General features: G+C 39.3%; 1 protein-coding gene and 1 gene segment (V, D, J or C); both read left to right on the top strand.

Moving 5' to 3' along the window:
• LOC125695788 (T cell receptor beta constant 2-like) overlaps positions 1 to 2,932 on the top strand; it is a 7,440-nt gene extending 4,508 nt beyond the window's left edge. The window contains 4 exon segments of the C gene segment in view: positions 127 to 462; positions 764 to 781; positions 1,454 to 1,560; positions 2,809 to 2,932. Coding sequence covers positions 127 to 462; positions 764 to 781; positions 1,454 to 1,560; positions 2,809 to 2,820 — 473 coding nt within the window.
• A 21,813-nt stretch (positions 2,933 to 24,745) lies between these two features.
• On the top strand, positions 24,746 to 97,150 carry LOC125701850 (ephrin type-B receptor 5). 8 transcript variants are annotated; one of them, XR_007380379.1, is made up of 19 exons: positions 25,100 to 25,147; positions 28,021 to 28,097; positions 40,540 to 40,790; positions 56,315 to 56,379; positions 57,023 to 57,719; positions 67,816 to 67,971; positions 72,396 to 72,734; positions 76,909 to 77,033; positions 77,998 to 78,160; positions 78,976 to 79,090; positions 81,464 to 81,519; positions 81,633 to 81,752; positions 82,097 to 82,344; positions 83,246 to 83,461; positions 86,566 to 86,715; positions 86,860 to 87,053; positions 88,255 to 88,410; positions 92,355 to 95,404; positions 95,827 to 97,148. XR_007380379.1 is itself a non-coding variant. In XM_048964396.1 (18 exons), exons 3-18 carry the CDS (start codon positions 40,697 to 40,699, stop codon positions 92,461 to 92,463), a joined length of 3,003 nt encoding a protein of 1,000 aa, XP_048820353.1. In that variant the 5' UTR covers positions 25,100 to 25,147; positions 28,021 to 28,097; positions 40,540 to 40,696; the 3' UTR covers positions 92,464 to 97,149. The 8 variants fall into 8 exon arrangements, 7 of the variants coding, with proteins under 7 accessions (XP_048820391.1, XP_048820362.1, XP_048820353.1 ...); XM_048964396.1 differs by having other exon boundaries at positions 92,355 to 97,149; XM_048964412.1 differs by lacking the exon at positions 25,100 to 25,147 and adding an exon at positions 25,172 to 25,354 and having other exon boundaries at positions 92,355 to 97,149.
• Positions 97,151 to 127,778: the final 30,628 nt, after the last annotated feature.

Here is a 127,778-nt window from a genome sequence, read left to right as displayed (position 1 = left end):
TTGACGTCTAGCTTCCAGTAAAAATACTTCTGCAAAAACAAATTAACAAACAAAACCCACCATGGTTAGTTTTTTGTTAGTTAAATCATTAATGGAGGCTCTGAGCTACAGTGCTTTCCATTTCAGGGAAGGATGATGAAAAAATCATACCACCGACTGTGGCCATCTTTTCACCGTCAAAGCAGGAGATTCAACAGAAGAATAAGGCCACTCTGGTATGCCTGGCCTCTGGTTTCTACCCTGATCACCTCAATTTAGTCTGGAAGGTGAATGGCAACAAGAGGACAGAAGGAGTGGGAACAGATGAAATTTCCACATCAAATGGGAGCACTTACGCATTGACCAGCAGACTGAGAATCTCAGCCCAAGAGTGGTTCAACCCTCTGAACCGTTTTGAGTGTATTGCTGAATTTTTTCACGATGGACAGCAATCAATACATAAATTCATCCATGGTGATACTGGTGAGTAAGACATATACAGAGCTCATTCTTTGTAGGCTCCTTCCTCCAGGGCAATTAGTCATTATTTCAAGTATGTTTCTTGGAAGTCTAGCACATTTAACTAGATCTGTCAGTAACTAAAAAATTGAGAGCAATCAACAGAATCTGATCATGTCTTTCTCCAAATTGGCTAAAAGCCCTATCACTCTCATTCCCTCACACACCCACTATTATAAAAGGAATTGAATAAGCACAATGAAAGATGTTCTGTTTAATATCTGAACTCAATTAATAATTCCTCTTTCTTTCTTTCTGCATTTAGGCTGTTATATCTCCAGTGGTAAGTTAAGTCATTCATTTTTTTTCCCTTCTCGACAATCAATCTGTTCATTTATGCAAAAAATGCTCACTGAAAGATGAGTCTTCAGTACAAGTGTCTAGACAACTACTGTGCTTTTTTTCCCTGTCATATACTTCCATTTATACTTGTGCACACAGATGCAGGTACAAGTATATACATATACATTTATGTTCTTATGTATGAATGTGTGAACATTCAACTTTTGTCTGCTCTCATGAAACCTTCCATAAGACTGAAAGCCCAAACTGAACATTTTAGTGTAAAATATCACTGAGAGCAACAAAGTTATATATAACATGAAGATGAGTGCTGATTTTCTAGTGAGAAGTTAGGTCACTGACTTAACTAAGTCATTCCGCAGCATGTTGTCTCCTTAGATACTCTGCAGAATTAGAATAAATGATATTCCTATGTGAAAGACTCCAATCCAATTTCATTTGATGTCCCGCCCAAATTCTCTTTATTTGGACAATTTCCCAATCAGTTCCACCACTATGAATGTAATAATAATAATAATAATAATAATAATAATAATAACAATAACAACAACAACAACAACAACAACAACAATATAGAATACAGTAATAACCTTGTCCAGGAAATTTCCCAAAGGAATGTTTACTCTTTATTTTTATTTTTCTCCCATTTCAGAAAACTATCAAAGAAGTGCTACAGCTGGGAAGTTTGTATACATAATGCTCATTTTCAAGAGCTTTTTGTATGGGATATTTGTAATGGGGATGATGCTTTGGTACAAGGTGAGGATAGAAGTTCTTCCACTCTGTACATATTTATCCTAAATCATTCTAACTGTACCTGAGAAAACCTTGGACAAAGAGAGGTCTTGCAACTGATATTTATATAAATCTATCTATCTCTCTTAAACACGATTGAATATCTCATTAATTTTAAGAGAAAAAGCTAGCAAGGATGAAGGGAAGGGCTTTAGGAAAAAATAAGGAAATACGACAGGGAGTTATTGCAAAAGACAATTAATTAAGTATTATCAAAATGTATGGTCTCTTAAAAGACAAGAAAAAATGAAAAATAGAAATGTGAAACAACACTTAAGAAAAATAAGAAAGAACTAGGAAAAGAACTAGGAAAAGAACTAGGAAAAGAAAAGAAAGGAAAAGAAAGGAAAAGAAAGGAAAAGAAAGGAAAAGAAAGGAAAAGAAAGGAAAAGAAAGGAAAAGAAAAGAAAAGAAAAGAAAAGAAAAGAAAAGAAAAGAAAAGAAAAGAAAAGAAAAGAAAAGAAAAGAAAAGAAAAGAAAAGAAAAGAAAAGAAAAGAAAAGAAAAAAGAAAAGAAAAGAAAAGAAAAGAAAAGAAAAGAAAAGAAAAGAAAAGAAAAGAAAAGAAAAGAAAAGAAAAGAAAAGAAAAGAAAAGAAAAGAAAAGAAAAGAAAAGAAAAGAAAAGAAAAGAAAAGAAAAGAAAAGAAAAGAAAAGAAAAGAAAAGAATTTATAAGGGAAGAAGAAGGGAAAATATAAGTGGTTCTCTAAAGCTATATTTATAAGCACCATTGATTTGTTGTTGGAATCAATTCTTTCCCTTCCCTTCCCTTCCCTTCCCTTCCCTTCCCTTCCCTTCCCTTCCCTTCCCTTCCCTTCCCTTCCCTTCCCTTCCCTTCCCTTCCCTTCCCTTCCCTTCCCTTCCCTTCCCTTCCCTTCCCTTCCCTTCCCTTCCCTTCCCTTCCCTTCCCTTCCCTTCCCTTCCCTTCCCTTCCCTTCCCTAAACCTGTTATATGAATACAGATGAAATAATCATCTTCCACCTAGATACGTTATGAATTCTAAATCCTTTTGGAAAAAAGATTTTTGTTGCAAATAAAATAGCCTAATTCTTCTATTTGTAACAAGAATTGAAACACTAGTAGACTGACCTGTGGAAAAGTCATTTCTTCCTTTCTCACTCAAAGATTCACTTATGTAACAATCATTGCTTGTATTTCAGCAATTCTCAACGGCTTATCCTTAATTTCTTGTTCTTTTCCTTCTTTTTTTCAGAAAACGTACTAGATACGCTTTGCCCTGAAGAGGAGGATAGATATCACGCAAGTAGAAAGCCTCAAGTCTTCGTATAAACGTTCTGCTTCAGGAACCAATAAAACTATATGGCAATCTCAACCTATTTTAGCTTCCTTTCAAAATTATCTTCTGATAAAAGTCTATCCTTAATAAGGCTTTCTGTATTTTCCTATAAAAGCTATGATAGCACAACAGAAATGTTTGATTTCTGCTGTTCTCTAAGAACAGCATGGGTACAATTGACTCTACAATTGGTGATGTATAAAAGAAGTACATCTGTGCTTTCAGAGATGAAAAATTGGTACTCCAACCCAGGTCCTCATGACATATTTTAAAATGAATATGGCATTATAGAAGGAAAAGGAAATCTTCGTATCCTCACTATGTGGAGGGAGAGAGAGAGGGTGCAGGGAGGAAGAAGTCAGATGGGGAGGGAGGAGGAGAGAAAACCAGGGAGGGAGAGGAAGAAGAAGGCAGAAGAGAGAGGTAAAGGGAGCAGGAAGAGGGAGAGATGAACGGGGATGGTGAGGGAGAGGGAGAGGGAGGGCGAGGAGGGTAGAGGAAGTGGGAGGGAGAAAGGGGGAGAAGGATGGTAGGGCAGGGGAGGGTTAAGAGAGAGATAGGTGGAAAGAAATGAAGAGGGAAGAGTGAGATGGATAGTAGAGAGTGAGGGGAGATGGGATGGAGAAGAAGGTTGAGAGTAAGAAAGTGAGTGCTGTCCCAAACAATAAATAATGAAAATAAGCAAGTATTATTTTCAAAGATAAACCACAATACCCTTCTCCCCTTCCTGGACAGTATATAGACTTGCAAACATTTAAAAAATACTGTATTTTCTAACGGCATTAAACATATCAAACTGAACCATTGTGCTGCACATTGTCACAGTGTGTACCCGTAGGAATGGAGAGAGCAGAACATAGTAGAAGTAGAACATAATTCTCAAGAATATGAGATTATTTTCCTTGAAAAAGTTAAATCATGTTTATTGTTTTTAAAATGAAAGACAGAAAGTAGGAGGAGAGGAGATTAAAATAACAACTGTGAAGACCTGTAGGTGTCAAGATTAAATTGGAAATACATGTCAAGATTATTGCAAAGAATAAACAGTAAATCCAAGAGATTATTAATCATTGAGAGTGCCTCTGGAGATCTTTCATCCACTTTGCATCTCATTAAAATATTAGCTCGTGGCACAACTTACACAATTAGTGATTCAGAAGAACCTCGCTTGGAAATAAATGGAAAACAATGATACATTTTATTCATAGATACGTCATAAATAGGTACAGGAGTAGTGCAGGCCAATAGATAGGAGTACTGGTAGAATTTTGGAAGCAGAACAATTGTGAAAGTAAAAGCGAGGCAAAATGTATAGGAGACAAAGAGATCCTGAGGGGATAGCCAGGGTCTTCAAGGAGAAAATATAGCCAGGTAAAGTATCTCTGAAGGCCTCTGCAGAAAATGTTGCTACAGGATCATCATAGAAGGGTTTGGATTGGAAAAGACCTTGAAGGTTGTATAGTTCTGATCCCTCCCTTTCATGCGTATGTAGGGGTACCCTCAAATCTCAAAGCTCTGTTCAACCCAGAGATGAACAATTCCAGGGATGGAGAATCCACAACTTCTTTGAACAACATGTTCAAGTGCCTTACCATCTTCATAGTAAAGAGTTTCTTGCTAACATCTAATCTAAATCTCCCCTCTTTTAGTTTAAAACCATTACCCTTTGTCCCATCACTATCAGACAGTAAAAAGTCAGTCTCCCTCCTATTTATAATCTCCCTTCAAGTATCAGAAGGTCACTATGAAGTCTCCCAGGAGCCCTCTCTTCTCCAGGCTAAAAAAACCCACCTCCCTCAGCCTGTCTTCACAGGTGAGGTGCTCCAGCCCTCTGACAATTTTTGTGACCTTCCCTTGGGGCCAACATCATGACGATCTTTTTATGTTGGGGTATGGAGTGGGGGGAAGAATCACCTCCTTCAACCTGTTAACTGCAGTTCTTCTGATACAACCCAAGATATGGCTGGTTTTCTGGGGTGTAAATACATGTTGCCAGTCCACATTGAGTTTTTCATCAACCCACACCCACAAATCCATCACCTCAGAGTAGATGGTGCGCCTAAGTGAGCTTGAAAACCTCTTTAAGTGAACAGCAGTTGAGTTTTGGCTAAAACAGGATGTGGTTTGACATTTACTCAAAAAGATACTTTGATAACTCATTGGCCTCTCTTACCACAGCAACACCCCAACCTCTCAGGATGAGGCATAAGGGAGCAGCTGTCAGTTCACCACATTACAGTTGAACAGAAATAGCGACGTATATGAGTCTTATGGAAGCCAATGGGGTTTTTTGTCTTGTTATCACACAATCTTGTTGTTGAAGTCTGCAGATGGCTTTTGCATGCGCAGCTGCTGTTCCTGTTGTGCAACAACCACAAAAAAACAAAGACTTGTGTTGCTGATCAGCTTTTTAAAAAAAAAAAAAAAAAAAAAAAGTGATTTCTAGGTGTTTCAGAACAACAAAACAAGATAACTTGATGAAAATTTTGATAGAAAAAGACTACAGGAGATGTTTCAATAAATACTACTGTTCAAAATTGATTAATTCAAAAGCTATATCATGTTCCTCAAGGCTTTGTCCAGGTGAATTCTGAATATCAAGGACAGAGATTTGGTGATGATCTCTCTGAGAAACTTCCTCCAGTGCTGAAGCACCATCGAGGGGAAATATTTTTTTCCTTACATCTAATGAATTTCTCTTACAGTATGTTGTTCCTACTGCCCTTTCACTGTGTCCCTCCAAAACTTCAACTCTGTATTAAGGTCACACAGTTAGCTACCCTAGCTGACAAAAATTAACTGCCTAAGCATACCTTCTCATTCCCTGAGCATATCTTCTGTTCTAGCTCCCGGATCATTTTAGTTCAGGTGACCTCTCTTCAATTTGTTGATATTTCTCTTGTACTGGGACTGTGGCAGGGTAAGTTGGTGTACATGGAAAGCAGGTATAGCTTTGAGATATATCTTGCAAATATCACATTGTGACAGTTGACAGATAATTGTTTGCCCTACAGCACTTACAGTATAATTTCACAAGATTCAGATTGATACAAGAACAACATCAGAATGTGGATGCTGTGTCTATATTTATTTAATGGCTGCATTCTACATAGGTCGTGCTGGAAATAATGCCATCTGTTTATTTCCAAGGAAATTACAACAAGTACAAAAAGCACAATAACAATAATTCAGCTACAAAGCACTATTTTTCAGCAAAGACACCACCATCAGCTATGCATTTTCACTGTGATAAAAAAGAGTTTGCATGCTTTACTTATATAAATCTGCACCAGCAGAGGTGACCCAATGTTTCACAGCTGTCACAAGGATATTGTTGCTAGCAAAAAGATCCCATTACAGTCCAACTTTCACTGTGTTAACATACACTGTTTGGTCTTCTTAATAGATTAATAGGTCCCTTCCAACCCAAACCAGTCTAGGACTCTATGAATGTTAACAGGTGCAATTTTTTTCTTAATGAAGGAATTCAGTTCCATACTGTTGCTTCATATGCAATTCCATGTCAGATATCATTTTGTCAGACTGCCCCTCTGCTGCCATCTGTGACAGGGAAAAAAATATAACAGAACATAGGCAGGAAGGTTTAACCTCCTAATTTTCACTCTGATGTAGTGGAACAACATACTAAAAAAGGGAAAATTATTTTCAGAGTAGTCCTTATACATCCTTTATTTAAGCCCTTCAAAAACTACAGACTGGAAAGAGAATATTCTTATTGTTTATTTCAGGACTATCAAATTTTGCAGTTGGATTTTACAGTATATCACAAGACCTTTGCTTGGTGTTTTCTTGCCTGTAAAAATTTAGGAATACGTCATTGAACGCTTACACCTCAACATCAATAAACAGCATGAAGGACACAGGGAGAGGGGTAGTGCTTTAGGATCCTTAACAAGAAGGACACTGATTGGTATTTGTGTGTGATTTTACATTGTGCATGTATGAAACATTCCATCAAGAAGAAATCACGCAGTAAATGAAATCACATCCTGCTTGCTCCTCCTTCTACTTTTTTTGTCTTCCAAATACAGATGTTTAAGACTTGCTCAAAATAAAAGAGAACTTTGAGAACTTGCAAGAGGAAACGTCATAAGGTTGCCAGAAATGTACTCACAACTCATCCATGGATGGAAGGGGTAAACTAAATGGAGAGATTGTCTTACAGCTTATCAGGCTTCAGCAAAGACATAGGTATGAGGCACAAACGGATAGATGTAGCATGTATAAAATTGATGCTTCATGCAGAAGAAATCTGGACCATGTAAGCAATTTCTGAATAAAAACATCAATTTCTGAATAAAAATATATATCAGTGCTTGATATCAGGACAACCTTTCCAGGCATAGTGAGTATCGTTGTATGTCTGGATTTGATTGACAAACTTTAAGGGCTGCCATGACTGATAGAGGGTGAACTGCTGATCAGAAAAGAGGAATTCAGCAATGAAACGGAACCTGCTTGACCTCTCTTGGACCAGCTCCTCAGCAGCCTATGTGTTGTGAGTAGCCACTTGACCTACATACCATGACCCTGTGCTGAAGCTACTCCCTTCTGAGGGAAGGTACTGGAGGGGAGTTTATGTACAGAAAGCAAGTGACTTTGAAGTGTTGTGTCCAAACTTGAGGCACAGAAATAGGTAGCTGAATGGTTCTTCTTCACAGACATGATATCTAAACGGAAATATTCTCGGCTTAACCGCTTAGCTTCGTATCCAGTGTGAATATCACCCTTATATTCCTGATTTGCTCCATAGGAATAATAGATTAACTGCAGCCCCTTCCCTGGCTGCTGCAGATACCAGTACATATTATTGTGATTGTCATTTTGACTGCATCCCAGAGTAGCACTCTCATCCTCTTTCACAACCAGACTTGAATTCTGTGTTATCTTAGCTCCTGAGAGACAAAGCAAAAGGAACACAAACAAAAGTTAGAAAGCAGACTACATTCTCCCCCCAGCAGAACAGGCATGATGTCTCAGCTGGTGCCTTACTTGCTCCAAAGAAGCACAAGACCAAGCACCAAACTGTCCACATTCTCATTTCTGACTCAGAAAGCAGAGAGCATGCCTTGGTAAGGAACTTATTTATATAGGTCTGTTTCCATTTCCCTTAAGCCAATAGCAACGACCTCTGCAGCAGCAAGATCTGTGCTGAAAACCAAACTTCTTCCTGTGTGAAATTTCATGCAAACACTTGTTTTGTTTTGTTTTGTTTTTAAATGCCTTTTGAAAATGTACAGAAACTTTCAAACTGACACAGATGGAAAATACTCAGACAGGATAGCATCAAACATGGAAACTACCTTTTCATTTAATCTTGTATATTTTATTTTTACTTTCTGGTATTTTCTTTCCAGAATTGAAATATTTTAGTGCAACCAGTTTAAGACTGTTGTTATTTTACTGCTTGTATGTTTTTTTTTTTAATATACTGAGCAGTGCCCCAGCCATTTCTGTTGCTCTACATTCCTATGGCTGTTTAATGCCATCTTCCTACAGATTCTGATGGACTTAAAGGAACAGCAAAATGTATTTTCAACATCCACTGAATATTTTGAGTACAGTATAGGAAAAAACAGCTATTTTATGTGCAGATTAAATACATATGCTACAATTACCAGAGATGGCAACCATGATCTTGTTTATGGATTGCTTTATAAGGACCCATTAGCAGCCTGGGCACACACTAAAAATGAAAGAAATTTAGGTTGTTCTTGAAGAAAACATCTGACAACTTCTTTTCCTTCAGTTGTCTTAGCATTATCAGTACTCACTATAAGCCTAACTCCTATGACTGCTGCACAGCGGCCTCTAACACAATCTTTTAACCTGGTTTAAGAAGACCAATCACAGTCTAATCTTGGCATTTTGGATGCATAGTGGAGTAATCACAGCAGTCCTATTTGCCATCTATGGCTGTAAAATGAGGCCCCAGAGACTAATGCCATAATTAAATATCCTAACATTGAACCTTTTTTTTTTTTTTTTTTTTTGTGAAAGGATACCATCTGGTGGAATTAATGGAAGTTCACAGTGATTCTTTTAAGCCATTTTTTCCTATTTTAGCATGGTCAGAACTACATGGAAAAGGAGCAGGGACTATTACACCAGACAGAAGCATCTTTAAACTTGCCACTATGAAATTTTGAAAGTCTGGACTCAAAAATACAAAAGTTCTCTTTCTCCATAGGATAAATCTCAGAGCTGATACTAAGAATCCGATTTCACAAAGTCACAGTAACACAGATGAGGGTGCTAGTGTGTGAAATAGCTGATGAGGTACCTGTCTTGTGGGGGGAGATATGCTGTAAAAGCATCCTAAGGTCAAGATATCTAGCCTGGAAAGAGAAATCTCTTTGTACTCAGAACGTTGGTCTGAGTTTATGTGGGTCGGGAGCTAGAGTGGTGATTTGCAGAAATGTAACAGGTGAAATCCAAGGAGAATATCTAAATTCAAATACCACATTGTCATTCTTTCAAGCCACATTCTGAATCCAGATAACTTAACTCTCTAGTATGCTTTGTGTTGTAAGATACCCCAAAGAGACTAATGGCAAATGTTTTCCTGCTCTATAAAAAAATAGAAAAACTTAGAGTCTTGCCTTTTTACGACTCTACATAGCAGTAATACTTAAGTATTTAATAGAGAGTAAAAGAATTTTGAGAAAAATCTGATTCACAGTATCCTGTCACATAACAGCAGGTGAATAAAGTGAACAAAGGGCAGAAACAAACCTCATTCACTAATTCTGCAGTGAGCATTTTTACTTCTAAGCCTTTAAGCATAAGTGTGGACTTTTGGAAGGAGAGACCTCATCAGCTAAGACCGGCAGAGTTTGTAGGAGGCTGAACCTCTTACGTACCCCCAAGAAACAAGACATCTACATGACAAATACAGCCAGTCTTAATACACAAAACTGCCTACCATTTTCAAGGCTTAGACTGTTCTGAGCATGGATATAGTCAAAAACATATTTGTCAGGATCTTTTTACCAGACTTAGGGAAATACGTCACGAAATAAGGATCAGGAAATCATCCATTTTAAGTAATCATTTTTTGTTTTTATTGCAAGCATGTTTTCAGTTCTATTTCAGGTAAAATCTACTCTTTTCAACTGAGGTAGCACCAAGAGTGTCTCACAATTGACGCTTGAACATTAACCTGCTCTACATGTGGAAAGAGAGGCATTAGAAAAGCATCTAGGTGGAGAGGTGAATAAAGACCTTCCTGTGCACTGATTTCATGAGTCTTCAAGTATGAAGTGCTTTCTTACAGTGATATAAGTGTATTACTATGAGCCATTCTGAAACACAGTTGAAGTGCTTCTGACACTAAAATCCCTAACGACCTTAGAAATAGCGCACTGTTCAGAAGAGTCATAGAAGTACAGCAATGGGCGGTTGTGAACTTTCACATAATCTTGCTATTAGTAGTAGAGGTTTTAGGTCTTCAGCATTTTTAGTCAGGCCCACTCACAAAGGTATTTCACTGAGGCTTCTTCCAAACTAAAACAGTTGAATGCAAATAGTAGCACAAGCACGACAGGAAAAGAGTAGTGTAGCTTCCTAAGCCTGAGGTAGTATTTATCTCAGGCATGTCGGATATAATAAGTAAGAGTATTCAGATTTTGCCAACTAAATGTAATTATATTTTAATAAATGACTGTGAATTTCAATAAATTTAATATTAAAATAATGTAGATTTCCTTTAATATATAACTACATATACCTGTCTACATACAAATACAAGCATAAATGTACGCTCAAATAAGAGATATATACATTATTTTATTAAAAGGGAATAGACAAATTAACATATACTATCACCATACATTTTTATACTGTTTTTTACCTTATGAAGCAAAATTACATTCTTAGCACAGTGCCAAATAACTGAAGTCCAAATCAGTGATACATACATATCACTGATGACATGATGGCATGACTCATTCACTTTAAGGATCCTTCACAGCTTAGATAGGTTTGATCTGTCCTTCACCCACTAGTGATGCAAGGTTTCAAAGTTCTTTCCATTCCTATGAAGTAGAGACAATTAATTTCCATTTATTCTAGGACATATTTGCACTGTTAATGTTCAGTGATGACATCTAAATTTTGTACCATCCTTGATGCATCCCATAATAAGTCTCACACCCATTCAGGCCATAACATTCAGTCTACAAAGTGATCCAAAGAACCTATTTATTCATCTGAATGCCTTTCATTTCTAGACAGTAGTTTAACCACTCCCTTTTAAGGAGCAGCCAAATGAGGTCGCTCTGATCTGCAGTAAGGTTTACTGTGTTTCCCCACGTTTCATTGTTCCTCTGCAATATGTGTTTGTGGAGGTGAGCCTTTAATCACTATCATAAGAGCATCTATATAAACAAATAAAATCAAAACTCATATTTATAGATTGGGATATTTTGTGTATTCTGTTATGCTGGTGTGGAAATGAAAATGCTATGCAAAGAATGAGTTTATATCTTTGTTATCTATTCACAGATTAACCTAAAGACACAGTTCAATGTTACAGTTACCTCTATCAAACCTTGCACCATCACTGAATATGATATTTGTGCCATTCCCCCAGTAGCATTCTCTTATATTGAAATAATCAGAATGCTACTTGGCTATACAAAGAGGCAGAACAATTTATTAACAATAGAAAACTGACACACACAAACACAGCAAAGTTATTTGTTACCCATACCAGTAGCACAGCAATTTGACAGATCAGTACAATGGGAAATGGTGTTTCACCAGCAGTGTGATGACAAAGGATTGGCACAATAGAAAGGTGCTATAAAGGAAGGGAAAAAAATGCTTACCCACATCAGAAGATACCAGGTTTGCAGGAAAAAAAACTCTACCATGAAAGGGTCTCTTTCTAAATGTGTTTCACATGTGTTCCCAGGGCTGATCTGGTCTTATCCCCAGGTTCTCAATTAGTGGTTCAGGCCATGACTCAACAGTTCCCATACAAGTAGGAAGAGGATCTGGGTCAGTCAGTAGCCCACTAATCATTAGGAATGAGACAAAGGAAGAGTGGGAATCTGTGATTGAAAGTGGTAGGAAAAAGGGCTCACTCCATTTGATGACACCTTCTCTGAAGTCTGTCCAGTTCTGCCATGAAACTATATTTTCAGTTCTCTGTGTGTTAGAATCACTATAGCTTGGAATGCAAGACGCACAGTGTACACAGAATTTCACATTCTCCAATTATAAAACTTCAGGTATTCTTCCCTGTTCTTAGCAAGGGTGATGTGGCTCCCATTCTCCTGGTCTTTCTCCTTCCCAACTGCATGAGACATCCAAACAGAAAGTGAAGGAAAAGTTACATTTAGTCTACTTGCAATACTACAGATTGATTCAGTAAAAATATCTGCATGTCTTTCACTTAAGCAATACCTAACATTCAGAAAATACTGATTTCAAGCATGTTTGCTATCACTGAAGTCAGTGATAACTTCCATTGCAGTGGAAGCAATGGAAGCTTAATTCTTGTGTAAGTAAAGAAGTATGACACTATTCCTTCATCCAAGTCACTAATGAATATATTGAAGTGTACTGCTCCCTGTACCAATCCTTGAAGGACTCCACTAGATACAGGCCTCCAACTAGACTCTCTCCCATTGATCACAACTCACTGGCTTCTTTCTTTCAACCAGTTCACAGTCCACCTCATTACCCCATTGTCTAGACCACAATTTCTCTGTTTAGCTGCAAGGATGCTGTGGGAGACAGTATCACTTGCTTTACTAAAATCAAGATAGACCACATGCCCTGCTTTAACATCATCTATCCACATGATTACATCTTCATAAAAGGCTATCAGGTTTTCAAGCATGACTTCCCTTTGGTGAAGTAATGTTGACTGCCCCTAATGACCCTCTTATCCTTGATATGCCTAGAAATAAGTTGTTTCATCACCTTTCCAGGGATGGAGGTGGGACTGACCAGACTGTATTACCTGGGTCCTCCTTGTTGCCCTTTTTGAACACTGGAGTGACGTTTGCTTTTCTCCAGTCCTCAGGCACCTCTTCTGTTCCCTACAACTCACAAAAGATAATGGACAATGGCCTAGAAATGACTTCCAACAGTTCCCTCAGCACCTGCAGGTGCATCCCATCAGGACTCATGGATTTATGGATGGCCAGATTGCTTAATTTGTTCCTAACCCAGTCCTCATCAACCGAGGCAAACTCCTCCTTGATCCTGACTTCCTCTGGAGCCTCAGGGGTATGGGGCTCTTCAGCACAGCCTCTGGCAGTATAGACAAAAAAGGCATTCAATAAATCTGCCTTCTGTGTATCTTCTGTCGCCAGGTCACCCACCTCATTCATCAGTAGGACTACATTGCCTCTAGCATTAGTTTTATCTGCAATATATTTGAAGAAGCCTTTTCAGTTGTCTTGGCCCCTCTTGCAAGGTTTAATTCTAAGGAGGACTTAGCTTTCCTACTGCCTCCCTACATCCTCTGACAACAGTCATATTCATCCCATGTGTCCAGCCCCTCCTTCCATGATCTGTAGACTCTCCTCCTCTACTTGAGTTTGCCCAGAAGTTCCCTGTTTAATCATGGAGGTCTCCCGCTTCCAGAGTCTTAGTGCTCTGTAGTCATCCAGAAACAACACAAGTTGGCATTAAGAATAGAATCTAAGTCAGCTGTAGAAGAGGGGTCTCTTGGCCCATCTGGAAATACTTTGAAACTAAAATCCAGAATAAAGTCTACCAAGGCCCAAAGAAAAGTCTTCCATGGAGGCAAGAGGTGCCAACAGAAGCCACTCTGATCAGGCTCCTTTTCAGAAGGTAACTACTCTGTTCCTGAACAAATAAATGACTGCTAACCAAGAACCCCACTAAAGTTCATAGTTCCTCCAAAACTGCCAGCTCATCCTTCAGTAGTTGTCTGCTAATGTGTACAAACAACAGACCTGGAGGGAAGAAATACAAGACAAACAGATAAAGCACCATATTCAAACATCCACTAAGACAAACAGGCTTATTAGACCATCAATTCTGTCTAGTATTCTTCTTTACAGCCTACCTGAGGAGGATTTTGGAGGAACTGGCTTTGGATATGTTCCAGGGCAGCTTAATAAACTTTCTGAACTTAGACATGCATCAGTCATGTAGAGCATTGCTGAGGGGCACAGTGTAGAGCAGCATGCTTCATTGCAGTCGCAGCTGTGCAAATTGTTCTTCCGACAAGTAAGGGGAGGGTGCTAGTCCATTAGGCTCTGCTCCTATCTGTGAGCAAAATAACTGTAAAAGAGCAGAAGACACTGATGAAAGGATTTGGTCACGACGAAGTTTATCCCAGGCATTCATGGTAGGGGTTCACATACCTTTCCAAAATGTGTACCAACATCAGATCTAATGATCACTTGTTTGGCTCAGAGAACAGCAGTAGGAAACATGATAATGCAGACGCAATGTGTCTAGATAGAATGAATCACTGCAAAAAAGAGAAGGCCATGACTATCTGCAAAATTTGCATTTTTATTGAGTTCTTACCAATGCAGATTGCTCAACACTACTGCCAGCTGGGCTAGAGACCATCTATTTATCCATAAGTTAGCAGTGATTGTGGAAAGACAATTTTGGGTTTCTCATTTCTCTCTTCAGCTCCTGAGCCTAAAAACTCCCCTACAAGATACCATTTTTTCTTTCCAGTACTCTATGCTCCATGAACTCATATGTCATTCTTGCAGAAAGGCTATCAACATTTTCTCTGAGCATACTAGTATCATCACAAATGTTGCCAAAGCAAGCTTCAAAATTAGTAATGAAGACAATGTCCTCTTTGGGCACCTCAATACAGAAAGGACATTGAAGTGCTGAAGCAGGTCCAAAGAAGGTCCACAAGGCTTGTGAAGGGCTTGGAGAATATGCCCTATGAGGAGCAATGAAGGAACTGGGGCTGTTTAGTTGGTGGAAGAGAAAGCTGAGGGAAGACCTTAATTGCTCTCTTCCAATATCTGAAAGGTGCTGACAGCGAGAGTGGGACTGGTCTCTTCTCACTGGTGACAGGACGAGGGGAAATGGCCTCAAGTTGCACCAGGGAAGGTTTAGGTTGGATATCAGGAAAAACTTCTATATAGAAAGGGTTGTTAAGCACTGGAATAGGCTCCCCAGGGAGGTGGTTGAGCCATCATCCCTGAATGTGTTTAAAAACTGCTTGGATGTGGTGCTCAGGGACATGATTTAGTGGAGAGTTGTTAGAGTTAGGGTAGTATGGTTAGGTTGTGGTTGGACTTGATGATCTTTAAGGTCTTTTCCAACCTGAGCAATTCTATGATTCTATGAGTCTACACAACTTCTTCCCTGATTATTTTTTTTTTCCTCCTTGTTTTTCTCATACAAAGCCTGGGAAAAAAAACAAAACACTCACTAGCTCAGTAGCCAGTTTAATACATGCTATAGAAGCACTTTTTCATTTCAAATACATTCTAGTGTTTCTGATACAGAGCTGTGTTATAGCTTTCTTGAAAAAGAATGCCTCACACTGAAAGAAGTACACTTCACCCCACATGTTTGTTTTAGAACTGAACATCACCTTGCTCTTAGCCAACTCACATATTTTTCGTTGTTGTTTAAAGCAGATATCTCTGCTATCTTACTGGATTTAGGAGTAGAATCCAGCTGCCCTTTGTTATGACAGAAGAGGAAAAATATGATGATTCCAGCATTAGCTGAGTGCTTTAGATTATATGGCAGAGACATATAACAGATCAGATTTCTAGTCCTAGATCTCTTGGTTATTGAAGTGCTTAGTCTAGAGTTCTTCACACCTTCCTTTAGCAATCTGTACACTACTTAGCTGAAAAGGCCAAATGCTAACATCATTATAATGTTTTAACATTTCACAGAATCAGAGAATATCCCGAGCTGGAAGAGGTCATTGAGTACAACTGCCAGTTCCACATAGGGCCACCCAAAAATCAACAGGAGGACACTGAATTATGAGAAATTTCTCATTTCTCAGTGGTCCTTGGCATGTTTAGATGCTAAGAAGCAATGTCACTTATTTCCACTGAGTGGCACTGTTAGGAAACAAAAACCAAAGCGAAGCCCTCTAGACGCAACGCGTGATTTTCGAAAGCACTCCTTAAGTTACGTGTGATTTTACATCCACAGTGAACTAAAAGCCTACTTGAAGGAACTGGAAAGATCTTTTGAAGGAACAAGAAAATTTTAGATCTTCCCAGTATTATCTTTAGCCTCTCTGAAATGCAGACTTAAGCATAAGCAAAAAAAATATTACCCACTCTCAAAGAATTCTATTTGACATTATTTTCCTTGAGACCTAGCTCCAAAGTATGAGGGCTGAGCTGAAAGTAAAATAATAAAATATTTTATTATTTTGAGCCATGATATCAGAGGCAGATATTTGTGGTACAACTGTAGATTTTGAACCTTCCCATCAATATTCCATCACATTTTGCTGCTGTGCAGCAGACAGCAGCAGACACAGTGTGTCTGACACAAAAGTGCATATGAAACGAAGGTGTGTCATTGAATACCTCCATGTGGAAAAAACTGTACTCATTAACATTCATTGAAGCTTGTTAAATGTTTCTGGACACTTAACAGTGGGTGATAGTAAAATGAGGTGATGGGTAGTGTGTGTCAGCAGTGGCAACAGTGACATGTAAAACAAGCCATGTTCCAGACAGCCATGTACAGCTGGCACAGAGTTTAATGAGCACAGCATGCAGGCTCTTACCATCACAGATAAAAATGTATAGCTAGTATTGGTGAACATGTAGAAAAATAGTGTTTTGTAGCTGAGAATTTGCCCTACCAAACTGTATTATTGCACTCTTTTGTGCTGTTACAGTTCCCATTGAGGTATTTCTGTTGGAGTGATCCATGCATTCTCCCTTTGTTTGTCTTTAATTGTTTTTCCTATCTTTTATCACAGATCTGTGTTCTTTCTGCTTACAGCCTGGACTTCTTTAGCAAGCACTCGGGAAGATAAGCAGGAGATCTGACAAGATTACAATAGATAATTCCCCCAGCATGATGAACAGAGTTGGATGTTCATTCCTACTGCTGCCTCCAGAATGCCTACCCACCTTCAGCAGTAGCACCACCTAATTTATAGATTTGCTGTTGTTATTGCTGTTGTTTTCCATTTATACTTTGGTTAAAACTGGATTATATTTCTCCCCAGTGTTTAGCAGATTTAACAAACAATGAAATTTCAGCAATTTCTGCAAGTATTCTAAGTTGATATTTACTTTCTTGGATTTCTGACTTTTTTTTTCCTACTTGTATTTTCAGTGGGAAGAGTACAGTTTTAGTCACAGACTGCAAGAGCAAGACATAGTGAAAATCCATAGTTATTATGAGATCCTCAGTATTGTATAACTCAGATAAATGATAAGGACAGAAAAAAGGAGAAAAAAGGTTGTCTGTCTTGGCAGAAGCTTTGTACTCTTCTGCGGCTGAAGTGTTTGTGGAGCCACAACCTTAAAAGCAGTTCCCATTTTGTACTAAGGTGATTTTAAACATCTTTTTAATAAACATAACATGGCTTCTGAGCATGCTCATCTGTTAATGGCATGTGGGATGAGTGAAGAAAGAAATTCACAATGTTTTCTGTCAAGATGTTTCCATGCCGTCCAAGCAAATAGTCATTCAATGGGGAAGAAATAGGAAACAAGATGCAAGTGAGCAGACAAATTAGCAGGCTACACACTTGTACTATTCATAAAATAATTTGTCTATACTAGCTTTACGTATGTGACATACATTTCCTTCTCTGAAGGACTTCTGAAACAAATAAGCTAAATGGAGTGTCTCATGCTAAGCAAAATGAACTGTTTTAAGCTTAATATCTTCCCTTTTTTTTCTCTCAGGAAAAAATATATATATTCCAATACAAACTGGATTTGTAGTCCTCTATCCCTTTTCAGTTCTTCAGCCAAAAGTGAAACTGAGACTGTAGCCATTTATATAATCCTATACTGTAACTTGGAGCAGGCTCCAGAGACCTTGTACTGTGACGTAGGTTTACACAAGCTACATAGTTTGGGATCCAAAGAAAAGCAGTAATTTGGTACATTCTCTTACAGAACATGAGCTCTATTGACCCTTCAGCTTCTTGAGAGTGTTAAGCTTTCTCTGCTCAGACTCTCAACTCTAGTGATTTATTTTCCTTATTATGAACAGGGCTTCCAAGAAAATGTTCTATGTTATGGGACTTTTTCAGCTGGGCAATTTTGGTTAAATCCCAACACGTTTTAAAAAAGTGATTTTCCCATCTGTCTGTATATCTCTTTTTCCATTTGTTCTGCTTGAGCATAATCATGTGACAGAAGACAGAGCTTTTAGGTATCTCAGGCAGCTTTCTGGAGTCATTTTTCTTATTACTAACAACCTGAATCTAGCACAGATCAGTTCTAAGTATGAAATACTTCCAAACTTTGTCTATGCTATTTCAACCAGAATTTGTAGTCTCTATAATTCAGAAATTCAGCAGAAATTAGAAATCTCATGCTTGGTCAAGGATCAGGGACACCGTACACCTCCAAAGGGAAAACACAACTAAATCCAGCTGAACTTAGAAACGTGCATCAAAAGGCAGAACATCAGCAGATAGAAAAGTCTAATCTCAACTGCTTGAGAGAATACAGAGAAGACTGCAGCTGCAGCAAATACTTCTTAAAATATATATGTATACATTCATATCTTCTAGGGAATTCATAAAGTGTCAGAGTTTGGCCTAGCCCAGCCCAATTCCTTGACTAATGGCGTGGAGACCTACACCCCGGGAGAAGGAGAAGGGAAAGGAGAAAAGGAGCCTAAAAACAAAACAGTTACAACAAGCTAAGGGAGAAAACTAATACTAAACTGAACTAAATACGATAGTAGAATGTAGAGATAACACAATACAATACAGTGTAATTGGAATTGAAGCTAATAAATCAAATGAGTGAGTGTCCAAAACCAAAGGTCTTACTCTAATGCTGAAAACAAGATGGGTAGGGAAAACACACAGCAGAGATAAGAAGTAAAGGAAGGGCAATCTTGTGACTCACAACAGTTTTATCTTTCTCTCCAAGTGGAAAACTGAAACATAATTGCAGAGCAATGCAGTCTTTCTCTTCTGAGAACCAGGTACCCAGAAATACTGACCACCCATGGAACTGGAGCTTTAACTCATTCACTCCAATGCACTGCATGATGTTACGATGTGAAATACCAATAACAAAAATAAAACCATGACATGAGGCTTTAGTAACAGCATGCACAAGCTATAGATAGATAGATAGATAGATAGATAGATAGACAGATAGATAGATAGATAGACAGATAGATAGATAGATAGATACATAGATAGATAGATCTGTCACACAACTGCATGTTTCTGTTCCTGAGCTATAACTGGTGGGCTTTTTAGTTATTTAATTATTTTCTTCCATTTTCAGCTTCAGAATCCCTGTAGAGTCTCATGTCCTTATGAACTTGAAATTAATTTACTAGGTCTGGGCATTCAAGTAAAAAGCCAGCAGGCAGTATTGAACTCACCCAGCTGGACTGAAAATCTATACAGAACTAAATAAGCATACCCGAAGTGCCCAGCCCTAGCACTGAACTAGGCTGATTGTATAATCAACCACTAGGTCTTAGTGGACAGGCATGAGTCTAGCTCTTTCTTCATCCTTGAGACTGATACATGTACTTAACAACAATAGTAATAAAAAACACAAGCACATGCACATTTAGCACGTTATTTTTTTCTTCCATCTCGAGTTTAACTTCACTTCCATTGAAGTTCAGGAAAAAATGCTCTAAGCAGAATTGAGTGACGGTAGAGAAGGATCAAAGCAGGGAACGTCTGCACTGTAAGCAGAAACATGCCACTTCTTTCAAGGGAAAACTGAAACCCTTAAGATGTCTCCTTCTTCATAGAAAATCTCATTGTTTGTGATAAAAACTAAAAAAACATCGAAATTAATGCCTGACTACTAATAGCTATCAAGAGCCAGTATGATTCCAAAGCTGCAGCTTCTTCTCTTTTACACTTCATCTTCCAGTCTGCTTATACTTTTAAGCTTCTCTAAATTCTTTACTTGAGTACTATTAATTTTCTGTAAGTTTCCCTCCTTTGTACACTGGGCTTACTTAAGGAGAAAGTACATTTGTGCATCACCAAAGAAAGCAACAAACAAAACAAGGTCATAAATATATGATATCCAGAAAAATATAGTAAGGTTTAAGTTTACACCTACCAAATCTGATCTGTATGATTCTTTTTTAGAAATATGTGAAGGAAAATGGAGATATTTTGAAATCCTGATAAACCTGCCCCTGAAAACAACCTTCTTAAGGCAGAACTTATTCACTGAAAATAGTTCTGCTTCAAAACTGCTTATAAAATCTATTTTCTCATGTATCCTTCTTACTCTTTACTCCGCCTGCCCTTCTGTTTGCTGTTCCCAGCTCCTTCCTCTCCTCATTCCTTCCATTTCTTCCCTGTCTTTTATGATTGCTCTCCGTATATGTTGCTTTCTCTGTCTCTATCTTCCACCTCTCTCACTCTCATTCTCCTTTTTCTCCCTTTTTTCTTTTGAAAATCAATTCCCCATGCCTTAGAGTCACCCCTCCCTTTTATCCTTCTCAGCTATTCAGCAAGGGTCTTTTTTATTTCTCTTTGGCTAATGAGATCTGCCCTGCACATTCCATCTCTTTTCAGGATTCAACATGTCTTGCATAGTGAGGAAATTATTTTGAGATGGAATGTGATTTTTTATTCTGACCATTGTTTTAATAAGTGCATCTTCTTATTTTGATATTATGATATCTGCTTTTCTGTCTGGATATTTATGTCTCAATATTTTGTGGAATTCTATGCCCATAGAATGAATGTCTGATTATTCACATGATTCTCTGTATTGTCACTCTCCAAAGATTTCTTATCATGTATCTCTATCAGAAAAAAACTGATCAGTAAAAAATGAGGATGTATTTTTGAGCATCTGAATTTGATTTGTTTATAAATTATACACATGTACTACTGAAGTACTAACCTTTTCTTCCAGTATCTTGTGCAATCCCTGGGAAGCATGCATCCCTCTTTGGAGACTACAGGTCTGTGTTACGCAGTCTCACAGTTGCAAAAGTTATGCTAGTTTTGTCACACTTAAGATTGAGCTGAGAATCTGAAAGACCTAAAGGGATGGAGAGCTTTTGTTTCTCTGTTTCTGCCAGTGTCTGGACTGTGATCATTTACATTTTAGAGAAGAGTGGGCTGTTCAGGCTTTGTTGACGCGTTAATAATCTGCCCAGTAGAGGAAAGTTTAATAAGGTGGAAATGTTTTCCAACGTATAAATGTATGCACTGTAGCATCAAAGAGAAGATATTTATACACTTCCTTAAAGTTAATCCCTAGTAAAGGATGGGCTGTCGTCTTCCCTTCCAGGAAATGAGATTTTAAACAGAATTACTGGCCGTTTCATGTGTATCTGTGCCTCTGTGGCACAGGAAACTTTGCTCAGACTTCAACACTCAGAGCTTTTTCATGCTTGGCTTTCCTTTCACAAGAAGGGGGTGGAGGAAGGTGTGTGTGTGGCGGGGAGTACTGCATTACTATAAAGGGGAGAAAGTGTTTCTGTGAACATAGTCAGTTGCCTATCTTCCTAACCCCAGTGCAATCTCACTGTTTCTTTCTAATGGATGGATACTACTCCTCATAGTACTAAAATAAGGAAGCTGTGAAAAAAATTACTATCAAACTGAGTAAAGGCCAGATTCTGAGAGGAGCTGATTACCTGTATTTACTCATGAAGTCAATTTCTTTTAGAATCTGGATGGGGGTGGGGAGTGGAGCTGGAAGTAAAAGGAAGTAGTAACTTGTGTCAAGAACCTCACTCCTCTTTCCTGCCCTCAAGAGCATTAAGAAAGAATAGTAGAATCATTGAATCATTAAGGTTGAAAAAAACCTCTAAGATCATCTAGTCCAATTATTAACCCATCACCACCATATCCACTAAGCCATGTCCCTCAGTAACAGATCTATACAATTACTGAACAACACCTGGGACACTGACTCCACCACTGCCCTGAGCAGACTGTTCCAATAACTCACCACTCTTTCTGAGAAGAAAATTTTCCAAATATCCAATCTGAACCTCCCCTGGCACAATTTGATGCCATTCTCTCTTGTCCTGTCTCAAGTTATCTGGGAAAAGAGGTGATCTCCACCTCACCACCACTTCCTTTCATGCAGTTGTAGGGAGCTATAAGGTTTCCCCTGAGCCTTCTCTTCCCCAGACAATCCCAGTTCCCTCACCAGCTTCACTGCTCTTCTCTCAATATGCTCCAGGACCTCAGTGTCTCTCTTGTAGTGAGCAGCCCAAAACTCAACACAGTACTCAAGGTTCTCAAGGTGTGGCCTCACTAGAGCTGAGTACAGGGGGATGATCACCTCCCTGGTAGTGCTGACTACATTATTTCTGATGGCAGCCAAGATGCCAATTGGCCTTCTTGGCCACCTGAGCACACTGCTGGATCATGTTTTGCTGACTGCCAACTAACAACACCAGATCCTTTTCCTTCATGCTGCTTGCCAGGCACTCTGCCCCTAACCTTCACGGGTTGGTTGTGACCAAAATGCATGACCTGGCACTTGGTCTTGTTAAAGCTTATACAACTGGCCTCACATTGATCCAGCCTATCCAGATCTCTCTGTACGGCCTTCCTATCATGAGGCGGATCGACACTTCCTCCTAGTTCCTTGTCACCTACAAACTTACTGTGGGTACACTCAATCCTTTCATCCAAATTATCAATAAAGATTAAAAAGAGTCAGCCCCAGAAACCACTAGTGACTAATTGCCAGCTGAATTTAACTCCACTCATCACCACCCTCTGGGCCTGGCCATCCAGCTAGTTTTTTACGCAGTGAGGAGTATATGGCTCAAGCCACAGACTTCCAGCTTCTGCAGGAGAATACTGTGGGGAACAAAGTCAAAGGCTTTACTAAAATCTTGGTAGATTATACCCACAGGCTTTCTCTCATCTACCAGGCAGGTTACCTGGTCACAGAAGGAGATTAGTTTGGACAAATATGACCTGCCTTTCATAAACCCATATACGCTAAGCCTGATCCCCTTGTTGTCTTGTACATGTCACATAATCACACTCAAGATGATACACTCTATGACCTTCCCCAATACAGAGGTCAGACTGACAGGTCTGTAATTTCCTGGATCCTCCTTCAGACCTATCTTGTAGATGTGTGTCACATTAGTAAGCACTGTCTGCGACCTCTCCAGTTAAGCAGGACCTCTGATAGATGGTGGAAAATGTCTTGGCTATCACTTTCACCAGCTTCCTCAGTACCCTCATGTGGATTCCATCTGGTCCCAGAGACTTGTGATGGTCTAGGTGCAGTAGAAGGCCATTAGCTGTTTTCTCCTGAATTGTGGGGGTTGATTTACCTCACCATCACTGTCTTCCATCTCAGGGGGCTGAGTAGCTTGAGGATAACTGGCCTGTCTATAAAAGACAGAAGTAAAGAAAGCATTGATGACTCCAGCCTTTTCCTCAGTGATAATATTCCCTGCCTCATTCAGAAATGACAAGAGCTTTTCCTTGGCCTTACTCTTGCTATTGACATTGTTATACTCTTTCTGGGTATCCTGACCCTTCTTCCAAAAACTGCAAATTCTTTTTTTTTTTTTTTTTCCCCCAGGAGAAACTATACCAATCTATGATGATGTAGGTACTTACGCATATACTCCCATATATGAAACTGCTAGACAAGACTGCAAAGTGTAGAAACTCTCTAGTTTTTTGAATAGAGAAATGTGGTACTATCTTCAGACAGTTTCCTTTCTAAGCAAAATCTTATATTTTTTTCCATTCAGTGGGGTGGCCAAAGTACTTTTGTATGCATCCCAGTGTTTTATACTTAAGAAAATGACATAATTGCTTGTATTGTGTCAGACTGTATCGTATGCAATATTTAAAATAGCCCATATTTCAAATAAAAAGGAATCTACTTTTGAAGAAGAACCACAAAATTCCACTCTGTTTTATCACAGAAAATCTGTGAAATTGTAAGGCTCAGATTTTTGTGGATTTTTCATTCAGTCTACACTTTCACTGTTGCCTATGACACTAAATTTCTGCCACTTTTTAACTTACTGTGAAAGTAATTCTAGATACAAACAGAGGGTTTTACCCTGTTCCTGGTCCTCCAGTCTTTTTCCAGATTCAGCCCAGTGATGGAATGGTTGGACTTGACAAACTTAGAGGTCTTAAACTAACCTAAGTGATTCTATGATTCACAGCTCTGAATAGGTAGACGCTTGCTTATATTCTTGCACTAAAAGGAGGCAAGAGTGGCACAGAAAGTTGCTTCCAGTCCATTATTTTCATATTTGAAGCTGAGTTCTGCCTGCTATTGGGGATATCCATTATTTAGGGCACAGCAGGAAATTAAACAGAATGGTGGCTTTTTAGAGTCTAGAAATAAGGAAGCACTTAGCCTATGTGAAATTTGGTCTTTAGTGCTCAGAAACTCATTATAGTATGGAGATACATATAACTGTAAGCAAGGGCTCCATAGAACAACAGCAGATGCTATACTGCAACACTGATTTCAGCAAAGCCTTCAGCAACCAGCCACGAATCAGTAACTCATACTGCTACTTATGTTCTGCCTCAGTGTATCGTCCAGCACGAAGCTGGCATTCACACTGAGCAGCAAAGTTATCGCAACCTGGCATCCCCACGGAAAGCTTCACTGCAGAAAGACGCACAGTGGGAACGGCCCAGCCCGCAGCTCCGAGGCTCGGTGGAGGGAGGACCTATCCGGGGTCTGTCTGGAAGACGCCGGGTGAGGGGCCGAGGAGGGGTCCGCGAACAACCGCAGCATGAATCGAGGGTGGAACCCAGTGCCACGGGTATGAAAGGAGAGTGGCTGAGCACCCTTGCGAGTCCTGGCTACAGGAGCACACTCGGGAGAGTCCGAGATGGCGGCAGTATGTGGGGGGACTGGTGGTGGCAGCAGTGCCGTGATAGTACCGGCCGCTGCCACCTCGGAGTACGCCGTCCCCCTTTAGCGCACTAAACTGGGCCTTCCCAAAGGAAGGCAGCTTGAGGGGGAAGAGCGCGGAGAGAGGAGGAGGGGCACGTCAGGAGTAGCCAGGAGAGGGCGGGGGTTGGGAAGGAGAGGCTGAATCTTGGAGAAAGGGAGAGCAGCGGATACTGGTAAGCAGGATAAAGACACAGAAAGGGAATCTGCGCGGGGAGAGGGGAGAAGTATTCCCAGAGAAGGGCTAGGAGAAAGGCACGAGGATTGGGGCTGCTCGCAGGTGTCGGACTTCTTAAAAACATCTGTCGGCTGTGCCTGGGGCCCAGGGACAAAGCGGCAACGGGAGCGGAGCAGGAACAACCCAGTACCGGCCTACAGAGATGGTGTGATTTACACGGTGAAAATGGTCTTTGTCTAACTTTTCTGATGTCAGGAAGCAGCTCTTTACAGATCTGGCGGGAAGGGCTTCTGTGAAAACTGCTCGAGTAATCCTAGGGTGTAAAGAGGATGTCGCTGAAGTCCTACCGAGGATATTGTGGCGGGTGAGCAGGCCAGCGGCAAAGGACTTGAGGCTGGCGGAAGAGATCGGAGAAAGAGAGCCGTATGGCCGGGTCTGTGCTGTTCGAGGGGGAGAAGGGGTGGGGTGAGAGAGCAAACGAGGTACTAAAGAATGTGATTAGAACTCCTAAAATTGTAAGGCTTTTTTTTCCTGGTATTTGCTTATTGAAAACTGCGTTACTGGAGCACGGATTGTCCAGAGAGACCCTCCCCCAAGCTCATTTCTCATGTCTGTTGCCGTGTGCAGGCAAGGAGAGAAAAGCTGGATGTTTCGGTGCTCATGGAAAGTACTTTCAAAATCAGATACTTTTCAAACACGCATGGTTGTTTTGGTCTCATTCTGTGTGGTTTTGTTGCTCTGGTTGTTTTCTCCTCTATTTTGTTTAAGAGCCATAATTAAATGCTGCCTTAGAAGACTTTGAATCAGGGAGGCAGGGATAGATTTATACTGGTATAGATTTCTGATTATAGTGGATCAACATAGGGAAGGCTTTGTGGCCTTTTCTGTGGATAGCATTGTTTAATTATTCTTGTGGGAGACAATAGGCTGTTTGTGTCAGAGGAAAACCATTCTACTCTATTCTTCAAGATGCTGAAAAGTTACTACTTCTCATATTAAACTGTGGTGTGGGAAGGACTGTTGCTGTGTTAGGCAATTTAAATTTGCCTTTTGTGAAATGATCTCACTGTCTCTGAAGTCTCATATGCTGTTACCACACTCATTTGGTTGAAGAGAGGACTTAAATTTCACCTGCCTCCCCAACAAGTTACAGAAATAAATTCAAGATGCTGAAGCATATCTCCCAAGGGGCACTGTCTATTAATAACGATATCAACTCACGCAGATTGATAAGGAAGGAGAGTGGCAGGGTAAGTGGAAAGAACAAAATCAAGTCAGGGGAAAAGAATAGTTGCTACCAGGCATATTTGTTGCAGATAGAAGTGCTGCTTCAGCTGGGACATGCAAGGGAGATTCCCCTCTTCCTTGCAGTGTAGTTACTAATCATAAACACACAGTCTGGATTTGGATGCATGTCTTGTTTAGTCACAGCGGATCCACCTGCCCTGAGCCACTAATATGAGATCACATAACTGTTTTTAGGGCTTTCTTCATTCCCAGTTTGAGATCACTCCAATGCTGAGGTGTTTTGAAGTAAAAAAAAAAAATAAAAAAAAAATACAGCCCACATTGTCACTTCAGTTTGTTTTGCTAGCCTCATGTAATTGCAGGTGACTGCATCCATTCCTGTATCATCTTTTGCATGTGCATGCTCTTAGTCAAATTACATGTGCAGATTTTTGTTCCTTCTCATATATGGATAGCTCTATAATCCCTAGGTGTTCTTATCCTCTGTTCTGAGTTCTCTTTTATTTGACTTACTCTTTTAGTGGAACACAGAATATTAGGCATGGCTGTGTGTTTACTAGTGAAGACCACTACTCAAGGAACTGGAGCTTGTGTAAAGCAGGATTGTTTCCTCTCTAATCACTGAAACCATGCAGAAAGACTTGCTCTCTTGCTTTGTTCTGAGGTCCTCAGCTCTTCCAAGCTATTAACTTTGATAAGAACACCTTGGGTTATAGAGACTGTTTTTAGAGGGGATTAGTTAAGGAATGTCTTATCTTTTCTTTTGCCCAAGGCTGTTACATTGTCAGCTTCTATATTTCACTTGCAGGCTGACCCACTGATATGGTATAAATGCTTTTTTGGGGAAAGGAAATTAGTGGTCCTAAGGAGACAGCAGCTTAATTACAGTATGCGCTGCTTCTGGAAGCTGCCAGCATACATATCTAACAAGATAGCTGATACCTCAGCTGTCTGATAATTGTCTTACATAGGCATAAAGCCTATACAGATTCACTGTGTGCATTTCACTGTGCTCAGGTGTACCTGTTTTCCTTCTTCTCTGCTGTGATATTACATATGCCATGTGGAGAATGAAAATCATATGAGATTGCTATGGTTTCTCCCCTCTCACCCCGTGTATGTCCATTAAGAAAGTGTTGCTTTGTGGCCAGCTCATCCTCCCTTGAATTTCTATGAGACTTACACATACTCTTCCCCTGGCCTCAGGAATGCTTCCCTCTGCAGGTCTGCTCCTGCTAAAACCTGCTTTTCCTTGTTAGGCATTTATTATTCCTTAGTAGCTCCTGTGGGAAAGATTCTCCTAAAGTCACTGAAAATCAGTGCAAAGAACCTTTGGCATACTGTTTACATTTCATGGTTTATTTCTCATTTCTATTGCCATGTTTACATATGGTTATTGTACACATATGCAATAGAAGATACAAGAAGTAGAAACTGGTATGTATGGTCAAGCTAAATGTATATAGTGATTTAAGAACCAAAAAGGGTTAACAATATATACATAACGGGCACTATTGTGAACAGTATTTGTGAAGAATATTCCAGAGAGGGTGCTTTCTTTCATAAACGCATAATGAGGTTTTTTCTTTCTTTTTTTTTCTTTTTTTTTTCTTTTTTTTCCAGAAATCCAAAAGATTTTTCTGTGAAGAATAAAGCTGGTTAAAGCTTTAGGAAGAAACTGAGGAGTCTGCTATAATTTTGTCAGTATTTTCTTTTATATATTTTTCTTAAACATTCTTTAATATTATGCTACTATTATGTCTTACTGTTTCAACTGTCAGGAAGCTTTATATCACCTTACAGCAATGCAGCTAACATACTTTTCTAGCTGCTAACTCTACAAATTCAGCAAGTTTTCAAGTCTTTACAGCCTTATTAACAAGCTTCTCCCTGTTGAGACTTGTGCCAGACATCCCTCTTCTCTCTGTATTTGTTCTCTTTGGCAGTGTCATGAACTTTGGGGGATCTGTAAGAGTATAAATTGGAAGAATTCAGCAGGTAATTCTGTAGATGTTGTGCAGCAGAAAACTAGCTTTCTGCTAAGTGCTTACAATTGAGCAAGGTAAGCAGACTCTCAAAAGAATCAAAACTTCTTAATTACTCACCTCAAGCTACACGTGAGGAGTAAATCTGCTGAGTAAGAAAATGCCATTTTATATTATCACTCTTGTGTTCAATTTACACTTGGAATTTTATATTTAACAAAAAAACAAACTATGCTAGCACTTTCTTCTGAGAAACATGTGTTGTGCTTTGAAATATTCTTCTGCCATCAGGAACAGAATTTTTTAAATTCACTACCGATGTTTTAAGTTACTTTGCCATTTTGGGTTTGGCTTTTGTTCATGTGTATTTTATTTTTAAAGTATTTATTTTATGAAGGGACTGGCACGTGGTTATTTGTGTGTGTGCTGATCGTTTTTGTTTGTTTATTTGTTTATAATACAAAATGCTGTATTTTGTCCTAAGAAAAAAGAGAAGTATCCATGGAGCAGGCTAATGCTCCTGTCAGGAGCTGATATTTGATGACTGTTTGGGAGCTCTGGAGCTTCCCAAGCTTTTGAGCTTGGGAATCAAGCGTACTTTATAAGTTTTCCATGCTTCCAAAAGCTTCTGTATTATGCTACTCAGGGCTTATTTGCCAAGAAAATGGTTGTTCAGTTGTTTCATGTGCACATGTGTACACACATGCATATGTACATTTGCCCATGTACATGCACATGCACAGCTGTGCTTAAGAGGAGAATAAAAGTGCTACCTTGGGACTAGAGAGGTTGCTGGATAGAGTCAGCCTCTGCAGTCTGAAAACTGATGCCTTACATATGAAGGCTAGATCCTTAAGGCCTTGATTCACCTTAGGATGGAAATTCTTGTCCAGACCTGTGGATCAAAGCATCCATGACTTCATTTTCAGACAGTCTTTATTTTGTTTTGTTTCCCCAGGCTTACCATGTAAATGATTCTTCTGCTGATTCTGGAGTTTCTAAGTGCAGCTTTTCTTTGTGTCACGTCTGTGGAAAATATTCTGTATGTTTAAATCATATAATTAAACCCTAGAAGAAGAGACAGAGGATTACTATCTTTTTTTTTTTTTTTCTGTTTTAGTAAGCTTTTGATTTTGAAAGGTAAAGCGTGGCATACTGGTGTACCTCCAAGTTCTGTAAAGCTTTCAAATCTCCCTAAATGACACAATTTCTCTCCCACTTAATGTAAAACACACACATGATATGAATGTATTTGGCCCAGTTGACCACTTCAGAGGCACTGTGTAGGATGGAGATGCATGTGTGAGGCTTTTAGCATCACACAACAGGTTCTCACAGATCCTGAGGATTCCTACAAATGGAACCAGGTTTCCTTGGCAGAACTGTTTTTTTTTTTTGTCCTAATTGTTCTTTAAGAGGAAGATGGATTGTCACAAGGGATATCATTGCAGACATTTCTAGACAGATTTTGAATTGAAGTTATTCAATTTGGAAATTCAAGCTTTAGACTGCTTATAAAAACTGAAATTCCAAATGTTCTTTTACTCACAGCTGAGCTCAGTTTAATCTCAATAAACGTTTCTTAGTACAGAAATACTTTGTACTAAGGAAGATACTTGGAATTACTTCTTTTGGGCTTTAAGCCAGGAAGGATTGCTGCTGGAAATACAGCAAGATTGGAATGCTTTCTTGCAGTTTTCTCCCAGATAATTCCTTCCCTTGCTCATGCCTGTTCTTTGAGCTAGTGCCAGCAGCAATGGGAATGCAAATGTACTGGCATTTTCACTTTTCAGTGACTTTACTAATCCCATTTGGAGCATGTGTTGCTCATAAAAGGGCCATCATTGTAGTATCAGGAATTCTGTTGAGGAATGTTTAATTATTTACTAATACAGGAAGTACCTTGCTGGCCTTCTCCTCTAGTACCTCCCCAAACATACTTTGGGTCTTAGTAGTGTAGCATGATTTGATAACAAATTGTGTTGACCTAAGTATAAATTAGTGGTCTGTTCAGATCTAACTGATAAACAGAGACTTGACAGAGGGAATTTTCTGTAGTTTGCATGTGTCTTAGTGTTGTGTTCCGCTGGGGCATACAAATCTGGGAGTCAGATGCTGAAAAGTAATTAGTTTTCTTTTTGTGCCTTACTATAGCATCGTTTTGCTCAGGGCCTCAGGCTATTTACCAAGAAGCCGTTTTTTGAAACAGCATTATGGGAATGATGCATACCTTGTGCTCTTTGTTTCAGTCAAAAGTACTTCAAAAGTTGACTGAATGAATCATGTTGACGGTTGCTTGTTTCTTACAGATAATTTTACTGAACTAGAATTTGCTCTGAATGCTCAGGTTCCTGCAATTCAGGAACCAAAATAGTGGCTAAGTACGTACCGCTTGGAGAGACAGATTTAAGAATTGTTACCTATATACTTTTTATTTTAAAACCCTTATTACCCCTGCAAGAGTGTGTGTCAAGGTGAAGGTAAGGTGTAAAAGCAAATTAATTAGTCTTTGGAAGCAGGCTAAAAATAAAATATTCAATTATTTGAAAGAATTGAATTGCCCGAAGTAGGTGATTTAAGCTAAAGCATGTTTTTCTTCTGTCTTTGTTAAAACAGCAGCTGAACAACCCTAATTGAAAGGGTCAGAATTGAGTTGTTACACCTGTCTTCTTTTCTAGGCTGATAGTGTATGCAGTGCACTATATACAAAACTATAGTGTACAATAGCATTATAAAATATTGTAGGGAAATTAATAAGAGTGTTAAGGAGGAACTTGCCCTGAAACCTCAGAAAATTCTTTTAAATGAACATTTAGAAGGTCATTTTGAAAAAAGCAATTCTTTTTGTCCTCCATATAGTAGGAGATCAGCCAAATGCTATTTTTCTGGTGCCTCTGAACCTGCGCAATTTGCATTTGATCGTTTGAACTTCTGTGCTGGGGCACTGATGGACTGCGAGCTCAGTGGAGAGCAACAGAAATGATTATACAACTGTAGGGATTTTTCTTCTATGTTATTAAAAAGTACTAGCTTAATGACTGGAAAGGTCTTGTTCCACTGTATCTGTAATACCTGGGAGATAACTTACAGGATCCCAGTATGATGTTGAAGTAATATGGCTCTCTCAAATTGCCCAAAGTAGATGATTTCTAGTTCAGTATTAAGGTATGTTTTCTTCCATCAGAGAAGTAGTTGAAGGCCTATTGCTTATGTCATTTAAAAACAAAACAAAAACAACCACTCCCCCCCCCCCCAAAACAAAACAAAACAAAAACACCATAACAAAGCTCAAATGCACACAGGGAACACACAGAAAAGAGTCTTGCTTTTGACTGTTGGCAGTAGACCAGAAGTCATAAAATAAAGATGCCCTTTCCCTCTGTTTGGTTATTCTTATCATAATCTCTCCAGCAATTGGAGAGGGAGACAGCCTTGCTGTCAAAAACGCATCTGGGATCTGCTTCTTCTACAAGAGAGAACTTGAGACCAGTACCTGAGGAGAGGAAGTGGTGTATTGTCCTTGCTTCATTTCAAGTGTAATCGTTTGGTTTTGATGTTGCACTTGATTGTATTAAGAGTAATGAGTCCTGATATCAATTTAAATAAGGCTTTGAGACAGAGAGGAGCCAGGATGAGCTCTGAGGTCTATATTTTACTCCTTTCTTCTCTGTCAGTAAAAATAGTACAGCCATGCCTTCCCTTTTCCTCTTATGTTTTTTTCTATTCTTGTGAGGTATTAGTGACACATAATGCTCCTGTTTCTTAAGGCTGGAAACAATGAACTGGAAATGTAGGATGGAGGAAGAAGAGAGAAGGACCTGACAATAGACTTTATTGCTCTGCCAGTGGCAAGTTTAGATTTTTGGTGGGGCTCTCTAACCTGCCTTCAAGGCACATCACTCCCTGTGGTGTTTCATTCAACTCAGCAAATTGTTACACCCAGTCATTCACTTTTAGGTCATCTCCATCTTCTTCGCAACATAGATCTCTTCTTCAGGCTGCCACTTCTGCCTCACTGCCCTCTCATCTGTCTCCTAAACAAGAGCTGACTTTGGGCAACCAGATATATAAAATCAGAAAAGGAGCCTTGTCTGAGCCTTGAATTGTCATTAGTCTATACTGCTGTCCTGCAATAAATATCTGCATATCATTTACAAAAGATTTAATCTAAAAAAATAGTGTTAAAGTAAGATGTTTTTGAACTTAAATGGGACAACTATATTCTGTGTTCTCTTTGCTGGTTTCAGTCATTTTAACACGTGAGACCAAAGTTACATGGGAGAAGTGAGGACAGAGTCTGAATGAAGATTCTGGATAAGGAAGCTGGAACAGGAGAGAGAAAAACTGGAGAAATCAGCTATTTTCTTAGGCCCAGAATAAGTTCTAGTTTCATAATCCCTGACTCTGTGCTCTTATTTTGCCTACAGGGATTGCTACCAAGACAGCTTTTTGATTGCATATTACATCCTCATCCAAAAATGGTTAGGTGTAGATTGAAGTTAGTCTTGGTGTGCAGTTCTGGGGACAATGTCCAGTATAACATAGGCTTACTGTGCAGTGTTTTGATGCCTAATAACAATGTGGAGCTATTCATACTACTGGTGGAAAAGACCAAATCCTGTCTTGGCAAATAGTGGTCATATACAAGCCATTTTCTGTCTGTGTGTTTCCTAGTTTTGTGTGTGTGTTTCCACATCCTACACTGTAATTCACATTCTGCAGCTAAAGCCTATGAATTGTATAGCCTGTTGTTGCAGAAAACAAAATGTAAGTGAATTAACATGAGTGAAGATAATATTTATTTCCTAGGTCCATGCTTACAGGTCTAAAATTAGAGAACTTACCTTACCTTTGCAATAGGAGATGAAGGGGTATAATTGGATAAAAGCCAGACGGCAATTGCGTGGAGTGGGACTAGAGAGAGAGGTTTGGACTGTAAGATGAGGGCACCAAAAAGAAAGAGTGATGTGAATATGTTTCACTGTTACTTGTGCTTTGCTGTGTTTTACAAAGAAGCATTCTGTGTTTACTTCTCTTAACAGGATTAAAAACCAGTGATGATAAATAATGCTCATATTTAAATAATTTGTATAAGTAAGAGTAGCCTGTGTCTGGAAATGCTTGCAGACAACAGTTTGAGATCCAAGCTGTTTCACACCCCAAGGCCACAAGACAGATTAAAAAGAAAAAAAAAGTTACAGTTAACCCTTAAATCATAAAGTATGTTATCTGAAAACCCAAAGCTGCATTGTTGGAGCCAGAAGGGAGAGATTTCTAGGTTTATAGAAAGACCAGCACTTAGATGAGGATGTTTTAATATTAGTTATTTTTGTAGTCATTTTCGAAAGGCCAGTTTCTCTAGTGGAATGGAAGTGAATTTCAGTGTTCAGGAAATTCCCATAGAACTTGAACTCTTTTTTTTTTTTTTTTTTAGCACCTATCAGTGATGATGGTGTCTCCTAATGGACAACATACATTTGATTACTGTGAAAATGAACAGTGTGCATTTTCTGCCTATGCCAAATATCCTTGCTGTAAAGCCCTCATATATTGAAATCAGAGGTGAAAACAGTAAACACATTTTAAAATTATTTGCTGTAGATTTAAAATATATATATATATAAAAATCTTTACTAATGAAAACTTTTGTCCACAAAGATTAGTTTGAGTAAAAAAAAAAAAAAAAAATTCTCTGTTTGTTTGCTGTTTCCCTCCAGTATATATTTTAAATATGCATGCATAGATCTTGGTTTATATATAGCTTTATGTGGCGTGCTTGGGAATATTCTTAACTGAAGATTGGAAAGAGCATTAAGATAAAATACCCGTTTTCTTAGTGTTGTAAGCTTTCATTGTTCATGTCTCACTTTCATAACACCACTATCTTCCCCTCACTCAACCCTTCAGGGCCTTGATTTCTTTTCCAGCATCATGACAGCACCCTTAAGGCTCTTTTGCAGTTCTGTGCTTAGTTTGTCCATGCAGATTTGCAGATGATATCTCAGACTGGGCAGAAAGTGTCAAGGTTATTAGTCTGATTTGTGACATTGTTCATCTCGCCGCTACTAATGCTGTGGCTGGCATCTTTGTTATTTTTCCGTCCACTAGGAATCACAGCTTGGCATATGCTAGAACATTAATTTCAGATGCAAATGAGACAAGATCGGAATTAATGAAAGGATGTGAACATGATTTTAGGGACATATTCTTCAAGTCAGACATCCTTTGCTTTAGTACTGCTCGTGATAAAGGTTTATTCTTGTTCGGAATTTTTTTTTGCTCAAATAGGCTTGCTCAATTATCTTTATCCCAAAAAGAGACAGTCTTTAGCTTACTTTATTTACATACAGGGAGAGTCTGCTGGGGGCATGTTCCCATATGGTCTCTCAAACTGTCAGAGAATGCAGCCTTTTTATCCTTTCTTCCTGTCCACATTATCCCTCCTTGCTTCTTCCCCAACTGAAGTACTCAGAGGTTACAGACTTCTTGGTTTGCTTAATACAGGTTCCCCCTTGTATGTGACTCCCCTGTGTATCATACATCACCTGTATAATTAACTCCAATTTTACATCACCTGGGGCAAAGAAGTTAATGTTAATTAACCTGTTAAGCCTGTGTAGTAAGTCCAAGTTTGTAAATTCAGGTTGTCAGTCGGCCTTCATATCTGAAGCTTTATTGGGCCAGAGTATAAATACATCAAGTGAAGAGGAATTTGTAAGGTTCTGCCCAACTTGCAAGAAAGGATACCTTGTTTACAAACCCCTTTTATCTCATTTTCCATGTCTTTTTTTTTTTTCTCTGCCAAAATTATATGCAACTTTTTCTTTGATTTTTTTTTTTCAAGTTTGTCCTTATAAATTGTAGGTGTCACTTCTTTGAAGTGATTGTGAAACCTGAAGAATTTACTTAAAATTACTTTTTTGTCAGTTGTACAAGAGAAAGAAACACTGATTTGATTTTTTTTTTTTTTTTAATTTTAATTTTTTTTTTTTTTTCCAAAGAATTTGAACTATTACAGATTTTTTTCACCTGGAAGTTTTTGATACGGCCACTCTCAGGGATACCCAAAGTCGAATCTCTTAAACCTAAAATTCTTTGCTTAGGATTTTGGAAAGAAAACCTTGCACACAGTGCCACAAAAAGGTTTTATTCTATTCCTGAGAAGCTGAAAATTATCTATTTTTTGTCTCTTCAAAATTGTGTATCCTTGTAAAAGAATACCTGTAAAAGCTAACAACTGAAACTGGACGATAATGCGGTATGTATGCATACTTAGAAATGCACTGCGAAGAACTAAGGGAAGTACTAAGGGAAGTTTCCTGAGAAACATTAGAGTAAAGCTGATGATAAGAGCACAGTAGAATCATACTTACTTATTTTGCTGCTCTCTCATCTTTCAGCAATCTCTTACTGTGTGAAAGTTCAACTAAAATAACCTCTGTGCCATTCCAGTTCCTATTATTTTTAGGAAAGTTTATATCAGACAAGTGATTGGTCATATATACATTCTATAATGTGTTTAATAGAATAAATCTAAGGTTTTGTATCCAGGTGTTAATGTTAGAAACTTGAGAATAATTAACAATATTTCTTTGAAAACTCGATTGGTATGAGATACTTATGAATCATTATAAAAACTGTCAAGTCAGATCCTGGGAGGTGCTAAGAGAACTTATGCAGAAGCTGCAATATACATTCTGTGGTTCTTGCTACACATTTTAATTCAAGTACCTAACCAGCAAAAAAAGGATCTTTAATTTGTATCTTTAATTTTAAAAGTCTGCCTACTGTTTTTTTCTTAATTGCAATAATAACAAAATGGATACTAACCTTTTGATAAGCATAGTAGAAATATGATGGAAAGGAATGGGAAGAGTCAAAGGAAACTCAGGGCAAAGGCCAACAATTTGTGGTAAGGAAGGTAAACTGGGATGACAAGTAAAGCTGTGACATATAGCCAGGTAATGAGAAGAGAAATTTAAAGGAAAACACTGTGGTTAGCTAAAAAGGTGCCAGTTCTGAGGATGGGAAAGGCTGAAAGACTGCATGCACAGACAATTCCTCCGATATCTTTAGGCTGCATGGCATACCAGGAGGAGTTTAGTGGTCCATAGTTCTTCTTTTTTACACAGTTAAACATTTCTCTGTGCTGCTGTATGTTCTCTGGTGATTAATTTTGTAGAAAATCACATTAACTTCGTGATTTTAAAACCCTTAGTGGTAAGTTATGTGCTGTTCTACCCTCGTTTGCTTCCTGTTTGAGGTATAGAAAGATTTCGGTGAGTAATGGTTAATGTAACTATGCTTAAGAAAGAAGGTAGGCGGTATTATGTCATGTACAAAGTGCTGCAGACATTGAGTGACAGCTTTTTGCATCAGCACTGTAAGCTGAGTGGATAAGCTTTATCCTAGTAAGGTGCATGATCATAGTTGCAAGGGTATCTCACTGTAAAAGAAGTAGAAGAAACCTGAGGGAGTAAGAGGCCTCTGATTTGATGTATGGCACCATCATGTTTTCCCATTTAACATGAATGGGAAGGAAGTATAAACTAAACATGATGAATCAGTGTGCAAACTGTAAATTAATTGATGAAGTAGTTTATTCACTCTCCTATAGGTTGTGCTCATTTATCTCCACAGAGGGATAATACACATTTAGAAGTCACAGTGCAAAATGTGAAAAAGGGGGAAAGATTATACTAGCGCAGATGTTGTGCATTTGTTTTGCATATAGATGCTTTGTATGAGGAAGAAGTATAATAAATATGAGGGACATTTGTTAAGTGTATTATAGGAAAGCTCATTGTACAGGCCTAGAGGAGCCAATTAACAAAAAAAAAAAAAAGGAAAAAGAAGCATTCTTTCAGTGGGACAAAACAAGATGATCTGGAAAAGTTCTTAGATTTGAGAAAGTTTTTTTTAAGTCTCCTGTGTGGGGAAGTTGTACGCAAACATTGGATTTGGAGGAAAGGATAGAGGCTTCAATAGCAAGGACAGGTAATCTGAAAGCGGTTTTGGAAGAAATAGTAAGCTGAGAAGGTCATGGAAAGGGACTTACATGCACAGAAGAATTGGGCAGTGTAGAATTTGAGATAGTTTGATGTTTCTGTTTAAGTAGTTTGTTATAAGGAGGGAACAGTAGGGGATCTGAAGAATTTTAGATGGGTGTCTTTGAGCGCAGTCAAATTCTGCGTGCATCAAGTGCTGGCAGGAAAGGCACAGCAGTAGTTAGCAGTGTGCAGGCCTGGCAGTCACTATTTCAGGGAGGCCAGAACTTTTCTCCAACTCCTCTGTGTGCTTTGTTGATATTCTCCTTTACCCTTCATTGTGGTAAAACCACTTTTTCATCAGGCTGTAAAAGAGGCAGAATCCAAAAATCTGACAGATTTACCTTTTTAACTGCTAAACTAAATCTAGCTTTTTGCTTTAGCCACAATTAATTTTGGGGAAAAATAACTTTTGAGTATATTCCAGACAGAAGCCATATGGTGCATTATAAAGAGTCCCAAAATTTATGGGACACAGGACCTAGTAAAGTAAATTGGACACGTGTTGAAAGAGGCATAGATGCACAAGCAGGGAGGAAAGGAGAAACAAAAGATCTCTTTGGGGATAGAATTATTTCCATGGCTTCATGGTGGAAGACTTGCTTAGTTGTTTTGCAGTAGCAATCTGATTTGCTCTTTACATATTGCACAGTAATTTCACAACTAGGATGAAATACCTGTAGCCAGAGCAAATTTATGTTCTGTTTCCTGCTTTGTCATTCAGAAGTTGTGTAACTGAAATAGTCTGAACAGTGGACTGCTTCCATCCCACTAATGGAAATGAAAAGATATTTCTTCAATTTTTGATTTTTATTTCTGCATTTATCTGTTTTCAAAATGAATGTTTAAAAGTCCCTATATCGTAAAATTTGTCTGGCCTGAAAAAGGCCTTTTGGGTATTAAGAATATTGGAGATTAGCTGGGAGGCAGAAGCTGAGTATTAATATTTGCACCTAGAGCAGTCAGACAGGCAGTCTTGTTTCAGGTGGCTCAAGAAATAGTCTGCAACCCTTTTTCTGGAAGACACTGCTATGTGCTAGCAATACAGGTTGGTTTGGTTAGCAATAGGGATTAGTACATCAGTTTAAGAACCAATATATTTGTTTGGTGAAAGGAATCCATAAGTAATATTATGAAACATTTCATTTCAGCTTTAGTGAGTGATCAGCCTTGTTTTTCCTCCATAATTTTGCACTGGGGTCATTATAGAATACTTTTCTGTCTCAATGATTTTGTCTCACAAGAAGTATTGGAGTCACAATAGAATACTTCTATCTTTTACCTGAAAATGTGCAGGGACATTTTCCTTGGGTTCCACGTACACTGTTTTTCAAAAATTAGCTCACTATGGCCTACTAAGCAATTTTCCATACTGGGGAAAAGTGGATGAAAGCAAGTCAGAGGTTTCAGTGACGAAGCTGATGGTGAAAAAAGGGGAAGAAGTAGGTGGCCACTCGACTACCCTCAATGCAACTGAGCATGCCCAAAGAGACATTATCACATATCTGCAAGACCTTGGAAAAGTGAATATGTACTCCAGTGTACTGCATACGTATGTCTTAACTGTTGAAACCTAGAACCTGAACTCAGAGAGGGTGCGCTTGCTCCTCAAGTCACCTGGTGTGTGTGCATCTTGAGGAATAAAGGAAGGCCGCTTTCTAACACCACATAGGAGTTACAGTTTTCTTCCCAGATTTCAGATGACACAGGAGGGTTTTCTGATCATTCTGCCTGAAATTTTTCTCCTTTTTAGTTTTGTATTGTGATATTTTTCTCCTGTGGTATTTACAAGATTCTTAAACTAATACATAGCACCTACATTACCTCCATCTTATTGTGTAATCTTCACTTTCACTCAGTCATGTGTAACTGATTTTCTTTTCTTCATAAATAACTTCCTTGAATCAAAGTTTTCTCTTCCCTTCAGTTTCATACATCTTTTTTTCTGATGTTCAGGATGCTTCTGGTTTGGTATTTTGAGTTCTCAGTAGGAGTAATGCAGGAGAGAACTATCCCATTTCATATGGTAATTTCTGTTCATCTTTAACAAAGCAAATCGAATTCCACTCCACTGCCTGATCTCATACTTTCCAGGCTGCTGCTTCTCTTCCACTTGAAAATTGTTCAGTCTCCCCTTTGCAGGGTTTTCAGATAATTTCATTGAGCCTACCCTTTTTTAATTCCAACTCTTCCCTTCCCTATCTCAGCTGAGCTACTAGACCGTTTCTTATTTATATTGCTTGATATATATATTTTTCTCTTTATCTCCTCAGCCATGCTTCCCTGTCTTCCCTGTTTTCAGCGAATTGGGCAGATAGGGCCAGAAACACTTTCCTTAGTAAAATTGTTGTACTGGGTTGATGTAATGCAGTCTTGGATTAGGCTCCACGCTTTCCCTCGCTGTGAGAGCAGCCTTGATGTGACATGGTACTTAATAGCAGTGTTGTCATGGGCTTTTTTGTTTACCTGTTTTTTACTAATATAATAAATTTGGATTTGTAGTCTTTTCTTGGCTGTGATGCAGGCTCGCTGTTTGACCTAAAAATCATTTGTGCTTGCTTCCTGACTAATGACACGTTTATAGGAAAAAAATGCTGTCCATCTTCAGTACTGTTGTGTAGCAAGATGTTTACATGGACATATTCATGCTTTTGAAACGTAGTTACTTTTACAGTAAAATATGTCAACAATGCAGATTTGTATTATCAGAAACGATGAAAACTTTTCTGTTGTGGTTACTGCCAAAGACAAAGTGTAATTACAGGAGGTGGAATTTAGAAACAACGCAGAGGAATTGGAATGGAAACCTTTTACAGTGCATTGCCAAAGATACAAATAAATGGTTAAGACTCAAGAATACACTGTATATCATCTAGGAAATCCACTCTTGCTGATGCCATGAATGTCTCAGAATCTGTGTTTATTGGCAGCATACAAAACAACTGAGAATGAAGGGTGATGGGTGGGAGGTATGGGAATATAGTATGTACTGGGTCTTTGCCACTCTCTTACCTGTAGCTCAGTAGTAAATTATACAGTAAGTCTATAAATGTCAGGTCTGTATTATTGTGACTTGACTTTTGTTTCCATCTCTGTCTTTCCTTAATCAGTATTTCAGTGTGAAGATCTCTGCTTTGACTTGATGTCAATGGTTTACGGGCTGGTTCCAAAACACTCAAAGGTACCAAAGCACTCCAAGCAACCTCTGAACAATTCAAGCGAGTTGTGTGCGTTTATTTGATATGTTGGAGTCTACAGAGAATCTTCATGGATTCTAATGCTGACATCAGTGCAAGAAGAGTGTCAGGAATGGATTGGCTCTGGATGGTCTGCTTCTTTCATCTAGTCACTTCACTAGAAGGTAAGAATCAATTTCATGTAGTTCTTAAGAGAATTTTCTTTAGAGGAAAAAAGTGTTTTCAGGATGCTTGTTCTACTAAAGATGATCATTAAACAAATGTCTTTCTTGGTTATGATGGTAATCGCTAACTCCTGAGATATAAAAAAGTATTCATATTGATTCTAGAGGAAAGGGCAGTATTGTATCTAGAGAGAACAACACTCATATGAAAAACTAGAAATATTCATTAGTGAGACTACTGGCTACCTCAGAAGTGAAGGTCTTAAATAATAAACCTACTTGCCCCAGGAATAAGCTGATTGTTCGTGCTTTGCATGTATTTGGTTCTTGTGTTCCTGTTCTTGCTGCATATTAGTGAAGTAGTCTCTAAAGATTTATACTGTTCTACAGATGTCATGGAATTGTCTCTAGATCTATCTGTGTCCATGATGGGGACAGCAGGCCCACAGGCCTACAAAAGAAAAAGAAAAGTGTCAGTGGTTCACAGGCTGGTCTGGCTTGGTCCTGTGACTAATGAGACAGAGGACCCACAAACCCATACTTGGGAAAGGGAAAAAGGGGGAAGGGCAGGGAGATAGTAAATGGGTCTAATGGGTCTAAAAACAGCAGTGGCAATGATCTGAGGAATGTTAACTTACTAAACATGATATCAGAATGCAAAATAACACAATAGAACACAATTTAATTGGAATTGAAGCCAACAAATCAAACAAAATGAGAGAGTGTCCAAACCGAAGACCTTACTCTAAAGCTGCAGGCAAAAAGCAGCAAGGCAGCACGCACTGCTCTGCAGCAAACAAAGAGAGAGGCTCCTGAGCTGCCAGGGGCTCCACCTCTCTTCCTCTGAGCGCAAAGTCCTCTGGGGAATGCAGCCCCTTCCCTCCCCCTCTGAGAGCCAAGCACCCAGAAACAGTGGTCCACGGAACTGGAACATTAACTCTTTAACTCCCAGTGCTTTGCATGATGTTATGATGTGAAATACTGACAACAAAAAAATAATAATATCACAAAGCCACAACAACAGGGCAACATACAGAGGGCTGAAATCAGGAATTTTTGCCCCTCCATCTGAATCATTTGTCTCAAAAAATAGACAGGGAGAGAATGCTTTGCGTTAAGAGGAGGTAGCCTGTGTTAAACCAGCAGAAAAGGAGACAAAAGGAAAAAAGAGTGATGAGAAGACAGAAAATTTAGGAAAGGGGGGAAAAAAACTAAGAAAAGAGGAGAAGAAAGAATAGATGATAGGAGGGAGGATTGTGAGCACAGGATATGAGATTGCAGCTATGGGAGTAAGATGTAGAAAATCAGAGGTATTTTTGAAAAAATCCTATTTATTTGAAGAAGTATCCTTGCAGCTGCATGTGCTCACTGAACTGCACTACATTGTGATGAATGCTCATCTCTCTCACACATGAAAGCTTCCGAAAAAGGAGAAGAATCAAAGGGGGACAAGGAAGGAAAGCCCTGGAGGGACAGAAAGGGGAGCAGTGGTGATCTAAGAAACAGCCAGTAAAGAATGGATAGAAAAAGTGTTTTGTTTTGTTTTTTTTTTTCTTACAGTGAAGAGGAAACCTTGCTAAATTATTTCTTCACTTAATAGAAGCAGAGGGGAACGAGGGGGAAGTTCAGAGAGGGAATAACAATATAACAAATCCTTAAATATTTGAAACTGTTCATTACTGATTTCTTTTACATTATTTTAAAAAGTACAGTAGGTGTTATATGCTTGTGTAACTGGTAGAGGGAACTGAGATGCAGAAAGCAGGGAAAATGTCTAAATATGAAGTAATTCAGTGGTGCCTGCAAGAACATTTTTAGAATCTCTCCTGTAATCTTACAGTCATGACAGACTTTAGGAAAATACTGTGTGATACAACTTCACAGATCACATGTATGATAGAATAGGGCGGTTAAGAAGTGTGGCTGTCCATAAGCTGAAGTACAATCCTCAACTCAGTCAGGGAAGACAGAATCTTACATTGTGATAGTATTATGTCATCCTGGGTTCACACTCATTCACTCTGTGATTCACTCATTTGAATCACAGATGTATTTCTGTTGTTGTCAAAAGGCAAATAACAATTATGCATTAGTGGAAGGAAAGTAAATGATGATTACCATGTAAAAAAATACCATTGGTTTATTACAGTTATCCATAAGAAAGAAACAAGGGCCATAGACATTCTGTTAACTTGCGATCATATGTAGTAAAAACTTGAAACTTCCGACTAGAGATTTAAGTTGAGAAATATAAAGATATTCAGTTTGGTCTTCGAGAAATCTTACAAAAATATTTTAGTGTCTAAAATACTCTAAAATGCCAATATTCTTAGTGACTGGAAAACAAGACAACATCACATCCATTTTTAAGATGGGTAAAAAGGGTGATCCCAGGAACTATCAACCTGTCAGTCTCACATCTATTGGGAGAAATCATGGAGCAGATCCTCCTGGAAGTTATGCTAAAGCATGTGGAAGACAGTGAGGTGATATGAGAGAACTAGCGTGGCTTCACCAAAGGCAAATCCTGCTTGATCAACCTAATGGCCTTTTATGATAGTGTAACAGCACCAATGGACAAGGGAAGAGCCACTGATGTCATCTATCTGGATGTCAGTAAGGCCTTTGACAGCACCTTACAACATCCTCCTCTCCAAATTGAAAAGATATGGATTTGATGAGTGGACTGTTCAGTAGACAAAGAATTGGCTGCAGGATTGAATCCAGAGAGTGGTGTTCAATGGCTCAATGACTGCATGGATACTGGTGATGAGTTTAACCCAGAGGTTAGTGCTGAGACTGATACTCTAATATCTTCATTAATGACACTGACAGTGGGATTGTGTGTGCTCTCAGCAAGTCTGCTGATAACAGTAAGTCAACACAGTAGAGAGACAGGCTGCCATCCAGAGGAACTTATACAAGCTTGAGCAGTGGGCCCAGGTAAAACTCTGGATTTACTGAATCTCACAATGCAAGGTTTTGCACCTGGATTAAGGCAACATCCACTACCAATACAAGCTAGAGAATGAAATGACTGAGCACAGCTCTGCCAAAAAAGACCTGGGGGTATTGGTGGATGACAAGCTGCACGTGAGCCAGCAGCTTGTCCTCACAGCCCTGAAAGCCGTCTGTATCCTGGGCTGCATCAAAAGAAGTATGGTCAGCAGGTTAAGATAGGTGATCCTGCCCCTCTGCTCTGCAGTGATGAGACTTAACCTGGAGTACTGTGTTCAGATGTGGAGTCCTCAATGCAGGGGAGGCACAGATCTGTTAGAGCATGTCTAGAAAATGATTCAAGGAACACCTCTCTTGTAAGGACAGACTGGAAGAGTTAAGGCTGTTCAGTCTGAAGAAGAGAAGGCTCTGAGGTGACCTGATAGTGGCTTTTCAGTATCTAAAGGGAACCTACAGAAAAGAAGGAAACAGACTCTTTAGTAGGGTCTGTTGTGATAGAACAAGGGGAAATGGCTTCAAGCTCAATGAAGGTAGTTTTAAGTTAGATATTGTAACAATCAGAAAGATTAATGTGATACAATGGTGATACAAGATGTGTAATGACAAACAGACTAAAACAATAGAATGGTGTTATATGGGAAGGAAAAAAGGACTGTTAATCCATCTCTGAAGATCTAGGCTCACAGGAGGAATCTCTAGAAGGAGACTCTTTCCTGGTGGCAGTCAGCCCTTAAAAGGTGCAGCCAGGCTCCATCCCTTCCAGTTGCACAGGTGAAGGCAATTCACCTGTGCTCCCAGGGCTGACCTGGTCCTTTCCCCAGTGCTCAAATAGTGGTTCAGGCCATGACTCAACAGTTACCATATGGATATAAGAGAAAAGTCTTTTACAGCAAGAGTGGTGAGGTATTGGAGCAGGTTACCCAGAGATGTTGTGGGTGTCTTGTCCTTGGAGACTTCAAAGGTGAGGCTGGACCAGGTGCTGGGCAACCTGATCTTGCTGTGGGTGTCCCTATTTGTTGTGGGGGATTTGGACTAGGTGGCCTTTAAAAATCTCTTCCAACTCTAAGGTTTCTATCATTGTGAAACACGTCTCAACACTAGCAGAAGAAAATTGACTGCATGGGTAAAATCAATCAAGACAGTATTTTTTCCAAGATTTTCTGAGTCATTTTTTTCTCAAACAAAACTTTGAAATTTTCTATCAGTGGAAAAATAATATTGCTAAAAACTTAATATGAGTAGTTAAGGAACAGAAGGAGAAGCTGGAGAATGGAATAGAAAAATAGACAAAATATTCAAACCAGCCTTCTATACATTCTTTAGAGTTATATATGCAGAATGCTTTTCAAACGTAATGAATGCAGTACCCTTTTATGGTACCTATTTGAACTTTAAACTCCTCAGAACTAAAGAAGTTCTTCTGTGCTCTTAAAAATATTGTTTTCTGTTGTCAGTGATAAATTTTTTATGTCTAAAAAGAAGTCATTAGGCTGAATTGATTTGATACAGTTCTAGAATGGAAAGTATCTATCCAAAATTTTCCAGACATGATATGTAGAGTAAAAAACAATTTGAATGGCAAGTATGAGGTAAAACTGCTTTGGAAACCAAAGACATTTGTGAACTTGTTATTCCAACTTTATACGACAAAAGATTGCTCAGTGTTTCTCATTAAGATTGCACTTTACAGAGTCTGTGGCTTTTCAGGAGTTTCTGAGATTTTAACTTTGGGAGCGTTATTTTTCTAACTTCATACTGGGTGATAAAAATGTAGACATTGTTTTTCCTTGTTTTTGAAAAATTATGAAATAAAAATGTATAGAAATATTATTTCTGTGAGTAGCTACTCCTGTATGCTTGGTATTTCTCTTTACACTTTGTCATTTAATATTACTTGTAAATTAACCCTCCTAATCATAAGAGCTAGGGAAACACAGAATTTAAAAATGGTTGCAGAGCTACAGTCAAAATATTGGATAGTGAATCATAACTCATTAATTAAGTAGCTCTTATTAAGGCCAACAATTGAATTTTCTGTGAAATACTGGTTTTGATTTGATTTATAAATGTTTACAACTGTAAACACAAGCAGAGTTCATTTCGCAGTACCAAAGAAGTGATGTATTCTGTATGTGAGTAACTGCGTTTATTTTACAACAAATGATCCAGATTGCTGAAAGATTGGACAGACTTCCTAAATGTCTTCTGGAAGTTTAAGATATAGAGAGGATAATACTGCTTTGGTAACTTCTTATATTAATGTGCCTCCTTAGTAAAAGGGAAATATGGACACAAAAGTTAATCTGAGTAAAAATGCTTGAGAGAGATAGAATCCACCTCACAAAGCAAGGCAAAGATGTTTTTGTCAATTGGATGGCTAACCTCATATGGAGGGCTTTATAATGATATAGGGGAGAGAGAAAGTAAATAGCAGCCTTGTGAAGAAGCGATTATCAGAGAATAAAAGGCATAGGGTGATGTGATTGAGAAGGTGTCACAAAATCAGCAAAATAGGGTGTAAGCAATGTCACCTTCTGCGCTTGCTCATAGGCAAGGAAATTCCTATAAGGCATTGATACAGAGAAACCCCCCCAACCTTTTCTTGGAACACAGCACACTGGGGTGTCCTTGTTAATTGCCTGTGTACTAATGCACATATTATCTTGAATTAACAAGATTGAATTAGATAACGTGTTGCAGGGCTATGAACTTGTTGGAATCACAAAGAAATGGTGAGGTGTTTCCTGTGACTGAAGTATTGCAATGGAGGGATACAGTCTCTCCAGGAAGGATAGGTTGGGAAGACAAGTAGTGGCTGTTGCTTTTCATGTGAGGGAAAAAAGCTGGAGTACTTAGAACTCTACCTGGGGATGGATGAGGAGCCAGTTAAGGGTTAGGATTAAAAGGAAGACAAGCGTAGTGTTTTTCTTTTTTGTTTTTTGCTGCTAGCCATGTGACCACGAAAAAAAGTAGGTGAAGCCCTCAAGAGACAGATAACTCATGAGGCTCTGATCCTCATGGGGAACTTTAAAATTTGTTGGAGGGACAACACAACAAGACAAGCAATCTGGGAGGCTGCAGGAGTGCATTCATGATAAATTCTTCCTGGAAGTGACAGGAATCAATGAGGAAAGCTGTTAGGCTCATATTTGCCAGAAAGGAAGTGTGAAGGTCAAAGACAGCCTTGTCTGCAATTATCATGAGATGGAGGAGTTCAGTATCCTGGGGGCATGCAGAATGGTGAAAATCAAGCTCATAACTCTGGATCTCAGGACTGTAAACTTTGATCTCTTCAAAGATCTTCTTGGAAGAATCCTGTTGAATAGGGACCTGCAGGGAGGAAGAGCCCAGGAAAGCTGGTTAATATTCAGGGATCACCTCCTCCAAGCTCAAAAGCAGTCCCTTTCAATGAATAGGAGATTGGGCAGAAACACTAGGAGACCAGCATGGATATGAACAAGGAACTCCTGACCAAGCTTGAGCACATGAAGAAAATCTACAGAGTGGAAGGAAGAATGGGTAACCTACAAGGAGTACAGAGACACTGTCAAAGGAGAAAGCTAGGAAAGCTAAAGACTTAACAGAATTGAATCTGGCCAAGGGTGTCAAACAACAAAAAAGTCTTGTGTAAGAACACTGGTGACTAAATGTAGACTAACACAGATCTGGGCTTTTTGCTGAATGAGTTGAAAGCACAAGACATGGAAAATGTTCAGGCACTTAATTCATTCTTTGCTTCAGTCTGTGCTAGCAAGATTAGCCTTCATGAGACCCAGAGACCAGGGAGAAAGACTGGAGGAAGGATATAACCTTAGTGGAAGAAAGTCAGGTTAGGAAATACTTAGGCAAAGCTGACATTCAGAAGTCTAAGAGTGATGATGGAATGCACCCATGAGTGCTGAGGGATCTTGCAGATGTAGTTGTGAGGCCACTCTTGATAATCTTTGATCAATCATGATAATGGAGAGAAATGCTGGAATACTGGAGGAAAATGTCACTCATGTCTTTGAGATGGGCAAGAGGAAGGACCTAAGAAACTGTATCATATACTTGGGAATATGATGGAGATGTTAATCCTGGAAATCATTTCAAGCTATGTGAAAGGGAAGACAATTGTCAGAAGTAGATAGTGTGGCTTCATCAAGGGAAAGTCACATTTGAGCAACACGATAAGCTACTGTGATTAAATGTCTAACCTCATAGATGAGGAGAAGGTCATGGATATTATCTTCCTGGACTTTCTTTGACACTGTCTCCTGTACGATTCTCATAGAAAAGATCTGCATAGATAGACTGGATGGGCAGATAAGTTAGGTTGATTGAAAACTAGTTGAATGTTCTGGACCAGAGGGCTGTGATCAGTGGCACAAAATCTAGACAGAGGCCAGTAACTAGTAGCATACTAGCAGCATATGTGATGTACTACATCTGGGGAGGGACAACTCTGGGCACCAGTATACATGCTGAGGGCTGACCGTTTATCTGGAAAACAGCCTTGTTATAAACACCTTGGGATTTTTGGTGGTCAGCAAGTTGAACATATATAATCAATGAGCCCTTGTTGCAAGGAAAGGGCTGTATCGGGCAAAGTATTGTCAGCAGGTTGAGGAAAGTGATTTCCCCCCTTCTCAGCAATGGTGAGGCCACACCTGGAGTACTACGTTCAGTTCTGGGGTCTCCCAGCACAAAGAACGATATGAAGCTTCTGGAGAAGCTTTCCCATCCCAATTGAGAGCCATGAAGGTGATTAAGGGGACTGAAACACCTATGGGAAAAGGCTGAGAGAGTTGGGAGTTTTCAGCTTAGAGAAGGCTCACGGAGAACTTATGAATGTATGTAAGTACCTGAGATGTGAAGAGGACAGGCTTTTTTCAGTTGTGTTAGGTGACAAGACTGGAGATAGTGGTTACAAACAGAAACATGGTAGGTTCTGTCCCAACATCAGGAAACATCTGTTTAGCAGTAACTGAGCAAAATAATATGTTACTCAGAGAAGCTGTGTGGTCCCCTTCCCTGGAAATATAAAAGGTTGTCCTAACGTAGATCTGTGCAACCTGTTTGAGGAGAGAGTTGGGTGAGATGGCTCCCAGATGTCCCTTCCATCTGGGAAATGAAATGAAATAGCATTTACTTTTGTTATATTTTGTTATGTTACAAAGGAAGTTTGAAATAATATCAGTTTATTTGAAGGGGAAAAAAAAAGTGAAATTACTTTTTTTCTCATAGGATCACCAAGATTGGAAAAGACTTCCAAGATCATCCAATTCAACTGTCCACCTACCACCAATATCTCCCCAGAATACCATGTTCCTTAGTACAACATCTAAATGTTTTTTGAACACCTCCAGGGGTGGTGATTTAACCACCTCCCTGTACAGCCTGTTCCAGTGTCTGACCGCTCTTTTCGAGAATATATTTTTTTCTTATATCCAACATCAACCTCTACTTGAGGCCATTCCCTCTAGTCCTGTCACTATTTACATAGGAGAAGAGGCTGACCCCGACCTCACCACAACCTTTTTTAACGGTCTCCCCAAGCCTTCTCTTCTCCTGACTAAATAATTCCAGTTCCCTCAGTTGTTGCTTGTAAGATTTGTGCTGCAAATTCCTCACCAGCTTCATTGGCCTTCTCTGGGCATGCTCCAGGGTCTCTGTCTTTCTTGTAGTAAGAGGCTCTAAACTCAACATAATACTTGAGGTTGCGGCCTCACCAGAGCTGAGTACAGGGAGACCATCACTTCCCTGCTCCTGCTGGCTACACTATTTCTGATGCGTGCCAGGATGCCATTGGCTATCTGGGCACACCGCTGGCTCACGTTTAGCTGAGTGTCAACCAACACAGTCAGGTCCACTTCTTCCACACAGTCTTCCAGCTACTTTGCCCCAAATCTGTAGCACTCCATGGGTTTGTTGCAGCCAAACAATTGGAAGCATCCACAGAGGGTGTGCCTATGCATTTGTTTTGTATGCGTATGTATGCTTATCAGTGAGCAAGAGTGTCTGAATAGAAGCAGCTGGAGTGAGGAATGCAAGATTTAGGTGCTCATACATTCAGGTGCCAGCAAATGGACAAAACATATACCTAGAGGTCAGTTACTGGGCGGTCGATGTTTGAGGACAGTTATTTCAGGGATCTGTACAGTATATAAATACATATATATATTTCCCACTAACAGACCTGCATCCTGACCAACCAGAAAGGTGAGCAGGATGAGGCCATTGGTGGTGCTGTCATGACTGGTGAGTGTTTCTGTCTGTGCTGATCTTCTTGGCTAGACATATATATATATATGTGTAATGCCTACATGTTTGTGTGTATGTGCCTATTGAGAATTCACACTCAGCCTTGCTACTGGTTGAAGCCGGGGAACGTTCAACAACTGGGTTAAACTTGAGCACACTGAGCTGGATCAGACTTGCTTCTGACAGATGACTGGATTAAGCAGAACCTAACAACATGTTTTTAGACAAGACCAGAAAATGGTTTCCCTTTCCACAACTCTCAGAATATTCACAGTCTCTCCCCTTTTTCATGTTTAGACATGGTCATGAAAGGAAGAAAACGCCCAGTAATATTTCAGTTATTTTCAAGAAGTATGTGAATCCAGAGGGCTGTGCTGCTTAGGCATTCAGCGGCACAGCAAAGCAAATTTCCTGAAGGCTATATCTTATGTTAGTACCCTTTGCCTTATTTACCAATGTAAACTTGGAAATACTCAGAATTCAACTGGATGAGACCTAGAGCAATCTACTGTAATCTAGCCTGGTCTTGAGAGGGATACTGGACAATATGACTTGTACACCTCTGTTCCATCTTGTTTCATTCTGTGATTCTATGGTTTGATCATTCTTAGCACCACCTTCTAAAACCACAGGTAAAGGAGCTGTTTCTTTGTCTTAAGATCAGATTTAATCTCTGGCTATGGATTGGCCTAAACTTGGGTTGTATAACTCCCCCTTGCACCACTCCACTGTTCAAATGCTGAGGACAAGTGTGTTTCAGTCCAGAAAGCTATTAGGCCACCTCTGCCTTCGAGGATGTTGTCCCAGAGTCAGTCATCCTTGGGTGAACTGTCATCTTTTTGCCCCAGGGCAATATTTTGCCTGTAACGCAGGCAGTATATTTCAGTGTCTTGCTGAAAGCACTGAATAACCTGAACACTGAAGAAGATTATTAATATGCCTATTATCATAAGTAGTAGTGGCTTCCAGTTTCTGCCAAGTTGAGCTTGATATTGACATCATTATACAATGCAAATGAAGAGATTGGTTTGTGTTTTAAGAATAGGCTGCTGCCTGTACTAATCTTTGGGATTTTTTTTTTTACCCTTTCTAGCCTGTAAGAGCAGGAAACACTGAAATGCATATATAGTTAATTCTGAACTTGCCTTAGGAAGGCTACTGTTTGGTTGTTGTATTGAAGATCATATTTTTTCTTAATTTAGGGAACAGAAATGTAGGAGAATCTCTCCTCAGCTGTTTTTATTTTCTTTAAACTAAAATAACAGTCTCCGTAAGAAACTGGCATCTCATACTTGCTAAAAATAGTAAGATTAAAGCAGGAGTCAAGGGAGAATTTTCATCACCTCTTGTGAAATCTTGTGAAAAACTCCAGATTACTCAGATATCCTGATTATTCCTCAATTTTAATCCAGTGTGGAATATCATTACTTCAGTGCTCTGAGGTTACCTAATTAAATGTCCTTAGTATCATGGACTGTCCTGGTCCTGGGAGTGATTTGCTGATTACAAGACCCTTGGTTTTGAATGAGATAGAAATGGTGCAAGCCAATTTTTTTTGTTTGTTTGCTTGCATGTTCTTGTTTGTTTCTTTGTTGTTTTTTCCAGACCAATAAATTCAACTGAACAGATCATTGCTGAGTGTGCTGAAGCACAGCAGAATACTAATCTGGCTTGGCACATTGAGAATATGGACTAATACATCAGTACTAATGAACTGGCAGAATGAAAGCTTACACCTGTACACCGGAATGTAATCATCTATTCTGTTAAAATACTGTAACAGTCCCTTGTCATGGCCTTGTCCCATGCCACCTAATCTTCTCATAAACCCTAGCAGACAGACTGCATACAATCATATGGTTCTGTAAGTGCAGGGTTTTTAGCCACTGTGTCAGTTGTTCTCAGAATTAAACAGCTTGTTAGATTTATGAGTGTGTACAGCCAGTGGAGCTGGGGAGTTGATTTGAGGCATATAACCAGTAGGAGAAGAGGAAACACAAAGGGACTTTTGTGCACTTTTTTTTTTAAATGATTCCTAACAAAATATTTACTGTGAGATGTACAGTTATGTGCTTCAGGCAGCCTCTGTATGTGGAATATTCATGTGCTTGATAAAACATACCTTGCTTACTAATGAGAAGCCATCTGGAAAATGTGCTTTCCACTAGTCATGGCAGAACCCAAGCTACTGAGCAGGTATTTTCAGTTTTCTCTCTTTTCCTGACTTTTTTTTACTTTTTATCTATCTTTCCCTGTACTGATATTTTTTCCTTTTGTTTTCTCCCAGATTTTCCACAGTATAGTTGCATTACACTTTGGTAAAACAGATGCACTCAGAAATGATTAGGAAAAAAAAAATCATTCTTTGTTTAAAAATGACCTCATGTTATTTCAGCATGTCAAAGACATGCCTGGAAACCCAGTGGTGAAGGATTGACAAGACATGACATGCAGTCCCTCAGTCTGTGCAGTTCAGTCAGTAGTGTTCATTGGGGAATGTGAAGTCCTCCTGTTGGGACAACCTGGACAGGGACTATGCTTCAAGAAGGCATAGGCATTTCTCAGATATTTTCTCCTCAAATGTGCTATCTTAGCTTGAGTAATAAGGTGCACAGCATTTCATGAAGTCTATTAGGTAATTGTAGTGAGGTCTGGCTTAGTAATAAGCAGTAGCTCTTTCCATTTCTGGCAAGCCAGCTGGGATGTTTTACACTGCTTTTGAAGCTGAGAACTGCAGTTGCTCCTCAGAAAATCCTAAGAAATAATTCATGTAGGAAACGTAAGTGCTAGGACTTGCTGAAAGCTGAGGTCTGGATAAACACAGACAGTTGTTGATGTTTTCCTTAGAATGGCTCTACTCTATTCTTTCTGCTGATTTCTCCCTTTTTGAAGGAGGACCATTCCATTAGCCAAGGGGGAAGACCCACAGTACGTATAACCCAGCAGCTAGTACTGTCATAAGCATCTGCACTGCTCAAGGGCTCTCATCCAATCTAACACTCAAGGCAGAATGGTGGGCACTTTTCTGAGAGCAAAGAATGCAGCTCTGGGTGGGAGATCTGCACTATTTACTTCATTGCAATGCAGTCCTCAGATTGCAGAAAGTACCTAGACCTTTCTCCTGAGCCAGGTAGCTGATTACACCTGCAAAAGGTGTGCCAAAGTAGAGAATATCCTGCGAACAAGTGCTTGCACCAGGAGGTGGTGAGGAGGCTGCAAGACATTAGGGAATCTAAGAAGGAGGTAGATAGCCTGTGCCAAATGCATTCTGCAGTGGATCCGCATTTTATGGCCAAACAACCAAAAATTCCCCCACTGGCACACAGCAGACAGGGGGGCCAATAACATGGAGGGATGGAAGCTTGGGACAGCAGGGCCTAGCAGGAAGAAGATACTTCCCCTGGGGCTTGAGGTGCCATTGCAGATCTGCTTCACCACTGCAGCCTGAAGAGGAAAGACTCTCAAATCTCATATCAGGAGAGATGCTGGAGGTGACTAGTACAGTCCAGTCCACTCCTAGGTTGACAAGTACAACTAAGAAAAGGCAACAGGTGATAGTGGTAGGCAACTTTCTTCAGAGATATTGAGGCACTCATTTACCAACTTGATGCACTATCTAAAGAAGTGTTTTTTATTACTGGAAGCTCGTATTGGGATTGTAACTGAGAAATGCCTCATACACCCACTATTATCCACTGCTGTTTTTTCACATGGGCATTGGTGATACAGCCAGGAGCAGTCTGAAGAATATCATGAAGGATTACACAGCCATAAGGGCTGCAGTTAAGGGACTCTGGAGTGTGGGTAGTTCTTTCATCAGTCTTCCTGGTCAGAGAAAAGGAATATTAAAACAGGGAGCTGAATTTAGCGAATCAACAGATGGTTACAGAATTGATGCTACAGTCTGGGCTTCAGCTGCTTGAACTGTGAGAATTGCTTTGAGAGAAACCTGGTCTACTGGCCCATGTCAGCCTTTCTTTGAAGGAAATGGGTGGCTTGATGATTTGAGATATGGAGAAGGCTGAAGTACTTGTTGACTTTTTTGCCTCAACATTCACTGGCAAGTGCTCTAGCCGCATTTCCCAACACATTGAATACAGAGGCAGGGACTGGGAGAAGTAAGAATCACCCACTGGAAGAAAGCAGATTCGAGGCGTGGGGAGATACAAGCCATCTGATTTCTCCTCTGTTCCTGGTAAGATCATGAAGCAGATCATCCTGGAAACTATACTAAGGCACATGGAAAACAAAGAGGTGATTGGTAACAACCACCATTGCTTGACAAATTTGGTGACCAGCAAGATTAGAGTACTGATGGATGGTGGATGAGGGACAAGCAACTGACACCATCTACCTTGACTTGTGCAAAGCACTTGCCATTGTCCTACACAGTATCTTTGTCTACAAATTGAATTGAGTTTGGCAGATGGACCACTTTGTGAGTAAGGAATTGTCTGGATGGTCACACTGAAAAGGTTGCTATCAATAGCTTGATGTTCCAGTGCAGACCTGCGACTAGTGGTGTTCCTCAGGGGTCAATATTGGGATTAGTGCTATTTAACATCTTTGCTGGTGACATGGACTGTGGGATTGAGTGTACCCTCAGCAAGTTTACTGATGACACCAGGCTGTGTGTTGTAGTTGTCGTGCTGGAAGGGGGATACCATCCAGAGGAACCTTGACAGTCTTGAGCTGTGAACCTTATTAAGTTCAACAAGGCCGAGTGCAAGGTGGTGTTCCTGGGCTGGGGCAATCCCAAGCTCAAATACAGGATGGATGGAGAATAGATTGAAGGCAACTCTGATTAAAAGAACTTGGGATATTGGTTGGTAGGTTCAACCAATGAGCTGACAGTAGTTAAAAGGGGGCCAATAAGAAAGGCAGGGAAAAAACACATTATTCTGGAATGTAGTGATAAATTGAAGAGTAATAGCTTTAAACTGAAGGAGGGTAGATTTAGATTAGATGTTAGGATGGAATTATTCACTATGAGGTTTGTGAGGCTCTGAAACAGGTTGCCCTGAGAAGTTGTTGTGAACTTTTAAGTCTCTTCCAACCCGAACCATTTTGTGGCTAATGTGGATCAGATCCCAAGGATCACAGATAGTGAAACTTGCAATCCATAATCTGAAAATAGAAGTGTGAATAAAAGATGAGGTAGTCATGTCCTTAAAAAACACTTATGAGATAATTAATAAATACCATATGTAAATAAACTGGATGTTGCAGTTGTTTCTCATTTCCAGTATTTTCTGGGTTTTTTCTTTTACGCAAAATAGAAAGACAGAAAATTTGAAATTTAAATAAGTGAAGGAAAAGGGAGTGACTTTCCAGAACTTAGGGGAAAAAAAAAATGTTGACTTGTACAGTGTATATCAACACATGTCAATTCTATTTGACTGATTTTTTTTTTCTTCCATGTCTCACTTTAAGTGTACACAGAAAATTACACATGCTTGCCTAACAGTATTTTCCAGGGCATTTACAGACCTGATATAAACTGCTGGAGAATACTGAATATATAGCTTGCACAGTTACAATTTGTTCTGTATTGCTTTGTTCCTGAACAGAGAACATCATCTCCAAGAACAGTGAAATCTAGTACCTGTCTCCAGTGGTAGATTGATATTCAATGGAAACGTAGACTAGTTCAGGGAATAAGTTAGGCCTGTGAAATTTTGCATGTACTCTACTCTTGAGCAAATAATGCAAGAGGCTGTTTAATACTGAGCTTCTGATGAAGCTGGACTTGTGGCCTAATGCCCTATTCCAGAACAAAGTGAATACATTGCAGATTCAGTTATCATCCTAAACTCCCACCACAGAAATTTTATTCCAGAGCTGGAAACAAACATGTTTTGGCTTAGTGTCCATATTTATGTATGCACAACCATGGTCCTATGGAAAGCCTGGCATATGTTCATGTAATTAACCTTTCTGCTCTGCTATTTCCTTTTGAAAAGGAGAGTGTTCTCCCCTGTACTGCTCATTACAATAACTATTCTATAATGTGATTGTGCTTCACTTTGCCTGGTAGAGATTTTGTGTGGCCAGAATATTTCCAAACAACCTAGTAACCATGGTATAGGCATGATCACGTGCCCCATGCTTCTGTGTTGGGCATGCTTAATTTCCTAATATAGATGTAAGCTATTGTATTTAATCTCAAAATATGAATGTATATTCTGGGTGTGTAGAAGCTCTCTACAAGGGATGGCTTCTTTGATTTTAATTGTTAAAGACAATTTGTGAGGGACAGATAAGATGCTAGACTGACTAAAGCACAACATACTTTTTTATTTAATGTTTTTTAATATAAACAGAAATACTTCTGGATACAACTGGAGAAACCTCAGAGATTGGCTGGACCTCTCACCCTCCTGATGGGGTAAGCATTTCCTTTGCCCTTTTCATGACTTTATCTCTGCTGGAAAGGTGTGCATGTAGCTGATGAAGAAAGGGAGACTAGAATAAACAAGACTTGTTTTATGGTTTCATTTACTTAGGAAGAACTTTAACATATTTTGTTCAAACCACATTACTAAAAGAAGATGATACTGGGTATGATACTATTGCCTTTCTCTCTGCTTCTAAAATACTTAATAGGTCTCTATCTAACCTTCTGCTCAGACCAACTAATGGAGTTGGGTAGGAGAGACTGATGCATTAATGTTTTCTCCATAGTGATCTCGTTTCTCTGTCTTGTCTGTGTTATGCATGTATGTAGAGATAAGGAAGTAGTGGTGAAAGATGCAACTCTGACTTTAAGATTCACAACACCACATGACAATTTTTCATGAGTTTTGTTTCAAAACAATTTTTTCCTAAATGTTTAACAGTTCTTCTTTACCAGGTCATACTCAGTCCTGCGTAGTGTGTTGTTTTGCATATGACAGCAGCAGGTTCAAATCTTACCATAAACACAGCAAGAAGAAAGAAAGGGGAGAAGGCCTGTCCTGTATTTCTGACATAGTTGAACGCTGAATTCCTTTTTAAATTTTATATATCATTTCTTCTTTTTCTCTTTATAGTGGGAAGAAGTAAGTGTCCGGGATGATAAGGAGCGCCAGATCCGAACCTTTCAAGTTTGTAACATGGATGAACCAGGTCAAAATAACTGGTTGCGTACGCACTTCATAGAGCGACGTGGAGCCCACCGAGTCCATGTCCGCCTACATTTCTCAGTGAGAGACTGTGCCAGCATGCGTACTGTGGCCTCTACTTGCAAAGAGACTTTCACACTCTACTACCACCAGTCAAATGTCGACATAGCCTCTCAGGAACTGCCAGAGTGGCACGAAGGCCCCTGGACCAAAGTGGATACTATTGCAGCTGATGAAAGCTTTTCCCAGGTGGACAGAACTGGGAAGGTGGTAAGGATGAACGTTAAAGTACGTAGCTTTGGGCCACTCACAAAGCATGGCTTCTACCTGGCCTTCCAGGACTCAGGAGCCTGTATGTCCTTGGTGGCAGTCCAGGTCTTTTTCTACAAGTGTCCAGCTGTGGTGAAAGGATTTGCCTCCTTCCCTGAAACTTTTGCTGGAGGAGAAAAGACCTCACTGGTGGAGTCACCAGGGACATGTGTAGCAAATGCTGAAGAGGCAAGCACAACTGGGTCTTCAGGTGTTCGGTTGCACTGCAATGGAGAAGGAGAGTGGATGGTGGCCACTGGACGATGCTCTTGCAAGGCTGGTTACCAGTCTGTTGACAGCGAACAAGCTTGTCAAGGTGAGATGCCATTTCCCCCCCGCCTTTATGTAGGCACTTTTTTATTCTTTCCCTGTGATAACGTTTCTCAGAAGTTCACAATCATGTCTCACAGAGAATGAATGATTACTAGAGCTTCTTCTCCTTGTGATTCCAGTTCCTCAGACTCAGGGACAATGTCCTGGAACCAGGAACACAGTTGGAAACTCCATTCAGGCCAAGTTTAAACTACAACCAGAGAGAGTTTGTTGGGCTATATTTCCAGAATGAGAAGTTGTAACTAGACGGTTCTAATGTGGTTACACTTCTTTATGAATATGCAACAATGTTGCAGTAGTGGTGTCACATGGAGCAGAGCTGAGGTCAAATCTAACATAACCTACCATCCTAACTATCTTGGGCCCTTTTGTTGGTGCTGTTGAAACCAATGGTTAAAAAAAGAAAGGGGAAGTGGCAGCATCCTGATCATGCAACAGTGGATCAGAGATCTGTGAGCCTGACTTGGTAAGGAACAGTGATAACTGTTTTATTATTAGATCTCTAATGTACTCTGCCCTGAGGCTGATGGTACATTGTGTGAAATGTTTCTAAGAGTAAGTAGAATAAATTGGCTATCTCTAAGTAATGGTATTTGGCCAAAACCTGACTACCCAGTCTAATATGTTGACTGTCTTCCCATTTCAATCTCAAGTCAATCTATTAGACCAAACTGTGGCTTATCTTGCTTATATATTATGTATAATGTCATTTTCATCCTTCCTTGGTTTTGATATGTATCTACTCAGCATCTCAGCAATATATAATGTTGCTACACCACAATTAGTACTCTAAAACATTAAATCTAATGTGGAGCTTGTTTTCAGCTTGTTTTCAGACACGATTTTTTAGTTGGACTGTAATTTATTCAAATAAGAGTTTGACTAGGACATTGAGAGTACAAGTATTCTGGTTAACACAAAGTTCAAATCCAATAGATTGTTAATGGTTGTCAATATATTATTCACTTTCTGTTTTTTTGAAGTGTTGGGGTTATGCAACATAACATTATTAAAGCACAGTTCATTGTGCTGAAGATTTATGAAAGGAATTAAAGTTAGTTAGTACTGCTTATTTGTTTATTCTTTGAGAACAATTAAAATGTGTATCTCTTTTTATCTTGCTCCTGAAAGCTACATTCATACAGTATTGCTCTTAAAAGAGAAAACTCAGTCAGTCATATAGTGGTTCTAAATAGCACTAGCATTGTTGTCTTTATCAGTACTGCGACTAATCCAAAATCCAGGTAAACCAGTCAAATATTAGTATCAAGTAGTAGTTGTAAGCACTCAAACACTATGGAAATTAGAATAGGCAAGGAAAAATGAAGATTTTTTTTTAAATCTTAAAGATTTTCAAACATTCTGGCTTTTGTAGGCTTCAAAACACAGACACTCCCCTGCAGTCCCACTACTGCATGAGCTGGGCATAGAGAAGAATAGTCAAATATATTAAGTATTACAGGTTTTCAAACTCAGAACGCTACTCCTACTAATTGCTTCCTGAGCATAGAATAAGCAAACAAAAAGCAACCAACTAGTAATCCTTAATGTTAGAAGATGATTTTTCTCCTCACATTTTTTGTAAACTCTTGAGGACCTAAAGTCTTATGCTAAAAATATGTTGCTGTCCTGTCAGAAAGAAAAAAAGCATTCAGCTAGTTCAATTTGTCCTCTTGTTTATACTTTATAAAGTGTCTTTCCCAGTACTTCTCCTCTTCGTATATTCTCACTTCTTCCTAAGAACTAAAGGATTAGATATGTGATTATATAGTGTTCTGTGTGAAATAACAGAGCAAAAGCAGTAGTCTAAGAGCAGACCTCTACTGAATGTCCTGCATAGAGCTCTCTTTATCAGGACCAAAGAGTGAACTAGGGATAGGAAGGAGAAGCAAATTCCATAATAAGGTCTCTTTAGTAGAAGAGTGTGGGCACTGCCTTCTTCCTCACCATATGGAAGTCCATGGAGTCCTTCCCGGAACAACCGTTGCCTGTTTATTTAGTACTAAGAATCTGGCAAGAAGCATTCAGAGTAGATAGAAAGCCCTTCTACTTCTCTGCTTCCTACCATCAGTTAAGATATTCTTTCTTTCATTAGTTTCTTAAGAGTGCCTGATGATTCTTACTATATGGCAAATTTCTCCAGCTAAACAGAATGGTGAAACGACATCTAAGATAAGTCAGCCCTCAAGCTGATATGGTGTGGGGCAGCTTCACTTTTCACTTTATCCAAGTAGAATTTCTTCTTTTGCAAAACAAAAGAGAGGAGAATGGCAGCATACAGAAGAGAAGGGAAAGTTGGAATTTTGTTTTATTTTCTTCCTGGAGAACCCCTCAAGAGTTGATACTGGGATCAGTGCTCTTCAATACATTTATCAATGACTTGGATGAGGAAATAGAGTGCACTGTCAGCAAGCTTGCTGATGACACAAAACTGGGAGAAGTGGCTGACACACCAGAAGTCTGTGCTGCCATCCAGCAAGACCTGGGCAGGGTGTTGAGTTGGATGGGGAGGCACTTAATGAAGTATAACAAGGGTAAGCGTATAGTCTTGCATTTTGTGTATAGGTTGGGGACTGACCTATTGGAGAGCAGCGTAAGGGAATGGAACCTGGGGGCCCTGGTGGACTGCAGAATGACTATGAGCCAGCACTGCACTCTTGTGGCCAAGAATGCCATTGGCATTCTCCGGTGTATTACAAGGGGCGTGGTTAGTAGGTCGAGAGAGGTTCTTCTCCCCCTCTACTCTGCCCTGGTGAGGCTGCATCTGGAATCTTGTGTACAGTTCTGGGTCCATCAGTTCAAGAAGGACAGGGAACTGCTTGAGAGAGTCCAGCACAGAGCTACAAAGATGAGTAAGGGAGTGGAGCATCTCCCTTATGAGGAAAGGCTGAGGGAGCTGGGTCTCTAGGTGTCTAGCTTGGAGGAGACTGAGGGGTGACATAGTTAATGCTTATAAATATGTAAAGGGTGAGTGTCAGGAAGATGGAGCCAGGCTCTTCTCAGTGACATCCAGTGATAGGACAAGGTGCATTGGGTGCAAGCTGTAATATAGGAAGTTCCAGAAAAGTAGGAGAAAAAAACTTCCTTACAGTGAGGGTGATAGAACATTGGAACAGGCTGCCCAGATAGTTTGTGGGATCTCCTTTGGAGATATTCAAAACCCACCTGGACACATTCCTGGGTGACCTAATCTAGATGTTCCTGCTCCAGCAGGGGTATAGGACTTGATGATATTTCAAGATCCCTTCCAACACCTGACAATCTGTAATTCTTTGATTCTGTGATTCTTGTCTTGTGGGGTTTTCTGCATCTCTAAGGGTTTTTCCTCACAAAGGGTCTGGAATAGAAATTTCTGAGTAATTAGGTCATCTTAGATTATTGGCTCCCATATTACTCATTGGTAAATCTCAAATTGATAGATTCATTTATGGAAGCAGTTGCTCCTGGATTTCATTCCCACAAATCAGTTTACAGTGTGATGTGTTTCTTGGCATTCACTGCCCACTGTTTATCATGGACTCTTAGCTGAAAGTCCCATGGGTTATCAGATGCTTTTGCAAATAGTACTTAGAATTAATGACTAAAACATGATTTAGAAAATATTTCAATAATGAGAATGTTGGGGGGAAAGAGAAGAAATGACTATTTGATGAAGTGCTAAGCTGACACTTTCTTATGAAGGAGTAAGGTGATCTTTGAACTTGAAAAGTCATTAAAATAAGGCTATTAATTTAATGATGTTTCTCTTTTTCCCTCTGAAGTCCAGAATACAAACTAACTCCAGAGCAGTCCTGTCACTCAAGCTTTATATCTGTTTTTCTTCTGTCTCATACTAGTATCCAATACAGTGTTTGCCCCATATCATTGAAAATGTGCCATTACTGCATCTGTGTTTTTCTACATCTGCAATTGCCCACCAGCTATCCTGCTGCTTATGTATCTCAGAGAATCAGCTTTTCTTCTTTTATCCACTTCGATCTCTGAGGGAAAAGATCATAGAAGTGTTGGAAAGAACACAAATCGAACCATACTTTGAAAGGGATGGGGAGTGGTGGGAGCTACTTAGATCGTGAGATCATGAGGTATAGATACGCTTACTGAAGTCTCCTGGTTAGAGTTAGACTGCTTTGTCCTCTTGTTGGGTATCACAACATATGCAATTTCTGTGATAAGGATTTAGTAATGGTGGAGAATGAAGGGGCAGCCTCTGTTAGAAGAGGTTAGGGGCTTTCCTGTGCCAGACACAACTGTTTCCAGATAATTCTGCAACAGCCCAAGGACAGGACACAGCTGAACTGATCAGACATATGGCATTTCTAGGCAAGCATGTTTAAAGGAAAAAATACTAGACAGAGAGAGGAAGAGAGAATAAAAAGACTGAGAAACAACAGAGAGAATGATAGTCAGAGCAGAAGAAGGAAGTATTCCAGCCACCAGAGCAGATATTCTCTGCAGCCTGTGGTAGACCCAATGCTCTAATGGTGAATACTTCCTGATGGAACTGCAGCCTGTGGAGAACTTATGCCAGGGAAGGGCAAAAGCACGAGAGAGGAGTTGCTATGCACTGACCACACACATCGCATCTTCCCCTGTGCGTCTTGAGTGAGGGAGAAGATTTTGGTGGGAAGGAGTTACAGAGAGGGGAGGAAAAGTGTTGTTTTAACTTTTTTTTTTTTGTTTCTCATCTACCCAAATTTATTTTAAAGAGCAGTAAATTAAGTTTCCTGGAGACAAATCTGTCTTGCCTGTGATACTAACGGGTAAGCAATCTTTATCTCAATCCACATTCTTATGCTATTTTCTCCCCATGTCACGCTGAGGGTGGGGTGTGGCTGGGTGGGCATTTGGCTGTTTGCCAATGTATTAAGAAGTGAGCTGGAGAAAATAAAATTGTGATTGTATTGTATTCATTGTAGAATGAATCACAACCATATTACTGAGGGCTAGTATCAGTTATTAAACTTTCTCCATTAAACTTCTCCATGAAGAAGGAGGAGAGCTAAGGGAAAAATGTTTTTAGTAATATATTGGATTCACAAAATCTTGGCAATGGGAGGACTGCAGGGTTGATTTCTTTGTGGAGAGATCAGGAGCTACCTCATGTTGGAAGGGGACTGTCCCATCTGGTGTCAACAGGAACACACTACTGACCAGAGCTGAACCACCTTTGTAACTACAAAACTCCATTCCTCTTTACAGCTGATCCATTTCACGTCTTTGTCTTGCACTGTCCTCCACTATTTCAGGAGAGCAAGCAGCATGACCCATACCAAGTTATCCTTTTTTAAACTCCACGCTGATAATATTTTGCCTAGTCATTCTCATGTGAGGCCCTTTGCACAGCCAGTTTTCCCTGGCTATGATCTCAAGTACTCCTATATTCCTCCCAGTTTTACTCCAGTATCAGCTCTGACACTCTGTTCATTTTTGATACTCTCATATTCATATACTCATATACTTTAATATTCATTATTGTCCCACTCTTGTTTATTTGTTGGACTACTTTACCAACAGATTAAATAGGTGAATGGAGTCACTTTAAAACCAGCCACTAGGTCCATTGCAAGTAAAGGGATAGGTGTCTGATTTTTCAAGAATAAGTCATTATCAGATCATGCAGTGATGCAAACCATGTCTTAAGGCTCCCTAACACTGTCTTGAACTGATGTAACAGGGCACTGGTAAAAGGTTTGCATATATATTGTGTGATTAGAGAAGAGTGATATCTGGGCAGTGACTGATGTGTATTTCCTGTCTAACATCGTGCTCAAAACAGCCTCAGGAAAAGATCAGAGAGGTTTCTCAGGGCTTTATTTTAATATGGTCTTGAATGTCCTCAGGAATGGAAGCCATATAACCTCTGCGGAAATTTTCCATGATGATGGAAAGAATTTCGTTGTACTTTGTCAGAATCTTGTGTTTTTCAGTTTATGCCTGTTACCTCTCATCTTTCTACTGTGCACAACTGCAAAGAACCTAAGTCTGTCTTCCCAGAAAAGTCTTTGAAGACATTGGAAGACTGCCTCTAGATTCCCCATGGCCTTTCTTCTTGAGGTTAATAAAATGAAGTTTACTCAGCCTTTCTTCATAGAGCAGTTGCCCCAGTTGTATAAATATATAAGTGGCCATCTCCTGAACTTGCTTCAGTTTTTCAATAGCTCTGAGGGATTCAAAACTGGATATAGTAATATCAGTGCACTCCTAAAACCTTTGCATCTCTGCTAGATAACTGTAGGGGCATGGGGCTTCTTTCATTCAATCCTACGAATGCAATTTAATAAGAAATATTTTCAGATTACTAAATTTATCAGTAGCCAATATCAAAGCCAGTGGATCTCTTCTGCCTTCTTCTAGAGTTCTTTCCGTCTGACCTCCCCAAGCAATTGCCTTCTAGTATTGCTGTGCTCTCTCCTTCATTGTAGGACAGCAGCCAGAGACAGTCTGGTGACTTGGAGAGGATGTTCTGATCAAATCCCATCCAATAATGTTTCTTTAACTTTCCATTACTCTGTTGCTCATGAGATTTGAGCGTGAGAATGTGTCTGTATAAACTACATATGTATGTATTTATAAGAATTGGTCAATTTTTCCTGGACTAGCAACAGCTCCTGACATATACCACCCTTTATTGTTATCTATTTTTATATATTGATCTTCTCTTCATGACTCAAACAGTTTTGTTAATCTAGTACCTGTACTATTTCTCTTCCTACACTTGCAGTCAGAGCAAACATATCCCAGACGTGTCTTGTTTCAGTTGCCATAATTTAAAATGGAAACATGAATTTTTCCTAAGCGATTGCAGGAAAGGAATTTTCCCCAGAGCTCTTATCACTGTCTCAGTCAAAAGGAGAATGATGTTTTGCTCTTCTAAGTGTCTTCCTAAGTCCTAGCTCAGATCGAAAGCATGACTGGGTACAGATAGTCAAAACATGTAACTGTGTGCCCCAAAAATGGCACTGCAGATACATGTATGTCTATTGATATTTCTGTCTATTATTCATGATCCTTCTCCTTACTCTATTTTGTTTGCTCTCAGAAGCTTTCCTTTCTGTGCTTATTGCTGAATGGGCTTTTCATTATGCCTCTTCTTCTCTCTTGCTTTCTTTAGTTCTGTCCTCTGCTACTCATGATCCCAAGACTCTTCTCTGCTGTTTATGATAAGCTAGTCCTCTATCAGAAAATGCTTCTCTAGCCTCTCCGAGGAACTTTTCCTCAGAGCATTCAGATATATGCAGACAACACAGCAGGGAGTATTCTAGGGAGGAGCTAAGGAAAATTGGGTCAGTGTCTCTGAGATGAGCTGTGCCCAACTAAACTGTTGTGGCATTCTGGAACTGGGTCAAGATGCAAAAATGACTGAGATATGCTGGGAGAAAAAGCACCTGCGCGTGCCAGAGTCAGCCTTCTGCTATCATAGCCTTGATTAATGGGAAATGGCAGCTTACTGCATCCCTTGAGGTGCTAGCTCTGCTAGCTTCTGTCCTTGCATTAGATTTCCTCAATTGATGAGGCCTAACTCTGTGTTTTATTGGTAAGTACTGGTCCTGGGGGATGATCCAGTGACAAGGCCTGTGGCTTAATTTCTACTGATGTTTTTTTTTTTTTTTTTTGTGAGGTTATTCTATAGGCAAATGGTGGAAATGTTCAGGAGAAGCTGTTCTTGTTCAGGCTTTCTCCAGTATGGTCCTAAGATGGTGATTTTCACTAAGGCAATACGTGTTAGTCCTAGGGATGGTGGGCTCCTTTCAGCTTGGGTATTCGTTATTGACTGCTTCCAGTAAACACAGTAGACATCTGCAGAGACTGTAAGATCACAGAAAGTGAACATAATGCCATGATCTGCATTAAGAAGGGAATGTAAGGCACACAAAAACTGATAGTGTAAAGAAGGGAATCCTGCAGAAATGAGTGAGAGCTAGACACTATGGAAAGATGGTCCTAGGCTCACTACAACTGCTGGACTAAAAGGAGGTAGCTTTAGCATATTTAGGTTGCCAGGGAAGTTTTTCTCTTTCCTTCTGAGTTAATCTTTGATACCTTATTTATAGAGTGACTGGGCTGAGGCAATGTTAGGAAGAGCCTCATGTCATGGGAGCGATTATTGGTGCCTTCTGTGAGTAGTAAGCTATCATATTTTAGGCAACTTTTGGAAAGGGATAAAGATGCTCACAAATGTGTTCAGCTGTCTGACTGAATACAGAAGCTGAATTCGCATGGAAGTAGAGGATGTGTGACAGCTGTGGTCCTTGACCATGCAGGATAGTCTTCAGCTACATGAAGGTCAATTAGTCTCTACTATAGTCAGTCCACATATATTGGACAAAACTGCAAATGAAAAATGCAGTTAACTAGAATTTTAGGTCGTAGTCTGTTTTCTATTTTTTTTTCCCCCAAAGTTTTCATTAGGAAGGTGAGGGAGATGTGAATCTTATTTAATCTCTACAAATCAGCTTAGCTTCTAATGTGCTATGTGATTTCAGTTTGCTGGTTATTTTTTTCCTTGACATAGGAAGTAGAACAGGTGACAGAAATGAGAATTTGGAAGTGTGATCCTTGCTCTGTATCTGCCATTTCTTCTGGAAATACAAGCATCTAATTACTATCATTCACCGTTATTGAAGTCCCTATTACAGTCTGACTCTTCCAGGACTTACCACTCTAGCACAACACATGTGGAGGTTATGCTGTAGCCAGAAGACTGCCAACAGAGAAGGTGATACTAGAGATCTAAAGCTCATAGGACTTCATGGATATTTTTGACTGCTGTGTCTGGAATATGGCTGTATACAGGCCGGAAAGTATACACCAGAAATCCCCAATGTAGTTAGAAAACTCAAAGCAATGGGAATTGAATGCATATGAAAAGGAGGATCAGTAAGTGAGATACTCTTATTTTTCTGAAGTTACTTGTTAAGAAAAATGCATAAATGGTCACTTAGAACCTAAGTGACTTAGAAATAATTTCTAAAGTTTGTTATTGTTCCTTTGTTATTGTTATTAGAGGTGGAAGCCCGCTTTCCTTTAGCGTAGTAAGTAATTACCAGGTGAGTTAGTTCTTCAGTGTCTGGTGTGGTGTTCCATTTCAGAACACTCATTAGATGTCCTGACTTCATATTAACAGTTGCATACAGTGTTCTTCTCTTACACAGTTCTCTTTGATATATAACATTTTTGCTATTCTCAGTCTTTTGGATTCTTCTGCTTATGGTAATCACTTGGAGAGTTTTTCTCTTGAATGTAGAAAGCAGCATTCCCATTGGTCTTCTGAAATCAAAAACACATTTGGGGTCTATACGAAAGCTTCTCCTTCCCAAGAAATGTTCTTTATTGTGAAACTAACTAAACGAATGTCAGTCCATGAATGAACTTTCACCACAGCTAATTAGTTGGTAACATCTAAAAATTCTGTGTCTATTTATATAGAAAAGCAGCTTTAAAAGCATGCATAACACTTGCATTAAAATTATAAAAGCTGTGTCCTAATATTTCGGCAAAGATCCAAGTGCTTTCTGCTAGGTAATTCAGTACAGCATCTTTGCTGACCCTAGAATGTGTTATACTCCCATATTCATAATAATTTATTATATTTTTCATTTTCTTTCTTGTGTGAAGGATTTTCATCCTTGTTTCAGCTTTTTCCATAGGCGTGTTCCTGTAAATTTTCAGATTGAACTTAACCGACTTAAGAGGCTTGTAGCCGTGCCTGGGAAGTTTCCGGAACTACAGAAAAACAGTTAGGATTGCCTTTATGAGTTCTGGCTTCAATTTGATGCAAAATCAGCCATGGTAGTTTATATTACTTTTTGCAATAAAACTGTCTAAAACAGCTTTTAAAAAAAGCAATTTTTTCTGCTATGCCAGCTGAGAGAAAGTAGATGTGCAAAATTGCACCTTAAACAATGCTCAAGTTCAGAGCTGATATTTTCTGTACTGCCATAAAATAATAACCTGCCGTAGCTAGTAACAAGTTTTCTCAACACCAGCAGCACGAGTTAAATATAAATAAGGTTGCATTGTTTCTGGTATCTGAATTAATGAGTTTCCTATTCTTTTCTGTCTTATTTTCCTCTCCTTAGCCTGTCCCATTGGTTCCTTTAAAGCATCTGTGGGAGATGACCCTTGTCTTCTCTGCCCTGCCCACAGCCACACTCCACTGCCAGGTTCCATTGAATGTGTGTGTCAAAATCACTACTACCGATCTGCTTCTGACAATTCTGATGCTCCATGCACTGGTAAGTATTTGAAAGGAGTATTTGAAAGTAGGAAGAAGGGCAGTTAATGAGAGACAACTTGTCTGAATGATTCATGGAAGTTCCAACTCATCTCTTCTCATAATCAACTGAAACAGTCCAAAATGACCCTGGGCTTCCTTCTCTTGATGACTGTAGATAAGAAGGTAGAAGTGTTCCTACATGCTATTTACAAAGTTGGTACACCAGAGGAATTGTGTGTTTAGAATATTTGGATGCTGCAATATCAGATACTTAGAATGAAGATATGCCAGATTTAACTCGTGCAACGTTAAATAATAATAATAATCCCAGATCACATCCTTATTTCTGAATTAAAAGTCAGATTTGAAAGCTGGACTATTCATTGGATTAAAAATAAGTCAGATGGTCATAGCCAGAGAGTTGTTATCCAGGTGGAGGCTGGTGATGAGTGGTGTCCCCCAGGGGTCTGTCATGGGATTGGTACTCTTTAACATCTTTATCAGTGACATAGATGATGGAATTGAGTGCACCCTTAGCAAGTTTGCAGGTGACACTAAGCTAACTGTAGTTGACACCAGAGAAGGAAGGCATGTTATCCAAAGCAATCTGGACAGGCTTGAAAAGTAGATCCATGAGAACCTAATGAAGTTCAGTAACTCCTTACACTTGAGTTCAGGGCAATCCCAGATATGTTTACAGACTGGGAGAACTCCTTGAGAGCAGCCAAAGACAAAGACAAAGACAAAGACTTGGTGGTTCTGGTGGACAAAAAGCTGGACATGAGCAAGCACTGTGCACTTGCAGCCCAGAAGACCAACAGTATTCTGGGCTGCATCAGAGGAGGTGTGGCCAACAGAGAGAGATTGTACCCCTCCACTCTGCCCTTGTAAGGCCCCTCTGGAGTACTGCATCCAGGTCTGGGGCTCTCAGCATAAGAAGGATCTTGAACCATTGAAAAGGGTCCGTAAAAGGTCCATGAGGATGATCAGAGGGCTGGAGAACCTCTGATATGAAAAAAGGTAAGGGAGTTGGACTTGTTTAGTTTGGAGAAGAGAAGGCTCCAGGGAGACCTCATTGCAGCCTTCCAGTACCTGAGGAGAGCTTATGAGCAAGCAGGGAAGCGATTTTGTATATGGTCTAATAGTGATAAGACACAGGGGAATGGCTTTAAACTAAAAAAGGAGGAAATTTATGTTAGATGTTAGGAAAAAGTTCTTTACTCAGAGATGATGAACCACTGGGACAGGTTGCCCAGAAAAGTTGTGGATGTTTTTATCTCTGGAGGCATTCAAGGCCAGACTGGATGGGGCCCTGGGCAGACTGATCTAGCATCTGGCAACCTTCCCCATGGCAGGGGGGTTGGAGCTTGATGATTGCTAAGCTTCACCCTAAGACATTATTTAATTCGATAATTATGAATGTTAATAGATCAAGAAAGTAGTTAACCCCAGGAAAGGAATTTGAGTTGGTGATGAGCTCTCAACAGTCTAGTTTAAATAACACGTCAAGAATCCCTCATGAATTTTATGGCAGTGATGGAAGTAATTCATGTCCCAAAGCAACTTACAATTTCTCTATGGCTATGAAGTTAAACACTCAGATGTTAGGAAATGTGTTTTGTTTTGTTTTTTTCTTCTGTATCCTCTTGCTATATATACTGCACGGACTCTATCTGCAACAACATCAAGCAATTTCTACTTCACAGGGATTTATTTCCTGAGCAATTGTCTATCCTTTTGCACTGGCTGCAATAATAATCCTCGGGGAAAGCTAGTATGTGATTATACTATTAAATACTATATCACAATACAAGTACAATACAAATACATTACAGATACAAAGTGGCAAAGTTAACAAAATCAAATATAGTTCTTATATTTCTTGACATTCTAATCCTTCATCTTACTTCCAGTATATTTTAACCAGTCTTCTGCATGCAGTTTTCTGGCATTTTTATTTTGTTCATAACTCTGGAATCCCCTAGGTACATGTATCTATCTACAGGATATGTTCAAATGCTCCAGCACTGAATGAGACTGTAGATCAAGAGATTCCCCACAAAAACCTCATCCAGCTGTTATAATAAATAATACAATCCTTTACATTAATCAATGCAAATGTACAAAAGACTATCAGCAAGTATCTACGAAACCTATAGGTAGATAATAGAAGAATAGTGAGAATGAGAATTCTTGGTTCTTGTTCAAGCCTTATGGAAGGATGTGTTCTGTAATTCTTTTTTCCCTTACTTCTCCCTGTTATTGAGCTCAGCCACTCTGTCCCTGCCTTTTCTGTCTCCATGTCCAGATTTAGAAGTGCGACTCTGCTTCTTATATTTACTTTTCTTACAGCTTTGTCTAGCCTTCAGTGTCTTGTCCCATTCGTATCCCCAAGCTGTCTTCTCATCCTCTGCATTTTATACCTTCAGTTTACTGCCTCTGATAGGGCAAGTGGTGTGCTGTACTTTAACCCAGCAGGTGGCTGAGTACTACACAGTCATTCACTCACTCCCCTTACTTCCCAGTGGGATAGAAAAGAGAATTAAGAAAAGCAAAGTAGAACTTGTGGGTTGAGATAAAACTATTTTCTAAGACAGAGAAAAGGAAAAGAAAAATAATTATGACATATATAAAAAAAAATATATAAAAATATATAATACGTCTGTATGTATGTAAGGTGTAATGCACAAGCAATTGCTCAGCATCCCACATCCAGTGCCCAGCTAGCCCCAAACAGGGAAAGAAAGCTAGATGAACTCCCACCCTCTTCAAAACTCATTCAGCTTGATATCAAATGGTATAGAATATACCTCTGGGCAATTTAAGTCAGCAGTCTTAATTCTGTTCCCTCCCAGTTCATTGGGCCCTTCACTGAGAATGGCCCTGGCTCTGTACAATGGTTTTTAGCACGCAGCTATAAACTTCAGCATGTTAATCTACATTGTTTTTCTCCTAGAAACAAAACATAGCATACCAGACACTGAAGAAAACAGTTTCATCCCAGATGAAACTAAGATAATATTGACCCTTTATCCCATAGCATTTACATCATGCTCAAGTGTCACAGCTTCTACACATCCTAACAAATCCTATAGTCTATGGGCCTTTAATGTAGATTGTCTATGGTATTCATTTTAGTTCATAACTTTGGGCTTCATCTGTTGTAACAGTCCTCCAGTGCAGGAAGAATGATTCACAGTGTTGGATTCCTGCATCCAGAAACTAATTCTGCTTCCACTGAAGTTTTTTTGTTCTTTAACCTGGGAAATTCTTATTGTACTACTGTTAACAATTCTTACAATAACTGTAATAAAATGGCATGCAGCATTATGTAGTAATTTAATGTCATACAATTTAAATTATTGGCTGTTCTCACCCAGCATCAAATCACCTTAAGGTATATAATGGACATCCTCATCCTTCCACATTACCCCCAATGTGCACCTAGGTCCTTGAACAAAAGCAGTCCCATGAATAGGCTTGCCTTTGCCCAAGGCAAGAATAACCCAGGCTGTCTTGCCCCACATGGAAGATGTGTAAATATGTGCACCACTGGCATTTTATCCCCTTCTGCAGTATGTAGGAGATTTGATTGGGCAGAACTAGCTCAATTGGCAGATCTCTGAATGTTGATTAACCAGGTGTGTCCCAGTGTTTGTATGTCCCAGTGTTGTCAATGTATTGCAGGTGTTCAGGAGCTGTCTTAATTCTGTTCCCTCCCAGCTCCTTTGGCCCTTTGCTGTGAATGGTCTTGGCTTGGTACGGCATTGCTTAGTAGGCAACTATAAACATTGGTATATTTTCAACATTTTTTTTTCTCCTAGAACCAAAGCATGGCATCATACCGGGCATTGAAAAAAAACCAGTTCTGTCCCAGATGAAACTAAGACATGGTGGAGGCACAGAATGGGCTGTTTTTAATGCTGTCAGAATGCCATTTGAGAATCCTCCCGTAGCAGGAATAATTGTAGGGCAAGTGCTGTTCAGCTGTTGCAATATATGGAGAAGGCAAACTAAAATCTGAGAGAATTCAGAGGTATTAGGTGCCAAAGGAGAGATCTAGAGGCCTCAGTGGAGACAAGTCTTCACTAAGCTTGTATAGAATTTAGTATTTCAAAGGTTTGAGACTTTTCTAAACACTGGATGTTCTTTTGGGGAAAAATATAAGTCATGCCCTTGATACAAAGACCTTTTTAGTCAATTTTGTATCCCTAAAATATGACTGTGTAGTTACTCCCTTTGCATATAAATGTATGTCTGATATAGAAAAGAGCACATTTTTTTAATCTTATCCAGAGAAACATCTAGAAAAGAGTAAGAATGAGAAGAAAAAGCATCTTAATTTTTAATCTTCCATTTTTTTCCCTACTTCACTGTCTTATTCGCTCCTCTACCTCTTTTCCATTCTTTTGTAAGATTTTTGTCTTTCATACTGTCTTCTAGGCATCCCTTCTGCTCCCCGTGACCTCAGCTATGAAATTGTTGGATCCAGCGTGCTCCTGACCTGGCGCCTCCCCAAGGACTTGGGTGGCCGCAAGGATGTTTTCTTCAATGTCATCTGCAAAGAATGCCCAACAAGGTCAGCAGGGACATGTGTGCGCTGTGGGGACAATGTACAATTTGAGCCACGACAAGTGGGCCTGACAGAAAGTCGTGTTCAAGTCTCCAACCTACTGGCCCGTGTGCAGTACACTTTTGAGATCCAGGCTGTCAATTTGGTGACTGAGTTGAGTTCAGAAGCACCCCAGTATGCTACCATCAACGTTAGCACCAGCCAGTCAGGTGAGAAGCCTCCTGCATCGGAGTCACAAAATTTCTATGTCTGTCTCTCATTTGATTTGCTTCAATAGACCAGAAGCTTTTTTTTTTGCCCTTTTTTATCTTTCTCTATTTTATTTTGTTTGAGTTGCGCTCCATTATTTACACATCTTGTTTTTACTGGTACTTTGCTCTTACCTTTTTATCCTTGTTTTGATAAATGATTTTGGAATGTTATTCTCTTGTCAGTAAGGAACAGATTTTTTTTGCCTTTCACCATGATAGAACTTCTAAAATATCTTACATTTTTCACAAAGCTGTTGTGATCCTTGTAGCTAGGATCTGAACAAGAGAGAGATTACTAGGAACTAATTATACTTCATGATAATCACTAAAATACAAATGATTTATGTGGGCAGTCAGAGAAAAAAGTAAAAAAAGAGGTAAAAGTGTTGAAGGGGAAGTCAAATTGATGTATAAAGAAGTTGTATATCTGGAAGAAAGAACAGTGAATTTTGTATTTCTGTGAACATCCTGCACAAGGACTTAATTACAGAAGCAGCTGGAGAGAGCATGTGTACAGTTCTGCTAAATGTTAGCAATTAGAGATTGGGTGTGTATTGTTCTTTATAAGCATGTATAAGCAGGTATGGAGAGGAACTGTACACAGCTTGGTTGAGAAGGTACAGAGAGGAATAATATGATAAGGAGGAGAATTAGGGGGAACAATTTAAACTGAGCAACATAAAATGTCTGTAAACATTTAGAGATGTGTAAATGTTTACACAGTTGGATTTCATACTGTAGTTGCAGAAAGCAGGGGGGGAAAAAATCAGTAAAGCTCAAAAAGATAAAAGTGATGTGAGATATGAAGTTGGTTAAATCACATCTTTTGATTTCTGCTGCTTCTGTGCCTTCAAAAGGAAGGGAACACCTATACAACCCAAGCAACTTCCTACTTTTAGCAAATGCCAGAGGTTTTGAACTACTTTCTCAAAGACATCGAGTAGCAGACCGTATACAGGGATACCTGGTCGTCTTAGGAGTCTGGCTGCAAGTGGGTGGTCAGTTTTTGTTTACAGTGAAAGGCCTGGCTGGATAATTCATTTGGTAATTTCAGGCAAATCCTTTGACTTCTACCGAATATAGGCAGGTATTCTATTAATATCCTAAAGAATTCTCTTTCTTCCTGCTGCTCCTCAGCCTTCCTCATTCGATGTAATTTAAATGAACAGCTGCTTTCTCCTTCTGCCTAAAACACAAAGAGCAGAAAAATCTAAATTGGGAAAAGATGAGCTGTCTGAGTGAATAGACATACCAGAAATTTTGTTTCCATTGAATTAAAAGTGACAAAAGAAATACCCTTTAGTACTGATAGCTTCTGAATATTCTGCTTATTCATGCATTAGAGTTTTCTGACTTCCTTCATTTGCTGATGCAAAAAAACACTCCTTCCCACACTCTGACTCTTTATTAAAGATGTCATAAGGTGGTATTCTGTAATCTGTCCTGGCACAGTTCTACTTTTTTTTCTTTTTTGTTTTTTTTTCCATGCTATCTATTTGCTCTTCATCTTTGTCTCCAGAACACTGTTCATCTAAGGGTTTGCTTATCCCTTACAGTCTGATAACCTAATTGAAAGTATGGTAGGATCCTCTATTTACACAATCACATTTTATATATGATAGCATGATTATGATATTCCTAACCTTCAGTGACTGTGTTTTTAGAGTTAGAATAAGAAGGACTAGCATAGAGAAACTTTCTTTAATATTAGACTTAACTTTTTAAATAAGAATTAATCTTTTATAGCAAAAAACATTTGTAATATTTTTGGATAGTAATAATGTGATATAAAATGAGGCATTATGTGACTCTGAGGCAAGGCACCAGGAGGAAGAACTGTCCCAGAGGAGAGACAAGAGAAAAGGGAATTGCTGAAGTGATAAGGATGAATAGCTAAAGAAGTATCGGGATATGCAGGAGGATGTTAGGAGGCCATTCCAGATTGCATGAATTGCATGAAGAAAGGCTACTATTTAATTTTAACGTGATTATTCTTCTTCAGACAGGAGAGAGCCAGGCACAGAGTGAACACAGAACTTAAAAACCAATCATCATATTATTGGAAAAAAAAATAATAATCTAATTAAAATTTTAGTAATTATTTTAACAATATTTCTTCTCTGCCTCAGGGCAGAAGTCAGGCTTTCATTTTAGGGACACTGGAAAAACTCTCTGTGCTCAGCTGTAAACTGCCTATCTATTACTTCTTTTTCCTACAGTTTCCACTGTGGCATGAAATAATACTGAGTTGTATTATTGAGTTGTATTATTCAGAACTTACTCATTCTGAAACTTGTTGCATTCCTAGTCAGTAGAGAAAGAGAGAGAGCAGAGAGAAAGATGCAAATTTTGGAGCAAGTCCCTGCAGAGTTTTAAAAGCAACTGGAGTTTTTTAGCTGAATCCAGATATTAGGATAGCTAACACAGGACAAAGTGATGTGACCAGACTGCTTTGTACCTGTGGAAAGATGTCTAGCAGCCTTCTGCATCAGCTGTGTTAAGACCAGACGGACCTAGCAATATCAAAGAAGCACAGAAATGCAGAAATAAAAGCTGGAGAGGCTGAAGGCTTGTGTAGGAGGTTGGGTGAAAACGATAGTTATGGATAATACCACGAAATTTCAAAGGATCCGATAAAAGATTTTCAGGTGGAAATGAGGAAAAGGCTTAAATTCCAAGTATGATCTGAGTTTGTAAAGGCAAATGGATGAATCAGTCAGAAAAAATAAGAAAAATTTTCTTGAAGATGTTTGCTCTTTCAAAAAGAAATCTAAGTGCTGTATTTACCTAGCGGTTAGACTACTTAACATCTTTCATTAGGTGTTATGTGTGACACTTGTGCAAGAATTTTCCATACATTTGCTATTTTATAAATATTTTAATAAAAAACAGTCTTTTCAAACTTTCTGAAAACATGCAGGCCTCATATCTCACAATATGCTGTTTGCATTCAGTGAATAGTTAGTGGAGCTACAAAGTGCTTCACTGTATACATGAAAGAAGCTTTGAAACCAATGTTCTGTTACACAAATTGTTGAAGATCAGAATGCATACAAAGGAAAACATGCTCTTAGCACTTTGGTGGCACAAGAGGCAAGGTAGCATAGGTGTTTTCTTACAATAGCAAACTTTGAACTTTGTATTCCCTAATTTACTAACACTGGGAAAAGACCTCTGTCAGTAAGCTTCTGACAGCAAATACGAACTTATTTTACACCGATCCATTCACGTTTCACATCACCTTTTCATTTATATGAGGTGTTTCAAAGGAGAAATCTAGAAAACTCTTACTTGAAATGTGGGAAAGCTCTCTGGCTGTGTTTAATGTGTTGACCTTAGATAAGAGAGAAACTTGAATATAAAAATCTGAACTCAGAATGCTGGTCAGAAGTCCATTCAAACTGGACCACAGGGATACTGGGAGTCTTAAACACAACAGTTGTTTTGCTATCTGGATTACAGCTTTATTAAGGGCTGGTCTGAGATTTAGGAGCTACTCTGAACAGTAGGCTGCAGATGAGGCTATGAAAATGAGATGCTTTCATTCTCTATCATCTGCAACTGATCTGGGACCACTGAATGGAGGAATTCTTCAAAGTCTGTCCCTTAATTCATTTTTGTCCTCCAGTGTCAATCTTCTAGTTTGCAACAGTGATGTGGAAGTGAGAGAACTCTGTTATTTTGGGAGCTCATTGTTGGTATTTTGTTTTGGTTTTCCCCAGACAAAGAATTATACTGTAGGGGAGAAGCTTTAGAGAATAGTGTGCACTCCTTTTGCTCTTATCATATTGTATGTCCAAGCATGACCCTAGAGCAAGGAAGTACACTCTGTCAGTGTACTTTCATTTTGTGTGTAAAAATTTAAAGTTTGAAGCCCAAAATAATTTTAGCTACAGTATATATATTTTCAGAACTGCTGTGCATGATCAGTTAAATGTCTGTCCCAATTTTCAGTGACTATATCTCTACTCCCAGTAGAGTAGAATTGTACATGGTTTCTGGTTGTTTTACAAAGTAAAAAGGGAAATTAAGGAAGGGAGTGACCCAACCTTTTAATTTTTCATAACAAATATTCAACTATAGGACTTGGTTAATCTTTTCACTTTGCAGTCACTCTTCTCTTTTATTCCAGTGCCCTCCTCAATCCCTATGATGCATCAGGTGAGTCGTGCTACCAGTAGCATCACACTGTCTTGGCCTCAACCAGACCAGCCCAATGGGGTTATCCTGGATTACCAGCTACGGTACTTTGACAAGGTGAGAAGAGAGTGATGCAGTGCAGATTGCTGTATAGCTATTATGCAGAAGAGAATGGGGAAGTCTTCTGTCTGGAAGATTCACCCTTGGATCAGGTTGGATGAGGCTGAGAAAAATGATCCAATTATGAAGGAAGATCAAACTGTAGTAAGCATCAGAGTTATGCTTCATCTAACATCTGTCCATCTGCATTTCCCAGCTTGAAACCATCTAGAAATGATGTTAAAAAGGGAAAAGACGCTTGTAGCTAAGGTAAAAAACTGTGAGTGAAATAACTGAATAAATTTAGCATCATCTGATACAGGAAACAGTAGAAGAAGCTCAAGTTTCCAAGAGTCTATATTGGAAATGGACTCACTGCAACTGTCCTGTGTCTCCATTTATGCCTCAATGGACACCTCTAAGAAATTCTGGCAAAAAGAATGCTCTCTTTCATTTACTAGCTGGCAGATCCCAGTTACATGTTTATGTGCTGAAATGACAAGGTGACACATACAAAGTCATTCTCCATTCACTTCTTTCACAACTCCTAATCTTGAGGGGAAGAGGTCCATAGGGCTGTTTAGACAAGTTGCCATTCTCTATATTTGATCTCTTACTTAAATATGTGCAGAATCTGTAGGGCTACTGTTTCTTCTAGCAGCAAAGGGGCCTGCTGTTTGTAACAACCTGCCTGTTAGCTTCTTGGATATATTCTCACTCAGAATTCTCCAATGAGAATCACATGAGTCTAATAGAATATCCTGAGTTGGAAAAGATTCACAAGGGTCACTGAGAGCTTTGTGGGGAACCCAGGCATAAGGGAATGAAAAGTAGCCATGAGAAGTGACATTGATGTTGGGGGGCTCTGTAACAAATTAAAAAAATATTACACCCACATGGAAACTATCATTCCTTGATATGAAGAGCCAGCCATATTGACAGAAGTCTCACTTTTTTTTTTTTTGTTCACTGACATTCACAGGCAGAAGATGAGGATAATTCATTTACTTTGACTAGTGAAACTAACATGGCCACTATATTAAATCTGAGTCCAGGCAAGATCTATGTCTTCCAAGTACGAGCTAGAACAGCAGTAGGTTATGGCCCATACAGTGGAAAGATGTATTTCCAGACTTTAACGGGAGGTAAGTGCTACCATTTTGTATTCACATCTGCACATGCCTATCTTTTATTTGTGTGTCACTCTTTTAATTAGCTTATCCTCTGGAGAATGCTATAAGACACTGCTACTCAACTTGTATATTGCAATTTGCATATGCAGATTGTTTTCACTCTGAGAAAATTCATGTTGTCAGAGCATGTTGTTTACACTCCCTTAGCTTTGACTACCTTCCTATTATCCATTCCTACTCCTTGATTTCATATACCTTTCAGCAGGAGCAGTGTGTGTCAATAGAACTCTCCTTAGGAGCATAGCACAATATGCAGTTGTTTGGTCTTCACTTGTGACAGGGCATCTTATTTCTGAATGCTCTGTGAAAGTCTTAAGACAAGTGGGACAAAGGACATATACTCAGAACCTTACCTTCTAGCAGTATTACCATCCACTCGTGCAGAGAATAATGTACTGCATTGTGATGCCCTTTACTCTTGATCAAAGGTACATGTGTCTACAAGCTAAAATAATAGTATGAAATGGGATCAAAGCCCAGGTTTAGAGCCAGCCAATGCTTAAATGGCTTAAATGTTGGTGAACTAGGAAAAGGAAGAATGAACTGGGAGGGAGTACTGGCTTTCAAAAATAGGAAGGAAAGCACTGGAGCAGCAAGGCTGAAGGGGTGAAAGGATAACTGAGGCAAGCATTTGCTAAATGATCAGGGTTAGCCTGGGAGGCAGAAGGCTGATAGGAATAGAATTATGGCTGAAATCTAGATGAACAGATGGGAAACTCTAATTGTACTTGTTCTGTACATTTGCATGTGTGTGTATTCTTTTCTAGGAGAGCACTCGGAGATGGCACAGGACCGACTGCCACTTATTGTGGGCTCAGCACTTGGTGGTCTAGCTTTCTTGGTAATTGCTGCCATTGCCATTCTTGCCATCATCTTCAAGAGGTGAATTCTTTGACTTGCTTATGTCCCAGTGCCTGCACCCTAGACAGCGAAACTTTCTTACCCCTGCTATGTAACACAATCCCCAGAGCAGCTGCCTGATCTACAGTTAGCTGTAGCCAGTTTGCTGAAGGATAAAAGCTATACATTCCAGATCATTCCACGGAACGCAGATTCATAAAACATAGGGTAAAAAAGCAAATATCACTTTCAATTTTGGAAAAGAAAAAATGTTAACTCAATGTAGAGATAGTCTGATATGGTAAAAGAGCAGGGCAGGAGTCTTAGAAAGGAAGAAAAGTGAGGGTCGCTGGAAGAGCTCTGTAGAGGTATAAAAGTAAACAGTGGAGGAGGGCTAAAGAAAAAAACAGTCATCACCTGCTCCTTCAATGTAAGGGTTTGAACTTAATTCCCTAGACTGTCAGTAATGAATTCATGGATCTTTTCTCCACTCTGCCACTGAACAAAATGAACTTTTTAACTTTCTTTGTTGAATTATAGAACTATATAAATCTATTTTTAGGAAGTGACACCTAGTTTTAGCTCTTTTTTGTTGTTGTTGTTGTTCTCTTTTTTTATTTATTTAATTTGTTTTCTTCATCAGTGTGTATTCACTTTTAATATTTTTATTTCTGCAAAGAAAAGAATGAAATATTGTTATATTTACAGTGTTGTCTCCTTTTGTAGATTTGAACTCTTAAAATACAATTTCTTATTACAGATGGAAATCTGACGTTATATGTGCAAGTCAATAAAGGGTATATTTAAAAAAAAAAAAAAATCCAAACCCAGAGTAAATTAATATTACCAAATCTGAGTAGGGGAAAGATTTTTTTTTTTTTTTTTTTTTTTGTAAATGTAAACATGTAAAAAGAAATGTCATGAAAATAGATACATTTACACATGAAGAATCATGTAGTAGTGGCTCAGAGAAAGTGAAGAAATAACATGGCTATTTTTAATTTGTCCTTGATAAGGAAAATGAATTTGATGATATAGGAAACCCACATGAAAATCTTTAAAAGGCCAAATATACATGGAGACAAATACAGTAATTTTAAGTTAGTTTTGCAAATTTTGATACATCTTGTCCTGCTAATACACAGTACATAAAATATTAATATGTCAAATGACCTATAAAAAATCTGAATGCTGACCTGACTTTCACATCCAATAACAGAGTTAGAATTTGTAGGTATGAGTCCCCAGTGAAGCCATTTTTTCCCCCAACAGAAAGAACAGACTTTGAAGAAGGAAATATCTCTGGTTTTGGAATCTTAGCAGAATTTTAAGAAATAAGCTTCATAAATATGAATAATCCACATTTCCTGTTAGAATGATAGAACGATAGTAAAGGAAAGTAATATTATGTTTCACAAAGCTCTGACTTCAGATGTCAGATAGATAGGTGTCAGAATCAGATAGGTCTTGTGTTAAAACAACAAAGTCGATGAGTTGATAAGGCTTCTTGTATATAGCAGTGATTCTATAGGAAACACAGATTTGATTTACAATCTAGTATAATTAATATGATTTAGAAAAGGTAGTAAACTACTATGTACATCTTCAGGGGGAAATAAAACTATAACCATTGCTGGGATGCAAAGAACGTTACTGGAAAAATGGAAAATATTAAGATCAAACCAATAACTGGGTTATACTTGAAAAACAACTAGATTATGTGATAAAAATGGCTTCAATAAAACACATTTGAAATGATATTGAAATCTGAGAAGCACCTATGCTGAGAATAACCTATGCATACTGGAATTTGGATTCCTATTTGCAATAAGTATTACAGTAAAAGACTGTTTTAAGCTGCACATATGGAGAGCACATAATGGAACAGATGCCCATCCATCTTTTTCTTTGTGATTGTTTTTCGGTACCATACTGAAAGAGCAGTCAAAGTACGTGCTGTTAAAGGAGAAGTATGAGAAACAAACAATGGAATTTATATACATCAATCATTTGTAATTTGAGTAGATTGCTCTTAGAATGTCTTTGAATGTTTTTTTCACAGGAGATGGACTAGACTGTTATTGAAAATAATAATTTGTTGTAATTGAATAAAATTAAAATGTAAATTAACAAGGATACAAAGAAAACTTCCAAGACAGTAAAGTTAAAATGCAATTTTCTTTTTGAGTAGACTGCTGGATTCCATCTCATTTCTCATGTCTAAAGTGGGGTTGCACACAGTAGTGTAAAAACTACTAAGTAGAGAACAAGTTAGGTTACCAAGATATCTGCAGGATCTTAACAGTATCATATATACCTAAATTCAAGGACTCAAGTCTTTCACTGAGAAGCTTACCGCAATATATGGAGCAGACTTCTGCATGTTTTGACTTTCCTTTCCTTTATGTCCTGCAGTAAGAGACAAGAGACACCATACACAGACCGCCTGCAGCAGTATATCAGTACACGAGGTAAGTGTTCTTAAGCAGCAAATGACAAAGACGTATCTCTTCAGGACTCAGTAGAACCCATTTTCCTCAGGGGCGGATTCTGGTGATGTTTTGGACTGTCTCCTCCACTGCAGGACTTGGAGTGAAGTATTACATTGATCCTTCCACGTATGAAGATCCCAACGAAGCTATTCGGGAGTTTGCCAAGGAGATTGATGTGTCCTTCATCAAAATTGAGGAAGTCATTGGATCAGGTAGTATGAGAAGCTTTGGAATTTGAACTTTCTTGTCGTAACTTAGCACACTAGTGGCCTGAAGTGGACCAAATACTGACACATCAAGTCTCTCTCTCTCCAAACCAAGTTTAAAGCACCCTTTGAAGATTCATTTGACTTCCTCATATGACTCTGAACAAGTAGTCCCCAACCTGACTGAATTCAGAGCCTTCATCAAGAACTTTACCTTGACCTAAATGGTCTTAAGTAACGTTGTTTCCAAGCAGTTTCAGAGATCTTCCATATAGGAATGTTTGAATGCACCTGACTAAACACTTTTCTGTGTTTCCTTACTTGAAGTGTGTTTCATCCCTTCCTAACAGGAGAATTTGGAGAGGTGTGCTTTGGGCGCCTAAAACACCCAGGGAAACGTGAATACACAGTAGCTATTAAAACCCTGAAGTCAGGTTATACTGATGAACAGCGTCGAGAGTTCCTGAGTGAGGCCAGCATCATGGGGCAATTTGAGCATCCCAATGTCATCCACCTGGAGGGTGTGGTCACCAAAAGCCGACCAGTCATGATTGTCACAGAGTTCATGGAGAATGGATCGCTGGATTCCTTCCTCAGGGTACCATAACTGGAATCTCCCACAGCTGTTACCTCTTAGTCTTCTACATGCCATTCTCAGACCTGATAATTGCCTATCCTTCCTCTTCCCCTTGTCTCCACAAGTCCTCGATAGCCCTCTGTGCGCAATATGAGTATGTGCAATAGGAATAACAAGCAAATCAGGCTGTCAGTTTTTAAAGCCCATATTACAAAAGTTCACCTATCATCTATGCATTGTTTTAGACCTCTCAAACTCAACAATATGAAATTATTCCCTTTATACATGGCCTTTCACTTACTATGGACATATTCTAAATTTGCCTTTTAAATAATGCTGTTCAGAGTTAATTCCACTGAATGTTTTCAAGTAACTTCCAATAATTAAATTTGTTATTATTTTTGGACTCAAGAATCTCCAGTGTTTTTTTCCAATAATTAAATAAAAATACAGATATTTCTGTACTACAGATGCTTTACTACTTTCTTCATTGATGCAGATTATAATTCAACCCAGCCACTTCAGCAGGTGCATTTTGAAAAGCATGGGAAACCATTGTATAGAATTGAATAGAACTCATTGTAAAAATCTCAGAACATTAAGAGTGGATTTTATGTTTCCCTTCACTTAGACATCTTAGTAGTTAATGGGAGAGTAGACATAGGATGCTAAAGGAGGATACAACCACAATATGAGATTTATCTTCAGAAGTACATCATCAAAGTCTGACTTCATTTGAGATTCAGCCCTTTAGGCCCAGTTTCCTTTATTATTTGCTGTTCATGAGGCCTTAGAGTTCAGCTGAAATTAAGATGTTTTCTAACTTCATAAATCTACCTTATTAACTTTCTCTTTGATAGTCTTCCCTATAGGCTATATTTCCTGTGGTCATAAAAGCCTGTGTTTGCCTCTTCTCTTGCAGCAGAAGGAGGGACAGTTCAGTGTGTTACAGCTGGTGGGAATGCTACGAGGGATTGCAGCAGGCATGCGCTACCTTTCAGACATGAACTATGTGCATCGTGATCTCGCAGCACGTAACATCTTAGTCAATAGTAACCTTGTATGCAAGGTCTCAGACTTTGGTTTGTCCCGCTTTCTTGAAGATGATGCTTCAAATCCCACTTACACTGGAGCTCTGGTGAGTTACCACTGTGGAGTGATTTACTGCAGTGCTACCCACTATAAATTTGTTCTCTGTGCACCCTTTTTAGCCCATCTTGAAACCTGTGTGACCAGTCGGGTGAGGGTGAAGCCTCTACCTTGCAAGCTGTCTATTTCAAACAAAGAAAGAATGATAACTTGAGTATCTGATTCCCTCTGCCATGTGAAATTGAGTCTAAGTGAAGTTCTTTGTGGGATGATGGGGAATAGGACAAAAAGAAGACAGGCTTCGTAAATTAGCATAGATGCTATCTTTTCTTTTACATGGGCTTCTTATAGGAAATTAAAAGAACTGAAGGTAAGATTGAAGACTGTACTACTACATTTGAGGAAAGAATAATTTTTTTCCTGTAGAAAAGATAATCAGCCTAAATTTGAACTTACTACCAATCATCAAATGAACTTATTGCCAATAATGTTCTGATGCCTTTTATACCTTCCACAAAAGTGGTGTGATTTTAAGAGATGTATTGAAACTACCATTTAACATGCAAGGAATAAAGAATTCTGTCACTGAAAGGGGAGATAAGTTTTAGATACACGTATTCTGAAGAACCAACACACCTGAATCGTATTTCGTCTGCCAGGTTGTAACTGCGTGTCAGAGAGTTTAAGATGGAAAGAAGAGAGATTTAATGATAGTCACTTAGTGTATCCGTCATTGGAGTTGCAGGTTGAGATAGTTCATGTTGTGAGTTATGGTCATACAGGATCCTCTCTTAAGTGGTATTGAGGTGACCATCTGCAGATCGAACCCTGTTTCAAATTTGTTGCCTCCCGAGGAGTCAGATGAGGGATGTCACTAAAGTAATGAAAAGTTTATTACAACTATTACCAACTCCTCTCTTTCATGTGGGAACCAATGATGTTGCCTTAGGAAGTTTCAGGTAATCAAAATGGATGATTACTAGAGAATTCAGGTGCTTAGGTAGTGTTTTCTTCTGTCCTCCTGTTGACATAGAAGGATATTGAAAGAAACAGACAAGTACAGGACAACGTCTAGCTCCAACACTTCTGGCAATGATTTCTTTGCCAGAAATCTTTTTTGTAACCACTAGGAATGCTGTGGATAAGGCAAGGAATGACACAGTTAATGAGAGTGTTTACCTTGGTCCAGGGAGCGCTGAGGGCCTGGGAGTCTATCTAAAATGCCTGTACATCAATGCATGTATTATGAGAAGCAAACAGGAGGAACCCAAAACTTCAGTCTGTTCTCAGATCTGTGACGGTATTGTTAATAATGGGACTTGGTGCCCCAGCTGGAGTGCTGGGATAGAGGACTATAGTCTGTCTAGGAGAGATGGGCAGGGCAGACATGGTGGATGAGCTGCAGTATACAAAAGGGAGATATTTAATTGTACAGTCCTTTCAGTTAGGAATAACCTGCTTGAGTGCCTCTGGGTAAAAGGATTAGGGGTATGTGCAACAAAGCAGACGCTGTCATAGATTTCTATCATAGTTCACGCAGCCAGAATGGCTGATTAGTTATTTAATAGACAATTAAGGGAAATCTCTGAATTGGTAGTCCCTGTACTTTTGGGAGATTCTAACTTCTCTGATATTAACAGGGAACATCATACTGTAGTGGCAAGTAAGTCTGGGAAATTACTGAAGTATGTCAAAGATAACTTCTTGTCACAGATACTTAGTTTACTAACCAGGAAAGGTATGTTCCTATACTTGTTCATGAGTACAGAGGGCATCATGGAAGATGAGACTGTTGCTGACTGTCTTAGCCATAGTGGTCATGAAATGTTTTAATTTAACATTTTTAATGAAATAAGAAAAATGGTCAGCAAAGTTGTCATTCTTGATTTTAGAAGAGCAAACTTAAATACTCAGGGAGTTAGCAGAATTCCCTGTGAATCTTCCTCTAAGATTTACCTCTGGGGGTCTACAAGAACTGATTACTTTTTAAAGAACCCCTTTTAAAAGCACAGAAGCAGGCAAATCCACTGTGTCGTAAATCAAGTAAGCAGGGCAGAAGATCAGCTTGGCTGAATAAGGAACTCTTCTTGGAATTCAAGTAGAAAAAGGAAGCAGCATGATCTCTCTAGGCAAGGTCAGGCCATACAGGAAGACTGGCTGGAGAGCAGTGCTGCAAGAAGGGATGTGGGGAAGCTGGCTGTTATGTTCAGTATGAGCCAGCAATGTACCCTGGCAGCTAAGAAGACAAAACGTGTTCTGGGATGCTTTAAACACAGCATAGCTGGCCAGTCAAAAGAGGTAATTATCCTATCACATACAGCATTGGTCCAAATTCTCTTGGAATACTGCATGCAGTTCCGAGTTACACAGTTTAAAAAGGATGTTAAGATACTTGAATGCATCCAGAGGATTGCAAGAAAGCTGGTTAAAACTTTGGGAAGCATGTCCTCTGAGGAGTCGGTGAGAGTACTTGATTTGTCTAGTTTGGAGAAAAGGAGGCTTAAAGGGATTTTTTGTTGCTCTTTACAATTTCCTGAGTACAATTAGTAGAGAGTTGCTCATCTTTTATCCCATTTCTTTTAACAGGACACATGGCAATAGCTCAGAGCTGTTTGTGAAGGTTCAGACTAGACCATAGGAGAAATTTCCAGTTAGTCACTGGAACAGTGATTGATATCTTGTGAGTCTCTCTTTTTAAGAGGCATTTGGATAATGTAGTTGGACTCAGTCATTGTAACTCCCTTCCAGCTGAACTATTCTGTTCAACTATTCTATTCTATTCTGCATGGCTTTCAATTTCGAAATTGTTGAGACTTTTAGGAGGATTTGACTGTCTGCTACCTCTTAAATGCTGCACAGAAGAGCTATAAAACTTAAATTCCATTATGTTAAGGATTTGTAGCAGCAAGGGGACATGAGTCTATGTTGTTTGTTTTTTTGTTTTGTTTAACTTGTATGTTTCAGTAGAACGAGGTGGAAACTTTTAACATACTTCGAATTTAAACCACCAATGTGTACAAGACAGCATTAACTGAACTGGCACATTATTTCAGAGTTGTGTCATTCTGCTGGCATCTGACCTGGTCAATGTTGTCATTTTCCCAAGTAGTCCTTATCTCATTAACATTCTGATTACTCCCTGATACTTTCTAGGGTTGCAAAATCCCCATCCGTTGGACTGCCCCTGAAGCTGTCCAGTATCGCAAGTTCACTTCCTCCAGTGATGTCTGGAGCTATGGCATTGTCATGTGGGAGGTGATGTCCTATGGTGAGAGACCTTACTGGGACATGTCCAACCAGGATGTAAGTTGGGGAAGTGGTGGGAATGTACATCTGCCTTTCTGCTCTGCGTCTTCAAGCAGAAGAAAGTCATGCACTGCCAAATGACTGAAGCTTGCCTTTTACTTTCCTAGCTGTGATAACACTTTATTCTACTTTTTTTGGCAGGTAATTAATGCCATTGACCAGGACTATCGCCTACCACCACCCCCAGACTGCCCAACTGTTTTGCATCTGCTGATGCTTGACTGCTGGCAGAAGGAACGAGTCCAGAGACCAAAATTTGAACAAATAGTCAGTGCCCTAGATAAAATGATCCGCAAGCCATCTGCTCTCAAAGCCACTGGCACTGGGAGCAGCAGGTGAGATGAGGCTTTAATGCAAAATAATACAGCTGGTATCTGGGTAGACATCATAAGGAAAAGAAGGCAGTAACTCAGTCTATATACTGTTTTTCCAGTTCTCTCTTCCGAAACTGAGACCAATTAATAAATAAAAAATGGAGTAGACAGTTGGAAGAGATGTATATCCTGATTCAGTTTGTGAGTGGTGAGGATGAATTAGGAGTCGTGAGTGCTGAATGTGACAAGAAAGAGATCTTGACAAGTTGAGAGACCTTTGGGAATGTGAGTAGGGACAGATCTGGTGCAGCTATACAAGGTACTATGTGATCACATAAAACTCTGTGACAACAAGAGGTGTTAAAGGAAGAAAAGACCATAGCTTGTGGAGTGAAGGAATTCTGTAGCTAAAACTAATCAGAATTGCAGCTTACATGTCATATTTTCCCATCTCTATTTTGCTACCTGATAGAACCAGAGGGAGGAGGTTAGCAAGGGAGAGGTCTCCAGTGGGAGGTAAATGGAGCTAAGATTAGAAAGCTGATAGGCTGATAATAGAATTACATCCTGCTGATATGGAGGATTTTGCTGCAGTTGTAGACTCTGCTCAGTGCAATGTACTGCAAAGCTTGAAGCGAGGAGGAAAATGAAGTAATGCCCAATTTACTAAAAAACAGCATAGAATTGCTCTGGACACATTCAGATGCCAGGAAAAACATAACATGGCATTCATAAACAGTGTTTTCTTTGACTTTTTATTGCTTTCTTCTGTCTGATGTGTGTTGAAACCCAAATGACACACTATCTTATAGGGTTCTTTGTGATCCAAAAAAAACCAACATCCTCGAGAAGCAGAGCTGTTCACAAAGGTAAAAAGGTACAAGGTCTCATCTCTGTGCCTTGGAAACTGCAGCTCTTAATTCAGATGATAGGTTTAGACCCAGAAAGTGGAAAGATCTGGGATAAGAGGAGGAGATCGTTCTTGAGGGAGTATAAAATGGGAAGAAAGGATCAACAGCTTAGGTTGGGTAGATAGTTTTTAGGCAGAAGGAAGACATAATCTAGAAAAAGACATCAAGGTGGGGCTTTGTGAATCAGATCATGAAGAACAAATGTAATTGTTTAGTCCATGCTGTGCTGTTCTCTCTCTCTCTTGTAAGTGACCTTATCATGGTCACCTGATGCTGATAATGGAAAATTTTAGAAGCTGACTCTTTTGCAGACCATCTCAACCTCTCTTGAGCAACTCCCCTCCAGATTTTCCTTCACTCAGCAATGCCCATGAGTGGTTGGATGCCATCAAGATGGGTTGTTACAAGGAGAATTTTGACCAGGCTGGTCTGAATACATTTGATGTCGTATCACGCATGACTCTGGAGTAAGTATAGAGACAAAGAGCATAGTATGCAATGCAGAAAGTAAGAGATGCAAAGTAAGAGCTATATGGAGAATATATATGCATAAAACAGGAAAAAGAATCTAGAGCAAAGTAGCTACTCTGTCTTACATCTTTATTAGGACTTCTGGTTGCCCTCCATACCATTATATATATATATATATATTCTGTTTCTGTAAGCATTAATACATAAGCACTAACTGATGTACAATACAAAACATATTGTCAGTGTTACAGAGAGAATGTTAATTAGAAAGTTCGTGACACCTGGCACAAACAGGAATCACTTAAGGGGGTTGTGTAGAACCAGCCACGCTATATACTAAGTATATACAGCTTGCTGAGGTGATCAACTCCAGTATAGGCATGTTCTGCAGTGAAACAGAGGATCAAGGTGTGCAGCGATGTTTCTATGATTGAAGATACTCTGGGGAAGTGGAGAGAGCTACCAGACATTGTGAGAGTGGCTGACGAGGCATGGGCAAGTGAGACTGAACAGACATCTCTGCTAAGAGCAGAAGGAGGCACTACCCTCTTGCCTCTGATGTGCTTCCAGGACTCTGGGGCTGAAAAAAGAGAACTACATAAGTAATGATCAAGACCCAGGAAAGGGCAACTGCATAAAGTTGGTCCAACCAACCACCTGTATTAGAATCAGTGATTTTATATTCCTCAGAAAAATGTTGAAGGGATTGAGAGCAGAAGTGGCGTTATCCTCTGTCCTCCCAGTTGGAGAAGGAGGCAAATGGATTGAGTGAATGACTGGATGCAGGATTGCTATCATGCTCAGGGATATTGGTTGTGTGATCTTGGACACACCTTTGAGAAACTGGATATAATGATACCAGATGGGACACAGCTGACCAGTTCAGACAAGAATGTTCTGGGTAGCAAGATGGCTGGACTTAGTAGCAGAGTTTTAAACTAGATTCAGTGGGGTAAAGGGATGCACTTCTGAGTAACAGAGAAGATCCAGGGAATCACCAACACTTTAGGAAGCAGCAGTGAAAAAGATGTGAATTATCCCCCAAAAATTAGGAAGGGCTCCTCTAAGAAGGTAATGCAGCCAACAGCCTGGCTGAAGTGCCTCTACACCAATGCATGCAGAAAGGGAAATAAGCAGGAGAGGCTGGAAATCATAGTGCTATTGGAAAACTATGATGTCATGTCTTTCAAGAAGATATAGTGGGTTGAATCATACAACTGGAATTTTATGATCGAGGACTACAAGATTTTCAGAGAAGGAGAGGTGAGAATGTTGCCCTATGTTAAGAAATTGACAGATTGCAGAAAGCTGCCTCTGAGAAACAGCCATGAACAGGCTGAGAACTTGTGGTTAAACATCAAGGACTGGACCAATAAAGAACATGTGGTGGTCAGGATCTACTGCACACCTGATCAAGGAGAGCCTGTTGACGAGACCTTGCTTCAGCTACAAGAGGCCTTGCATTTGCAGACTGCTCATCAATGCAGAGAAGATCATTAAAGGAGAGGTGGACTGGAGGTGGTCTGGGCTTCAGTGACCATGTTTTATTTATGTTCGTGCTCTTGAGGAACAGGAACTCAACAAAGAGCAAAGACACGGACCCTGAACTTTAGAAAAGAAAACTAGAAAATGTTCTCTGTCCTTGGAGACGAAGGAATTGAACAAATCTAGCAACTCTTTAAGGAAACCTTTCTTAGAGTGCAAGAACTCTCTGTTTCCATGTGTAAGAAATGAAGCAGGGAAGGCAGGAAATTGGTATGGCCAAGCAAGGAGCAGCTAGTCAAATTGAGATTTAAGGCAGGAAAATCACAGGCAGTGGAAGCAAGATATGTGGCTTGGAAAGAGAACAGGATTGCCATCAGAATATGTAAGAATGGCATTGGATCAGGATAGCCAAGGCACATATGGAACTGAGCTTGGCAAGGGATGCAAAGAATAACAAGAAGGAATTTGGTAGGTAGATTGATCAGAAAAGAAAGGCCCTCTGAGAAATGAGAAGAGAGAACCAGCTACAACAGACATGGAGAAGACTGAGGCACTCTACTATTTCTGTGCCTCAGTCTTCATTAGCAGTCAAGCTTTCCACATTTCTAAAGTCCCTGAACTTCTAAGTGGAGACTGAGGAAGCAACATCCTTCATACTGTAAGCAAATAACAGGTTCAGTGAAATTGAATGTGTGTAAGATATGGGGCCCAACCCCAGTGTACTGAGGAAACTGGCTGGTGTAGTTGCCATGCCATCACATTTGAGAAGTCAAGACTATCGGAAGTCTCTGGTGACTGGAAAAACCAAACCATTATCCCACTTTTAAGAAGGACTGAAAGGAAGACTTGGGGAAGTAAGGCTGGTGAAATTCTCCTCTGTGCCTGGGAACATCCTGGAGCAGATTCTTCTGGAAGCACTGTTAAGGCACACGCAAGACAAATGATGCCTGACCAATCTGATGGCCTTCTATGATGGAATGAATGTGTCAGTTGACAAGAGAAGACTGAACAATGTCATCTACCTGCATTTCTGTAAGACCTTTGATGAGGTCCCACAGAACATCCGTGTAACTAAATTGGACAGAAATGGATTGGATGGGTGGGCTATTCAGTGGATAAGGAGTTGACTGGATGGCTGCAGCTGAAATCATGGTCAGTGGTTCTATGTCAACATGAAGGCCAGTGACGAGCAGTGTTCTTCAGGGGTCTGTCTTGGGACTGATGCTTCTTATCTTTATTATTTACATAGCCAGTGAGATCAAATTGACCCTGAGCAAGTTTGCAGATGACACCAAGCAGAATAGTGCAGTTGATACTGCAGAAGGAAGGGTTGCAATCCAAAGAGACCTGGATAAGTATGAGATGTACGCCCGCATGAACCCAGCGAGGTTTAACAAAGCCAAATGCAAGGTGCAGCTCTTTGTTCAGGGCAATCCCAGATACGTGTACAGACTTAGAGAAGAATTCATTGAAAGCAGTCCTGCAGAGAAGGATTTTATTATTCTGGTGGATGAAAAGCCAGAGGTGTGCTTACAGCCTGTAAGGCCAACTGTGTGCTGGTCTGCATCAAAAGAGGGGTGGCCAGCAGGGAGAGGGAGGGGGTGATCCCAATTCTACTCCTCATGAGACCTAATTTGGTGTACTTTGTCCAGATCTGGGGCTATCAGCACAGGAGAAACACAGAACTGTTGGAGTGGGTTCCAGAGGAGACCACGAAGATGATTAGAAGGTTGGACCACCTCTGCTATGAAGAAAGGCTGAGGGAGTTGGGTTTATTTGGTCTGAAGAAGAGAAGGCATCAGGAAGGCCTTACTGCAGCATTTCAGTACATAAAGGGAGTTTATTAAAAAATTCCAGAATTACTTTTTACATGATCTGATAGCGATAGGTTTTAAGCTAAAAGAGGGAGATTTATGTTAGATATTGCAACGAGATGATCTTAAAGGTCCCCTCCAACCCAAACCATTCCATGATTCTATGATGATTCTATGCTAGGACGATGTATTTTTTACTCCAAGAGTGGTGAGGTACTGAAACAGGTTGCTCAGAGAAGTTGTTGAATGCCCCATCCCAAGAGGTATTCAAAACCAGGCTAGATGTGACAATTGACATCTTGATCTAGTTGGTAGCAACCCTACCCGTATCAGCTGGGTTGGGACTAGATTATCTTTACGGTCTCTTTCAACTCAAGCCATTCTAAGATTCTGTGATTCTATGAAGTGTTACATAGAGCACAGGAGCCAGGAAAATATTTCTTTTTTAAATCATAATCTATCAAGTTCTGCCCACACCTCCTCTACCCAAACATTTGCCAAGCAAAAGCAGAAACCTTTTAAACTGTTTCACAGACATGGATAACCACATATATCAATATGGAGTAACAGGGAAAGGAATTGGGACTGTTCAGAATAATAAAACCATTTAAACATTTTCTACACCTTCTATTCTTTTGCAGAGATCTCCAGCGTATTGGAATCACCCTGGTTGGTCACCAGAAAAAGATTCTAAACAGCATCCAGCTCATGAAAGTTCATTTGAATCAGCTTGAACCAGTTGAAGTGTGATGCTTTAATTCTTTATTTCACCAGACTCGAATTCTGAGAGGATTCAGAGGGATTGTCACTGTAAGAAAAGGAAATGGCAAGATGCTCCTTGAAGACTTATTGCACCTAGAGAGTAGACATTACATGTCCCATTTCATCAGCAAAAAGAGAATCTTGCCATGATTCAAAAGCAGAGCTTTTAGCTCTGCTAGCTGGTGGTGTTTAAATATGGCTGGCATGCACTAGGAGTAGGTCAGGGGAGGGAAGGTTATAGTAATGCAGGGGGAGCTGGTATAATAGTTTGGACAGATCACAAGCACCTGCTAGCTCTTCTCCACTAACTAAAAATATCAGACAATTCTCCAAACGTCATCAGCAGGCTTTATCTGTGACTGGGAACTCAACAAAGTGGTAAAGACATAAAAGCCACAAAGAAATCAGAATTTTTCCAGAAGAATATCAGCATATTGTGAGAGATTATCACTCAGTTGGAAATGGACATTGCTTCCATCTGCAGTATGCCAGAATAGTGAGAAAGTGGAGTTCCACTTAATGCATAGTATTGGTAAACAATGAGATACATCACCTGGTAATTTTTCACAGTGGTTAAGAGTAAAGGGGTTGAAATTCTGTGCTATAACATATGCAGTTCTTTGGGTCTGTCCCATGATCCAGAAGGGAAACTTACTAATCCATTGTTCTGAGGCAAGGAACAACAAGACTTAGATGCATAGCATCTATCTATGGGAGTGTAAACAGAATAAAAAATAATGGTTCATAAAATCCATCCTGCTGAATTTTCAATTGGAGAGCCCATTCTTAAGAAGAAAGGTGCAAGTTGCACTCAGTTCTGGTTTCTTTCTTTTCTAACTCTCCTCCAGTCCCTCCCCTCTACCCAGATATGCAGATATGGAAGGGAGTAACAGAAATAAATCTGAAGTCCTTTGCAATTGAAAAATGTTTTCTACTTTTCTCACCCTGACAAGTCATAGCAGTCCACACTAATACTGATTGAAAACTGTTTCTGAGGAAAATGCAGATCTGCAGTAGTCAATTCCAAATAGACAATTGGATCAAAGGATATGAAACTCCTTCACAAATTCTTGTCAGAGAACAGTACCAGTCACAGCAGTAACTTCAGTCTCTAAAATAAGAATAACTATGTTCTCGGGATCAATCATACTGCCTGGTCAGTAGTGCATGAGAATGACCAGAGGAGTCAGATTCTCTCTCCCTTTTTAGATAGACTGCCTAAGAAAAGATCTCTTTGTGGAGGGGAAGAGCTTCAAGACTTAGGATGTATCCCAGTGTCTGTCACTGAGCAGAAGCAGGAAAACAAGAAGCTCAGCTTGAAAGTAAAATTCAACCAATACACTTGTTCACCTCATCAAGGCATAAGAAAGGAAATGGAAATAGCCTTGCTAAGCAAGACCACAATTAAGACACTGCATAAAAATATACATTCTTCATGTCTGGAGTGACTCACCGTTCTGATCTGTGAATGATTTGGTTCACCATGAACTAGTCATCAATCACTGTATTTTTCCAGCTGTCAGGGTTAGAGTTGCACTTCAGCAGTACTAATTCCTGTATAGTTTTAAGAGTTTCCCCCAGCAATTAAAAGATATAAATCACTTTTTTCACTTATGAATCTCATTATACAATAGGAGGTGCACCAGAATAGTTGCGCTCCAATAGCCAACACAGTTCAGATTATTACAACATAAGAGCAACATATGCTAACATTTTCAGTTGGAAGAGTAAGAGCAGAAGTACATTTTTTCAAGAAATAAAAAGTCAATCCAAAAACAATCCAAAGGAATAAGAACAAAACATTCGTAACAGTACAAAGAGAACGTGAAGATTTTTTTTAAATGAACAAATCTAGAAGTGGTCCACCTGTAAAAAGCAAGATTCTATAACTTTTAAAAGAATTTCTCGGATCTTGTAATGCTCAGAAATCCAAGGTTTTGTGTATGCTGACTATCAGTTACACCCACAGTGTATGAGACTGAGCAAGAGTTGCTCTCTTCAGAAAGGCTACTGAGCAGAAAGTGTTGAGGGGAATCTAGGGTTTCTAGCACCTTCCACAGAGGGCACAAACACGTGTACATGCATTCATATATGAGTATGTTTTAACAGAGAAACAGCAGGCTATGTTTTTCATACACAGTGGTCCCTTTTAGTGGTCAAGATTAGTGGAGAAATTAATGATCTAGTTCAAATTCTGTCTCTTTTTAGTCCAGTGGAAACTTAATCCTACGTGCTTTTTCAGCACTTAATTTTTCTGCAGTAGGAAACAAAATAGGAGCCTTGTCTTACTCTCAGACTAGTGACAGTGAGGTTTAATAGCCTTCTATGGGGATCTGCAATGAATTTATCTGCTTGGTGAGAATGCAGGCAATAGTACATTTACTGTTGCATACCAAGTCTATGATAAAGTTGTTTACACATACAAAGGATAATGATTTACTTGCTTATTGTATCTTAACCTGGCAGCTAAATACCACACAGTTATTTGCTCACTCTCCCACCTACCCCCCTATATAGAATGAGAGAGAGAATCTGTAATAAAATAGAACTTATGGGTTGAGATAAAAAAAGTATTTACTAAGGCAGAAGAGGAAAACGGAAACAGAAAAGCAATTATAGAATATATATAGCCACAAGGCAATTATTCAGCAATAAATACAACATCGCACCAGCAATGCAAGGTCTCCTTCACACTGATTAGTGCTCCCACAACCCCGGAGCAGCAACTGTTCTCTGGCCAACTCCCCATAGCATTATGGCCTTCCCCATAGTGTCATTAGTAAGGCACCTGTCCTGGCTCTGTCCCATCCCCTGCACCATCATGGCATCTGCTGTTCTCCACACTCCGTTGCTCAGGAACAACCAAACATCCATCCAATGCAATTGGCACTGTTTCATCTGCAATCAGGACACTGCTATACCAGGATAGGTAAGTAGTGATAAGACATCATAAATCTCCCTGTTTTTGAGTTTGGTTGAAATATTCCTACAACTGGCCAAAGGGGTCAATATTCAAGATGTCCTGTTGTAGCTAGAGTTGTGCAGAGAGAGGTTTGAGGTAGCAGATGGAATGCAAAAGGGCAACTGTCTTCTGTAAGAGGTCCCTTTATATATTCTCAGGGGATCCCTATTTTTCCTCGTAACTTGGGGTGCAAAGACTGTTGTGTTTAATATATCTTGTGTGATTTGTCATCATGTCACTCCTCAACTTCGCAAATATGAAGGAAAGGTAATCCTGTACTAGTGAATAAGCAAAAGATAAGATGGAAAAAAAAGCACTAAAAATAATATCCTGATCTCACTTTACTCAATCCTATGTGAAAATAGAAATCTCACTTTCTGTTCCAACAGACATCGGTGGGGATCTTCTGCAATATATGAGCACCCTTAACAAGTAGAAATCAGAATCAGAAGGGAAAACAGTGGGATCCACCTAGACATCTGCTATCTGTAATTACTAGAAAAAAAGAGAAACAATACAATAAAGTTTTACAGACCCATATTATCTGCTGGAGAGTCAGCTGGGAGATTAAGAAGTTATTATATGGAGTAAATGTGGATAATAATATCTGTAATGTGTATAATAGGCATTACAGGATGCAGAAGCAGAAGAAATAAAGAACATCCATGGCTTCCATGAGACCAGCGTAACAAATACAAAAGTCACATTTTTCTAATCACCTTGAAATTCATTAATGACTTTATGATTTTTGTTATTGGTATTCCACATCACATAGCTATAATTATCACCTAGTCTCACCTCTGCTTGTAAGTGTTCAGTTTTTCCCTCCATAAGGAAATCCACAACTCTTATGAACTGAACTGTCCACATGTCTTTGAGACACAAGTTCTATCTCTTCCGAAACTGGAAAGCAGTCTGTCCTTTCCATCAGATTCATCACAATTCAGAAGAGGGAATTATGTAACTGAACTGTTCTCTTACCTGCATTTTCCAAAGTTCATCCTGCTTGCAAGCCACTCTCCACAGGGTGGCATCCATCACAGCAATGAGCAAGCTGAGCACAAAGAGAGCGGCAGAAGCAGTGAAGGTTAAATATCTGATGCAATACATGAGGGGTAGGTCTATTTCACTGGTGGCAGGTCCATTCATCTTGGTAAAGAACTCGTAAGTACTGAAAAGCTGTTTAATGTAGTTGTGAAAGTGGCCATCAGGATCTTGGGTCTGGAAGATGGTTTAAAAAGCTAGCAAAGAAAACAAAGGACGAAAAATACAAAAAAAGAAGAAAACTGAAGGCCACTGTCATGGCCCTTGCCAGCATAATCTGATAATCTGTAAACTATAGTATCGGATTTTAGCCCAAACATCTGTGTCATCCTGGTCTCTCCTATGTATCCTAGTTTCAGTTGGGGCAGTTAAATTTCTTCCTGGTAGCTGGTATGATGTTGTGTTTTGGATTTAGGATCAGAACAACGTTGATCACATACCAACATCCTCGTTGCTGAGTGGCACTTACACTAGGTCAAGGACTTTTCAGTTTCGCATGTTGTCCTGACAGCAAGGAAGTCAGAGGTGCACCAGGAGCTGAGAGAGGGCTGAACCAGAATAGCTGATCCAAAATGGCCAGAGGTATTTTCCATACTACATGACATCATGCTGAACAATAAAACTGCAGTAGTTGGCCAGGGGATGCTTTTGCTGCTGGGGAGCTGGAAGTGAATTTGTATTGCCTCTGAAAAAAAAACAAAAAATGAGAAGAGTGTAGATACTCTCTTACTAGCAGTACTGGAATTTTTCCACAGTTCAATCAAATTCCAGTTGTTTTCTTCTTCTGAGTTCACAGAATTTGGGTCCTTTAAATACCTTTTCTTTTAATGGAACTAAGTCAAAGCAACTTTTCTGCTAAGATATATCAGGTCATCTATGACAGAAGGGACTGCATGAGTAGGAGAGCACAGAAAAATGAGAAAGGAAAAAAAAAAAAAGTAGAAGACTGAAGAAAAAGAAAAGAAATAACAGAGTAGGCATTTGTACATATTCACAGTATGTATAGAAGATTTATAGCCATACCTGCGTGTCCTAACTTGACTTACACAAGTACTGGAAAACCACATACAAATATTCTGTAGAATTTTGTTGGTGAATATTTAAAATACGCTGGTTTTGGAAAATTATTTTGGCCTTTTAATCTCTACCAGCTTGTTTGTGGCATCTTGTTGGCTAACATATGCTTACTCACGTGATGCAAAACCAAAGATCACATCACTGTGAACCAGCTGAGCCACATGAGGTCCCGAAATACCATCTTGACACACTCCATTCTCCAGTTTATTTCACCCTATGGAAAGACAGTGACTATGGCGCACTTCACTGACACATACCAGGTGCACGAAAACAATTCAAATTTTACTGTCCCATCTTGCTCCCTGGTTTGTTTTGCTCAGTCACATCTGATGACTATGGCACACTTCGCTGACACAGATCAGGTGCACAAAAACAATTAAATATATTCCGAGCAATCTGTTTGCACGTATGATCACATGTATTCTAAGCAAATAGTGTGTTAGCCTATGACTAATCAGTATTCTAGGGACAGGAAGTTAGGGTAGAGAAGGGTAAATTAGGTTGAGTGAAGTTATACAAATTTTGGGAAAGGTAAATTAGGGCAGGAAAGGTTATACAACCTGTTTCATTAATACATCCGTCGTGGGATGGGGTCCAAGGATGGGGCGTGCTTGCAGGCTGGAGGAGTTTCAGGATGGCTGAGTGAAACTCTGAAAATTGTCCTCCAGCGTCCTGACTTTATACCCCTTTTACACACAGTTTGCCATGATAAGCAAGGGGCAGGGGGCAAACTGTTACAAGGTATGCAGGTTAAGATATAGATAGGGGTATGACCGCAGAAAAGCAGACAAACTTCCATTCATACCATAAGACCTTGTTTTCAGATCCTAAAAATGTGAGGGAATTACCGATGTATTAATTATCACACAGTTTTATGGTCTCCGTATTTTTGCTAAAGGCAGTACTTCTTCTTTTCCCTGAGAACTTCTGGTCATAGCTCGGTCCCTTGACACGTGTACTGGACTGCATGGTATTAGACAAGGAGAGTGACAGAGGCATAACGGTGGCCTTTTATCTGACCTGCATGGCTAGGGGCAGTTCTTGTTATCAGCTAGAGGACAGCTACTGGACCTACGCCCCATCTTGTTCTTTGATCTTGCATGAACTCTCTTCAGCAGGCTCTGCTTGGGCTACATTCCACATATCTGCAGCTTAGGCCAAGTACAAGTAAAAAGACTAAATTGTTTCACAAAAAAACCAAGAGCATGTTACCATCAAAGTTAAGGCAGAAGAGGAAAGACTGATCATCCAGTCTGATTTCCTTTACTCCACAGTACTTTACTTTTCACCATTCTACTCACTGTTGAGTTTAATTTATACTTGAATGAAGGATATTAGCTAGAAAAACATCTAAGTTTGATTAATTCAGGAACAATGAATCTACCAGACACCTTGATTCATTTCCCACAAGGCTACACAATCCTTAATTGCAGTTTGCCTTATACTTTTTTTTGCTGTACCAACTGAGAATAAAGAGTTATTTGTAACATGATACTTCTAAGTTTCCCACCACAATCAGGTTCCATCTTCACTTCTCTATATTCTAAAAAATTGAAATATTTAAATATCTCCTGTCACACCTCTCATATTGCCTTCATACTATTGTTACGGTTCATTGCTTCGTCACATTTTTGGCCATTGTTTTTAAGTGAATATCAAGACAGACACCATTAGCCTAACTAATACCATACATGGACAGAAAAATCAGGCTCCCACACTGATTCTGCTGTTGATCCAACCACAGACCACAGGAAGCCTTTTGCAATGGAATTCATTGACCAGTAGAACACACAGTTCATTCTCAGTTCTACGTTTTTTAGGAAATTCATTCTATGTAGAAAGAATATTTCCTAGCTTTTATTTCCCTAGCTGTCAAGAACTAGCCTTAGATGAAAGTTTTTCAGAAATGAGTCTTCATATTAGTATTTTACAGTGCTAATCAATCTTTAATCAGCATTGCCAATCTCTTCCACAAAATAATAATCACCTATAGCTCACATTTGAACATTTTATCAGAGCTTTGCTATCCAAATAATATACAAGAACAATCTGAATTAAAATGCAGTAGTGTCTGCCACACCTTCACTAGATGCAGCTTTTTATGCTTGCTCAGTACCCCCTTGTCAGAAGAATCAGTCATCTAATTATTCTGAAACTCTAAATCCTTCTTAAACACAGTGAGTTTTGACCCTGTATCTCCCATTTTATGAAACAAGGGCAGAGATTTACAAAATCTTGGGTCTTATCACTAATGCATTTTGTATATTACATTTAAGGCTTTATGAAGTTATAAAATCTTTCTCTCCATTGCCGAAAAATTGAATAGCCTCATAAACAATACCACAATAGACAATACCACATCACAAATGTTTGCTCATAACTGCTCATTTATGGTTTTTTTCCTAAGCAATTTTTGTTACAACAGTTTTGATTTCTTAGTTACAACGAGAAAGCATCTATCAGCTCAGAGCAGAGATAAACACCGAGTCACATGTGTGATCTGATAGGTAAGCGCAGCAGCAAACTAGGACTTAAACTCAGAAAACAAAGTCTTAAACTACTTCTTCTTATAGGTCCAGCAGGGCAGCTGTGGATGTCAGGCCAGGGCATTTAGATGTTAACATTTGTTAGTGCATCTGGATATTAATACTGTAAAAATATCTTGTCTTTTATTATAGTCATAACCGAATACAACCCTTTGATCTCTGCCGTTCAAACAATTCATCAACTAGCATAACATAAACCTGTTCAGCTCAGTATTGGAGAATTTGTCCAAAAGGATGCTGTTAGGAATGGTATCAAAGACCTTACTAAAACTCGAAAGGATTACATCCACCGCCTTCTCTTCACCCACTAAGTGGGTGACCTTATCATAGAGGGAGATTAAGTTACTAAGGCCAGTTTGTTCCTCATATTGAATTTGTACACGAGCATTTCAGGTGTGCCCCTGAATTCTCAGTGCTCCTCATAGCAGAGTATATACCTTGCCAATTAGCCTCACCACTCTCAAGTTGTGCCATACAACCTCCTGGCTTAACATTAGGGTTCCTACTGGTATCCTTCTGTCATCAATCCTAGCTTAAAGCTCTCTCAATCAGTCATGCCAAGTTATGGTCCAAGAAATTTTTCCCTCTTCAAGTGGAGGTCCTAAGAGGCTCCAGCTGAACTCATCTTAAAGACTCTTCAATCATTATAAAACTCAAAATTATTGTGGAGGCACCTTTATTGGAGCTTATAGCTCAACTGTTTCTGTCCCTGTCTCTCTTCATTACTGAGAAGATTGATGAAAACACTACCTGTGCTCTAAAACATAAGAAACAAACATTTTGAAATAGCGTGGAGCAAATGCAGGGGAAAAAAATGTAAAACTAAGCAACAGCTTTGGACCTAAAGTTTCTAAAAGGCTGAAAATGCAGCAAACACATGAAGAACAGGGCTAACTGGATTCTACAGCCTCTTTGAGCAACTTGTGCCAGTGTTCAGCACCCTCACACTGGAAGATTTTCCTGATGTTCAGACAGAACCTCCTGTATTTCAATTTGTGCCCCTTGCCTCTTATTCCTATCACTGGACATCACTGAGAAGAGCATATCTCAGTTTTGTTGTTGTTGTTGTTCTTGGTGTTTTACAACATCTCTTCATGTTTTTGCACTTGTTGAACTGTCACAGCACCCTCAGCCTTTACTCATGTGAGAGAAGGTAAAGTATCCTGATTGTCTTTGTGGCCATTTGTTAGACTCTCTCTAGAAGAGCCATCTCTCTTGCACTAGATGACCCAGAACTGGACACAGCATCCCAGACATGGGCTACCAGAAGTGAGTAGAGGGGAAGGATCATCACCTTAGACCTGCTGACAATACTTTAATGAATCAGACCAAGGTGCATTAGCCTTCTTAGAAGCAAAGGTACATTGCTGGCTCATGGTTGACCTAGTGACCACCAGGAAGCCCTGGTCTTTTTCTCAAAAGTCACAGAGCCAAAGGCAGGTATTTTTACATGCTTTCATTTTGGTGTAGGAATCCTCCTTTGGTCTTACAGAATGGGGAGAAAGGACAAGTCAAATAAGTATGAACTGACACATAACAAAGAAAATACTTAGTCTTCTAAATTACTTATAAGCATCAGAAGATCAAAAAAAGAAGGAAGGTAAATGGATTTTATTAACCTTATCTTCTGTTCACAGTCTTATTTGCTACATATAATTACTGTTAACAGAGCAAAATAGAACATGAGTGGATGTACCTATTCAGCATTTGTATGAGTGAGAAGATAGCCCTGATCTCCTATCTATTATTTACTTAAAACTACTGGGCATATCCTGAGTGTTTGGTTTGATAGCAAGGAGGAGACTTTAGCAGATACAAAAGGCACTGACTGATTGATGTCACCATAGGCAGCTTTTCTGAAGCCCTTCTCCCAGTTTGTAAAACTGTGTATCCCAATTTTTTAATACTGGTTCAACCACAAACCAGTATTTGAAACTCTGGGTTTTTGTTTGCTTGCTTTGTTAACTGGGGGATAAAAAACGCAAATACAAAGCAAAACAAAACAAAAACAAATCACTTGTTTTTGAGAATAGCTTCAAGGAAAAAAGAATTTTGTCTTGTCAGAATTTAATATTTTGTCTGGAAGAAACCTTTGGAGGTGTCTTCTCTGGGATTTTCTACTTAAAATGCCTGCTCACCAGGTTCTTCAAGTGAATTCTGAACATCTCCAAGAATTTAGGTTCTTCAGGCTAGAAACTCTGGGAAGTTTTTCCCATGCTGAGCCTGAACTACCATCAGGGGAATCATTTTTTCCTTAAATTCCATCAGAACTTTCCATAATGCAATCTGTTTCAGTTGCCTCTCTCTTTCATTGTGTTATTCTAAGAAGAGTGGGATGTCTCCTTTTTCAATTACCCTCCTCCAGCACTCTAAATATTACACTGATCCTTAACTGTACTCATTTCTGTACTGCAGATCTCAGCCCAGGACTTTTGCTAAATGCAGTCTCTTCTATGCTGAAGTAAATAATCACTTCTCTGCTTTGTTGACTACGCTTTTTCTAGCACATCACAGCAAGAAGTTAAAGGCATTACCTCAAAGGCACAATTCTTACACATTTTCTTCTTGGTGTTTGGCAATTTCATTTCTGCCAGGCCATCCTCTCATTACTTTGTCCCTGGCCTGTACTGAGTCATGCAATTAGCTCCATTTCAGAAGCAGGACTTAGCTCTGAATTACATAATGGCAAAGTTTCAGCTTTCTTTCCATTCTTTTTACAATCTATTATTCAGATGTGTGACTACAGGAAGAAAATAGTTCTTCACACCTTCTTAACTTCATTGAGCAGGTGGATATTTTCTATCTAATAAAAACATAAGATAAAATGTCATTCAAGCCTGTGGTTTTCTTTCTTTGCATCTGAAGATTACGTCAACAAATACAGTGGTATTTAGGTCTGTTTGGCCAGTAAGCCTTTCTGGAGAGATAGACCACCGTGCCAAAGAGAATAAACATTTGTGAAAACTGAGTACTTGATAGATAAGAAATAAACATGACAGTTGTTTTCGTAACATATATATTTGTTTGAGGTGGAAGCAGCAAGAAATCCTGTCATCAAAAGAACAGCTTTTTTGAACAGTTGTGTTACAAATGATTGATCAAATCAAATTTTCTTGCTCACTGAAAAATGAAAATTCTCACCAGTGTTTCTGCTGCTTCTAGAATGATGGTGGGAATAGAAACACTCATAAACCATGTGTTTTGCCAAGCACTGGCTTCTATTTTTCAGTGGATAGAAAAATCTCTTTGGAGCAAACTTTAGCGTGAACAGATAGTGGGTGTAAGACAGAAATAATCATCTGCAAAGAATTTGCTAATCTAAAAACGTGTAGCATCACTCAGACCTAAAAGTGTACCTCAAATGACTACTACAAGTAGTTCTCCGGACTTGAAACTATCCATTTTGGATTGTTAGTGTACGATGCAATACAAATCTGATATCCACTCTGATGTAATGAAACTATATGACCACAAGGTGGCAGCAGAGACCTGAGTGGAACATAGAAGGAAATCCTATGTTTGAAATCTATGTTTTTTCTGGGAGGAATTAACGTAACTCGGTATATGAGTACAAGTAAGCTGTTCAAAAAACTGCCAGTTTGCAGACCTGGAAACTGATGCAAAAGCTAAGTTTTAATGGCAGAAAAGTAGGGGAATTCTCAGATGTATTCAGAATACAAAACAACTGTATCAGGTTGGCAGTTAGGTGGGTTTTTATTTGTAAATAGACCTGCCGTGATCCCTGAGAACAATAATGATTTTTACAGTGACATTTAGATAATTATGTTAACTGCATCTTGGATACCCAGAAACACTTTTTGATTTGCCTAAAGCTGTTTCTAGAAATTTAACTTGCGTTCACCATGACTACTATAGTATTATCCACGCATATTTGGAGCGGCTTAATAAAGCTAGCACATAATCACACTTTAAAGAGTAAAAATGTATGTTTATGTTTAGAGAAGATCTACGTGAAACAAGTTCAAGTATATACGAAGCATTTGAATTAGGTTTCGGTTTTTAAAGCTGCTATAAACTAACTCAGTATGAAGTCTGATCTTTATCGTCATGTGAGATTAAGACAACTCTTCATCCTGAATAAATAGACACTCTGCTTTGGAAGTGTGCACATGGTTTGATAAGAAAAGGAGCCTTTCAAGAATTAAGTGCGGAGCACATTATTCATTAGTGTTTATTTTGACTGCCTTCCCTACAAGGACAAATTGTTAGTTCATTCTTGCAGCTCCTAAGGAACGAAGTACCCAGCCGTATCATGTCTACTTGATTTTTTTCACCATCCTCACCTCCACCTGAGCAGAAATTAGAATCACCCACACACTATATTCAGTGTATTATTGGAAACAATACATCTGGGCAATTCTTTAGGGATATGTCAGTAAACCTTGAAAATGAAACCTTTGTTTCAAAATAATAGCCAGAGATTAAGAGATTATTTTTTCAGAGTTATTAACTTTGACTATTCTTACGCCATGCAACAGAGATTGAATCACATATTAGAAAAGTCTCAGGTCAGAATATGCATTGATTTTACTTCAATTTTGTCAAGATCCAACTGTACAGTTGTGTATCGTTTGGCCAGGTGCCTACTGTTCCTTTATTCTTTGTGCGACGTTAAAAAAATAACGAAAAATATAAAACCAAGTAGAATAGATAATGTCTACATTTAGAGGGGATTTGCCCTCCTGAAATTACACAGGTAAAATATTCTTACAGTATCTGGAGATAAAAATTACATTGATGACAATGACAGCTTTACTGAAGGGGAAAATGTGAAATAAACGAACCTCAATTTTCATGCAGTTAGAGGGAAAAAAAGATACTTAGACATCATTCAAATAGACCAAAGTGTCATTTATTTTCCTACTATATTGCTGTTGTGGGTACAATTGTTTTGAAATCATACCGGTCAGATTTCTCTGTTTTTACCTCGGCTGCTTCCATTCTTCAGTATTCCAGGGATAGTTCTCTTTATATTGAAATGGAAAAAAAAGCTGAAACGTTTCTGAAACCTATTTAGATTCACGCCATCTTAATGTAAGTCATGCTAGCTTTGAGACTGCAGTGAACCATCTTTCTGCTTCTTGAGGTATAAAATTTTATATTCATTTTCGTGTTGCTGTTTTCATCTGATTATCTCAAATCTTTTTCAGAACACAGCTATGGGTTTTGGGTGTTTTTTTTCTATTTATTACGCAGATGAGGAAACTGAGATGTTGAAAGTGATGAAAGTGTTGTCAAATTCACAAAGCCAGTCAAAATGAAAATGCCCAACTCTAAGGTATCGTGTCATCCAGTTCCCTGATGTAACCACTAAGCCCTACTGTCAGATACCAGGGAGAAAATTTGCCGCTTTATCTTCAAACAGATAAAACCCAACCTTAAAACCATTCAAATATTTATTATTTCAGATCCACTTCATGAAAAGAATTGTAAACAAAAATATCACAAGTTATTAATGTTCCTTTACTATGGTTATCAAGTTTAGAAGTCTGGTACGTTCCAAACAAAATAAATCCTTTCCTTACTAGAGTTCTATTCCAAAGGTTAGTCTATAAACATATCTACTGCTCCATCCTAGGCGTAGGTAACTCAGGACATAAGGATTTTCTCTCCCCTGGAAGATCATATCACCCTGGAGATCATCACATATATTTCCATTTTAAAAGCCTTAGGGCTCAAGTTCTTTAAGAACTGTACTAAAGAGGAGTAGTGTTCTATTAGAAGAATATGGATTGCATGACATCATAAAGTGCTGGTATCTTTTAAGTCTCTAAATACTGTATTTTGCCCAGAATATGGAGCTGAATTTTGAGAATATTGAGAACTACCTTCATTCTGAACTTCTGATATAAAACGCAACAAAGAAGTGGAGATTCTATTTAAGCTATTTTGACTAAATAAAATATATGTGAATATGTCTGTGGAGTAAATGACTATAAAAATATTGGTGCGACAATTGAGATGTTTGATTTGGAGTACTGGAGAAGTCATTCTTTTTTAAGAATAAAACTTGCTTAGTTTAGGTTAAGGTCAGAACATAATTCTCTTTAAATTAGGGCTCAGAATTACATTAATTTTGGCCACACAGTGAATTAGAGAGAAGTTGGTGCAATGTCACTTCAAGATCACAGATCACCTTTGTCCTTTGTAAATGGAATATCATTGCAATTTTCTGTGAAATCCTTTTGTAGAACTTTTTGACTAAGGTGAAGCCTGGGCACATCAAACTACTCCAAATCTCTTAGAACTAAAATGCTGTAAATATCTAAACATCCGTACTTGAATTTACTCTACTAAAGCTAATGTACTTGATGATTTGCTGGTGCTGGTTTTGCAGTTTTTGGCAAATACTTTATCCGCATGAAAATTACGTTTGGAACCAATTTCACAACTACCTTCTAACCAAAAAGTATGAATAACTTACCCTATCAGATTGAGGCAAATATAAACAGAACTATCCTATACAGGATTTAAAGGAAAGGGAAAGTGACACCCTACTGTGCCTTTCAACTCATTTACCTACGCTATGGCAGCACTGAATTTAAATCCATACAATACATAATACAAAGCAGGATTTAATTCAGAGTCTTAGGAATAGGCTCGCACCAGACTCCTGCAAGGAATTGTAAAAGAAGACTTCCTCTTCTTTTGGATTAATTATATGGAAATGGTAAAAAGATTGGAAACCATTAAATCTGTTAAAATCCCATTGTTCTTTAGTGCAAGAAAAGACACATCCCTGCCTTTAATCATGATAAGATAATTAATATCAACTCTTTGAAACGGTAGATAATGGCAGGACAAGGGGAAATTTTTTTAAGTTGAGGGAGGGAAGATTTAGGTTGGATGTCAGGGGGAAGTTCTTTACAGAGAGAGTGGTGAGGTGCTGGAACAGTCTGCCCAGAGAGGTTTCGGATGGCCCAAGAGGTGTTCAAGGCCAGGTTGGAGGGGGCCCTGGGCAGCCTGGTCTAGTATTAAATGTGGAGGTTGGTGGCCCTGCATGTGGCAGGGGGGTTGGAGATTCATGATGCTTGAGGTCCCTTCCAACCCTGGCCATTCTGTGATTCTGTAATATTAGAAACAATATTTCTCACATCATTGTGACAGACCATCTTCATGGTGCTCTTGTAGCTCTCACTCAGCTTTTGTTATGCAAGTAAACCTGCTAAAGATGTCAGCTACAGAAAGTAAAACATGGAATTTTTTTTAACTGTTTAAATTGTTTAAACAAATTTGTCTCCAACACACACAATTTTTTTTCAATTAATTGTACTTACTACACATTTCTACTTGCCAGGTGCAATTAAATAATTAAAAAAGAAATTCAAACTGGATTTCAGATATGAAAATCCTTCGACTATTTGTGTAGCTTTGTGAGATAACATAGGTAGAAGGACTATTGGTCAAAAGGTCATACATTCTTGGACCCACTTGGACAGGCTAGCTGAGGTCAGTGGGGTTGGAGAGTGTCACTGACAGTAAGAATTAGCTCATAAAAATGCAATGGCTCTAGGCTGTTTGTGTTACATAATAAACTTTTAGATAAACCTTTTAGAAAAAGTCATTCTTTTATGGTAATGACTACGTTGCTAATACTCTGTTAGCAGGGCTGCATTCCTTGGCATGTTATCTATGTAATCATCTAAAAGAATGCCCAGACAGTTCTACATGAAATTCCAGTTCTTGCTAGGTAGTGGGGCACTTCTTAGACATCTGACTAAACAAAGATGATTTAACATGAAACCTGCGCACACCAACGATAGTTTTTGGCTTTACCTATGCCAGGAATGCATGTAGTGTCAAAAAATTCTATGCATATTCCAAAAATATATCTATAATTTAATGATTTATAATCATTTAAAATGCATAATCAAATGGTATGTACAGATTTTAAGAAATAGAAATCTTTGCAAGATCAACCCCTTCATATTTTTAATGTAACCAAGATGTTACTCTCAATGATATAGTCAAAATTTTTAATCAACGTTGACCTGCTTTAAAATGCGAATTAATCAGAGGAAGTTATTCATGGCGATGAGCCGCAATTAAAATTCAAGATTAAGTTGCACTTGTGCAACACAAATTTGCTTTCAGATAAGAAATATTGTGAAACTAAGGTAATAGTCTAGTCCTCACTATCATCTTGACTACTAAGAAAATATAGTCTTCACCATACTGTGACACTGTTGCAGCTCACTAATCCAGTGTTCTGTTAGAGAATGTGGCCAATGTCATATATGATGGAGAAAGATGCCAGAGGTTTTTTAGAGGCCAATACCTGGATCAGATCCACTCATTAAATATATGAGGCAGTTCATGCTGTGGGATATGTAATGCAAACTAGCATAATAGCATTGAGGATGGGAGCACCTGCAGGACATTTAACCGTCTCTTTCCTGGTAAAGCTTCACCATTAAAAAGTCTCCTGGATCTCTGACTGTATTCTGGTAAACAACAGCTTTATGCCAGTAACTATGAATTTAATCTACCTTAAAAACAAGCAAACAAAACCCTCTATATTCTCTATGCTTTTGTGTGTGTGTGTGTGTGTGTGTGTGCTCCGCTTTTTACTTCCCTATATCCTGTTCCAGAAGTTGATTACATTTTCTCTAAAAACAATTTTTGCAGTTAACAGCATGTCATATTTCTTCCCTATAAGAAGGATAGGGCCATCTTTCTTTACTCCATTGATTATCTTAGAGCATCTTCCCTCTGTGTACATGGACTCCCACTTACTCATCTACTCTCTAAACCAAACAATTTCAGCTCCTTCTTACATCATAGTTTCTTCATGCTTTCAATAAGCTTTTGTGCACATTCACACATTACCGTCTCTCTCTCTTCTTTTTTTTTTTCTTTCAGATAGGATGATAAGGTATCCTGAACACATGATTACAGCAGAAAATTTTCTCACTCATTTACAGAAGCAAATTTTTGGAGAGATGGTGACTATGACTGTTCTCTCATTCAGCTTATAGTTGCCTATAGCCCTAAGCATTAGCATTTTCTCATTCTCTACCTACCCATTCTCTACCTAGTCTAAAATTTAAAAAGTAAACCAGTAAGAAATTAAATATTTTAATGCCTAACACTTTTCCCACTTACAAATATATTCCACTAATTTCATTATTTGCTTTAAACAGTTGGTTAAATCAGTGGTGGTGAACATTGTTAAGTAATGGAGTAGGAGGGCTTAGAAGAGAGGTTTACAGTTACTTCTAGTTACTATATAATTACTGGCCCTCTGTACTTCAGTTCTCAGGTCAAGTTTTATTGCCATCATGTTCAGAATTTCCTTAGGTGCAAGTCATCATGGTTGAGACAAACAGAATTAAATGCATGCACCCTAAGACTTAATAGCATAAACAACCAATCAAGCCAGTCCTATGAGTCACCTATTTGGCCACCCAGAGGAAATTATCATCTGCAGCACAACACTCAATTTTCTCCAAATACCTCACAGGAAAAGAGTCTACAGCAGCTACTATGCTTACATTGTGAAAGAATTCCTATAATAACAAAAGGGTTTTATTTCCCTCACTGCATTCAACCTGGTAGAGCAGCCGGTCACCCAGAGCATGCTCCCCCTCTCCTAAATATCATTTAAGTAACACTGATGCTTTGTCTCCTTAAAATTTATAACAATGATGGTTTTATAGCTCCCTGCAAGGAAGAATGAGGTACTTCTCAGCTAAAACTCAAAAATCCTACTCATTCAGCAAGCACACCAAGGGCTGAAGGGGTAGTTTTTGCAGCCTAGTTTCAGACAGTTGGCTATCCCCCACTACAATTCACAACACCATCACAGGAGGAGAATATTAAGCAAGTTGTGTTTAAGGTTGCTGCTGCACAGCCATTTTGAGTGTGGGGGGTAGAGGGGGGGAACAAAGAAAACAGTCTTATCATTTTCTCTGCTTCTGCCTTCTTTTGCATGTGTCAGTGATAGCTCAGTTCCCAGCAAACACTAAAAGAATTGAAACAGCTAAAAACCAACCCTCTCCACAGATTTGTAGTCTGCAGCAATTGCATTTCTCTGCTGCAAGTTGGAGCACAGATACATTATCATCAGTGTTTTCACAAGTAAGAAAAGAGGGAGAGGGATCTTCTCTTTTCAGTGGCAGCCAAAGCACAAGATGTCAGATACTGTGGCCACATAAATTCAGCCTAACTGAATGGGCACTTTCTAATTGGCTGATTTTCTTCCCCTAGGACTTTGTACGTAGATGGTAGAAGATATCTGTGAGTCTCTGTTACATTCTTATCCACAGTCAGGAGAAAGTACAAATGCTTTAAAAATGTGTCTCTCTCCACAAATATTTCAGCAGAAAGGAGACATAACAGAGAAGATAACAGAGGATGGGTGTGACACATCAGATTTCTGGTTGCAATTGGGCTAAAGGTTGGAGTATGTCCCTTTCAAGACCACAGATGACTAAAGATGGCGAAAGATTACTAAGGTCTCTGTTACTCTTTCCCTAAAAATTTGGACCTACTGAAGTCAAATCATCTATATATTTTTGTTGCAGTGCCCTTCAGTTACTCCTTAGGAGATTTGCCCTTCTGAAATGCCCATTTTACCAACCAGTGATATATGAAAAGAACTATTTCCAAGCTGCCTGAAATGTCTTGCAATAATTTTTTGCCTATGGCAGAAAACAAATACAAGGTGGGAACAGCAGACAAGACAAAGATCTGAAGTAAAAAGCAGTGAGGAATGGGAGCTCTTAGCCATAGCTTTTTTGCTGCAATAGGTTGATTTCATTCAGGAACCTGGCCTGAACTCTTTCACCCTACGAACTGTGGCAAGAGCCAGTGGAGCAACCCATGATTCTCAGACAGGGCCATCTCCATGGTTCTGTGCTCTTTCTCCCCATCTGAACTCAAACTGTTACCTTCATCTTTTTCTAATGTAATGGTCACCTACATGTCTTTCTCCCTCTAACGTATGCCTGTAAACAGCATTTTCTCTCCCTATTTCACCTGAAATAAACAACCTAAGAGGGAAGCAGGTGCTTCTATGGAAAAGGTCAAGACAGAAGATCAACAAATCTTGCAACATTTGTCTGAAGGTAACTTTCAGAGAAAGCCTGCTGGAGAGTTGTTTAGTGAAAGGTAGCACACACTTTTCTACCATACCACTTTCTATGAGAAGGCTCTGTTCTCTCTAAAAAAGCACAATTTTTTTTGGTAAAAGCTATGTGAAATCTTTGTATTCTGATTATGTCCCACACAGAGCTTCCAGAACAGATTTCCAAGTACAGATTTTAAGAGAAACAGCAGCGAATACCAAAGGTTGTCACCAGCTGCATTTCCTTCCTTTTCACTTTCTTTCTTTTTCTGTCACATTTTGCCCCTCGTTTCAGAAGAAAGCCGAAGATCTGCTTGAAGATCTCTTGCATTATGTTTGAGGAAAACTTCTCATGTCTCCATCCATGATGAGCAAGTCCTGATGCATTTGCTTACAGCCCAGTCTTTGGGGAACAACTATGTATGCCTTTCACCTGCACTAAGCCATTTTTCCTCCCTTCTGGGAGTCATTAAACCAAAAACATATCAGCAAAGGGTCTGCAAAGACTCATCTCCATAAGTTCCCTTTCATGTAGACACCTGTTGCACCTATAAAAGTATCTCTGCAGTTATTTTTTTTCTCTTACATTATTTAATCAAAGAAGTATGAAAATTGAAGTGCGAGGGTGAGATATGTAACAGGTTTCTTGCTAAATGAATTAGGTAATTGATCTCTTGTTAAATAGACATAATTATCACAGAATGGCTTGGGTTGGGAGGGACCTCAAAGATCATCTAGTTCCAACTCCACTGCTATGGGCAGGGTTGCTATTCCCTAGATCAAGTTGCACATGGCCACATCCAACCTGGCCTTGAAAACCTTCAGGAATGGGGCATCCGCAGCTTCTCTGGGCAGCCTGTTCCAGTGCCACACCACTCAAGTAAAAAAATTCCTTCTAATATCTAGCCTGTCTTATTTAGTGTAAAACCATTTCTCTCTTTTCCTATCACTACAAGAACATGTAAAATTCTCTCTCCATCTTTTTTTTTTTTTTTTTAATGCCCCTTTAATTACTGAACGGTTGTCATGAGACCTCTGAGCCTTCTTTTCTCCAGATCAAACAAGCCCAATTCCCTCACCCTTTCTTCATAGGAGAGGTTCTCCAGCCCTCTGATCATGGACCTCCTCTGGACTTAGATGTATTATTCCAGGTGGGTCCTCACAAGGACAGAGAGCCAAGGAGTCACTTCCCTAACCATGCTGGCCCCTCTATGGTGCAGGCCAGGATACAGATGGTTTTCCGAGATGCTGGCTTATGTTCATCCACCAGAACCTCCCAGTCCTCCTCTGCAGGGCTGCTCTCAATATCCATACTCATGCCTGTGAGTGCCCTGATCTTCAATCTCATTAGGTCCACATGGGTCCACTTCTCAAACTTGTCCAGGTCCCTTTGGATGGCATTTTCCAGTCACTGTGGATTTCTCCTGACAACCATAACTTTTAAAATATGATGGAGAGTGACTTGGAAACTACATCAGCCAGTTCCTTGAGGACCCTGGGATTCATGTTGTCCAGCCCCATAGACATGTACATGTTCAACCGCAGTTTCATCAAGCATTCTCAGACTTGCACTTGGCTTACTGCACGAGGGATTTTTCTCTGCCTAGAGGTTCAGGGACTTGAGGGAAGTGGGAAGCCTGACTGTCAATGAAGACTGAGACAAAGAAATTGTTGAGTACCTCAGCCTTCTCCATGTCTGTTTTAGCCTGCTCTCCATTCTCATTTATCAGAGTGGATACACTCTCCTCAGCCCTTTCCGATCATATTGGATGCCCTAGTGTTCACAGTACATAAAGCAAAGGGAAATTCCTACAGACCATGATGATACTGAAACAAGTTTTCTCCAGATAGAAAGACTGTATAGCAAATGTTTAGGAAACTACTTGATTGACTGATTTTCCTAAAGTTGATGAGCAAAATATATGGAATATTAAAACATTTTTAGTGTTAAAATAGATTCAGTGTTCTCAAAAAACCATTACAACCATTTGAGTTCAGGATGTCTTTTGTTATTAACATTTTTAATTAATCTTCTTTTTCCCTCAGATTTTAGAGCATCTTGATACACTTGAAAACTTACTTTTATTTCTGGCAGCTATATCTCATCCTACAAAATTCAGCTTTGCAGCAGCCTAATACATTGATCTAACTGGGTGAGGAGGCATTCTTTTCAATGACAATTTCTAAGTTTGGAATGAAGTCTTAATGGAAATAAAATCAAGCTGCAGAATACTAGTGAAATAAGATGACATATCTCTGTAGAATACTATTGCTGGACATCTAAAATATGTTTTCCCTCACACCTATGCATCTCAGAAGTATTAGATAGTTGAGATAGACTTCTGATTCATAACAGAGGTTGAATTTAAGTGCTCAAATTTTTATTGTGTCTTTAACACAATACATACTGTGTATATAGGGAAAGAGGCATTGAAGGAAAGATGTTTCTTTTACTCAATACCCACAGCGCTATATTTGGTGTAAAATTTCAGATGTTTTAATGAAGAGTTTAACATTAGTATTACAGAATCATAGAATGGCTTGGGTTGGAAAAGACCTCAAAGGTCACCTAGTTACAACCCCCTGCTGTGGGCAGGGTTGCCAACCAATAAATTAGGCATTGGAACAGGTTACCCAGGGCCCCATCCAACCTGGCTTTGAATACCTCCAGGGATGTGGCATCCACAGCCTTCCTGGGCAGCCTGTGCCAGTGCTCCACCACCCCCACCTCTCATTGAAAAATTTTTCCTATCTAACGTAAATCTCCTATCTCTTCATTTAAAATCATTCCCCATTGTCCTGTGACTATATACCCATGCAAAAAGTTGATTTCCATCCTGCTTAGAAGCTCCCTTGAAGTACTGGAAAGCTGCAATGAGGTCTCTCCTGACCCTTCTCTTCTCCAGGGTAAACAACTCCTTCAACCTGCCATTGTAGGAGAGGTGCTCCAGCCCTCTGATCATCTTCATGGCCCTCCTATGGACTCATTCAAAAAACTCCTCATCCTTCCTGTACTGGGGCCCCAGGCCTGGGTGCGGTACTCCAGATGAGGCCTCACAAGAACAGAATAGAGATGGACAATCACCTCCCTTTCCCTGCTGGCTACTTACTTACTTACTCCTCTTTAGATGCATCCCAGCATACTGTTGGCCTTCCAGGCTACAGGCACATGCTGCTGGCTTGTTAAGTTTTTCATTTAGCAGGAACCCTCAGTCCTTCTTAGCAGGGCTGCTCGCAAGGAGTTCTTCTTCCAGACTGTACTCCTATCTGGGATTTCCCTGACACGCCTTGCACTTGGCCTTGTTGAGCCTCATTAAGTTCACATGCGTTAATTTCTCAAGCCTGTCCAGGTTCGTCTGGATGGCATCCCTTCTGTCTGTCATAACAACTGCAGCACTCAGCTTTGTATTGTCCACAGACTTACTGTGGGTGTCTACATCCTGTGATCTACGTCACTGAAAAAGATGTTAAAATGTGCTGATCCCAAAATGGACTCCTGGCAGACACCACTCATCACCGGTTTCCACCTGGACATAGATCCGTTGACTACAACCATCTGGCTATGACCAATTCTTTATTCACTGATTATTCCGCCCTTCAAATCCATATCTCTCCAAGTTAGAGATAAAGATGTCATGCAGGACAATGTAAAAGGCCGTGCACAAGTCCAAGTAGGCAACATCAGTTCTGTTGTCCGCCAGAGCTGTCACTCCATCATAGAAGGCCACCAGACTGGTCAGGCATAATCTGCCCATGGTGAATCCATGCTATCTGTCTCATATCACCTCCTCATCCCTCACATGTCTTAACATATCTTTCGGAAGTATCTGTTCCATGATTTTTCCAGGCACAGACATGAGGCTTGTCAGCATGTAATTCTCCAGGTCTTCCTTTCTCCTTTCTTGAAAATGGGAGTGATGTTTCCCTTTTCCAGTCACTGGGGACTTCACCTGATAGCCACAATAATTCAAATATGTTGGAGAGTGGCTTGACAACCACATCAGCCAACTCCTTCACGACTCTGGGATGCATGCCATTGGGCCCAGTGGACTTATATACATTCATTGTCATGAGGTGGTTTTGAACTTGCTCTTGTCTTACTGTTGGGAGAGATTTTCTTCCCCAGTCCCCACCCAGAGGTTCAGGTGTGTGAGGTTCTGGGATGTGAGAGAGTGAGAAGCCTGGCTGCCAGTGAAGACTAAGACAAAGAACCACTGAGTACTTCAGCCTTCTCCACGACTCTTGAAACTGTTTTCCCCTTCTAACCCATGAGAAGGAGTACCCTTGCAATCTTTATCTCTTTAATGAGCTCCACTGTGTTGGTGAACATCAGGTCCAGAAACACTTCTCTGGTCAGTTTATCTAATATCTAGACCATGAAATTATCTTCAACACACTCCAGGAGTCTCCTGGATTGCTTCCAGTCTGTCATGTTACCTTCTCAGGAGACATCCAGGTGACTGAAAACACCCTGTGATCATGACACTTCTTGTAAGATGAAGAAAAAAGGCCTCAACCACTGGCTTCCCTCAGTCAAGCAGCTTGTAATATACTCTGTCAACTAGATGCCCTTTGTTGGTCCAGTCCCTGATTTCCACCCACAAACTTTCAGCCTGACCATAGCTGTTTCTCAGAGACAGCTCTTTGCACTCTATCCAAGTCTTAATGTAAAGGGCAACTTCCCCTCCCCCTTCCCTGCCCGTCTCTTCTGAAAAGCTTGTGGCCCTCATTCATCATGCTTCAGCCATGTGAACCGCCTCACCATGTCTCTGTGATCACAATTTGGTCCCAGTTTTCTAATTGCGCTATGGCTTCCAACTCTTCCTGCTTATTTCCCAGGCTGTGTGCAGTGGTGTAAAGAAATACATAATATAAAAACTATTGTGCTACCAAATGTGTCTATTCCCTTGGACACTTGAACTCTCCATCATGGTTTCATGATATGTAAAATAGGAACATAATACCAAATGTAATTCATCTTAGTATAAACAGCTAGCTCCCAATTTTCACTGATAATTTCCCATACCACTGTGGTAAGTAGCTTTTAAGTTCCTAACATCTGTAATTTCTTTGATACTAGGAAAGACTAAGAATTGTTGTGTAATGCACAGAAAGATTGTAAATGATTACATACTGAATTTGCTGTTCTGGTAGTGTTTTGCCAGTGAAAAGACGTCAGCACAAAGGTCAAGTTAAAGGAATGCATTTATCTTTACTTAAGTTTAAAGCAGTGAGAAAATAAGTGAAGCTGCAAGAATAATACAGAACAAGGCAATGCATCTACATGAAGATAGTGATAGCGATTAAAAGATATATCACAAATTGCCTTAATACTTTATCATCATCCAGATCTGCAGACACTGGGGAGCCCTGGTAGCAGTGAGGATGTGAAGAACCTTTCCCAGCAATTGGGAAGTCCTAATGCAGTGCATCCACTTGTAGGTGAGGCCTCCAAATTTGCTGCAAGAGGATCCATATGTTGTTGAATAAACACATTTACATGAGAATTATGGTTTCATTCTCCCTTTGGATTCCACCTCAAGCCTGGAGAGGTCTCAAGGAGGAGCCAAGGAAGTTTGTGTACTAGTAGGCCTTGATGCTATGCTTCCAAGCAAGAAGAGGTTAAAACATTCTCATAACACTTTCTCTAAGCTACATCTCTTGATAATGAGATGTTTTGTCCAAGATACGTATTTTGCTAATGATCGTATGATCATTACAGATGCTGATTACATATTTTGCTGATGATTGGATACTGATGATATATAGCTTCTGATTCAGTCACTTTGAAATGTAACTCATCTTTGAGAAACTAACCTTAAAGATGGAGCCAACCCATAAATGCTTATCATCTCCTCTTTGGTATTACACTCTTAGATTCATTTTTCTTCTTTGAAAATTAAACATGTCTGACTCTACATAAACCATAAATTTTACAAGTTTAGACTAGATACTAAGAGGCAAGCAGTATTTTTTATTGTTTTCCAATTTTAATCATCCTACAAAACCAAAAGTTGCAGAGCATGGTAGGTTTTAAAGAAGTAATGTCATACAGCAGTACATGATGACAACTCTGACAACTCTGACATGTTAATACAATAATTTTGTCTGGAAGAAAATAAATAAATTCAGTCATGGAGGGTTTCAAAATTGTAGTAATGGCTCTGCTTCCTCATTAGGTTCCTGAAATTTTTTATTTATTGCCAAAGCATGGCAATAATACAAGCTTCAAAATAGAAGAGCCTTTGCATTTTTTTTGTATCCTAGCATACATATCCTAATAAACACTTATGAATATAAAAAACATTTTAATTAAAAAAGCAAACAAAACAAAAAAGGAGTCCAGGAATAGTAATTAAGTGAGAGATATGATGTTCACAAGTCCTTCTCTGCAGAATTCAGATATTTCCAGGTATGTTATTCAACAGTTTGAATAGTATCACTAAGTTATATATTACCAGGCTCTCAAGAAGTAAAGTATAAGCCATATTGGTAAGTGCAATTACCTCTTCAAGTCTTGCTATTCCCTGAAGGGGAGGATGCAGAAAATAAGTTAAAGTAATGCTTCATAGTGAGTTGAGGATAAAGACTGAGCTGCTATATGCACATTTCTAGTACGACTTCTCAGCTGGTTAAAAATCCCTACTGTTAATTTGATTTAAAAATGGCACTAATCTCAATATTTTGAAGCAGTTTGCTCTTAATATAAATGAAGCTACGTAAATAAAAGCAGAAAGCAGATCTCCAAAGATGGTGAGACAAGACACAGAATTGAGTTTCTTTTGTTCTCTACAGTTACAAATTTTGTGAAGTGTAAGCATGAAATAAATGGCAACTTTCAGTACAATTCCAAAAAGAAACAAAGCGATACATGCTGAGTTGCATTTTCAGTTAGAAAGGAGAAATGCTAGCAACATCTCTGCAGGGAAACTGTGAAAGGAAAAACATGAAAGTCAAAAATTTATCCAGTCTCTCAGTACTGTTGTATTTCTGGTTCAAATGCAGCTGTATATTATCTAAATATAGAGAAGACTTGTAGAAAACATAAATAATCATTAAGCTGCCAAAAACAAGGTTACATACACATGCACTTTGATGACATTACAGCTGCTGAAGGAGTATCTTCCAGATCTTCTGTGTCACTTGAATTTTTAATGGTATCCCCAACGTCACGAATCCCATCTTGATTTCATTGAAAGGGAAAAGAAGGAAAGAAAGGTGAATAATGAATTGTGGGTGGGGTTTTTTTTTTGCTTTGCTTTTGGTGCTGTTGCTGTGATTTTTACTGGAAGGGGGGAAGATTAACGGGAAATTAAAAAGAAAACTGAGCAACAATGATTGATTCATTCAAAGTTCAAGGAGAGCTATTTGACCTGCTTCAGAAGCAACTTTGCAGATGTTTTGTGTCACCACAACATTATGGAGAAAGAACAGATTGAAAGTCTGGAGAAGAAATGTACATCATCTTCTAGTTAACTCATACAACAACACTTAATAGGAAATGCAGCAACCAATTTTTGATGTAGAAGTGCAAATTACATTTCCTCCTAACATCTAAACTTTCCATCTTTCACTTTAAAACCATTGCCATTGTACTATTACTGTGAGACAGTTTAAAAAGTCAGTAAGCTCCTTTTAAGTACTTGCATACATATCTAGGATCTCCGCAACCTAAGTGCAGCATCTTGTTGGGTCTCATTAGATTCTCATAGGCCCTCTTTCCAAGCCTGTTTGGATTCCTCTGGATGTCATTCCTTCCTTTTACTTTATACAGTATCACCTGCAATACTCAGCTCAATGTCATCAGCAAACTTGCTTATATTAAGGAAGGAGACACACTTTCTATATGACCTGATAGCGATAGGATAAGAGTGAGTGGTTTAAAACTAAAAGAGGATAGATTTAGATTAGATATCAGAGGAAAATTTTTCACCGAGAGAGTGGTGAGGTGCTGGAACAGGCTGCCCTGAGAAGCTGTGGATGCCACATCCCTGTATGTTCATAGCCACATCAGACAGGGCTGGGCAACCTGATCTAGTGTCTGATTTAGTGGTTGGCAGCCCTGCCTGGGATAGGAGAATCAGAACTAGATGATGTTTGAGATCCTTGCCAATCCATATTCTCTTAACACTGGTTATTGCTGGATGTCTTTGGCACTAAAGTAATTCCAACTAAATTTACAATGTCAGTACCAAAGTTAATCAAGAATGAAGTTTGTCTTTGCAGTGTAATGAATCCAGATAATTCTTTCACGAGCAGAAAATATGAGAACAGATAATAATTCTGTGACAACTTATTCTGGCACAGAAAAAAAGTCACTGTACTCCATGGATAACCTGTTTATGTCATTCAATTAAGCTTCTAACCTTTATTATCATCTGCATTTTACTCCAGCCCTGTTTATGTGGCTTTTCACCTGGATCCACAACATATTCACAACAGATTCAGGAGGTAATGGCTTTAAGTTGTGCCCGGGGGGATTCAGGTTGGATGTTAGGAAAAATTTCTTCTCAGAAAGAGTAGTGAGGTACTGGAACAGGCAGCCAGGGAGGCGGTGGAGTCATCATCCCTGGAGGTGTTCAGTAAAAAGATAGATGTCACACTGAGTGACATGGGTTAGTGGGCATAGTGGTGATGGGTTGACAGTTGGACTACATGATCTTAGTGGTCTCTTCCAATCTTAACAATTCAATGGTGATTCCCTATCCAGATTTTGTGACTCTCCATTCCTGGAGGTGTTTAAGATGTGTGGGCATGGTACCAAGGGATGTGATTTAGTGACAGGACATGGTAGATCAGGTTGATGGTTGGACTCTGTGATCCCGAAGGTCTTTTCCAACCTAAACAATTCTATGATTCTAAAAGTTTCTTTCACTTTTTACTTTTGATTTCATACAAATCAAGAGATTTATTTGTGTCTTTTATTGGCACCAAAGAAGCCATTTCTTCAGAGACATTATATTCAGTATCAATACCTCTAATGAAAATGGCATATTGAGCCATATCAGTAGCATCAGTACTTTCATCTATCACCAGGGCATTACATTTGAAATTAGCAGTTTTACTCTCCAAATTTCTTTTGAAAGATTTCCTATGTCTTCATTTTGTCTGGATACGGTCTGGTAAGTTGAACTGATTTAAAAAAAAATCCATTTTTTTATCAGGACAAGTTATATCAGCCATGCTTTTCCATACATTGCTTAATAAATTCATCATCAGAAAAATGGTTTTGATTTTTTTTGCAATTAGATTTGCTCCAACATAGCTAGCTTTTATAGCAGAGTCTGTTTGATTTTGGACTTTTTAAAAAAGATTTTATTGGGATGAAAGACTGTTTTTTCAGTTTTGCTATTTTGTATTTATGAAGCATTCCTTGATATTCATTGAATTTGGCATCATGTTTCTTCACATAATGTATTTTCAAATTGTAATCTTTGAAAACTGACACAATTTCCTTACAAATTAAGCACAGTATCATATTATTTGTCTTGAAAAGAAAACACTCACCTGTCCATTTTTCTTTGAACACCCTTCATTCACAATTATTCTTTTCTGGGGCTCTGTTTTCTTTTGAGATGGCATTAGGTAGGTTGAAGGATTAGTATCAGCAATCACTGCATTTTACTCAGCCAGCAGCACAAGGCACGTGTAATACACACAAGTTTCAGTGCAACCAAGTGTGTGCAAGAGGTGTGAGAGGAAGTCAGCACTGCAGCACAGCCTCCATTTGCCTTGGTTTCAGCCCAGACAGTTCCAATTGCACACCAACATTTGGTTGTTGCTGAGCAATTGGTCTTTGCCTGGGGCTGTGCCAGGCCACTCAGTGGGGAAGAGACACTGCCATGATGATATGGGTCAGGACGGGTTGTGCTGTGCCACATGTGGCCTGTGGGTAGGGCATTTCTGGGTTAATGATTTTAAGCCAGAGGAGAACAGGTTTACACAAGACATAAGGAAGAAATTCTTTACTAAGACAATGGTTGGGTACTGGAACAGGTTGCCCAGAGAAGTTGTTTATGTCCCATCACTGGAAGTGTCCAAGGTCATGTCTGATATGACTCTGACCAGCCTGATTTAGTGCAACTTGTCCTTGCCCGAAGCATGGAGTTTGGATGAGAAGGTTTTTAAATGTCCCTTCCAACCCAAATGATCATGTGATTGTATGAATTAGGAAAGGTTAAATTGCACAGTGCCTCTTATGCTCAGTTGAGTTCAAGAATAAACTGCAGTTCCTGAGAAAAAAAAATGCATTGATTCAACAGATCTTAGGTACAGATGCTTTGCGAAAGTGATAGTATGTACAGATAGACATTTTATGGATTTCAGTAATCAGGATTATTTAGGGATGATCACGAATAACTGTTCTGTAAATGGTTAAGTAATCTCATTTTTCACCTTCAGCCATTTCACTCCGAATGGCAATTGCATGATGAGATCAGAAGGGATGGGGTTTCTTTTTTCCCTATTGCTGTGGAAAATAATAAATTGTGCCTTCTCATGCATCTAGTCTTTTTAGAATTATTATGCACACTCAACACTATAAAAGGTGCAGTTTTGCTTCTCTTTTTTCAGTTTTATTAATTATATTCCCTTGTTTTTATCATGAGCCCATATGAATATACTAGTATGTACATTATTTTTGTAGGGATCAGTGCGTAAGTGAAGATGGACAACAAACAAATGCAATTCTAGGCTGACTAGAAGGGTATCTGGTCAAGGCCCTTTTCCAAGGCAACAAGAGATATTAATTAAGGGGGGTAGTGACGGGAATCAAGTCTCATCATTCTATGAGCAGGTGGAAAAGTAGAAATGCTTTTACCAGCAGGGTTACCTGATTGAGAACTTCTAAGGTGGAAGATAATCACAAGAAACAAACCTCTTGGTCATACCAGTTGATTTGCTCACAAGCTACCGGTACCACTCTGAGGAAGGATTAACCTTGCAACCAGTAAGATTGTTCACAGACAGACCCTGGGCTGAGAGTGTTCTGGAAACTCTAGAGCTCTATACATCTATGGGGGAAGAGAGGTGAAGTGTGGGGAGAAAGAGAAGCAGGAGGAGAAGAGAGGGGATATAGGTAGAAAAGGGTATAAAAGGGAATAATTTCTGGCTATGATTTATCGCTTTAGTCAAAAATTATATATTCTCAGGAGAATACCTCTTCTAAAAATGGACATTACTGATGTTTTCCAAAGAACTAAATAAAGACCCAAGTGTTCCTTACTTGGAAAATGCCTTTACTTCTCACTATTCATATCCACCCATGTTTAAATAGGTCACCTGTGTTCTGTATTGTGAGGAGGTAGTTCGGACGCAAGGTCATTTGTTATGTACTGGTTTTTCTGTCAATAAAGAAGCACCATTGTGGCTACATTTGTGTTTTCCTCACATTCTCGTAGCACCCAATTCACTGACTACAGGTATTGCAAAGCCCTTGAAACACTCTTTAAAATACTCAGCAATCACATTCAGTTACATTTGCTACAAATCAAATATTCATAAAGAGAAAACACTGAAGAAAGCCATAAATGGCAACTCCTGCATGGAGTGGCAAAGAGTGGGAAAGGCAATTCTGATTGAATTGAATTCTAATTTGAAAAAAACATTTCAAAATGTCCCAACTTCATGCTTCACAGAGAAGGGGAGGAAAACATCTGTGCTTGTGAAAAGGTGGTGGCTAAAGATCTTAGCACATCCTAACAGCCTGGACTGACCACATGTTTTCTTTCAGTTTGGATTCTATCAGCGCATGAGTCTGGTGAAACTGTTTGGCTATAAATCCATCTGGGTTTGCCATATGCAAGCTAGTGAGCCACTGCTTCCAACAACCCCTCCCTAGTGAAATTAGTATTTGTTAAAGGTCACATGTTTTTGAATTGTGATCAACATCCAGATATGTGTGTGCAGCCTACCCACGGCCAGTGTTGTCTGTTAACATAATGCCATGAAAGTGACCTTTTGCACATTGACATTTATGATCCATTCCTAGTCATTTCATATGTGGAGTATTATGCAGTCTTGCCAATGGGAGTTGGTGAGGCACATCCCAAGTGTTGAGACATAAGAAAAACGAGCACACGAGTGCCCTCAAGAATTTCAGCTACATCCCTGCTGCACTGCATTAAAGCAAGAAAACCTAGTCTAGGGTACTTTTCCTAGGAGACGAATCAAGCTAACAGTACTATGACACAGCCTTAATAAGGAATTAACTCATATCTGAATCAATTAGGTTGTTTATTGTCACTTGTAAATAATAATGTTTGGAAGTAGCTTGCAGCATGCCCATCTATGGGCAGACGTTGTAACAACTGATTTCTGGAAAAAATATGAGCAGCTATGATCTCTTTTCGGTGTAAAAACAAAGACAGTATCTTAGTTCAAAGCTCTTCTGCTTGCATCTGCATCATTCCTACTCAAAATTATTCCTGCCATTCCATCTTCCGATTCAGTGGCAAGACAACAAATTATATCCCACTTAGTCTTTTCATCTTTGAAATGCTTTTTTGTCACTTTTAGTTCAAGCTACAGCATTTCCTATTGAAGTCATCACCATGTGCAGCTAAAACCTTATAGCAGAATTCTTCAGAAACCTAGGCAGAACACACCATTTATAAGCAGTTTAAAAATATGATCTATATTTCTCATTCATTTAGTGAAAAAAATTGCTTCAGGAATTGAACAGCTGTAATCCTTTTTTCCTTTTCAAAGCCTTTCTCTAATGAGAGAACAAAAACCCTTTAAGGAGTTGTGGAAATTTTTTTGTAGAAGAAAAACAGTCCCATGTGACCTGTACTCCTTTATCCCAACTCCTGACAATATGGTTAGCATAACCAATGATAAGGCAAACATCCATAATATGTAAGAGGGCTGTTCATGCATACCTCTTCTCCCTTCTCTCCAATACCTCTCTGGCCCAAGGATGTGGAGGCACTCAGAGATAAGGACATCAGCATTATCAAGACCGAAGTGGTGTGTTACCCAGAAGGTGTGGGGGACCCATTCACAAGGTGATTAAGACCATCAGCATTATCAATTCTCAGGTGCTGGGTTACCAGGATATGGGGAAACCTGTCCTGAAAGAGGGAGACACAGCAGCACAGTGAGCACTATCAATAAAATCAAGCAGTTACTTAGACCAGAACTGCTGCTGAATGGCAAAACATGTGATCCCCTGTTGAACAGAAACACCTCTGTTAAGTGAGGTAAAAAAGAGCAATAAGAGCTAATATGGTTGCCTTCTCCAGCCACTCTGACCCAACTTTGCTTCTGTACAGCCACTGGAGCCCAGCCCAGTGTCCAGGAAATCAGTGTGACAGCCCAGCCTGGGAGAAATGGCTGCTACAGCTACAGCCAGTAGCAAAGCAGAGCACATATCCTAGAGACACACAGTCAATGTCAGGTCACTGACACAGTTGGCCACAATGGCTGCCCCAGCCAAAGGCTGTCTTGAACAACACTTACACACAAGACTCATATAAAACATAGGCACAGATCACTGAGACCCTCTCATCCTCCCTGGCTGGCTAGAAGAGATAGAAGTTCACTACTGAAGGCAGACACTCAGCACCCTCTATGTTAGGAAGCATGCACGCATTTCCAGCTTCAAGTATCTGACACAGATATACTGTCCAACACCCTTGCCCAGATCCTGGGCCCTTTTAGCAGCTTCACAGGTCACCTACTCACTGGCTAGTCTAGCTTGAAGTTCACTGCAAACACATGTACTCATCCCTCATTCACAAGTCCCACTGGGAATAGCAGCAAGGCCCCATCACCTACATGTCACCTCAACACGACCCCAAAACCTCTCATTGCTCACTGCTCAAGCTGGTCCAGCTTAAACTTTGCTAGTGAATACACACATACAGCCCTCACTCACCAGATTGGGAAGATACAGAAACTCTCCCTATTGCTCCCCACAACAGCAGCCAGAACCATGCACATAAACTGTCACTGACACCTTGCTCCAGCCATCAGTGCAGACTATTGCACACACCTCATTCACATCCCCCCCCCCCGTAGCTGGTTTGGTAACACACATGCCATTCCCACACCAGTGACTGGGAGTAGAAGATCTGCACACACTCCAATAGCTGATGCTAGGACCATTTCAGTAGCTGGCACCATACCATGGGGGCCTGTATCCCCAGTCTAACTCCAGTAGCAGGCACTCAGTCCACTCACAACAATCCCCCCCAGTAACCAGTATTCTGTGCTCAGAATGCTATGGAGCTTCCTGAGCCCTAAAGAGGATCCTTAAACTATTAACATTAAGACCCCCATTTGCCCTTGTAGCTAGCACCTGTAGTTCACAGCCCAATACCCCACTCTGATTCCACTAGCTGTAAACAAGTTCATTCACACTTTTTCAGTGTAGCTGGCAGTATTTTGTCTCAGAGTACATGGGGCCCTTCCTAGGTCAAGAAATTACCTCCAGCTTCTCCTGAAGTAGACACTAAAGGCTGTTGGTACATAAACCCTCAGCTTAACTCCAGTAGCTGACACTAAATTCACTCACATTGCCTCTCAAAGTAGCTAGCACTCATCACTTCACCAGCCCTGTCATTCCAATTCCACCTTCTGGAAGCTGGTTTTGGAAGACACATTTCTCCCAGTGGCTGGGAGAAGGGATCCACTACAGCCCTCTTGCTACAGTAGCTTGCACTGAATCTCTCCTTCTAACTCGTTGCAGTAACTGACTCCACAGGCCAGGGGCAACTACCCCTCTGGTCTGATTCTAGTAGCTGGCATCCAGTTCATTCACACTGGTCCTCCCAGCAGCTGGTAGCCCAAGCTCAAATCTGCCCTTTCAGATCCAGGTTGCTGTGGACCCTCTAATTATTGACACTGGAGCTCCCACTCTACCCAGTAACAGACACTACAGTCCATGGGTGCATATAGCCTGACTAGTTGCTTGCACCTGTTGCATTCATAAACATGCACTTACCCCATCAGTGTCTGGTGCTGAGATCACCGCTCTCCCTCTACTGGGTAACACTACAGGCCAGGGTGACTGTTTTTCTACATGACTCCAGTAGCTGGATCTCTGACGGAGATCTCTGACTCTTCAACTCCTCCTTCTTCATCCAGCTGGGCTAGAATAGATGCACAGAATGATTTTGACCAAACAAACAAACAAACAAATAAAATCCCACATGTCATTCTCTCTTTATTTTACCAATTCTATAACTGATCAGGTTGTGTTGCAAATATTGTCCTCCTAGGAACTTGAATTAATATTGTACACTAAAATTCTTAGATCAACTTAGAACTTCTATGTGGGTTTTTATTTGTTTGTTTGTTTGTGTGTTTTAATCATTCATTCTAACCATAGGCTGGTTAAGCTTCTTTCTGAGATGCGCTAAAATTCTTTTTGTTGTAATTAATTAACTGATATGGTATTTTATTAATGACTAGGTATGTGTTCTATGAACAACTTTTTCATGTATGCATAGGGGTGATGCAAAGCAGAGATAAAGCAGAATTCACATGGCTTGCAATTGTCAATATATTATAAAACAATAGCAAAACCAGAGGCTTATATATGGTCTGTTTTAAAGACTCTTGATGATAGCATCACAGGTTTATTTTCTGAATTACATTGCAGACTTTCTCAAGGCAAACTCAAAGCTCTTGCAGAAGAGTTCTTTGTGCACAACTGAGAGTTTGATTTAAATGCCATCATTTTGGAAATTAAAATAACCAACTTCTTATTATCAGTAGTAAATGGCTATTATTATTATTATTATTATTATTATTATTATTATTATTATTAGCTACACCAATATGAACCAAGTATTTGTTGGATTACGGTACTCCCATTTGGAGAGCTTTCCAAAAATCAGGTTAGGGTGTACTTCTAATTTATTTACTTCTATACAAGACATAAGTAAGGATGGTTTTGTTGTTGTACTTACTATTGAAATCTATAACATAGAAGATATGACTGGGACTAAATTAGATACTGCAAACAAAAAAAATACAAAGCCTGATTTTAATCTATTAGCAATTTTACTCACGTTTAATAAAGAAGGAGGACCTTCTGTTTACAGCTGAGTTTCTCAAACTGTCTCTCAACATCAAATTTAGGGAGATATGTAAGCAAAACTGGGTTGTCTGCATCTTTTTTGGGGTTTTGTTTGTTTGTTGCATGTATACTACGGAGAAAACCCCCCATGTCTCCCCACGTGTTTTTTACTGCAAACAGCTATAGCAAGGACTCACAGCTGGAAGTGTGTCCTTCCAAAAATGTGAAGATCTAGCTTATTCTCCAAAGAGCTTCTACTGCCGTTTTCACTAACCACTCAATGAGTAAAAAGAAAAGGGGGAGGCAAGGGGATGTTGATAGTTCCTACTTTGCACTGAAAATCAGTATTTGGAACTCTATACAGATATTGTATAAATGAATTTCCAAAATGGATTGTTCTGGGAAAACGGATTTTATTCAAAAAATTTAACCAGAAAAAGTGACCCAAATATTTTGTCAGTTCATGTCCACGACCATTGCTAGAGAAACTAACACAAAAATTATCCCATTGTATTTATTTTAAACACAAAAAAGTAGACAAGACAGTCCACATATTTA

Source organism: Lagopus muta, chromosome 1 (genome assembly GCF_023343835.1).
Source record: "Lagopus muta isolate bLagMut1 chromosome 1, bLagMut1 primary, whole genome shotgun sequence".
Lineage (NCBI taxonomy): Eukaryota > Metazoa > Chordata > Aves > Galliformes > Phasianidae > Lagopus > Lagopus muta.
The sequence above is the reverse complement of the archived record's forward strand: the minus strand, read 5'-3'. Positions and strand labels throughout refer to the sequence as shown.

Bases quoted from the DNA above. Each gene is read 5' to 3' on its own strand.
- LOC125701850 (XM_048964434.1), top strand. From the start codon at position 40,697: ATGGATTCTAATGCTGACATCAGTGCAAGAAGAGTGTCAGGAATGGAT. The intron at 81,753-82,096 runs GTAGTATGAGAA...CCTTCCTAACAG, and splicing joins TGAGGAAGTCATTGGATCAG to GAGAATTTGGAGAGGTGTGC. The intron at 83,462-86,565 runs GTGAGTTACCAC...GATACTTTCTAG, and splicing joins CCACTTACACTGGAGCTCTG to GGTTGCAAAATCCCCATCCG.